At 37.1% G+C, this 111,427-nt stretch overlaps 10 protein-coding genes and 1 pseudogene across 16 annotated transcripts; 7 read left to right on the top strand and 4 right to left on the bottom strand.

Annotated features, from left to right (window-relative positions):
- Window positions 1-728: 728 nt before the first annotated feature.
- LOC113107583 (protein phosphatase 1 regulatory subunit 3A-like) lies at window positions 729-12,546 on the top strand. 4 transcript variants are annotated; one of them, XM_026270200.1, is made up of 5 exons: window positions 729-2,059; window positions 6,948-6,988; window positions 7,103-7,188; window positions 8,429-8,455; window positions 10,082-10,324. In XM_026270200.1, the coding sequence occupies exons 1-4, from the start codon at window positions 1,227-1,229 to the stop codon at window positions 8,453-8,455; spliced, it is 987 nt and encodes a 328-aa protein (XP_026125985.1). In that variant the 5' UTR covers window positions 729-1,226; the 3' UTR covers window positions 10,082-10,324. The 4 variants fall into 4 exon arrangements, with proteins under 4 accessions (XP_026125985.1, XP_026125984.1, XP_026125983.1 ...); XM_026270199.1 differs by having other exon boundaries at window positions 752-2,065; XM_026270198.1 differs by lacking the exon at window positions 8,429-8,455 and having other exon boundaries at window positions 757-2,059; window positions 10,082-12,546.
- Window positions 12,547-12,783: 237 nt separating this feature from the next.
- On the bottom strand, window positions 12,784-19,125 carry LOC113107584 (histone-lysine N-methyltransferase SUV39H1-like). The gene is made up of 6 exons (XM_026270201.1): window positions 19,021-19,125; window positions 17,556-17,731; window positions 15,132-15,785; window positions 14,669-14,815; window positions 14,436-14,565; window positions 12,784-13,961 (listed from the first exon to the last, which is right to left on the bottom strand). The coding sequence occupies exons 1-6, from the start codon at window positions 19,037-19,039 to the stop codon at window positions 13,828-13,830; spliced, it is 1,260 nt and encodes a 419-aa protein (XP_026125986.1). The 5' UTR covers window positions 19,040-19,125; the 3' UTR covers window positions 12,784-13,827.
- A 308-nt stretch (window positions 19,126-19,433) lies between these two features.
- Window positions 19,434-22,063, top strand: LOC113107585 (putative protein 2). Its single transcript, XM_026270202.1, has 6 exons — window positions 19,434-19,579; window positions 19,964-20,064; window positions 20,184-20,275; window positions 20,414-20,522; window positions 20,665-20,796; window positions 21,680-22,063. The coding sequence occupies exons 2-6, from the start codon at window positions 19,969-19,971 to the stop codon at window positions 21,818-21,820; spliced, it is 570 nt and encodes a 189-aa protein (XP_026125987.1). The 5' UTR covers window positions 19,434-19,579; window positions 19,964-19,968; the 3' UTR covers window positions 21,821-22,063.
- Window positions 22,064-22,982: 919 nt separating this feature from the next.
- On the top strand, window positions 22,983-39,984 carry LOC113107582 (dihydropyridine-sensitive L-type skeletal muscle calcium channel subunit alpha-1). Its single transcript, XM_026270196.1, has 45 exons — window positions 22,983-23,402; window positions 24,756-24,861; window positions 26,257-26,396; window positions 26,606-26,739; window positions 26,994-27,146; window positions 27,267-27,472; window positions 27,748-27,851; window positions 28,114-28,253; window positions 28,376-28,463; window positions 28,543-28,703; window positions 28,890-29,115; window positions 29,386-29,593; window positions 29,671-29,791; window positions 30,026-30,140; window positions 30,668-30,761; window positions 30,963-31,032; window positions 31,406-31,538; window positions 31,651-31,780; window positions 31,851-31,910; window positions 31,990-32,096; window positions 32,491-32,578; window positions 32,771-32,878; window positions 32,954-33,006; window positions 33,111-33,257; window positions 33,359-33,560; window positions 33,808-33,966; window positions 34,303-34,413; window positions 34,502-34,585; window positions 35,071-35,118; window positions 35,476-35,502; window positions 35,611-35,736; window positions 35,917-35,982; window positions 36,089-36,180; window positions 36,286-36,445; window positions 36,548-36,675; window positions 36,785-36,881; window positions 37,127-37,229; window positions 37,303-37,404; window positions 37,498-37,625; window positions 37,715-37,837; window positions 37,929-38,152; window positions 38,512-38,588; window positions 39,132-39,217; window positions 39,312-39,398; window positions 39,491-39,984. The coding sequence occupies exons 1-45, from the start codon at window positions 23,200-23,202 to the stop codon at window positions 39,719-39,721; spliced, it is 5,556 nt and encodes a 1,851-aa protein (XP_026125981.1). The 5' UTR covers window positions 22,983-23,199; the 3' UTR covers window positions 39,722-39,984.
- Window positions 39,985-41,180: 1,196 nt separating this feature from the next.
- LOC113107581 (transcription initiation factor TFIID subunit 10-like) lies at window positions 41,181-45,493 on the bottom strand. Of its 2 annotated transcripts, none has more exons than XM_026270193.1 (5): window positions 45,166-45,493; window positions 44,868-45,025; window positions 44,716-44,780; window positions 42,080-42,194; window positions 41,181-41,940 (listed from the first exon to the last, which is right to left on the bottom strand). In XM_026270193.1, exons 1-5 carry the CDS (start codon window positions 45,290-45,292, stop codon window positions 41,851-41,853), a joined length of 555 nt encoding a protein of 184 aa, XP_026125978.1. In that variant the 5' UTR covers window positions 45,293-45,493; the 3' UTR covers window positions 41,181-41,850. The 2 variants fall into 2 exon arrangements, with proteins under 2 accessions (XP_026125978.1, XP_026125980.1); XM_026270195.1 differs by having other exon boundaries at window positions 45,172-45,489.
- A 527-nt stretch (window positions 45,494-46,020) lies between these two features.
- On the bottom strand, window positions 46,021-65,090 carry LOC113107580 (EF-hand domain-containing protein D2-like). Its single transcript, XM_026270192.1, has 4 exons — window positions 64,543-65,090; window positions 49,600-49,747; window positions 49,332-49,466; window positions 46,021-49,114 (listed from the first exon to the last, which is right to left on the bottom strand). Exons 1-4 carry the CDS (start codon window positions 64,824-64,826, stop codon window positions 48,983-48,985), a joined length of 699 nt encoding a protein of 232 aa, XP_026125977.1. The 5' UTR covers window positions 64,827-65,090; the 3' UTR covers window positions 46,021-48,982.
- Window positions 65,091-71,846: 6,756 nt separating this feature from the next.
- LOC113106770 (opsin-5-like) lies at window positions 71,847-76,756 on the bottom strand. The gene is made up of 6 exons (XM_026268795.1): window positions 76,669-76,756; window positions 75,852-76,014; window positions 75,130-75,257; window positions 73,941-74,079; window positions 73,657-73,852; window positions 71,847-72,553 (listed from the first exon to the last, which is right to left on the bottom strand). The coding sequence occupies exons 1-6, from the start codon at window positions 76,754-76,756 to the stop codon at window positions 72,053-72,055; spliced, it is 1,215 nt and encodes a 404-aa protein (XP_026124580.1). The 3' UTR covers window positions 71,847-72,052.
- A 10,600-nt stretch (window positions 76,757-87,356) lies between these two features.
- Window positions 87,357-90,992, top strand: LOC113107579 (transmembrane protein 115-like). Its single transcript, XM_026270191.1, has 3 exons — window positions 87,357-87,675; window positions 88,292-89,196; window positions 89,850-90,992. The coding sequence occupies exons 2-3, from the start codon at window positions 88,340-88,342 to the stop codon at window positions 90,076-90,078; spliced, it is 1,086 nt and encodes a 361-aa protein (XP_026125976.1). The 5' UTR covers window positions 87,357-87,675; window positions 88,292-88,339; the 3' UTR covers window positions 90,079-90,992.
- A 1,620-nt stretch (window positions 90,993-92,612) lies between these two features.
- LOC113107577 (rho-related GTP-binding protein RhoA-B) lies at window positions 92,613-98,461 on the top strand. Of its 3 annotated transcripts, none has more exons than XM_026270189.1 (5): window positions 92,613-92,752; window positions 94,847-95,004; window positions 96,823-96,943; window positions 97,093-97,223; window positions 97,409-98,461. In XM_026270189.1, the coding sequence occupies exons 2-5, from the start codon at window positions 94,849-94,851 to the stop codon at window positions 97,580-97,582; spliced, it is 582 nt and encodes a 193-aa protein (XP_026125974.1). In that variant the 5' UTR covers window positions 92,613-92,752; window positions 94,847-94,848; the 3' UTR covers window positions 97,583-98,461. The 3 variants fall into 3 exon arrangements, with proteins under 3 accessions (XP_026125974.1, XP_026125975.1, XP_026125973.1); XM_026270190.1 differs by lacking the exon at window positions 92,613-92,752 and adding an exon at window positions 92,858-92,969; XM_026270188.1 differs by lacking the exon at window positions 92,613-92,752 and having other exon boundaries at window positions 94,819-95,004.
- A 4,066-nt stretch (window positions 98,462-102,527) lies between these two features.
- LOC113106769 (semaphorin-3ab-like) lies at window positions 102,528-110,348 on the top strand. Its single transcript, XM_026268794.1, has 8 exons — window positions 102,528-103,096; window positions 106,995-107,149; window positions 107,919-107,981; window positions 108,095-108,214; window positions 108,697-108,790; window positions 108,888-109,007; window positions 109,222-109,367; window positions 110,213-110,348. Exons 1-8 carry the CDS (start codon window positions 102,997-102,999, stop codon window positions 110,333-110,335), a joined length of 921 nt encoding a protein of 306 aa, XP_026124579.1. The 5' UTR covers window positions 102,528-102,996; the 3' UTR covers window positions 110,336-110,348.
- Window positions 110,349-111,282: 934 nt separating this feature from the next.
- The window catches only part of LOC113106817 (guanine nucleotide-binding protein G(t) subunit alpha-2-like), a 4,818-nt pseudogene continuing 4,673 nt past the window's right edge, over window positions 111,283-111,427 (top strand).

Genomic DNA, 111,427 nt, shown 5'->3' with positions numbered 1-111,427 from the left:
AGCGAATAATTTTACATCTGAGGTGTTTACTCCACTTGTCCATTTATTATTTCTAAAGAAACATGAAAATGTATACAAGGCTCGCACAGTAGAGAAATTACCATATGGACAGGAGGAGAAGCTCGCAGGCCATCTTTTACTGTGTACGAGGCTATCGGGGGGGACGTGGAGGCATAAAGTCAAGGTAGATAATTAATCACAATACTTAACAAAATTTGCTCAAGTTCATGCTCGGCTTCTCTGCAAGATTCGGTGGGTGATTCAGATTTCTTTAGCACAGCGGTTAGAGGACTTACAGGCTGCTCACGTGACATTATGTCATCAAGCTCAGTTTGAGTCTGAGGCAGCACACCCGACCCCCAGGAAGTGCGTGCTTCTAATTGACTTCACTTTTCTCTGTTGAATCCAATGGGGTCGCTGTGTCCATTTCTTTTACTGTCTATGGAAAACCGTATCACAAGCTCAAACTTGAAGGAAACGCAAAATAAATGCAGCATTGCAAATAAATTAGTAAATATGGCCATGGAAGATGTATTGCAAAATTATTGCTTTTGCATTGTCATTTATTTAGCAATTCCTCGTGTGTGTGTGATTGCAAAACTTTTCTTGCAATATTTTTTTTTTTTTCCTCAATACTTTTTCGTTCGAAAAACTTTCGTTTCCTTTTGCAATACTTCAATTTTTTGTAAGTATATGTGCCCCCCCCTCCCCCCTCTAATTGCAAAATGGCATTCAGATCTGCCTCCACTTTGTTAGTAATGCCCCAACTTCCAATGATCCAATCATTTCCCGAGGGAAATCAAGTCCCGCCCTCTCATTTCATATGCAGTTTCACTCGGATAGACGTCACGGTAGAGAAAAACAAAACAATCGCTACTTCCGTTTCATGCCGACTTTAAAATAGTAGTGGGGGGCGTGTGCGGTTTGGAGCGACCAACAAGAGATCAGGGGGAGGGGGAAACCAAAAGAGCCCATCTTCCTCCTGACCTCTGGAAAAACGATGGACGTGCAGCTTCCTTCTAAATTTAGACACTCATTCGTGTCCGTGCGCTTTGAGCTCCAAACTGAAATTCTCGTTGATGTCAATAGTTTAGGCCTAGTTCGGTCGAAACGAGGTGACAGACCCTCGCGGGTCTCCGTTGGCACCATGAGCGGCAGCTCGGTCTGACGGACGCGCACATCGCAGAAACGGTACCTTTCATGTTTACGCGGCTCATAAACACGTAATGGCGCAGGGGCATAACAGTAATTTCCTAACTATTCCCTCACAAGAGGGTATTTTCAAGACTGTGAGGGTCGAGCGTTCCGATGAGAACAGTAATGACGAAGATGAGGAAGAAACGGAGGAAGACGTAAGGCTAATACCGAGGTCTTCTCCTGTTCCCAGAAAGCGAGGCTCTTCGATTGCGGATGAAACCGCCGAGTACATGCGAATCAGTCTGGTGTTAACGAACAGAAGTGTGTCGTTTGCAGACAGCACGGGAGCCGAGCTGGTTGATGTCAGGATGTTTGTCCCGTTTGATTCAGATGAAGAAGACGATTCAAGATGGGAGGAAGAGCAGGCGCGGTACCGAAAAGCCTACCGTGAGCCCACTTACCGTGTGTGGCCGGAGATCCAGCCGCTCACCGGAGTGGAGCTCGTGCTCGCTGTCCACAGCAACAAACTGGAAGTGGAGAGCGTGACATCTGTGCCAGACGAGCCTCTGTCGTTCGAGGTCCTTATTCGTGTGCTCAACATTTCCTTTCACAAATCAGTCTATGTTAGGTCCACGATGGATGGTTGGATCAATCACTTTGATTACCCAGCCGAGTACGTCCAGGGCTCCAACGACGGCGAAACGGACAAGTTCTCCGTGAAGCTGTCCTTCGCTTCACCGTACCTGTTCAACGGAGCGCGGATTGACTTTGTTGTGCGCTACGAGACTCCAGATGGAGAGTTTTGGGCGAACAACTCTGGCAGGAATTACTCCGTGACTCTGTTACAGTGGTATGAAGAAGACACCGTCCAGGCCACCTCAGCGGACACAACTGAGCTCAGAGGAATCCTGAAACCTCCCAGGTACCGGTAAGTGGGTGTCAGTTATCTTGTACCACAGGTCAAACCCTGTTGTTAAATCTGTTTAGGCTGCTATCAGTTTTACACTCTAACCAGCAAATTAAGCCGTTTATAACTGACAAAACAATTCATTTATGCAATGTATCAAAAACGTTTAAGATTAAATGTACAGACTAAAACCTGGCCTGGAGTCTCATATAATTGGAAGCGGAGAGACATGGCGTCCTATGAACACTCTGCTTGAGCTCCTGTCCGGGTTTTGCATATCCCACTTTATGCTTACCTGTAAGAGAGAAAACCTGCAACGAGAGATACTGGAGGAGATGTTGCACAAATGCGCATGTAAAAAAAAAAAAAACACTATCTCAGATACTAAAATATAATGCTCTGATCCACTGCAGGCCGTGGCATTTCTCTAATGCTGCTTTGCAGGATAATTGAAATGCACCATCAGTTTATCTTAAATGTTCAGCCCAAAAAAAACTATAATTAATGTAATTAATTACTTGCTCTCATGTCATTACAAATTAAAGTAATATATATTTTTGAAATCCAAGTGCTTTTTGCTTTGCTCTTACATAGACAACAACACAACTGAAACGTTTTTTGGCCCAGAGAGGTAGGAAGGACATCGTTGAAATAGTCAATGTTATGATATAGCTACAATAATACTTTGTGCACACAGATGACAAAAAATATAGGAAATAACGACTTCATTCAATGATTCTTCTCTTCTGGGTCAGTCTCTGCCGCCATCCAGAAGTAAGAAGAAACATGCGTATACATTCCTCATTTCTTTAAAATTTTATTTATTCCTGCTAATTCAATGCTAAATTTTTTAGCATCATTATTCTGGTCTTCAGTATCACATGATCCTTCAGAAATCATACTAATATACTTATTTGCAGTAAAAAAAAAATTAATTATTGTTGAAAATGTTTGTCTTAAGTGTTTTAGATGATAATGCTGATGATCAATGTTTCCTGAACTGCAAATCGGCATATTAGAATGATTTCTGAAGAATCGTATGTCTCTGAAGACTGGAGTAATGATGTTGAAAATTTGGCTTTGATCACAGGAATAAATAGAAAGCAGTTATTTTAAATTATAAAATAATTTCCCAATATTATTGCTTTTGCTGTATTTTGTATCAAATAAATGTAGGCTTGCTGAGCAGAAGAAAATTCTTAAAAAAAAAAAAAAAAATCTTCCAGTTCAAAAGTTTTGAACGGTCTATATTAATGTTTAATAATTCATTCAAATTTATTAAACCCTTTTAAATAGACTGCAGCAATAATATTTTGTGACCCATTATTTTGTTTAGTTCAGAATTGTGATATCTGATGAGATGGAAAAAAAAAAATTAATGTGATTCTCAGTTTATCCAGAATTGTGCATCTCTACTCTAACACAGGAAAAAAATTACAATACTTAAACATGAACGCCTTTATTTAACATTACAAAAATGCAACATTGGTGGCACCTATACTCTGAATGCAAGCATTAGTTTTAATTAGAAATTTTTAAACCTAGTGGCAGGCCGAAAATATTTTTAAAACCCGTTAACAAACCACAATTAATGTGTAGCACTCGTGCTTTCAAAGCTGTGCGCCCTCTTTTAAATCTGACACAATAATATTCCTATATCGTCGCCGTCTTCCACGTTAAGTTCTTCTGTGTGCTTGTAGGCATTTATTATTATTATTTTTTAATCCTTTGAGGACCGACTGAAACATTTCTAGGCATATGCTTTGCTGGTGTACCGATAAAACATGCTACCTATCAGATTGTGCTACCAAAAATATATATTTGCATTGTTTTTAGGGTAAGGGTAGGTGTGGACTGGTAGGTTTAGTGTAGGGGTAGGTATGGACATAAAAAAAAAAAAAAACTTAGATGCTGGTAGCACAATCTGATCGGTAACATTTTTCGCTATTGATTTGTGCCATCTATCTTTGTAACGGGAGGTAGCACAATCTGAGCGGGTAGCACAAATAGTCAGAACCCAGGCCTCCGTCAGTTCCGGAAGAATTGCAGTCTCACCAGTCGCTACCATCCGTACTTGCACTACACAAGTGCCGGCAGGATTTAAACAATTTTTTATTCCTGACTTGGTACCTTAGTATGGGCCCATCGCCTATTTGCTTCATAAAAGCAGGAAATGATCAGCGTGTTTCTCAAAGAAGGAAGGGACCAAGAAGTGTTGAGTAAAAGTAAAATTTGCAGCTTCTGCATTTTTTTTTTTTTTTTTTTTTTTTTTATGCACATTATCTTCTATTTAGCCTTTGCTGTGTATGAAATCATGAAATATCAATTTTAAATGTTCTGCTTCCAAAGGAGAAGAACCATAGAATCAAAAAGCTTGTGAATCTTAAATTATACAGGGTCTGTTAAACGGCATCTGTATTGTGAGTTTTGGGGTTGCACCGTCTCCCCACCCCCCTCACTCCATTTTGAGAATGGCAGCCATTCGAGGGTGTGTGAAGAGGATGAAAATAGGACAAGGCAGGTGTCACTTTCAGCTCTGGTGTACCGAGACCTCAACTCTGACCTTTTATATAGGGGTTATGCAGTAAGAGACACAACAAACCAACAAAAGCAGACGCAAACCTACGCTGGTTCCGTCTGTACATCTGGAGACACATTCTTTTTACCAATTATTTCCACTTTTCCACCAACGCCAATGAAAGCTTGAGAAGAAAGCGAATGAGTGCATTTTTATGTACATTGTCATGGAACTCCTGTTTTGTCAGGAGATAGAAATCAGAAGACTAGTTTCGACCTACAGTTCTATACAGACTCACAAGTCTTGCTCGCAACCTTTCCTTAAATGTCAAGTCGTCTTTATACTATATTGCTCAAACATGCTAAAAACAGAAGGTCATAGAACAGGATGCCAATCGAACTGCTCTGTGCACAAAAATACTCGGAATATGCAGCAAATTCTGAATGAAAAGGAAAAGATTCACATGACCAGAGCATCAGACTGTCATGCTCATCTAGGGCTGGGCGATATATCGAATATTAGCGATATCGCAATAATTTGGATGATAATGTAAAATTTGAAAATATTTAGTGAATATAGAATTTCAAATTCAAGTATACTTTCTCAAAATAATGCACCGAATGTCCAAAAATGCATCATGTTACTGCGGACTGCGCAAGCCTCTTGAGCGCTGTTGCCAGAGATGACTAGTTCAGTTCACGGAACAGAGATTCGCTGTTACATAGATATTTCTACCTGGTGTTTTGCTTATTTTAAGCAATCTGGCAACCTGCACACAAACACTTGCTCCTCATTGCAGAGGCGCTGCCGCAGATGATCTGAAAAACGAACAAGCTGGAGTTTAGCGATCTAAATTTAAATATTTTTAACCCTTCATAGGATCTCTCATGCAGTTTAATGGTGAGTGTGGGCTACACTGGGTACAAGCGGCGTGACAAAATACTATAGAACTCATTATAATCAGTGATGTGGTCTGCACTGGATGCGGTGTGACAACCGTTGCGTCTGATGTTAAAACTTCAAGAGATGTAATGATTTCCCACGAACCGGTTAAAATGATTAGAATCGGTTGAGATGCTAAAAAAAATTGTGATTCAGTTAGGGGTAGGAGTTTATTAAATGTCTGAGGGGAACTTACTGTCTTTAGAAAAGTTTAGATGATATTTTTTCTTTTCATCTTTACTCTGTATAATGCATATTAAAGTTCATAAGTGCAGCGCTGCTTTGTTTACAGCGGAAACCAAGGAAACCCTTTAAGCACCACCTGCTGGCAGAGAGTGAATCTGCGCCTCGTTCAGCTCGTTTCATGCAGATAGTTTTTGTTTATTTTCACAAAACTAAAGTCAAACCATTCTGTTTTTGCTTCAAATCTTTAAATTATTCAATCAAATTTAGATTAAAAACTGATGTTGCATGTATGTAGCATTTGTTCGGATCATGATTAAAATGTAGTCGTTGCCTCTAATTTTAAATGGAAAGAGCATGGGGGGGGGCTTGCTTTAAGATTTAAATTTAGTTTTGTTATTTACATTGTCATTTTAGCAGACACTTTTATCCAAAGCTACTTACAAATGAGGACAATAGAAGCAATCAAAACTAACAAAAGAGCAGTGATATGCAAGTGCTATATTCAAATAATATTTATTATTATTATTATTATTATTATTATTATTATGGTGTTATTTCAAATTCACAGAGAAATCTGCAGTATTTTGTACAAGTAATAATAAAAGAACACCTTTTATAATTTGTCTTAATCTTATTTTGTAAAAAAGAAAAGCATGAATCGAATCGTGTTTTGAGTGAATAGTTGCATCCCTATATAGACCGGATCACGCACTGCTCTGAATAAAGCGTCTCAAGCTCTGGAGGCAGTCTGATATTACCATAATAACAAATGTGACCGTTCAGTTATTTTCCATTTAACGAAACAACCATGTATGCCTCTGGCCAATAGATTATATGTATACTTTATAATTATTCAGCCAGAAATGAAAATTGTTATTATTTACTCACCTTCATATTGTTCCAAACCTGTATAACTTTCAGGTTTTGTTTTTCCATGATAAAAATTAAAAGATGATTTACTGAAGAATGTTTGTAACCACTTTTGATTACTTTCATTGAATGAAAGTTGTATTTCTCAATCATTTGTGTTCCACCGAAAAAAGAAAAGAAAAAAGTCATTCAGTTTGGGAAGACATGAAGGTGAACATTCTTGATGAACTATCCCTTTTAATATGGAACATTCTGTCATGAGCAGCTAATAATCTTATATTAATTATTAGTTATACAGGTTCTATATATATTTCCGTTATTAACGCTCTTCATTGATGTGTACTGCTGAAGAATGATCATTTTGGTGTGTATGTGTCTTCTTTTTAGAGCTGACATTCATTATGATGACTCTAATGACGGAGAAGATGGTATGTGTTCATAATATCATCCAATAGCTTATTTATCTCAGGGTAAATATAAGAAACCTTTGCCAGGTTAGTCGTTGTATGTTTCAGGTTTCTGTGTTATTTTATTTTCAACAGATCTTAGCAACACTAAGTGTGAAGAAGTGGAAAATCCAGCGTCTTTTGCACAGCCGGTTCCAGTTCAGCCAGACATCGACATCGAGGTGAGTGAGGTTTGGTTTGCAATCACCATTTTTAAGTGTGGCTGGGATAGCAGGTGGAAAAAGATGCATCGTTTATGAACATACAAAAAATTAAGTTTGTTTTCCCCTCCTTACTCTAACCTTTACCAGGTTTCCATGACGGTTTTCGTATGCGCTGTAACAGCAGCTCTTTTTCTTTTTTTTTCTTTTTTTCTCAGGGTTTTTTTTGTGTCAGAACTCATTGACCTGTATGCTGTCTAGACACTCTTACAGTGTATTTTTGTATGATGTTACTGTCTGTGTCGGTATACAGTTATCGATCAGTGATGTCTTCTGATCGTTCTCTTTAATCATTTGTTTCAGTTTATTATTATACCCAGGATCCCTGTCTGCAACAGATGCAGAGCTGTGGTCTTTTTCAGAGCAGCCCAGGCTTAAGATAACTCAAGAATCTAGATAAAATGAAACCTTTTAAACTCATTGATTTCCTAATGTCTATTTAATACTAGCTAAAATTCTTATGATGTGGATTTCCATCATACTTGCATACTCGCATAATTTGCTTGTTAAATTCCCACCAACATTTCACTGCCCAGATAACCGCTTGCTTGTCTATTTGCAGCTGTTTTAAAAGCCTGAACCTGCTATTTACAAAAATACTATCACTATCTCGGTTTCTGGTCTGTGGTCTGCCCTTTACAATAAATTAAGACACTTATTATTATTATTATTAACTTACCAGAGGCCTTTGACTAATAGACCACACAGAAATGGAAATTCTGTTATCATTTTTGTTCCAAGCCTGTATAACTTGGTGTATTCTGAAGAATGTTGGTAACCAAATAGTTCGGTAATCAAGCAATACCAATGAATTCCATTCAGTTGATAAAAAAAAAAAAAAAAAAAAAAAATCTTAATGTTCTACAGAATAAAGAAAGTCATACTGGCTTGGACCAATATGATGGTGAGTAAATGAAGGCCGCATTTTCATTTTTTTTATTTGTGTGAACCGTACCTTGAACTGCTAAGCCTTTAAATGTTTAAAAAATATGATTTTTAAATATTTAACAATGTAGTTTTTTTTTTTTTTTTTTTTTGGTTCTGCTGAGAGTGTCACAGCTTTTTGTAAATTAGCTAAACAATGTCAAACAGTTGTTGGTTATTAACCAACAATGATTTAACCTATGCTCCAGTATACATCGTACTAAAAACAAGAAGTGTATTTGTTGATATTATTCTCTTCATCTGTCTACCTGAACAGCTCATTGAAGCTTCAGCATCAACTTAGGTAATGTGCATGTAACTTACTAAATTGTCAATTTCACCCATTCATCGTGTTGCATGTAACATGCATCCTGTATTATGACCATTAGTATATGATATCAAGATCAACCCTGCGGAAGCTATTCGTGTTCATGCTTGGAGTAAAAAAAAAAATGCTTAGTGTATGATATACGTTTATAGAAGCAAAACCTATACAGTTAATGTGATTTTTATTTTGAGAGTTCCTGATATTTACAACATGAGAAAAACTGCTGTTAATTTTTAGCAAAAGGTTGGGCTGTTTTATTGGGCTCCTTGGGCTGTTTTCCCATAGAGCATTTTGGCAGGGAGTCACTGGGATGTGAAAGAAAAAGAAAAAAAGTGTATAACTGAATTAACACCCAAAACTGTCAAAGTTTTATATATATATATATATATATATATATATATATATATATATATATATATATATGTATGTGTATGTGTGTGTATATATATGTGTATATGTGTGTGTGTGTGTGTATGTATGTATGTGTATATATATATATATATTTAAAAATGGCAGTAGAGATTGTATTTCTGTGTTTTAGTAATGTAAATATTGTCAGCATCATTTACCCTGAGATTTACCCTGCACAATCATTCCTCAAATATTTTCAACATCACTTTTCTCATCGTTGTTTTTAATTCTTGTGTAAATTTGTCACAAGATCTTGTCACATTCAGAGCCTTTAAAGGTTTTGTTTCCATTAGCCTAATCTCCCCTCAATGGCACAGACTTCTGGGAAAAAAGCCAGAAAAACTTGCACAAACTCCATGCTAACACAAATCACTTTCCTGTTCGCACTTGGTATTATAGGTAGTTCTATTATTTATTTATTTGCTTGTGTGGTGTTGTTGTTTTTTTTTTTTTTTGAGATTTATACACGAAAGCTGAATAAATTAGCTTTTGATTGATGTATGTTTTGTTATGATCGGACCATATTTAGCCGAGATACAACAATTTGACAATCTGGAAGCTGAGGGTGCAAAAAAAAAAAAAAAAAAAACCTTTAAAGTTGTCCAAATAAAGTTCTTAGCAATGCATAGTACTAATCAAAAATTTAATTTTGATATATTTACAGTAGAAAATGTACAAAATGTCTTCATGGAACATGATCTTTACTCAATATCCTAATGATCTTTGGCATAAAAGAAAAATCGATAACTTGCAATACAATAATCGCAAAAATATACCCCAGCGTGTTTTTTTAATTTTTTTATTTATTATTAGTATTGATAAACCGATGTGGTCTGAAAAATTAAATGTATTAAACATTTAATATACAACTGTTTATACTAATATCAGTAGATAATTTGTGCTCCTAATCAGTGTTGGTGTCAATAATAATAATAATAATAATAATAATATGCATTAGCAAATCCAATTTCTTTTTGATTCTCAACTAGTTGCAATCAAGAAATTACAGTGATGCATATTGAATTTCAAGTTTGTGCGATTTCCATCTTACACTTTTTGTTAGTTGGTAGTAATTTAGATTTATAAATGCAAAACCGAGTGTTTACTGCCTACAGTATACAATCTTTATTTATTTTTATTCATCTTTCTTTTTTTTTTTATTTCTTTTTTCACTTTTTTTTCTCTCTGCAGACTGCCAAGAATTTGTCCAGTTCTCCAGAGTCCACCAGGATTTCCTCCACAGCAGGATGTCCTCAGTCCACTTCAGATACTCCCCTCGGAGAACCACTTGCACTAGAGTCAATGTCATCCAATAATCTACCACAAACAGAAGAGTCTGGACTTCAGCAGTTAACTCTATCCATCCCCCAGTCACGTTCAACACCGCAGTTCTCTGAGCCACAAGATCAGGTCTATAATGTTGGCCCTTCCTTGACCCTTCCTCTTCCTGCAGTCATCATACACTATTGTGATCTCTCAGAGACAACCAAGGATGAATTTGAGGATTCAAGTAAACCCGAGCAAGCCCTTCTTTCACAGAAGGATGATTTCCACACTGAGATGTTAGCACAAGTGCCTTTCGAGCTAAGCCAACCATCACTGGCTGGGTTTCCAGACATGCCACAAATCCTGGAAGAAGGTATGAATAATATTAAGGTGTTTGAAGATGTTGGAGAAAAGGATGCCACATTGGCAGATATGCTAGAAGAACTAAGTAGGAATGTAGAAAATAAAACGGGGACTTGCTTTCACATGTTGGAAGAAGCCAAGCAGCTGCATCCATCAAAGGAAGTAAACGATGCTACTAAAGAGGCGAAGAAGCCCGATTTATCAGAGGCACTACAGCACCCTCTGGAGGAAGGAATTCAAGAACAGAAAGTAGAACTTGTCTCTTCAGTCCGAGTCGATACCATCGAGGCCATTGAGGTGGAAAGTACCAAAATGGATGTTTTGGAGGCTTCCTGTTTGTTCCCATCTTATTTAGGTCCCACAAGACCGGACAAAGAATCCCAAAGTTTACTCGTCCATCCAGACTCGGATAAGCCGGTAAACATTAAACATCTGCAAGAGGAAGAACTTGTCTTGGATCCAAGCATGTTGACCTCAGTCCACCCTAAGGATCCAAAACTTGATCACCACCAAACTATTACAACGTGTATTCCAGCGCATCCAACAAGCAAACCAGAAAAGCCAGAGTTGACCAGCATTTCTGAAGCCTCACCAAAGCCAGCTTCAACTGTTAACACTTCAGCAGAAGATGATTTAAGTTTTAAGGGTGATGAAATGTCTACTGCTCCATATCAGATGTGTAAAGACCCTGAAACCCAGCACACACTGCCAAGACCCGGCACTGAACCATCTCCGATATCAAAGGATCAGAATGAGGTTTCTCTGGACACGTGTCTGATGGTATCTGCGACCTTTTTGAGTGCTGTTATTTGCCTGGCTGTTGGGATTCAAGAGCCCAGTGTTTTTCTGTGTGTGGGATTATTCCTGTTGTCCCTCTGGTTCTAAGTTCTATGCCAGTTTAATTTCCTCTCCATCTGTTTCTTCTACAAAGCCTTAAGACTTTCCTTCCTTCCTCTCCCCCCAGTGCCTTGAGGAATTCCAAAAAAATGACATGCAATCAGATCTGGTGTTTGTGTTTATGTGGTATTAAATAGTTTAGAGTTAGTGTTTTCACATTTAGGAGTTGAGATTTTGCTTGATGTATAGAGTAGTTTATTGTTCAGATTGTCCGTATAAAAACTGCAGTGGTTTATTTGCAGCCAAAAATAATAGTTTGAATAAGCAATGTGTGTTTTAGCTGAATGACATCACTGTGTACCTCATACATGATTGGTTAGTGGAATGTGCCTCAGCTTATTGATTCCTACTTGCCAAAAATGTCTATTTAGTGAGCTTCTCTATATATGCATACATTAGCTACTGAAGATTACATTCTGCTGTATGGGAGTCACTTGTGAGTGGAATGACTTGGTGGTGCACGTATGTGTGATAAGAAATGTGGTGAGACTGGACAAACGGTGCAGGTGATTGCGGAGTAGAAATTTAGAAAAGTTGGGAGTTTCAAGTTTAGTTAAATGTGAGGTTTTGCTTGTTCTCAGTGAGCAGACATCTATGAATTAAGCAGAGCATTTATGTAGGTAAGAAATGTTCAAAGACACTTGCGTTTGTTTATTCACTTAATTTCACTGTGAAGGTGTTCGTTGTTTGTGGTCGTTTTGTGACTTTGACTACACTCATTCTGTCTACGAACTTAAAATGAGACTTAAGAGTTAAACCCTTAAAATCGCTAACCTTTCTTGTCAGTTAGCAGACAAGTATATGGTGTTTTGCGGTGATCTTTAAAAGCGTTCCCTTAAGCCTCTGATACCCCAAAAGGTCATGCATTGCACTGAAGTCATGGCATCAGGTTACTGGGTGACTAAACACCATTGTAGGAAGAGAGGATCGAACCGTTCCTTCTAGAAATCTTTGACCCGTGATTCACTTCTTCCAAAACCTGTCACGAAAGATATCGAGTCACGTATTTTATTACTTTGTCGTCTCACTGAATAAATGTGCAAAGTTGTGAAGACATTGTGCTAAATATTATGTAAAATGTATTTTATTATGTTAATGTCCAAGTAGAAATAAAAGTTTGTAACTGATCAAAATGGATCTGTTTATTTCACAGCTTTTTTCTTTTTCGTTTGTGTACAGCCAGATGATCAAGCTTGCTGTTAATGTCGACAAAAATGTGAAATGATCCAAACTCCAGTCAATTAAACTTTGGTATTACACTGTTATATTCACAGAGCAGTGGAACTCATGATACCATTTAATGAACAAGAACATATTTTGTTGCACAATCATGAGTGTGAGATAAATGTGAGGTCTGACGAGGCGTCTTGATTTGATTTTTTTTTAATGCAAAACCCCCAAAAAATAACAAGTGGTAGTCTTTAAATATTTACATATGCACAGATTTGGTTGAACGATAGTTATGTAATTGTGTGAATTTATTTCATTTAAGCAAAATGGTCCTGGGCATTGGTTAATCCAGAATTGATATACCATCTCACATTAACCTACAGCACACATTCCAGCTTCACTGTCCAGTTCTGAAAACCACCTGAGCTCTGACTCCCGAAAGCACAGGAAGCATAAGTAAGCTTTCGGGAAACACAGCCCTGAATAGTCAGACCTGTGAAATAATAAAGTTAAGCATTTATGCATCTGTTTAGGTCCAGCACTCAAATACAGTTACTGAAAAACCAGTTTTGACAGTATGAATTTTGTTAGACTATACACACGTAAAACACAGAATGATAACATTTTGTATGTATAAAAGGCAACATTTCATGTAGGTCCCCCTCCTTCAGTCTAACGAACTTCCGCTTCTGTGCATTAACAATAAAATTTCGCCCCCTGGTGGAAATCTGAGCGCATGAAAAAAAAATTGAGGGAAGGACATTATAGATTTTTGATATTTTGCACTGGCCTAAAAATATTTCCTAAAAATATGTCTACATTTTTTTTTTTTTCTGGTAAAAGTAAAAAATAAAAAGAGAATCCATTCTATTTGAACAGATAAAGCATATTTCAATGTACAAAAAATAAGAATTCCAAGGAGTCAAAGCTTGATATGAATTAAAATAAGGGTTTAAAAAATTTACTGAAAATATTTTTTTTTGTTTACTTTACAAACTTTTCTAATGGACAAACTGAAAAAGTATTGCTACATTTTATACACTATTTAAATGTGGAAGACAACAATACTAAGTAAATAGTTGAGGTTGATCTTGAGGAAATAAAAAAATTCTTAAATATATATTTAAAATTCAATTAAGTATTTCAAAACGCCTCGCAAAACAGTTTCTAAACTGCAGATGCTTTCAACATTCACTGGAACACATGATCTTCTTTCAGTCCCTATTTAGCATGGACTTCCTCTAGAAGAGGTACTTTCGACATGTCGACACCCCGCATTTGCACTCTACGCGCATTCGCTTTTTAGGAGAGCCTGGGAGTCCCGTCAGACTGAAATTAGAATCCATCTTCGTGCTCTCAGCATCTACTGGGTCAACTGAGGAAAAAATGAGACACACAAAAAAATTATAATACTAGATTTATATTGAAATATATATATATATATATATATATATATATACACATGTACCTTCAGTGAATGACACTCAGTTCAATGCAACATTAAATTAAAAAAAAATACAGTCACAAATGTAATTTATTCATGTGATGGCAAAGCTGAATTTCAGCAGTCATCACTCCAGTGTCTTTAGTGTCACATGATCCTTCAAGAATCAATCTAATTTGGTGCTCAATCAACAGATTCTAAAGTAGAAACATTTTGTTGTATTACAAATGTCTCTATTGTCAATCAATTTAATGCATCCTTCCTGAATACAAGAAAAACAGATAATCATCCCAAACTTTTGAACAGTTGTGTATGAATCAATTGATCTAAATAATGAAATGGTAAATGAGCCCAAATGACTTGTCATGATGTACCCCCTCTTTTTCTATAAAGTCCCACGCTTACTTTTCATGTTGTAGTCAAATGTGAGTTCCTCTCCTGCCTTTATCCCACGAGTGGCAAAGAACGCTATCCGCGGCAGCCGCTCATCCAGGTTATCAATGAACACATTATATACCTGGAGGTTGGGGTCACACTGAGGAGAAAAAAAAGACACTTCTCTCAGATAAAAAGCTACAGTTTAACTGCTATCAAGTCAGTTGTGTACAAGATGAAGCAAGGATCTCCAGTCCACTCACACTGTGATTGACAAAGTGAGAGATGTTTCCATAGTGAGCAGCATCCACGGTGTACTCGTCGTCAACATAATCCAGATCAAACAGATAGGTGGCGCCTTCTTTATCATATATGTGACCTCTGCGTTCGGCTTCTTCTGTTGTAATGATCTAAACAAAAGAGAGTTTAACAATCATGAAGCCAGACTCACTTCTGGGAAAGACAGATAAACAGCCAATCAGCTATCACAAGGAAACTGAAAAGTTGATTGATAATGCCATTATCTACCAGTGAAGCAAAACATATTTCAGTGAAACACAAAAACCTTGAACTGACAGAACGGAACACTGAACGTGAAAAAATGAACAGCTTCTTTAAGCCAGAGTGACTGGGTGCCACCAATACATAACATGTGTTTGTATATATATATATATATATATATATAAATCTGATGTGTACAGGAAGTAAACACATATCGCTCCTCACCTCCCCGACATACTCCATAACGAAAGTGTTCTTCCGAATGCGCTCCATGGTTTTTACCCCCCATCCCCTTCCATTGTCTGTCCTAAAAATGCAGAGGGAATACTGAATTCCCCTCTGCACCACTCTGTTGGGGCAGTCGATCCCGCATCGGCAGCGCTTGTTGCATTCGTAAATGGGCAACCCGGGCCGAATGCGGACCTGGCCTAACTCATTGTAAGCAAACTTGTGCTGCGATGCTCCGGCACAGCATCCCTCTACGGGGTTTTCCAGGCAGTCTGTGCATTCGCAGCCCACGGATACCTCATTCAGCAAGATCCCATCACCCACTTTATAGTCGTTTATGTAGGTGAAGTTCTTCGGCGGGCCTTCCAGGTCGACCTGGTTCCGCACGTAGATGTGGCCCTTGTGGGTGCCCAGGCTGTTGAGGTGTGTCTCCCACTGTTTAAGGGTCTGTCTGAGTTTGGCCCGCTGGACGATCTGTGACACGGTGGCGGGGTCTAGGCGACGAGGGGCAGCACGCTTCTTCTGTCTCCGCATCTCTGCATTCAGGTCCTCCCAGAACTGGTTGAGAAGATCTACGCACTTAAGGTTCTTCCGTGGTTCCCAAGTGTTGCTGGATTCGGGGTAGCCCTTCCATTTCACCAAGTATAACTCCTGTGAAGAGGGTAACAGGGATGTGAGCTTAAACACATTTAAAACTGGGGCCAGTAGCATAAACGTAGCCACTGTTAAGACTGAGCTTGTCTGACCAAGTAGCGCTTCATCAAGTGGTCAATCAGTCGAATTTTTTGGGCTCAAATGAAACCAAATGTTTTAATGTAAATTAGATGAAAAGTTAATATAAGGTGCTTTATTTTCATTGTACGTGACACAAGAAAATGTAGAGTAAACATGTATACTATAGAAAAATTAAACTATAAAAGACATTTGTTCATTTTAAAAAATGACATTATGACAATATCATATTGTGAACAACACTATATACATTATTAAATATAAATACATTGTCTTGATTAATTATATATTAACTATATATTGAGATGTATCTAGTTATGACAAGACTTGAAGAAACAGTTAATCCAAAAATGAAAACGAGTTAACAAATTACTCATGTCATTCTATATGTATAAGAATTTTTTTTTTCCATCAGAACAGATTTGGAGAATTTTAGCATTACACCGCTTGCTCACCAACAGATCCTCTGCAGTGAATGGGTCAAATAATTGAATGATGAATCGAATGATTAAAGCTGCAGTAGGTAACTTTTGTAAATATATATTTTCTACATATTTGTTAAACCTGTCATTATGTCCTGACAGTAGAATATGAGACAGATAATCTGTGAAAAAAATCAAGCTCCTCTGGCTCCTCCCAGTGGTCCTATTGCCATTTGCAGAAACTCCATCGCTCCCGGTAAAAAATAACCAATCAGAGCTGCGGTCTGTAACTTTGTTTGTGTTCAAAATGTAGAAAAATGTATATAATAAGCGAGTACACCATGAATCCATTTTCCAAACCGTGTTTTTGGCTTGTCCTGAATCACTAGGGTGCACCTATAATAAGTGTTTATATTCGGACTATGTTAGATTGCTTCGGGGATACCGCGGCGGAGTAACCCAGTACCGTTGTGATTCTTCATAGACATAAACAGAGAGAAGTAGCTCCGGCTACAATGTTCTTCCGCAAGACACAAGCAGTTCTGTTTATTAACCGCTAGAGCGTCAAGAGTTACCGACTGCAGCTTTAAAGCATCGCAATAATCCACACAATTCCAGTCCATCACTTAACATATTGTGAGGTAAAAAGATGAGTGTTTGCAAGAAACAACTTTAAACGATCACTTCTGGCCAGAATATCAATCTATAATCCAGAATTTACTGATATATATCTTTAGACCTGTTTTGGCTTGTATATGGTGCTTGATCTGTACATATTTATCTCTTGATTCAGACAAGATTACTTTTTCACTAAGGAAAGCATCATTTTGGACAGAATAATTTTAGTAGGACACAACAGTTATAGTAAAGTGTCTTAATGATAAATCAGTTTAATACAAACACACAACTTTCTCAACGGATGGCCTGGAGATCGGATTGGATTATTGTGATGTTTTTGTCAGCTGTCTGAACTCTCATTCTTATGGTCGGCACCCATCCACTGCAGAGGATCCACTGGTGAGCAACTGATGCTAAATATCTCCACATCTGAGGGTGAGAAAACTGTCAGCAAACATTCATTTTTGGATGCAAGATTCCTTTATTATAAAAAAGAAAAAAAGATGAAGACTAACTTGAAAGATTAATCTAAGCAGTTTATGTGTCTGGCCACCACTTAAGTTTAGATTTGAAAAAACACATTTTACCCATCATGTAATAGAATTTACTTTGACATGAGTACATTTATGAGCCAGAATTTAAAGCTCACCTGTACTATTTGTATCTTCCCAATATTGATGACTTTCTTTTTGTAGTCGCAGAGATATTCCACCTCATAGTCGCACAGGTTGTGCTTGTTGATGCCCAGCTCGTCACACTTCACCCCCTGCTCTCGACAGATCACCTCCAGCTGGGCTACAGTAGCGATGCATGCTACCCTACAAACTTCAGCCACAAAATACAATTAGATGTTCATTTCAGGAAAAACGTGGGATGACAGACATGTGTGTAAGCTTTAGATCAAGAACTGCACAGCTCTTCATCAAATAGGCTTCTTGATGTCCTCAAGTTTTTTTTTCAGGGAATAAAGCTAATAGTTATATTACTGTTATATGTTATTACTTGCATATTAAACTATACTAAAACAGAAAACCGTTATTTAAAATAGTACTAATATTTTGCAATATGGCCATTTTGACTGTATTTTTTTTATCAAATTATTGCAGCCTTTGTGAGAATAAGAAATTTCCAAAGTGACAAAAATTACAGATGTCAAACTTTCTAGCATTCAAGATTATTTTGAATTTGTGTTGCCTCTAAAATTTCTCCACTGTCTGCTTTTCTTTAATATCTGTACAGTTTTGAAAGGATATTTACTATGGAAAGTGCTTTTCAAATAACCTTCAATTAAACTGACAATCGTATATTCTAATATAGGCTTTAACAATATATGTTGCTATCTTGCAAATATTTTCCAATAGTTTAGCATACATTTTAACATACAATTACAGTGGCAAACAAAAGCATGTCGTTTAACTTAGGAAATTGACAGATGATATTAAAACATCAAACAAATGTATATACAAAGAATAAATGAATATAAAAAGATTGAACCAAACATATTGTACAGATAACTTGATAATTTGGGCAGTTTGAGATAAATACCCTTATAGAAAAAGTCCCATGTATTATAATCTATGAGCCATTTAATACATTGTCTAAAGACCAAACGTAATAAGCAAAACAGACAAGAGAACCTAAACTAAGTAACTTAGGTAAACAACGACGTAGGCATTTGATTAACATTTTACGGAAGAATTTTAATTAACTTGTGTGCTTTATGATAAAGTGTCCAGTGATCAAACATGTTGAGTAAATCATATTCCTCAAGAGAACGTAAAAGTTAAACACTGAAGATTACTCTAACTAACTGAGTGTGCACATCTTTGCACCGTATGTTACGCTGTATAACGTTACAAAGAAGTCGATGCAAGAGAAACAGATGAGTTCACAAAGAGCTTGTTTGAATGTATTGCATGAGCGCGCGGCAGCCATAACATCGACCTAATGTGAATTTGTTTCAACAACTTGCAGCAAAGATTCTTCCAAAACGGAGTGTTTAATTCCAGGGGGGTCTTTGATAAGACGTCACTTAACTTACAACTCGTGTAATACATCAGACATATAGCGTGTAAACCGTTGTTTCTTGAACGATTAACACGATATATTCTTACCTTTCAAATTTTCCGCCATCTTCCGACCGCCGCCAAAATTATAGGATTGAAAAGCCGCTAGATGATTGGACGTGGCTCCGTCTGAATGACGGTTTGGTAAACCAATAGAACCAGAGTATTTAAATCGACAACTGTTTGAACAAAACGTACGGAAGCTTTTGCAGTAAAACTCATATTCATGTTTTTTTTGTTAACTCTAAGTACCTGGATTTAACATATGTTATATGCATTTTCAGTTATTTAAGCTCCCATTTTGCTCATTTATTTCCTTTGTGATAGTTTACAAAATCTGAAGAGACTTATTTGTAGGTAACATTCGTCGGAAGAGAAAGTCGACGTGTGATTACTTTTATACCCGAGGCTTTATTTTTATAATATGATTCTGGGGCATTACAGATTATAAATTGATTAATTCTGTAATAAATAACGCTTTTAATTTGCCTTTCAGCGTTTGTGAAGGCGGGGCGTAGAGTGCATCCATCATCACGTGACACAGATATACTCCAGAACTTCCGGAGAAATTCATCATATATTTGATGGGCGGTTATAAATATTATAGGTGCGTATATGCATTTATTTTGACATTTGCATGTAAAATTTAGTTGAAACATTTGACTTTTCAGATTTACATTTTCCCTCTCTCTCAAAATGCACAACAAAGGGGATAAAAGGCCTAAACTGCGGAATTGATAGACCGGTGTTTGTCATCTTCATAGAAAGCAACTAACGTTACCGCATAAGTTACACAAAATTGATTTTGAACATATTGTTAAGGTTGTACACGAATAAGTATTTTAACTGACGACTAGTCTTGTATGTTTTCATTTGGATTTATTTATTTGTAATTAAAAAGTACCGGTTGGCCCATTTCAATTCAATTATTACCTTCCCTTAAACAATAAATGTTTAATTATGTAAATGATCGAATTATGTTTATGCGCAGGCATCATGTCGCCCAGCACTGCACAAAATCTTCGGATAGCAGCTGTCCATCTGGCGTTTCTTTTTCTTCTAGATGTGATTTCCCTCGCATATGCAGATAAGGTACAGTTTATCCCTGACATATACATTACATATATGTTCTCTGTATTTCACCACATGTGCTCCACTTATGGAAAAACATGTTCTATACATGTAATTTTCTTAAAATGTTGCCTACACAGAGTTATGAAGATGTGCGTTGCAAGTGCATCTGTCCACCCTACAGAAACATCAGTGGACATATCTACAAAAAGAATGTGTCCCAGAAAGACTGGTGAGACGGACTACTGTAATGACAAAGAACTGTCCAAACAGGCCTGTGATGTCTGTAGAGGTTATTACATATAGATCAATATTTTTTTACACTATTTTCTGCTGTCTGAGAACGCATTGTTAATGTATTGGTTTGTAGCAACTGTCTGCATGTGGTGGAGCCCATGCCAGTGCCTGGCCATGATGTGGAGGCCTACTGTCTGCTCTGTGAGTGCAAGTATGAAGAACGAAGCAGCAACACCATTAAGGTATTGTGCTACTTCCAGTAATCACTCAATAAATCCTACTTTTTTTAAAGATGTTTATTAGAATATGCTTTTATGCCTTCATTACCTAGATATCCGCTTTAAGCTAAATTGAGGAGTATTCATATTCTGATGTATTTTGCAGGTGACCATTATAATCTACTTGTCAGTGGTTGGAGCTCTTCTGCTGTACATGCTGTTTCTACTTCTAGTTGATCCTCTTATCCGCAAACATGATCCGTACACCATGCCACTGCAGAATGAGGAGGATTCTGAGGTTTGTGCACATTGGAGTTTGTTAGGTTTTTTTTCCTGGGTATTTTACAAAGATAGAAACAAAACATTGACTCAGCTTAGACTTTGCATTGACTTGACTTGGACTTAAATTTACATTACATTTACATTTATTCATTTAGCAGACGCTTTTATCCAAAGCGACTTACAGATGAAGACAGTGGAAGCAATCAAAAACAACAAAAAGAGCAATGATATATAAGTGCTATAACAAGTCTCAGTTAGGTTAACACAGTACACGTAGCATGGGATTTTAACTAATATAATAAATAAAAAGAGATTTAAATGAGAGATTTTAGAGCAAAACAAGTCTTTGGGTCTAATAAGAGAAAATGTTTTCTCACTCTCACACCCACAAATGCATTAATATGCATTTTCTATTTCTTTTCATTCAAGTAAAACATAACATACTTTTATACTGCTGTTTATGACTTAATGATCAAGATATTGTAATTAACATTAAGATTTTTTTTTTTTTTTTTTAAACAAGTATGTCCGCCAAGGCTACATGTATTTGATCAAAAATAAAGTAAAAGCAGTAGTATTATAATAAAAAAAATTATTAAAATGTAATATCAGTGTTTTCTATTTAAATATATTTTAAAATGTAATCTATTCCTATGATGTCAAAGCTGAATTTACAGCAGTCATTATTCCAGTCTTCAGTGTCACATGATCCTTCAGAAATCATCACATTCTGATTTTCTGATCAAGAAACATTTCTTATTATTGTCTTATAATACTGAAAGGGTAGATTTTTTTCTTCTTTTTTTTAATCTCTTTTGTAGATAATTTGCTAGTTAAGGAATATTTTTCTATTTTTGTTGAGTTTAGGTATTAATTTTGTCCTTTGTCTCCCCCTACAGGATGTGAGGCCCCAGGTGGATGGTTCACAAGGTCGTGGGAACACTGTGCTGGAGAGAGTAGAGGGGGCTCAGCAGCGCTGGAAGATACAGGTCCAGGAGCAGCGCAAGACTGTGTTTGACCGGCACAAGCTCCTCAGCTAAGCCCTCAGATGGACTCCAGCTGGGAAAAAGTCTAACAGGCACCACTGACTAAGACAACATGCGTGGTGGTCTTATAGATTTAGCTTTTATGACAATGTTTTATCAGTGGGCCTGCATTATCATTTGCATTATAATCTTACCAAGACTAACTTGGTTGATTCCAGCTTTCAAACCGAAACTGTGAAAACATAAAGCAACTTGTTTAGTTGCTTGCTGTTAACATAGATATAAATGAAAAGAATCAGCCAGCTCCAGTTGGTCTCACACCCACGGTCACCTTTACATTTCTCACACAATAACTTGAGTATATCGGTGCTGTCACTACTTTGCTTTGAAAAAGCATTGCAAAGGATGAGATTACATGGAAGTGTGCCGTGTGGTCTGGGATTACTGATGTAGACAGGAATATAATATAGATGCGCTTATGAATGTGAAAAATGTCATTACACTGTTGTACTTTCGCTTTGAATTAACAAATAGTATTGAATGATTACTATTTATTTATTTATTTGCAAGCTGATAATACCATTCAGGATGGTATTAAGTGATCAGCGATCATTTAAGTGATCAGCACTGTCGAATAGTGTGTCATAAGCTTCCTCTAAATGTTTGACACTTTTGTTGAATTTTCTGATTAACAGACATTCAGAAATATTGATTTTGCACCTCGAAATGTGAAGGAATTTGAACTTTGCTTGACTATTGTATTTGCTGCTATAATAATTATCCAGTGTGTATCCAAACAATTTGCAGCTGTTTTACAACTGAAATAATCTTGCTTATGTGAAAATGCACTAAAATATTAATATAAAAATAAAGTTGTCAACTTTCTTTGTACATTTTTTTTCCCCTGAGAAAATCCACTATGGGTAACACTCATCTAATGTTTTGTACAGTAAATCAACTATAATAATGCCATATTTCAATACCACTTTATGTTTTCTATTTTTAATGTTTTCTCCTTTTAGTGTCTTATGTCATCTGTTGTGATGAATTTCTCTCACAGAACCTTAGTCATTCTCCTTGTTCATCTGCTCTACCCCAAGGCCACCCATCCCCTCCTCCACCTGCCTCCGCACCCCCAAGAATGGACACTGACTTCCCGTCTATATATATCCCTCAGAAGGGACCAGCTGCGCCTAAATGCGCCCTACCCCTCCAATGCCTCTTTGTCTGGTGTAGGTTTGCAGCAAGGGCCAGGACCAAGAAGGTACACTGTGCCTTCTCAGAGAGGGCGAGATGGTGGATGAAGCTTAGGACCATACTAAAGATCTGACCTGGACGTAAGAAGACCAAGGATTTGCTAAACTAGGAATTTATTTATATAAATTAATTTTTTTTTGTTAATGAATTGAAAGGCTACTTTTTAAAGATTTAAAATGGAGGCGGGCGGCGGTGGTGGTGGTGGGGTGGCAGCTTTGGCCTCATTCATCATGAATGAAGAAGAATTGAAGAGAAAGCAAAGGGAGAAACTCAAGAAACTACAGGCCACAGGAGGAAACCCTCGACCGCCACGTTCCTTGTTCTTCTTCACGCTCAAAAACCCTTTCCGGAAGACCTGCATGAACATTGTGGAATGGAAGTATCCTTCAAACTTAAATCCATTTTGGTTTCCATTCTTTTGGACTGTGGTTTGATGTTTGTTTAGTCTGAATCATAGTTGAGATGGTTGTGTTTTAGAAAGGCATCCATCCCCCAGAGAGCCAGTTTAGCTTGCATGCCAGAAAAAGCATGCAACCATAACTCTGATCTGTCTTACTCAGCGTCTTATGTTCAGCAAAACCAGACTGAGATATTTACTCCATTATAGATCTCTTCAAATGTGAGGTGGAAAAAATAAAAACAGACACCGTTGTTTTTCATAATCCCCAGGTTTACTGTGTCTAAAGGTGCTGAAATCTGTGTCTCAGCCTCACCACGGTCAGTAGGAAACAGTTAGATCAGGTCTTTACATAGATGATAAGGATGAACCCCAGCCTATTTACAGCCAGACAGCAAATACACTATTAATAAGACTTTAAACTAGTGTTAATTGACCCTATTTACAGTTTCTATCATTTTGGTTTCAAAAGGTTTAGATTGAAAATTTTGTATATGCAAATACACATCAAGATATTTGTAAGACTCTTTCATAAATATAAGGTCCTAAATTCACAGCAAGAACAAAAATCGACTGTGTTGTTAATCAAAAAAGTCGGAAATGGCTTCTTAACTTCATCTTTGAGACCACCCTTGGAGACAAAACTGACATATACAGTAAACATTTGCTTTACGAGTTGAAACTTTCAGTTGCTGATTAGTTCATTAACCAAGATGCATACAAATATAAATGTGAATTGATTTTTTCAAGTAGAAGTGTTTTAGTTTGTGCAGTGGTAATTAGGAGATGTCAGTTTGGAGTCCTTTTTTTTTTTTCATAGATGTATTTACAGTATACAGTTTAATGATATTCTGGTTGTGCACAGCTGTTGCGTGGGATCACTAGTGGACATGATGCTGAGCTGGCAGGGAAATTCTGATCCCACCCCCTAGTGGCAGAAATTCACAGATAGTTACAGTTAGTTGAAGACTGAAACTGTACTAATTGAAGATTATAATATGTGTTTTTGGACATGAAATCATATATGTATCATATATTCTGTCTTAGTAAATGTTTACTCTGAGGTAAAACCACCTTTACTTGATGGTTTGTGTGTCAGTGATTCTAATTTATCTACTGACCAAATAAATACCCAAGTCTCTCTCTTTCATTTAATCACCAAAGCCAGTTTTACATGTATTTGGCTTTGGGGACTGTTAATTTTTGGTTAAATCAGATTGATGCAGTCCATACTCATATCCACTCTCAACTTGAATGTGAAAAATGATTACCTCCATTATCCAGTGGTTGTTTTTGCCATGTCTACTCACTGTTTTCCTGAGCAGACTCCATCAGACCCTTTGAAATCATTATCCTATTAACTATCTTCGCTAACTGTATAGCTCTGGCCGTGTTTCTGCCCATGCCTGAAGAGGACACCAACAACACCAACTTAACATTGGTGAGAAGTCCCTAAACTACGAGTAACATAGGAGAACATGTACAGTATGTTAAATGAAAAAGTTCTGATTGCAGGTAATTTGAAGTAGTTCATCAGATAACTTTGAAAATATTTGCTACTGAAAGTAGTAAAGAATATTATGGCACAGGTGAACTGGAGTAAAGGGATAGTTGTGTCTTTTTGCCAGAGAATCTGAGATACTGAAACATGTCCAAGATAAATGTTTGTTCAGATTTTTACCTACTCAGCTTTTTTGCCCTTGGGTTATAAGGGGGGCATAGATGTTTTGAAACTGATACATGTGTGCTAAAGTTCTCACCCTGTTGGCCGTTGCACAGGACAAATTTGTGATTTGCATTAGTTCTGAAGAGTTCAAGTTAGATAAAATTATAGGTTCGTATACCTAGAATGCAATTTAGAACATGTTTTACAAACTAAAATATACCATGTTAGTAGGTGGTATTTTGTGTGATGAGTTTTATATTTAGTCTATGATTTGAGATGTGCATGTCCAAAAGGTACAAGTGTGGCATTTATAAATACACTCAAATCTCAGAAGGGGATTTTCATGACGCATATGATGACAATTGAACTAAGATTCTATTATCATGACTGTCCCACATTGAGGGTCCACTTATTGCATGCTGATGAGATCAGTTACCCCATGTGGACACAGACCTTTGCAGTTCTGCTCTTTTCCTATGAGTAACATTTTTTGTTTCATCTGCTGTAAATAAACACATAAAATACTGATAAATCCTCTTTACACAAGCTTATTTAATGACTCTAGATTTGATGGTATGTAGGTCACACACTCTTTCCTCTAGTGTGGACAGTCATGTTCTCCTTTCTCAGAAAACAGTGTTATTACATTTCAGATTGCACATATCTGAGCCCCACTCACTTATTTACTCCCCTGGGTTACAATGACATTCTATTCGGTCTATTCCTCACTAAGCCATTAAATGGGAGCTGAGAGTGGATCTCAGTAGACATTAGTCCGAATTAGGTTGATATGACCTGTCCGTGTAGAATGAGAGGCTGTGTGCTGTGTAAACATACTGATTTGATCCTAACTGCATATTGATGACAGTTGTTTTGGTTTTGAAAAACGTTAAGGTTCAGGTTTCAGTGGCACTTTGCGGAAGGTGTTGTTTTTTTTTCTTCGAACAAATGGTCCATGCAATAGAGCTGAAAGTGTATTGAAAGTGACAAAACTTGAAGAAGAAATTTTTTTTATCATTATTATTTAAAAAAATTTTTTTTTTGCAGTTCTCACGATTGTGGAAAACAAAAAACACGTCAGAATTGTGATTGTGTCATGATTGTATTATGATTGTATCATGTTTAACACCCCATTAATATCCCCCTCCTATATTGTTTGTTTCCTTGCAGGAGAGTCTGGAGTACATCTTCCTAGTCATTTTCACTCTGGAGTGTTTCCTAAAGATAGTAGCATACGGGCTTTTGTTCCATGAAGGGGCCTATTTACGAAATTGTTGGAACATATTAGACTTTGTCATCGTGTTCATGGGGTAAGATGACATTTAAAATGTCCAGAAGCCATAAATGAAACGTTTAAATGTTGAAATGTTTCCCCAAAACTGTCCTGAACTCATTTCAACCATAGATTCTTGGGGTATTAATTTTAGTTTGAGGTATTAATAATACAATAATAGCAGACATTTTAAAATGTATTGTTTAACATTTCTTAAACAATAGTCCTTTTAAATGACCTCTGCAGGCTCTTCACACTTGTCGTGGACACCATCAACTCAATAGCAGGAGTTCCCAAAGAGAAAGGAGGAGGGTTTGATATGAAGGCTCTAAGAGCGTTTCGAGTCTTGCGACCACTGCGGCTCGTGTCCGGAGTTCCCAGTAAGACCTTTGAGCACCACAAGTAGGGCAACATAGACCATTAATATACTCTGAAGATAATATCATAATTACTTATTAAGTGTTCTCCTACAATATGCTTAATATCACAGAACGAGCCAGTGCTGAGTGAAAACAGATTAAATATGTACACAAATGTCCTTATGAACATGCTTTGCTTAGCTGTCTTGTAAGATTACAATATAATCATGTCTTGTCGAATGTTATAAAAGCTGGTGTGATTTGTTGTCATCCAGGCCTCCAGGTGGTAATGAGCTCTATTCTGAAGTCCATGTTGCCCCTCTTCCACATTGCATTGCTGGTCTTCTTCATGGTCACCATTTATGCCATTATGGGTTTGGAGCTGTTTAAGTGTAAAATGCACAAGACATGTTACTACCAGGGCACTAGTGAGTGTTTTTAGATCTTCAAACATATAAAGGAAGTCTCATAATTGAAAACTAGTTTTGGATATGTAAAAGAAACCTTGTTTTAATGATAGCAAATTGACAAATCATCCTCTGCTTCAGATATCATTGCCATCAGGGAGAATGAGAAGCCCTCGCCCTGTGCTCAGGCTGGACACGGGCGCCGCTGCACCATCAATGGCACTGAATGTCGGGCAGGTTGGCCTGGTCCCAACTTTGGCATCACCCATTTTGACAACTTTGGCTTTGCCATGCTCACAGTCTTTCAGTGTATCACAACGGAGAGCTGGACTGATGTTCTCTACTGGGTAATTACTTATGGGCATGACAATCCTCCTCTTTACTCTCTTATGGAGAGGTACGCAGACAAACATTTATATTAACAGACAGTAATGAAACTTCTCTATGCTAAAGTTAAAAAAGAACTGATGGGACGCTGTATATTTAACATTCTTATTCATAAACAAAGCCACTTTTGGCCACCTACAACTACTAAAAATTTCCACAAATAATGCACTGAATGACCATTCGTTAATCCAAATGTAATGTTTTTTTCAAATCTAGTGATGATTTTATCTTTTAGATTAATGATGCCATGGGGAATGACTGGCCCTGGATCTTCTTCCTGACTCTGATACTTGTGGGCTCCTTCTTCATCCTCAACCTCGTCCTTGGAGTACTGAGCGGGTATGAGCTCTAGCTGTGTATTTAATAAAAGGTTTTAATACTAACTGCTTAAAGTCTGGTTAACAAGTTTGGAAATCTTTATTATTATTCCATTCAAATACAATCTGACTGAATGAGTCTACTAAAATTGTTTGTGGGAAACAGATCTTTTTAATCTAAACTACTTGAGAGACATAAAAATACAAGAATATCACATGACCAGGAAGCCATTTCAGCTACATGGTTAAGTGGCCCAACTGAGATGAGTTTTTCCTCTCTGTAGGGAGTTTTCTAAGGAAAGGGAGAAGTCACGGTCACGCGGAGAGTGGCAACAGCTACGAGAGCGACAACAAATGGATGAGGATCTGGAAGGATACATGGAATGGATCACTCATGCTGAAGTGATGGATGGAGATTCTGAGAGTAATATTACAGTCCTTTTTATACATGTGTTATGTTATTCTCTCAATCTATCTACCTTATGTCAGAAAAAAGCACACACACTGCATCTTTAAAGTTTCTCACTACTTTGATTTACTCTCCAGCACTTCTTCTTCTTAGAAAGGACACTGATTCAGAGACAGACAATTTATACCAGAGGGAGGGGATCATCAACAGGGTGATCTATTTCTAGTGAGTGTGCAATCAAGAGCAAAAATATGCATCCTGATTTAACCAAAGACTGATTCTTCATTTACTGTGTAATCCGCAGCCGTCTCGCACGCCGCTGGAACATTGTTTTACGGAGAAAGTGTCATGTTTGGGTGAAATCTAAATTCTTCAACTGGTGGGTTCTCCTTGTTGTGTTACTCAACACCCTGGTCATTGCGATGGAGCATCATAACCAGACGGAGGGGTTAACACGTTTTCAAGGTCTGCTCCATTAAGCAATACATTACACTACATTAAGCAATACAAAATTCCCAACTCCTCTTTAGTATTTAAAAGTTGTTGTAAGGAATCTTTCAAATGGAATCATTCAGTAATTCTAGTGATTTTATGATATATTTATTTTGGTGAACCAAGTAAGAGCTTGACGAGTTCTGGTTCTGTTTGCAGACACTGCCAATGTACTTCTACTCGCCTGTTTCACGATTGAGATGGTTATGAAGATGTATGCATTTGGTCTGAGAGCCTACTTCATGTCCATCTTTAACCGATTTGACTGTTTTGTGGTCACGATTGGTTTACTGGAGATCTTCTTGGTCGTGTCAAACATCATGACACCACTGGGGATCTCCGTGATGAGATGCATACGACTCCTGCGCTTGTTCAAGCTCACAAGGTATGTTCATTTATTTAAACTGGAAGTTATTACACATAATAATAATTTGTCTTAACTTCCTTATTTTCCTGCAACAATTCACAAGAACTTTAACTCCGAAGTAATGAGAAAAGTACCTTATTAGTACATATACTTTACTTACTATTTAACCCAGGATTTGACACTGTGAAATATAACATTTGTTTATTAATTTTATTTTATTTTGAGCTCTCATACACAAAATACATCTTTCCTCCCCCAAGACTGTTATTTCCTCTCATTGGTCTTTAGGTACTGGACATCACTTAATAACTTAGTGGCATCCTTACTCAACTCAGTCAAATCCATCGCCTCCCTGCTCCTGCTCCTCTTCCTCTTCATTGTCATCTTTGCTCTGCTGGGTATGCAGGTGTTTGGTGGGAAATTCAACTTCCCTGACAGAGTGATTCAGCGCAGCAACTTTGACAACTTCCCACAGGCCCTCATCAGTGTTTTCCAGGTACTTCAACTGCAGTTTTAGTGAGATTGTGCTCTGATTACAGAAGCTGTTTACGTGAGGCTGGGCTTTGTTTTCAGGTGCTAACTGGAGAGGAGTGGGACTCCATTATGTATAATGGAATCATGGCTCATGGTGGACCTCAGTCCCCAGGAATTCTTGTCAGCATTTACTTCATAATTCTGTATGTCTGTGGAAACTGTATCCTTTTGAAGCATATGTCATTGTTTTCATGTCCATGTCATGAATTTGTCAGAACTGCATGCAGATGATTAATGAGAATTTAGTGTGTTTTAAAGAATATAGCAAAGCACTCAATATAAAATAAACATTTGCTGTTGTTTCTGCTGCTAAGAGCAAAGTATTTCACAACCAGTAATGTTGTATTGTTGTGATAAGTTCGTTTGGACCTTTCCTTAGCAAGCTGTTAAATAGTCGTTCTCTTGAATGTGTTCCTGGCCATCGCTGTGGACAATCTAGCCGAGGCTGAGAGTCTGACAGCAGCACAGAAAGAGAAAGAGGAGGAGAAAGCCAGAAGGAAACTCATGAGGTGAAAGAATAATTAATGAACACTTGACTGATCAAAAGTCATAATTATTATGTAGCAAATGTTTCTTTTTCAAATAAATTCTGTTGTTTTGAACTATTCTTCATAGAGTTCTGAAAAATGTTGCAAATAAAAGAAAAGAAAAAGAAAAGAAAATATGCAGCACAATTGTTTTTGACATTGATAATAAGAAGAAATGTTTCTGGAGTATCAAATTAACATATTATAATTATTTTTAAAGAATCTTGTGACACTGAAGTCTAGAATAATGGTTGCTGACAATTCAGCTTTGCTGTCAAAAGCACAATTACATTTTAAAATATTAAAATAGAAACAGTTATTTCAAATTGTAATCATATTCCACAATGTTACTGTTTTTACTTTATTTTTGATCAAATAAATTCAGACGTGGTGAGCATAAGAGACTTTTTTTTTTAAACATAAGAAAGTTTGACTAAGCCCAAACTTTTGAATGTATTTGCATATCTATATATAACTAAACAACATTTTGTTTTTTGTTTTCAAATAAGATTGCCAGAGAAAAGTGAGGAGGAGAAGGCCCTGATGGCTAAGAGACTAATGGAGTCCAGGTCAAAAGCTGAGGGAATGCCCACCACAGCAAAGGTACATCTGATACAAAAGAGCTCACTGTGCTTATTCTATATAAACATACTGCAATATTTTACTAGTTGGCTTTCTGTCTAGTCTATTAGGATGATACACTACATCAGGTTTTCAATCAGCCACATCAAATTTAAGGGTCTTATTGTCTGCTAAATAAACAAAAGTGTAAATGCCTAAACAAGTTTCATGTTTTGTCTCTAGCTCAAGATAGATGAGTTTGAATCAAATGTTAATGAAGTGAAAGACCCCTTCCCTCCTGCAGACTTTCCAGGTAAGACTGAAAGAGTCTAACACAAGACTTTATATATCCTTTGAGGGCTCTGCACTTCAGAAAATGCTGGCACAGACCTCACAGTGCGTCTCTAAACATGTAATGGATGAAGTTTAAAGATAGCTGATCTATTAAAAGTTAAATGTATTATTGGCTCCAAGCCTTCAAGCTCATTTATGGAGCACATTTCAAACCACAAGCCTGGCTATTTTCATTTGATTTTCGAGCTGTGCAAAATTCAGTTCGCTGCATCACAGCAGAAATGGCTTTATGATCAATGCTAATCCAAATAAATCTTATTCCACAGAAGTAGATCACAAATAAGCTCAATGCTTTTGAGTAGATCATGCTATAATCTCTCTCTCCTCCTCAGGTGATGACGAGGAAGAGGAACCAGAGATCCCGATCAGCCCCAGACCCAGACCCATGGCTGACCTACAGCTGAAGGAGACAGTGGTGCCCATGCCTGAAGCAAGCTCCTTTTTCATCTTTGGCCCACAGAACAAGTGAGGCTTTATGGCCTGATTTATAGACCATTAAAACTAAATTTAGAACTAGAGATTAATTGTTCCAAACAAATGGCTCCAAAATGGTTTTACTATCGCTGTTTGTCGAAAGGTTCCGGAAGCTTTGCCACAGGATCATCAACCACACGACCTTCACCAACATCATCCTCCTCTTCATCCTCCTCAGCAGTATCTCCCTGGCTGCTGAAGACCCCATAGACCCCCGTTCATTCCGAAACAAGGTACCAAAAACTTTGATTATTGCGTTAACTGAACTATCTGTTCATAAACATTCATTTATTCATTTCACAGGTCCTGGCTTATGCTGACATTGTTTTTACAACTGTCTTCACCATTGAAATTGTGCTAAAGGTAATGTGCTTGTCAACTTGATGTTACTTTCAGATTTGTGGTTTGGCTGACATTTAATTCAGCACCTGTGTATTTTTAGATGACGGTTTATGGAGCGTTCCTGCATACTGGCTCTTTCTGCAGAAACTCCTTCAACATTTTGGATCTCATTGTTGTGGGTGTTTCCCTCTTGTCCATGGGCATGGAGTAAGTTCAGTAATATTTGATGTTGTTGCAGTTTTTAGTATACATTACCCATCCTTTTATTGCTTTGACAAGGATATTTTTGTCTTAAACAAGGAATATTCTAACTTGAATATAAATTACAAAGACAACCAAATAAAAATAAAAAATATCAGTTAACTTTTCACGCACAATGCATTATTTCACTGATGACCACCAGCAGCAATTTTGCAAATTTTTCAATATGCACGAACAACATGTGTGTGGAGCCATTTCTTTTAAATGAATCAAACACATGCAGATTACAACTGACTTCATTTGATAATGTGTAGTAAAAGAAACACATCTGAATGTTTTTTGTAAGTTTTAATTAAAATACAGTGAAGGCCAATAATTGAATTGCATTATTGTATTGCAGGTCGAGTACTATCTCAGTGGTGAAGATTCTCAGGGTGTTGAGGGTACTTAGACCGCTAAGGGCCATCAACAGAGCCAAAGGGTTAAAGGTTTGTATGCATTTTCGACAGCATCTTAACTAAAAAACTGCTTTGATTTGTGATGTGGTGAGCGTTTATCTGTATATTTAAATATCGATAGTCATTGGTTGGTTGGTTTAGGGCCAATCTTCAAAGCATGGTACATATTAGGCACTAAATATAATCAAATATTCTAAATATTAACCGATTTTCCATCTCCAGCATGTGGTCCAGTGTATGTTTGTGGCCATAAAGACCATTGGTAATATTGTCCTGGTCACCATGCTCTTGGACTTCATGTTCGCCTGCATTGGAGTGCAGCTCTTCAAGGTCAGACAACCACCATATTGTGCTATAAAACCCTGTGTTTTGTGACTGAATGCTAAATGCATTACCTTTAATTAGGGCAAATTGTACTATTGTACGGACCCCCTTCAAAATACAGCAGAGGAGTGTCAGTGAGTATTTTTTTGCCACATTTCTTTGAATGTTGTGCCTTTTCCTTCTCCTGTTGTGGCAGATAATGTATCTAAAACATTGTTTTGCATTTGGTTTTTCTAAGGGGAACATTTTTAAAGCATGTGCAAAACTCTCTTCATGACATGGAGGTCCATCAGCGCATGTGGGTCAACAGTGATTTCAACTTTGACAATGTCCTGAATGGCATGCTGGCTCTCTTCACCATCTCCACATTTGAGGGCTGGCCAGAGTGAGTGTGTGAAAATAAATCTACTCCTATGTCCATCTAACGTTGTTCCATCAGTCAAGAACATGTTTCACACCAAACCTTCCTTCACTCATCTTCGACAGGATCCTGTATAAAGCTATAGACTCGAATGCAGTAGACACAGGCCCTTTGCACAATAACCGAGTGGGCATCTCCATTTTCTTTATCATCTACATCATCATCATTGCTTTCTTCATGATGAACATCTTTGTGGGCTTCGTCATCGTCACTTTCCAAAAGCAAGGAGAGCAGGAATACAAGAACTGCGAGCTAGACAAGAACCAGGTAACCAGTGGGATCTTTTACGTTCTTCACATGGGATATGATCCAGGAATTTGTGTGTGCACTGAATGACAAATTACAAGCAAAATATCCTATTTACAGTATACTGTGCATCTGCATTTCACATACCTGGTTTAACTCCACTTTTACTGTATATACAGTATCTATCAGGTTTGTGAAGGTAATGCAACTGGGCTTACTGTGCTATCATTTTATAATCATCTTCTCTTTCCATCTCACCCCTCACCAGCGTCAGTGTGTGCAGTATGCACTGAAAGCACGGCCCCTCAAGTGCTACATCCCAAAGAACCCGCACCAGTACCGTGTGTGGTACTTTGTGACTTCTTGCTATTTTGAGTACTTAATGTTCTTTCTCATCATGCTCAACACACTGTGTCTTGGAATTCAGGTAAGCAGTTAAATAGTTACATTTATTAACAGCTGATGATATACTGATATACTGATGATACTGTTCAAAAGTTTGGTTCAGTGAGATTTCTTTAAAGAAATCAATACTTTTATACAGCAAGGATGCATTAAATTGATCAAAAGAGGTGGTTGAGTCATTGATAATGACATTAAAAAACATTTTAAAGTGTATTAAAATAGGAATTGTTTTCAAGCCAATAAAGTAAAACTTAATCCCATTTTGTCAGAACAATATTCAGTCTGTATGATAGTTCATAAAACAATTTCGAAATGGCTGCCTTGTTAATGTGCTGACTCTCTTCTCTCTGTGGTACAGCACTGCAACCAGTCCGATCATATAACCAAACTCTCGGACACTCTCAACCTCATCTTCACGGTCCTGTTCACTGGCGAGATGATCGTCAAACTCATTGCATTCAAAGCAAAGGTACTCCTGCTTCCTCTGTATGAAACTGTGTAAGAAGATTTGCTCTATTTTATGACATTTTTGGTATTTTGTGTGTGTCATGACACAGGGTTACTTTGGAGACCCTTGGAATGTGTTTGATTTCGTCATCGTGGTCGGTAGTATTGTTGACGTGGTCCTCAGTGAGGTTGATGTGAGTATGACAATAACTCCAAACTTACTTCAAAATATCGTCTGAGTGATTTATATGTTGTGTCAATGTCTGCAAAAGCATTTCAAATGGCAACCAACAATGGCTTGTATTTTAAACCCGTATTTAGCGATACATGAAGCACAGACCACAGCAAGCAGTCAATATCAGCATTAGTGCACAGGAGGTACAGATTTCATCAGCTCCAGCTTAGTACTGTTCTCATTCAACAAACTTCACTCATCAGTGGCCATATAGGCTCGTTTTCATGATTCATTTCACTCTCTTTCCATCTCTTACAGCTGATTAATACACACCGCTCCACATCTCCAAGAGTGATTTGATGCACTTTTTATTGTCTATATAACCACTTGTTTTGGAAGTCTGGTTCAGAGTTTTGATATGTTGACGTTTGTCTCTTATTCGCAAGATGCATTGGCGTTTCTCTGAAGTCATCTCTCAACCATCATCCGTCTTTCTGTTCTCAGGCTGCGCTGGAGGCCGGTGGAGGACTGTGGTGTCTACAAGGTTGTGCGGTAAATATCACTCTGCGCTGCATGGGACACCCACTGCTCACATTACCTCCTACTAAACGGAGAACTGAATTTGTTAGACAGCCATTAATAATAATGCCTTCATGGCTCAATCAGCAGATTCCGACTGATTAAAAAAAAGAATTTTTTTTTTTATTTATTGCTTCATCTCACTGTGCTTGCCTAACTGGTTTGAATTAATTATTCCTTATTCTACATGTAATATGCAAACATGCATGACACCAGATTATGTTGTAGCTATGCATTTTTGCTTTATATGATATTATACGCTATTATATTATATTGTATTATATTGCGTGACTGATGGAAACAAGTGAAAAGAGTCTATTCTTTTTTCAGGAAGTGAATCCAATGCAGGCAATAGCTGTAAGTACATTATGCTGGTTTGTTTTATTTTTAAACACATAAAAAAAATCAAGTTTAATATTTACAGCTGGAACTACATATATGTCTCATAATTGAACTGGTTTATAGGAGGCAGAAAATGTCCGAGTTTCCATCACGTTCTTCCGGCTGTTCCGTGTGCTGCGTCTCATTAAACTGCTCAATCGCTCAGAGGGCATCAGGAACCTTCTGTGGACCTTTATTAAGTCCTTCCAGGTCAGACAACACAAAAGAAAATGAAAATAAATAATTAATAATTCTATCAAGTTAATAAAATAATGATCATAATAATGTATTTATTTATTTTATAATTTGATCGTATTATTTCTAATGAAAAGTGCTTTACCTTTAACTGAATGTATCTCACAATCTATGATGATGTGTTTCCTGTTTCAGGCGCTGCCTCATGTGGCTCTTCTCATTGTCATGCTCTTCTTCATCTATGCTGTGATAGGGATGCAGGCGAGCTTCACTCCTTCAGTTGTTTAAATTTCCTAAAGTTTCTCTCTTTCTTTTATAAATGTTTCTTAAATTCTTTCGTCCTCTCTCATTCTCCTTCTGTTTATAGATGTTTGGTAAAATTGCTCTGGTCGATGGTACAGAGATTAACCGCAACAATAATTTCCAAACTTTCCCTCAAGCTGTATTGTTATTGTTCCGGTGAGTCAGCAGTGTACTGAGAGAAATTGTTCTTAAATAAATGCCACTCAACTCTGTTCTATTTAGTCTAATAACCAGGTGACTGATGAATGTGTGGGTTCACAGTGTTGCCACTGGAGAGCAGTGGCCTAAAGTCATGCTTGCCTCTATGTATGGGAAGCTCTGTGATGCCAAATCAGACTACGGCCCTGGAGAGGAGTATACCTGCGGCTCCAGCATCGCGGTCTTCTACTTCCTCAGCTTTTACATGCTGTGTGCATTTCTGGTAAGCAGATCCTCCTGTAGTTTACACATGGTAATCAGCTCAGAATACAGAATCCAACATTTTGCTGTTTGTTTTAGAAACTAAATCTATATCTTCCTGTAGATTATTAATTTGTTTGTAGCTGTCATTATGGACAATTTTGATTACCTCACTCGCGATTGGTCAATCCTCGGCCCCCATCACCTGGATGAGTTCAAGAAGATCTGGGCAGAGTATGACCCTGAAGCAACGTGAGTTAAAGCACACAAGGCTCCAATGCCAGTGTCATCTGATCCTGATGTTCATTTTATCACTTTCCTTAAGACATAATAATGTAGCCTGTCTTCTGTCCTTATAAAGGGGACGAATCAAACATCTGGATGTAGTAACTCTCCTGCGGAGGATTCAGCCACCGTTGGGTTTTGGTAAATTTTGTCCACACCGCTCAGCGTGTAAGGTAAGAAAATTTAGATTTTTTTTTTGGTTCTGTTCAGAAATTTGGGGTTGGAAATAGTTTTTAATATATATTAAAATATATATATATATATACAAACATTATTATCAATAACACTGTAAACAATAAGATTTAATTTAGATCAATTCAGTGCATCCAAGCATTAATTAAAAAAGTTCTGACCCCAAACTTTTGATCAGTTGTGTATTTCAGTATTTCAAATCTGTATTTGTGAACTTCCACCTCAGCGACTGATTTCCATGAACATGCCGCTGAACAGTGACGGCACAGTGACCTTCAACGCCACACTCTTCGCACTGGTCAGAACCGCTTTGAAAATCAAAACAGAAGGTGTGTAATTGAGATTAAACTTAACATGCAGTTTATTTAGCGGCATAGTATATAATTGACATTTTTCTTTTAGGAAACTTTGAGCAGGCCAATGAGGAACTGAGAGCCATCATTAAGTCAATCTGGAAGAGGACCAGTATGAAGTTATTGGACCAGGTCATTCCCCCCATTGGAGGTGAGACAGCTGTGATAAAAATCATTTCTGTTTAATTTACACAGTTTTAAATACAATCCATGACTGACTATGATGTCATTTTATTGGCTGCAGAGGATGAAGTCACTGTTGGAAAGTTCTACGCAACCTTCCTGATTCAGGAACACTTCCGCAAGTTTATGCAGCGGCAGGAGGAATACTACGGTTACAGGCCTACCAAGAAGAACGCTGATGAGATTAAGGTGCTCTTTATAATAAATGCTTGTAGAAACATCATAAAAAGGACACGTTTCAAGAAAAATACTAACAAGACTTCCATCTGACTTCGCAGGCAGGTCTGCGCAGCATTGAGGAGGAAGCAGCACCTGAGCTGCACAGGGCCATCTCAGGTGACCTGATCGCTGAGGATGAGATGGAGCGTGACTTGGAGGCCGGAGAGGAGGGCATCTACAGGGTCTGCACTGAAGCATCTCCTTAAGGATATAGACACAAGTAGATAACGATGTCCTTTTAGACTTATAGTCTCTGTGTCTCTATCCTTGCAGCGGACAGGAGGCCTGTTTGGACTCAACACAGACCCCTTCTCCTCTGAGCCCAACAGCCCCCTCTCCACACAGGTGACCAGCCAGAGACCCCTGCAGTTTGTGGAGACACGTCTGGAGGATATAGACTCACCTCCAGACTCCGTCTTCCTCCCAAACACTGAGTTCTTCCCTGATAACATGCCAACAACAACCAACACCAATAACAATGCCAACTTTGTTGAAGAGTGAGTAGATGCCTATACTGTATAATGAAAAGTGCTATGCTATTAAACTTTTTCTGTAATGAGCGAGTTCATCTATCAAACCACCTTTTTGTCTTATCCCAAATCACTATGGTACATTTATAATACGTGATTATTTTTGGATTATTGTAGCCCGTTTGGGTCGTTGCCGCTGCGGAGTAACACATACATGTGTGAATCGCCATAGACATAAACTTGGAGAAGTAGCTCCGGTTAGAAGGTTCCTCCGCGGGATGCATGCAGTTCTGTTTATTAACCGCTAGAGCGCTAAAATGTACATAACAGCATTGTTTTAATGTGTATCTGTTAAGGTCACAATGCTCATTTAATGCTGTTTTTAGTTTGTCATCCAGGTTAACGTTTGAAAACGAGTCACTGTCAGCTGCTGCAACCAGAAACTATTCGTATGAGGACATAAGTAAGTGAAAAGAGTAGGTAATTGAAGAAAAAAAAAATATATATATATATATATATATATATAATTTAAAAAGTTGTATCTATTAGGACCCATATGATTTTTTACTACAAGAAATGTCACCAAATATATTACTTTTCAAACATTTGGGGTCAGAGCACGGATGAAATAAACTGATCAAAAGGGACAGTAAAGACATTGTAATGTTAAAAAATATTTTTATTTCAGATAAATGCTGTTCCTTTGAACTTTGCATGTAGGTTCATGTGAAGGATCACGTCACACTGGACACTGAAGTAATGATTGCTAAATTAATTACATTTGAAAATTTATTAAATTAGAAAATAGCCATTACAAATTGTACTAATATAACTAATAAATGCAGTCTCTGTAAGCATAAAAATACTTCTTTAAAAAGCATTCAAAAATCTGATTATAATCTTTCAAGCCATTTATAATAATCATACCATGAAGAAATTCAGTTGATATGACAGAAATCGACACACTTTATTGTATAAATGACATTATTTTCTGTGCAACCAATAGGAGACTCAAGTTCATATGTGGGTGGGGCCTCAAGTGTTGATAACAGACGGCTGTCAGATTTCACTGTGAGGACCAATATCACACAGGTGTGGACAGGTGTCACATTTCTTGTGCTAATCACAGTACATTGACTACTTGATATTCCTCTCTGACTCCTCCATGTATGTCTGACTCTCTCAGTTCCCCTATGACCCCTCATATGGGCCATCCAAGAACCAGACAGCAGCAACAGAAGCTTCACCAGCCACCGACAAACTCATTCAGCAGGTAAATACACCTGGACACATCTCACACACTTAACATTTGCTCCATACCTTCTCAGGAACGACTATTACACCATACTGTCCATGAATCCTCAGGCACTGAGAGACGGTGGTCTAGACTCCTTGGCTGAGGACCCACAGTTTGTATCAGTGACTAGGAAGGAGCTGGCAGAAGCCATTAATATTGGCATGAAGGATATGGAGGGCATGGCTCAGGGTATTGTAAATGGGCAGAGCGGCAAGGTAACAAAACGTAAACGCCGTCCCATCCCAGTTCCACCAGACACCATGTCATCAAAACCCAAGGAGAGCACTAGTGCCGTGTAGAAACATATTGAGAGACATTCAGCAAATTCATGAGATGTCATCAGCCTGAATCTTCTGTCGTTGTTCAAAATCACTTACTTCAGTTTATGAAACAGGTAGTGCACTGGTTGTTTTAAAAGGTACTTTTTTCAATGATGGCAAGAGAAATAACATATAAAAAGAGAACATGTTACTGCTGTTTTAATGAGGCCTGGTGATTTGTTTTTTTGGTGACTGAATTTACAATCATCCTCAATAAAACTGCTCACACTCTGTTCTGTGAACATTTACAGTTGAGTGAGTTACATAACACAGACAAATGTCTGACACCTTGTAATCTGTGGACATAGAACCACAACGGAAAGTCTTTTCTTAGGTCTGTCTACCCACGTGTACCTGTGGTTTAAAGTTTTTTTGAAAAGGGTTTGCATACTTGTGACTGAAAGGACAAGTACAATATGCAAAGAACTTAATTTGTGTTTTTGCATTTACTCACTTAGCAAATGCTTTTATCCAAAGTGACTTACAAATGAGGCAAGAAGGGCTTATAAGGTCTGATAAAGGCTTAATGAAATGTTTTTATCTGCAAATTGAAGTACATATTTATGTTTCACATGAGGCTTTACATTCTTTAAAAGAATCTTCCTCAATTAAAAGTCAGTCATTGGCTGGTATATGGAGAAAACTTCCCCCATTTTCTGGAATATGTAAATGATTAAGGATATATATATATATATATATATATATATATATATATATATATATATATATATATATAATTATTATTATTATTATTATTATTGTTTGAATTAATGGCTTGTATATTTGTCATATAGTATCTGTGAGATATAGGACAGTGGGAATGGGATCAGTATACAGGCCGGATTTAAAATGGGTCCCTGTTTTATTTTTATTTTTTTCGTACACTACCCACCATTGACAACTTTTTCTTAGAAAAGGGATTTTTGGGCTAGATAAATTTTCTAGGGACATTGGATGTAGACATTTATATGTGAAGCATGCACATCAAAAATACAATGCAAATAATTGACTAAAATAACACTGAAAAAAACAACATTGTGACTTTAGAAAAGTTTTTCAGTTTTTGAATCTTCTCAGTGTAGCAGCTGAAATGAAATCAAATGAAATCATTTTGCTCACTGACTATTGCAAGGTTGCACCTATAGCTGAACTTAAAAGAATGTGTGGACCGATGCCACAGATTGACGTCTTAAAGCTGTATTTTCCGTTGTCTGATTTGTAATTTCTGTTTAGCACATTTTTATATTTCACTTCAAAGTACAAACGTTTAATGGATTTGCATTTACACACGTTTTCACTTTCCACCTCAGCCTGTGTGTCTTGCAATTGTGCAATTGAATAAACATGAAAGAAGCATTCACATTTTTTCTTGGGATGTAGGGAAAGGTTGCCATTTAGATTTATATTGTGTTGTAGAAATAATCTGGAAAATATGCACTCATTTGATGAAATCATTTAATGTTAACACTTCAAATAAGAGCACATTAATAATTGCATTTGAATTTGAACGAATACTAGCTTTAATATTAATATAACTGGCCCGTCACTCTAGCTTTACATCTGCATTACGCCTGTGAGCACATACAGATGAAGTGCAACTACAAATAGCACAAAGCAAAGGCTAGTATTGAAATATTATTATTAATTTTATGTTTACTGTAGACAGATAGTGTGATGAGCGTTTTATGGCCAGTGCAGCTGTACTACGCTGTAGAGAGGGAAACTTGAGAGTAGCTCTAGGTACTATTAATACTGCAACACATTACAGCTCAAGCCTCTTATGGTGTGAAACTAAATCCATAAAGCGGAGATGAGAGGTTCAGACAGTGTATGAACTGACGTCAGAACTGTAAAAGCTTTACAGTGGTTAAATCAATTGATCCCAATAGGCTTCAGTAACAAGATGCGTAATTACAATGAATTTATTTATACAGGATTTTTACTGACATCAATTAAAGTCAACATCAGTTAAAGAACACACTTAAAGAAAATGCATAAAGCAGAGGGCCAGTGAGCTGATGGTTCCCACGCTGAAGGATAATGTCTTCAAAGCTCCGATGGGACAAACAGCGCATTTCCAGCAGTCCATTTCAGTGAAGCACTTCCCCTCAAATAAAGTAATGGGGTTTCTTTACATTTATGCCATACTCTGCCATGGCTGGTGTCAGATCTTCCATCGTCAGCGTGTACTTCTTGTCCTGGGAGGTGCGATGAGAGCAGAGTGAATGAGAGATTTTTTATAACACTTCCACAAATGATGGCTTGCAGATTAAATATTCATTCTATAGATTTATTGTAGAATATGTTACTGTACTTATCACAGTTTTAAACACAAACCTTGTTCTTGTTTCGGGAGCTTCCAGAGGCTGTGCCCTTCATTTTGCAATGCTGTAGTGCATCGTTTGCAATATCTGAGATGAACTTCTGAGACGCCAATGATATGAGACGGATTCTGATAACACAGGATAAAGATGTCAAGGAAGATTCATAATCAGCATTTTATAAACTCTGATGAGTAAATGATAAAGTTTTAACACTAGATATTTTTGTGTTTTAATATTAGCAAAAGTGCAATACACTTCATGACACAATACATACAGTATTGTTCAAAATAATAGCAGTACAATGTGACTAACCAGAATAATCAAGGTTTTTAGTATATTTTTTATTGCTACGTGGCAAACAAGTTACCAGTAGGTTCAGTAGATTGTCAGAAAACAAACAAGACCCAGCATTCATGATATGCACGCTCTTAAGGCTGTGCAATTGGGCAATTAGTTGAAAGGGGTGTGTTCAAAAAAATAGCAGTGTCTACCTTTGACTGTACAAACTCAAAACTATTTTGTACAAACATTTTTTTTTTCTGGGATTTAGCAATCCTGTGAATCACTAAACTAATATTTAGTTGTATGACCACAGTTTTTTAAAACTGCTTGACATCTGGGTGGCATGGAGTCAACCAACTTGTGGCACCTCTCAGCTGTTATTCCACTCCATGATTCTTTAACAACATTCCACAATTCATTCACATTTCTTGGTTTTGCTTCAGAAACAGCATTTTTGATATCACCCCACAAGTTCTCAGTTGGATTAAGGTCTGGAGATTGGGCTGGCCACTCCATAACATTAATTTTGTTGGTTTGGAACCAAGACTTTGCCCGTTTACTAGTGTGTTTTGGGTCATTGTCTTGTTGAAACAACCATTTCAAGGGCATGTCCTCTTCAGCATAGGGCAACATGACCTCTTCAAGTATTTTAACATATGCAAACTGATCCATGATCCCTGGTATGCGATAAATAGGCCCAACACCATAGTAGGAGAAACATGCCCATATCATGATGCTTGCACCTCCATGCTTCACTGTCTTCACTGTGTACTGTGGCTTGAATTCAGAGTTTGGGGGTCGTCTCACAAACTGCCTGTGGCCCTTGGACCCAAAAAGAACAATTTTACTCTCATCAGTCCACAAAATGTTCCTCCATTTCTCTTTAGGCCAGTTGATGTGTTCTTTAGCAAATTGTAACCTCTTCTGCACATGCCTTTTTTTTAACAGAGGGACTTTGCGGGGGATTCTTGAAAATAGATTAGCTTCACACAGACGTCTTCTAACTGTCACAGTACTTACAGGTAACTCCAGACTGTCTTTGATCATCCTGGAGGTGATCATTGGCTGAGCCTTTGCCATTCTGGTTATTCTTCTATCCATTTTGATGGTTGTCTTCCATTTTCTTCCACGTCTCTCTGGTTTTGCTCTCCATTTTAAGGCATTGGAGATCATTTTAGCTGAACAGCCTATCATTTTTTGCACCTCTTTATAGGTTTTCCCCTCTCTAATCAACTTTTTAATCAAAGTACGCTGTTCTTCTGAACAATGTCTTGAACGACCCATTTTCCTCAGCTTTCAAATGCATGTTCAACAAGTGTTGGCTTCATCCTTAAATAGGGGCCACCTGATTCACACCTGTTTCTTCACAAAATTGATGACCTCAGTGATTGAATGCCACACTGCTATTTTTTTTAACACACCCCTTTCAACTAATTCAACTAATTGCCCAATTGCACAGCCTTAAGAGCGTGCATATCATGAATGCTGGGTCTCATTTGTTTTCTGAGAATCTACTGAACCTACTGGTAACTTGTTTGCCACGTAGCAATAAAAAAATATACGAAAAACCTTGATTATTCTGGTTAGTCACATTGTACTGCTATTATTTTGAACAATACTGTATCATGTTTTAAAAATCATTTACTTCTGTATAATAAAGGACACGGCAATGGTCACTGGTATAATTTCTAAAGCAATTTATTTTTTTCCAGCTGATAAATGGTGAAACATTTAAAAGCAATCTGACTCTGGAAACGTCTCCAATATTCTTCAAGAAAGCTACCTGCAAAGCTCCCTGAAAAACTACGCACAAGTGCACCGAGGGCAAAAACTGCTTTAAACACAAAGGATGGTCACACCGAATGTTCATTTTATTTAGCTGATAGTAATTAATTGATAAAGAAAATCTACTAATGAGATTATTATTATTGTTTGTAGGATTATTACAATTAATGGCAAAATGAATTTTTGGAAATGTAAACTGATATTTCCAGACACACTACAGCAAAATATAGAAATAACTGACTTAAAACTATTTTTTAGCTGCTGAAAATACTAATAATAATTTTGACCACCACTGTAATAACTCTTAAATATATATTATTTTTGTATTTATTAACTTTATGTTTTAATAATTTTCTTGTGTTTTTGCGATTTTTTTTATCAAGCTTTATTTCCATTTTAATTTAGTAATTCCAGCACTTCACCTGTATATTTATTCCAGTTAGTTGCCAAAGCAACATGTTTCAGTTTCTTAAACTTTTGATTTAATTTAATCAAATATATATTTACATTTTATTTCAGCCTTTGAATGTTTTGTTAGAGAGCCTAACATGTTACATATAAGAGTACATCATCCCAACTCACATTCTTGGATCTGATGCTTCAAATCCAGCTCGGTTGAGATAATATCCGGTGACTGCGTCTGGGATCTGAAAAACAGAGAGTTTGTTAACATGGCTACAAGACTCCAAGAATCAAAGAATATAGTGTATTACTGCAGTCATATGTGTACTGACAGTAGGAGTGTAATCCTCCAGCTGCATCAGGAAATCAGCCAGCGGTGTGCTTGAGATGACGGGCTTCACGTCTCCGTTAGCGATGCCCGTGGGCACATACACCCCGTTTGACACGCTGGAGTCGGATGATGGAGTCGTCATTGCTGCCGAGGTCGGAACTGTGAAGGGGAAAGTACGACAGACCTTACAAATACACTACTCTCCGTCTTTATACAAACCAAGACTTAAGCAAGTTAGCTAAAGGCTAAAAGGGAAAAGCTACTCTGTGCGCGTTTAAGCTATCAAAAAAGACACCCACCATTACCGCTGCTGAGCGCGGGGATGCTGCTGGCGTTTGTGGAGGCGCTGCTCGGGACGCAGTTGCTGCTCGACGTGGATGTGCTGGAGGCGGCTGCTGCTCCAGTCTGCGGAAGATCCACGTTCATTTTGTCCTGTTTAGATGGAATATTCCAGTAAACTGTGGATACGAGACAAAATCTACGCCGTTTAAACTAGGGAAAAGTTAAGTCGATATTCATTTATAAAGGTAAAACAGCGAGGTCGACGATCATTCGCCGTGAGGAGAAAAATATTTACGCTTGATATGTCACGTGACTAACACTTCCGCGCGCAAACCATGACGAAAGTCCGGAGGAGCTGCAACAATAGTTCCGGGATCGATTGCGTTTCCGTTAATATATCAAAGCGTGTTTTGTTTTACACACATATCCGCCGCAAATCTTGTAATACATTTTATTAATGTAAGTTACATTTTGTAATTTAGATGAGAAAAACATTTCACGCGGCTACAGAATCAGATGAGGGCTTGCAAACAGCTCCATCTAGTGATGATATTTTTACTTGGTTGGACACTTGACATCATAACTTTGAAAGTAATTTAAAAAAATAATAATAAACGGAGTGTTTTAATCGTGACTCGTGTGCAAGGTCACATTTTCTCTTTGAAAACGGCCCTAGATACTCAAACATAAGACTGACAACATATATTTTATTACCTTAAAACAACCAGTTTATTTGGTATTTTTGTACTATATTATTTATATAATAATACCATTTGTTTTATATTGATATATTCTATATATTTATTGTAAAAAAAAATTTAGAAACTAACTTTTTTTACATAACTGTATAAATCACCAAAACAAATAACATGTTTCCAAATTAAAAGTATTTTTATTGTCACAAGAATAATTGTACATTTTAGTAAGAAAATCAAAAATAAATGTGCATATTATAGGAGCCACATATCAATATGTATAAGCTTACAAGAGTATGATACCATAACCACCAGTTTTAAAGGACATTGACAGTGACAGCCAGGTACAGATATGGACAGGATGATTCAAGGCCCTTTAAACCATTATCAAATCACTGGAATTATTAATTAAACAACAAAAACATGCCATAAGATAAAATAGTGAACTTTAACTACACTCTCATTTTGAGTCTTCCTGGTATTATACTTCACAGAAAAAGAAAAAGAAAAATGTTGTGCTTTTTGCATGTTATCTGCTTTGGAAGGAGCAGTTTTCCCCCACAGAAGTTAATACTGCTAAAGCTTTAATGTGATTATTCAGATGTGCAAACATTAGTTATAAAGCCAAAACTGTAAAAAGTGTTTTTTACCAATTAATTACGAGTTATTACTTTTTAAAAGTTCTAACATTGTAGATCAGTGATGTTCAGTCTAAATTCCAATTAAGTGTGCTCATATGAATTCAAATCTCTGCTGGGGCTGTTTACCAGAAGTATCCTGATGGATCTCAGGGAATGTTGTACTAAAATTAGTTTAACACAGTGGGAAATCATTTGGCACGACAACAATGGAACAGCTAAAATCTCTCAAAAGGAATGACAGAATGGTTTATGACTTCTAACAGAACGTTTGATTGGCGTCATTAGTTGACTCCTCAACAATAACATAATATAGACCACATTCACCCTTTAACATCCAATATTTTAAATACTTTTTACTTGAACAGTAGAAAACAAAAGAAAAAGAACATGTGGATGGCTGACAAGACTGGGAGACAAATATTTATACAACTATTATTTGAATTTCCAGAGAACTAGTGAGTAAACTTGAACATTTAGCAGTGACTCAGAACACAAAAACAAACAGCAACATGAAGCATAGCAATTGCCAACATTGTTGTCTCCATTATAGAAAAGACTAAAGGGTATTTTGCCTTTACTGATTAGATTGTAATGGAAAAACTTAAGGAATATCAGATACACGGAGAACGAAACGGAGACAAGATTGTAGGCAACAAAATTCATATTGAGAAAATAAGAACGTTTCTTTACACAAGACCCCATTCCATACAAAACTAAAATTATTATTTTTTGATTATCACATGAAAATATAGATTTGTCTTTATACATAGCATCTCAGCTAACTTTGCCACAGTGTAATGCATGTCACATGACCATAAATGGTAAAAATCCTTATTTTGGATGATTGCATTAGAAATGTTCCCTCATTTTTCAAATTATGTCACAGTAAACTTTGAAACCCATTTTGTTTTTTTTAAACTAAATACTTTAATATTAGATCCTATTCAGACACATGGCATTCTTTGATTAATAGGTTGAATGACATGCACTGGCTCAACAGAAAAGCCATGCATATTTCATTAGCAAATGACATCTATACTCTATGCATGAAACACTTTTTGATTCTACCTTATCTCACGGAGCATGGGCTGCTGTGCAAGGCTTGCAATTCTGGTCCTAATTTGAATAATATTAAGCAACCCAGAGTTAGATTTAGGGAGTTGACTTGAGGGAAAGTTCACGCAAAATAATTTATTCACCCAAATGTCATATCAACCTGAATGAATTTCTCTCTTCACACACTAAAGAAAAAATTCTCAGTGATATTTGTGTGTGTGTTTTTTTTTTAAGGGGTTTCAATGTAGTTCTGGATCCCACTGACTTTCATTATATGGACAAAAACTGTGTACACTTGTTCCAAAGTAAACCCTTGTGTCCGACAGAAAAAAAGCTATTCAGCTTTGGAAAAACACAAGGCTGTGTAAATTATTTCTGGGTGAACTATCCCTTTATATAAAAGCGGAGGAGGATTTCACACCATCTGTGGCATCTGACCAACCCCATAAACATGTTACAGTTAAAGGTTCAGGAAGCACAAAATACAGGGGTTCATAAACAGTCAGATGACCTTGTCCTAGACACCCCTCCATCCACATCAACCAGACAAGCTGAAGAAATTCAACTGTATAGAGTAATTGAAGTAAGCCGTTTCAAATTTACAGCCATTTCATGCCATCATTTTGATCTTAAAAACTAATTGTAAGCTTGTGTGTGCCACATTTAACACTGGACACTTTATAGCCTAAAGGGACCCATGTAGGAAAAACGACACCACAGTGACCATGCAAGAAAATATTGATAAACACTCAACAAACACCATTACAATCATCACCACACATGCACATACACCCAAAACCACTTCTCCATCTCTCTCTCTCCGCTCAATAAAAATAGTTTATTTTATGCTCTTAATATTTTATGGATCTGTGTACTAGAGCAGAGATTTGTTGTTTGTCCTCTCATGTTCAAATGGCCAACGATGTTAGTCAAATTAGTCATGGTACAGTGAAAAGCATTTCCTGCTTAAATTGCCACTGACGTAAATACAACGGACTGGATATGGCATACTGAGAGTACTGGCTGATTTAAAAAGAAACTTTAAAATGTTAGATTTGAATCTACTGGCATGTTGACGAGAACAAGACAAAATGCCATTCGAACTAAAACGAAACGGATGGGGTGAATGGACAACAGCACATATATACAGACGTGTGACTGAAACAACAAATCCAATCCAGTGTATTAAGATCAGTGTCTGGCTTCACATTTAAAATCAGCCTGAGAGAGAGCGAGAGAAACAGGCAACAATAAACAGAAGATTTCAACACCAATATCCGCTCAGGAGCACACACTACACAGGTGTCCCTCTCTCAGGAAGATGGATCTGCATGGATCTGAGCGTTTCATAGCCTTGCATAGTTTCTCTGATTGCGGGGGACTCTGACGGCAGACAGACGGACAAACGTGATGAGTAAATCGAGGCTTTGAGGTGGATGAGGCTATTTGAAGGCTGACTTCAGCTCTTTGAAAGCGGCTTGTTTTTTTTTCTTCTCCTCTGCCTGACGCTTCTTGTCTTCCTGCTCCTGACGGATTTCTGCCTCAAACCGGTTTGAATCATTAATGGCCTGCACCTGTCAGAGACGAAAATACATTTTTAGGGAATCCTAGATTTGGTTTCCTTATCAGAGGCACTCATTACAACCTATCTAGACAGGAAATTACAGTTATAGAGCTTTCATAGACTATGAAAGGTTTACAAATGAATGAATGAATCTGCTGATGGTTAAAAGTGAGGATTTATTTTACTTAAGATGTGGTGAAAAAGTATTAAATGTCATGATTCTTTACTTTTGCCTCAAAGAATGATTTGGCTCCCTTCACTCCCTCCGTAGACACGTCAATCTCTGACAAACGTGCCAAGGCATGAAGCCCGCTGTCCTCTGCCAGCTCTCCCGCTGCTGCTTTTCTGAAGATAAGAAGAAACTAGAGAGAAAAAGAGGAAAGAACTGAGGAGATTAATAGGGGAATATACGTAGCTGCATTATGTACTTCATTGCTGTGAAATACGGCCCAATCAAACACAATTTTTCATGTTTCGACATACTAAAGCATTTACCTCTCTAAAGCAGAGTTTGCCATCAAAGTCCTCATCTACTTCTTTGATCATGTTCTTCAGGCCCAGGTGAGTCTGAGGTGCTTCGAGTTTCTCCATCATCAGCTTCAGCTCCATCAGATCGATGAAATTATCTTTCTCTATATCATACCTGCACACACACACACACACACACACACACACACAAGCAAACAAGTTATTAAAGCATAATTATCATGTTAAACTTATTGTGAAATAAATGTTCATCACTGGTGATATTGCTGCAATGTCTCCAGTGATCAACAGAGGGCAGTGCAGATAAACATCTTTCACTTATCTTACCCACTGTTCATATATTTTCAGCTTATTTCAATTTAAAAGATCATTTAAATAATTAAACGGTAAAAAAAAAAAAAAGGCATTTTTGTGTGTGTGTTTTGATCAAATCATTAAAAAGACTTTGATCTGGGAAGACACTACATATAATCTTATTTGAATGAAATCTCCTGTGAAGGGCAGATGTACAGCCAAAAAAAGGGTTATTTTAATGTTTTACATCTTTATTATTTATTTTTATGAACATGGTTAACACAACTATTTTTAAATCATTTAAAAACTGAGAACCACTGATCTACACCAATACAACCCATCATGTTTTCATTTGTGTACAATACAATATGGCATCTATCCAAACTTACGAACATTATGCTCTGAAACATACAGGAATCCATTAAAGCATAGAAATCATCAGTCAGAGCTGAAGTGTTCATTAACAGCCACCCATTTATTATACCCGCTGCTGAGTTCATCTTAATGTTCATCTCTCCTGCATTTTTAATAAACAGAGTATGAGCTGCTGGCAATTTATTGAGTTGATAGCAATCCAAGACACTCGTGTGTACATTCGAGAGCATTCAAAATGTGTGAACTTTAAACATAAAATCTACAGACTAAACAGAAGCCTGATGTTATATAAATGTTAAAGCATTTCAGTATTTTCTCTTATACACAGGAAAGAGAGGAGGACACTTATCTTACATCGCTCTCTCTCAGACACACACACACACACTTCTTGTGGTTCAGCAGACATAATCACTAATGGTTTAGAACAAGTGACATTCACACAGGCCAGACCGATTATATCTGCCTCTTCTTTTGCATCGATAATGAGATGTTAAATTGATCCACGTAGGGGTGGGCGATATCTCGATATTTAAAATATATCGAGATATTTTTTAAACACGATATGGATTTTGACATATCGTATATATCGATATGTTGTTTATATTTAATTCTGATTCCGCCACTTTGCTTCTTTGCCTTCTCTGTGCTGTGCTCGCCCCCGCTCGCTCGCCCCCCGCCTCCTTGCTTTTGTCCCCACTCCCTTCGCGTGTATAGAACTAGTCTAAAAAACAAAGTCTAAAAACAAAAGGACAACTGGCTCCATTATATGGAGATACTTTGGTTTTAAGGCGTAGGACGAACAGAAGGCAGATGTCTAACGTAGGGCCCAATGATTTCCGAGATGCAGAAAACGCGGACGGAATCCAGTCATAAAAACGGTATTTACAGTTTAACGCGGAATGTCACGGAATTGGTTAAATTTTGAATGAATTATCAAAAGTAGGTCATGCACTTAAATCAAATCGCGATATAGACTAATATCTGCAAATATTAACCCAGAAAAGTCTATTTAAATATGAATCCTGCATGTTCTGCGTGTCTGTGTTAACGAATGGCGCAGAAGCGCGTCTTCATTCATTAAACACACGGAAGCGCGTGATGCTCGCGCTGATTTCAGCGTCTTTCCTCTCACTGATAAAGATGTGAACACATGAGGAACATCTCCAGAACTGCACCGAGAGTCACTTCATGAGCATCTGACCGTTTGATTTGAGTAAGACTAGCTCATATCACATCATACATAGACTGTGGTATCACATACACAGAACTGTAACGGTTAACCCGTCAAAATAAAAGTATTTGGCAGAAATATTTTACTATTGTACAGCAGAATGTAGATAGCCCACTTCTACTATTATTAAAATGAAATGAACATATTTTTTTAAGTAATAATCACACAATATTTCTTCCATGTTTTATTTTTAATAGTAAATCCCCTTTGTTTACCAAAAAAATAAAGTTTGCTTAATTTTAAATAATTAAAAGATAAATTAAATAAATGTTTTATGCCTTCATCTGACAACCAGAAAAATTTAAATACACAGAATTTCTGAAGGGAAAAAATTTCACATAAGGCTATTTTAAGATTTTTTTTAAAACTAATTAAGTTGTTTTTATGCATTTGAATAATTACACATGCTAAAACACAGAATTAGGTAACAATAAAGCATATGGTGAAGAAAAAAATAAGACGTTAAAGAAATAAGACATTATTTTTTAGGGCCCTAAACATGTAATATTTGGCATATTTGTTTTTGCAGTAGTTTTAGGGGGGTTATTTTTCCTGTAAAGATATCGAGATATATATCGCATATCGAGATATAGCAAAATATATCGAGATATATTTTTTGCTCCATATCGCCCAGCCCTAGATCCACGGTGCATATTTTCTGGTGCAAAGGCCAGAGAACTGTGTGGGTGAGTTATTCTGCAGCAATGGGTCGATGAGTAAGAAAAGTCACATCACTTTTCTCTCAGTTATTATGTATGAGACCACTTCCTCTACACGTCCACATATACACACACACGCAAGCAAACACCACATATTGCCCAAAGATGAGGTTTTACGTTGCCATAGTAACAGAGTCTTTTAATTAAAAGCAGAGGCCAATGAGAGTCTTTGAATGAGACTCTTATCAACTAGTTAAAAAAATCTCCTTCCTTCCTTGGACTAAATGAAACAAGATATTCTTAAATTCTTAAAATAAAACAATGAAATAAGAGACATTTAAAGTAAAATAAGACAAATGTAAAATATTCAAATATTTAAATTTCAACTAAAGACCTAAATCTATATAAATATTCTGCCGATGAGTTTTTATCTCCCTCGTTAACTCCTTCTAGGCATCCCATCATGCTCCCTGCTCATGAATATGGAGTGTGTGTCCATCTGCCTCAGAGACATGGCTACTGTATTCCTTTCTACCAACACAAGACACCCTGCTGACGCCAGGTCTCTCACACGCATCTCTTCTCATTAACCCTGTATCACTGACATCTTCTCATCACTAATTCAAAGGCCAAAAGAGTGTGCTCATGGTCAAATTAACTCTTCATGCTGTGGCATCTGCCATAGTGAAAAATGCAATATGATGGAGGATTGCAGTTGTGAGGCATCTGAGAGTCATGTTTCTCTGTGGATGCTGCTATCCAGGGTTTGGTTGAAGATTAGAGTACAGCAGCGGTTAATCAAACTAATGTGATTACATGGCAAGCGAGACTGAGCTGGGTTTATTTTTAAAAAGGTAAAATCAGATCACTTGAGAAACCGAGCAACCAGTGCCCATAGTGGGTTCAAATCAATAATTTACGTATGCATACGGCTAGTCTGTTTAACGAAAAGAAAGGTCAAGCGTGCTCAGTGCAATTAAAGGTCAGCTGTAATTTAAACCCTCCATGTTTAATTATGCAGTCAACTCCTGAAAGAGTCCTCATGCCAAGATTTGTGAAAGATTTCCACCATGCTAAGACTTTAACTGTTCTTTCCATTTTATTGTCACACTTGGTGTCATTTCTTCTCAATCATGCTCAATAGACGTTTTAGCCTGAACATGATGAATTTCGACTTATGGACTCCTGGGTTATCAACAAATTCTATTTTACATAGAAATGTAAAAGCGATCTGCAGGAAAAAAAAAAAAAAGTTACATTAACAAGACTCTCGTTGCAAAACGTCATCAACCAATTACAATTTTCCAGTGGCCTTGGTTCTGAAGATACACGATCATAAATTAAAAATGTTGGGGTCATTAGGATTATTTTTTAGAAATTAATATTCGGCAAGGATTCATTTAATTAATCAAAACACAAGATAAGGGTAAAATCAAGACCAGTTAGTTAAATTATTTTCAGTTTCTGACTGACTCAGACTAACCTGTGATGTTTAAGATACATCACAGATTATGAAAAGCTCCCAAGTGCTAAAAACATAATGTAGTAACACTTCAGTTGGTTGCAACAATTTGGAAAGCATTAGCTGTATTATTACCAAACACAGCTGACAAAATAATGTGTGACCATCTATATGGAGATGCAAGCAGTGGCTGCCCAAAAAGGTGAAATAAAGAAATTTTCCCCTTTTCTGTAACCATATGCAGTTGAGGAAGATCACATTTTTGCCCAAATAAGTCTGTAAGCTGAACACTTCACACTACAGACGATTGAGGAAGCAAATGCAATGAGCACTTCCTTATAATAACCAAGTGAGGTTCACAGTCGTAAGCTGATACTGATTTCCGTCTGCCTTAGCAAAAAGGTTTGACTCATCTGATTGGCTTTGCTGACAGCTCCATTTGAACTGAGTGTATTCACTTGCTGTTGTTGGAATTAAATCAAGTTTAAGTAATTATGAAGAAAGTCAAAAGAAGGAACGTGAAAGCTAAAGTGTAGCTTTATTTGTGCTTTGTGTTTTTAAAAAGTCCTCTTGTTATCCAGTTATCTACTTTCAAGAACTCTTGGAAAACTTTACCATGCGAGTCTGAACTTGAATGAAAGTTCAGGAATGTTTCTTTTCCTTGCTCTTTAAAGGTGTTTAGACATGCTACATTTTTTTCTGAGCAGTCTCAGAGGACTCCAGCTAATGAGGTTTCAGCTGCAGTGCTGACTTCTGACGCTGGACACAGATGTGCTGATTCTATCCCGCTTACTTGTGACACATGACACATTGTAGGAAAACACGACTCCAAAAGAGAGTGAGAGAGAATGGAGAACAGGAAATACTCAAATAGCCTTGCGAGAGCTTCAATCTGCTACTTAGGCACTGACCTCGAAAAGTGCTATTGCTGCACTTCCGAATTCCTCTTGAAATTCATTTACAAATGATTCGTTTAAAACGATCACTTCAGCTGAGCCACCCAAGAGCAAAAATCTGACTACAAGAAAATCCTTTTACATAAGTTACTGGACACTTCAAACCATTGACATTATCATCAGTGCTTCAGCTGGACAACGTCAAAGACTGGAAATATAACAATATTGTTCACTCAAATCACTATAAGTCCCGCCTTCTAAATAAAAGAACCAATCATCAATTGGTAAAGTCGTCATGTCACTACAGCTGCCATTAGAAGCTCTGGTTCCCTCTGCTTAATACTATTTGAGCATAGGACACAACACTTTTTTTTGTTTGTCAGATTTCGTTGCCGTTTCAAAATATATTATTTAAATGCGAGTTCTGGCAAGCAGTTTTTGAGATTTCAGTGCCGGAAAGTTCATTCTGTGGTCTTTGCATGTCTGAAACCACTGCCCAGAGGTGTGAGTGAACTGACTTTCCTTGAAAGGGACTTTTTCAAAGGGACAGTGATTGTTCTCTTAGCCACGCTGCCCCCTTTGGTTAACCCAACTCAACACTTCACAGAACATTCCACAGGAGTGAACGGAGACTTCCACACACAGACTGATTTTTTAGTATAGTTTTAGTTAGTATATTGATAAAATTGACCCTAAATTAAAATTTGCGGGGACCTCAAATCTGAGTTAAGACATAGAAATAAGAAAATCCACATTTCAAATGATTACAGTAATAAGTGTTCAGAATTGTTCCTTATGTTTCTACAACACATTCACTATTGTACAGTGAACAGCAATAAAACAGCAATGACATGAATCCATTTGTGAACAAATATTAATCATGTTATTTTTTTTTTTTGCAGTTTAGTTTACACAACTAGTATTTGTTTATTTAAAATACTGAGAAAATAAATTGTATTCCTATTATAAACACCATGCTTTTACCACATTTTCATTAAGCGGCCAAATTCCAAAAGTATCCACATGACTTCCATAAGACAAGATCTTGTCTGATCTATGGTATATGTCAACACTTAAATGGTTAATAACATTTTTAATGCAGGTCTCTGTGCAAAGAGGAACTTCTTCAATAGTTTCAGAGTTTCATTTTCACTTAATATGGTAAAGTATAGATCTTGGCATCTTTCAGAACGTGTGTGTGTGTGTGTAATGACACTTAAACTTCAAAAGCTTCTGACAGAACTGGATGCAGTGGAGTTTAAATGGGGCTGAATTTAGAAGAAGTGAACAACATTTTGGGGAATCTGTTGATGCTGATGCCTAAAATACCACCTCTTCAACTCATGCAGACTGTTACCTAAACCAACCACTGGAACTAAATGGACTGTGCATTGTGGACTTTTGTGGTTGTCACAATGTGAGGCATGTAACAGGATTTGAGATTAAGCAATTGCCTGAATTTACAGAAATGCTGCCTGATGCCAGCCTAAATACACATGCCTGTCTGAATAGTCACCCTTTAATGCATGCCTATAGCTGCTGCTGATTTAATTATGAAAATACCTGATTAAATTTGAGTGGAATGATGTCTGGAGCTAATATTGCGCAGTATTGCTCAAGGTGGTCTGAAGGACAGTAGTTACATGTCAGCATAGCATTTTCTCATGATTTTTTTTCTTTGTCCATTATGTGCTGATACGCAAGAAAGTTCATGCTTTACTCCGACGCATGAGGAGTGAACAACCAACTCTTTTTCCTCCTCCCTCCTTTTCCTATCTCTTCCTGCCAATCTCCTTTAATCCCAGGTTGCCAAGCAACAGCTGACAGAAGTAGTCTTGGGAAAACCCTCATAAACACGTCATCAGCTCCAAGCACATTCTTCACAACGGCCCGGCGTCACAGGCGTGATCGATCAGGACCAAACGCACCAAAACTGTGTGTTCGAGGATTTCACATTCACTAGACATCTGTGCAGCGTGTTTGATGACATAATTTACGCTCAATTTGATTTCATGAGATGGGACAGGATGAGGGAATGGTCCAGAGAGAGACACAAAGAAAGAAAGCAAGCGAAGGTCAATTCCATTCACAGATAATTGGAGAATTTCCCTGTACTATCATGCACAAATCTTGATAAGCAAATCTGAAAGTATAACAGCCTGCCCTACACAAAACATCAAATCATTTCTAAAAGACTGTAACCTATGAAAGGGGAAGCAACAAACTGTTTTCTGGAAAGAGATCAGGTAGTTCATGTTCTTGTGAGGCCAAGTATTTCCTGTTTTTCATTATTTATAAAAACTGAGGTAAATGTGCTACTAAAAAAAAAAAACCCCACAAAGATCATTGTCGGAGAATAATGGCTTTCAAAGACAGAATCTGAAAGCGTCTGTTTATACGGTTCATGACCTTCCCATCTACGTAAATCAATTTTCCTGAATAGAATTCAGAGCACTTCACACACTTGTTCTTCTATAACTAATGGTCAGTTTGAAACTCAAGTCAAGAAATGATTTCAGATCATTTTCAGTTTTTTCACTTGAACCAGAGTCTGCAAAATGCTGTTTTAAGATGATCCCTGCTCTTCAATCCAGATATTCAATCCATCTTACATGACATGCTAAATGCATGAAGGTTTACATAACTGTTAAGATGGATTCATCATTATCCACCCACTCTATAGATGATTATTAACAAAAAGATGAAGCATTCTCAAAGAGATGAGTCACTGTAATGCACTACTGGCTAACATTTCTTCCTAAAAGTCAGTCCATGGAAATAGTAAACCAACCTAACAAGGTTTTGTATGCTTTTCATGTTAATTTTTATATAAAAAAAAATTGACAGTTACAGTTCCTAGCAAACAGGTTACTTGACTGCTTTTCCCAAAGTTGCACATTTAATTAATTTTGGTGAGAAAGTGAGATGTTATGTCTTCCTTTTTGAGTCCAACACTACACTGAACATAACACATTAGGCCAGGTGACCTCAGGAAATGTCCACCAATTGTATTACTATTAATATATTAAAATCTAATTATAATATTCTAAAAAGAACAGAAAATCAAGATGGAAACTTGATTTAAATGAATATCTATTTACATTAGGTTTAGGTTGTTTTCTTTAAATAATATACAATTTTGGAAATTTAAATCAATTTTACAAATCACAAAATGCCAATATATAAAATGTTAATATAAACAAAATATTAATATAAAATGTTAAAATTTAATTTCACCACATTAATTTAATAAATCATTATACAAGTTTTAATTTCTATAAATATTCTGCTGTAAGAAAAAAAAAAGAGATTCACAGATTGACAAAGACATGGCTTTTCACACTTGAGTCATTCTTAATCCTGGGTAAAGGTTATGTTTTCATGTTTCACACTTCATTCTGGGGTAATGGTCTTATTTGAGTATTTTTCTCTTCAACATATTTACTATTGCTGTTTAACATATTTAACCATTTCCCTCAATTCCAAAAATTTCCTGAAACTAAAAGCACAATGTTTCTGTGACTGTACAAAGCTTGTGAATATCTATTGAGGTAAACACTGATGCAGTTGATGCACGACTGTATGCAGTGCATATAATGCAGCCTTCTCTGCCACTAGCTGATGATCGCTGGCAGAACTAACCTCGATCTGCTGGGATTATAGACCAGGTGACTAGCCATTAGTCCTTAAGCAGAATCCTTCATGGATCAGCCAATAGGCCACACAGTCCCAGAGGTTATTTATAGTGAGCGGAGAGTGTGAAGCATGAACATAAAATGTCACAAACAGAAAAGAACAGGGAGTAATGGTCTGGCGAGATGAAAACTAAAAGAGGAGAACTTCCTGAAGGAGTGCTGAGGTTACATATGGCCTTTTCTGTAATCACAACAATTTAATACACTTCCTACTGCATAAATGAGTCATTGAGCTTGTGATGACTGTGTGTATGCCAAATAAGGGTGTGCGTCTAAATAAACCTCACACCTACACAACCATTGCCAGCTTCTGAAGAAAAGACGCCCCTTGCGCTTTAGGCATCAGTCTTATATTCTTTTTAAAAGGAAAACAAAGCTACGTGAAATTGATAAACAATAAGGGAAACTAATTAAAAGTTTCAGAAAATCCAATTCGAGACTTTCATGCATGATTTGAGTGATCACTTCCTATCCGTCTTAAATATAATGTGAGCGAGTGTGGTATCTCATTTGCTGAGACAGCATGCATTGATTGGCTTTCTTATCCTCTTAGGTCACAGTGTCAGTTAGATTTGGCAGAATTCAGTAGCTTTTGTGGATAAAATCCCTGGCTGTGTTTACTTTCAATGCCTCTAAATCATATTAGAAGCACAACATCCTGAGAGACAAACTGAGCTGCGCTAAGGGGCTCTTTAAACACGCAGGATATTCAGAAATGAGGAAATGGGTGATTTAGAGAATAATCACATCATACTACTTTCTGCAGGGAGAAAGGCATAACCATTTAAGGACTTGGCAAATACATACGCTCGAGAGAGAAACGCTCATTACATTCTGCTTTAATACATTATACATAACCACAATTAATTTATGATGGCCGCCAAAGTGAAACAAGCAATATTTTGCCTACTGACAACTCACCACCACAGTGGCCTGCAGGCTTACATACAAACATTCCTTAATGTGTCCGATGTTATCTTTTCTGAGAAATCTGTCCCTGAGAAAAATACACAAGGAAGGGAGCAGAGTTTCTCTTGCTTCTCTCATTACTAAAGGCGACTCTGCAGGAACGCTCCTCGCAGGACTAAAGCCCCTTGATCATATGTAGGCACAGCATGGGACCTGCACACATAATCACTTAGCCAATTAGGTCACGCTGCCATTGACAATAGAGATGAGCAGGGGGGATAAGAGGGGAGATCATCTGCTGGTAGGATCTTAAGGGTAGGGACACACCAAACCGACACCAGAGAACGCCTTGCATCATCTGCATCGGGGCAAAAACTGTTGTAATATCACACCCAACCAAACTATAGCTGACTGCCAACTAATGTTAATGTCTGCACTTGCGTGAGAGAACATAACCCTCCCAAAAGAGCTAGAACTGTGTATTTACAAACCAAGCAGTGCTTGTCACTGTTTACACCAGCCGCACTCATTATTGACGGATTAATGTTGATGATTTTTTCTATCTTAAGTTGTAAATGGTTCTGGCATTGTCAGACCTTGGCCGTCTTCTTGTGGATAAATAAAAAAAAAAACGATAGTATGACAAGTTTCTTTGCATTCTCTATTTACTCCGTTATTGGTTTGCTTTTGTCAGTTTTTTTTCTTTGCGCTTATTCACGAATTCTGAATTGTCAGTCAGAGTTCTCTTTCTTGCAAAGAGTTTTGAAATAGATTCTGTAGAACTATTTCGACATGCAAGATTGGCTGAAAAACAGAGCGCATCCAACTCCATAGAGTCAACACCCCCAAAAAATGTAAGCTGATCAACGCTCAACAACCACCTGACATTGCCCAAGAGCTGACCATCTGCTTGGTGTGTCCCGGGCTTTAGATAGCTGTCCACACAGTGCCATGCAGAAGGAGGAACAACTGCTGTTTACCATTAAATTTTATGTATAAGATAATTATTTTCAATGTATGCCTAATATGGCAATGAATATACTGATATTAAATTTAATGCAATTTTGTGTATTTAAAATATACAAAAAAATCATGCTACAAATAAGTTTTGGCATTACAACATTATAATCTACAGTATGAAAAAAAATATTTTATTGAGATTTGCCATTTCCACACTTAGTTTTATTATATTAGTAGCATGTAAATGTCAAATATCAGCCAATAATTTATTTGTGGTTGCTATGGTGTGGCTATGCGGTTGCTACTGTACTTGGGGTGGTTCCTAGGATGTTGCCATGTGGTTGCTAGGCTAACTGGAGTGGTTGCGAAGGTGTTTCTATGTGGTTGCTAGGGTACTGATGGTGGTTTTTAGGTTGGTTTGTCTAGTTGCTAGAGTATTGCAATACAGATAGATATCATTTTTTCTATGATTTTTAGTCTTTGTTTTTATGAAAACTGTAAGCAATATAGCAACTAACTTCAGATCAGTCTGAAGAGCTGGGCTGAGTTTGGAGTTTGTACTAGGGCTGCACGATATTGGGAAAAATGACATTGCGATATAGAGAGAGAGAGAGAGAGAGAGACCGAGAGAAAGCGAGCCGTTTTCAAACAACACGAGCTCTGTCTTGCTCTCTCTCCCTCGCGCATATTTATCAATTGACACAATGGTGTCGATGTTTAAATCATTTAAAATGAGAATGTAAGTGTGCTCACCCCATTTGTTTGTAAGAAAAAATATCGCAGTATATATCACAGAAAAATAAAATATCGCAATGTCATTTTTCCCAATATCGTGCAGCCCTAGTACAAACTCCAAACTCAGCCCAGTCCTGCGATGTGACTATCGTGGATTCGTACATCGCGATATCGATGCTTCAACGACACATCGTGCAGCCCTAGTTTGTACAGCTACAGGAGGAGTTAGATTCAACGTTTTTAGTAAGAAGAAGAAGTAGTTTAAATAGCATTTCAGTAAAGACTTAAAGACTTGTTCTGACACGAATGAATTCCTCTTATGAATAATCCTCAGTGATAAAACTGTATCTGCTCAAAAACAAACTTACTTTAGCTGCAGGCTAAGACAAGGTTAAGTTCTTCTATGAGTTCTTGGTGTTGGCCAACAAAAAAACCTTATCAAAAATATGTTTCAGGTTTAATTGCTTGTACTTTTAAACAAAGCAGGGGTCCCCCACAGGACTGATTCTACAAGGACTGATTCTGTACTTAGTAAACAACACATGCATTTATATGCATTATTATCATTTACCACAAATATGTAAAACATTGAAACTAGGGCATTCTAATCTGATAAAAATAGAAAATATTCAAATCACTACTTATAATAACCATACCCTAAAAGATAAATGACTCGCACAAAGTTATAACAGTTTTGTGTTCATCTTCCAGTTTGAATGCTGGACCTGAATCTAAAGTTTTGAATCCCCCTGAACAGTGGCCTGAGGTTAAGGCAAAGCATGCATTCCTCTTATCAGCAGGACTCTAGCCAGACTGTGGCCGTTATGCAGTTTTCTTTCTCTCACCCCGTGTTTTTCTGCCTCCCTCTGCACAAAAGCATTTAAGACTGCAACATTTGCTGCAACTGAAGCTTTTGAGTACTGAATGTGCCTACATGAAGCAAAACTATATAAGCTTTAGTTTGGAAGGTCATAATCAATCAGGGAGTTCATTCAGACACATAAAACATTCCTAACCTGCCTCCTCACTGCCCTTGTCTCCTCTTTCTTTCCTTATCTATATTCAGGGCTCCAGGCAAACGCACAAACAGCCATTATAAGCTGAAAAGTAATAAATCAATATCAATTGCAGTGCACAATTCTCTCCAGCTGGAAACCTGTATGAAGGTAAATGACATGGAGAAGCAAATGAACGACATGTTGACTTACAAACCCCTTATCTCATAAATTCTTAACTGGGAACAGACCATGAAAAACTCTAGCTAATATTTAACATGTGAAGTAACCACAGAGGCTTTGTTTTCTCCATGACAAAGGGCTATGCACACTTCACTCACTCCTAAACCTGAAACCGTCTCACTGGTCTCATTCAGCCCATTTAACGCCATGGGCATCACCATCAAAGAGACTGAATGAAACCAGTGCTATATCTCACCCTGGGCGAGGTCTTGTGACTCCAGACACCTTGAACGAACTGCACAAGGAACTAATTTATAGGCATAGAAAAGGTGATACTCTGAAACAATAGTCTACACACAATAATTTAAAAGAACACCCATGTGGTTATCTAGAGGTAATTAAACTATTTTGATAGACTGGGATCACATCTCTTTTGCAGCAAAATGAGATTAAAACGTTGAACAGTCACAGAACTATTTGTTCTCAAGAGCAGATGAATAACATTTAATTATTTAAAAGGGAAGTTCACCTAAAAAAATAAGATTTGATTATCTCATAGGCATTTACTCATCCTTCTGTATGTATGTACATGTATTGTCTTTATTCTGTGAAACATAAAAAGCCTATTTTAAATAGCCTATTTTAAAAGATGTTTCAACTGTTTTTGTCCATATAATGAAAATAAGTGGGGTCCAATATTTGTTTTGGACACTGTTGACTTTCATTGTATGGACAGAGAAATATATTGAGACAATTTTTAGGTATCTTTCCTTGTGTTCCACAGAAGAAATTAAGTCAGTAAAGCTGTATATATTAAGTGAAAAGACAAGTGTGTAATACAATTACACTAAAATTAAAAAACAAATAATAAAAATCTCATTCAAAATATTAATAACTATAATAGCATATGTTTACAGCTAAATATAATTGTTCCCATTTATCTCAATGCCAAAAAAAAAATCACCCTAAATAATACTAAATTAACAAGAATCTGTGAAAAATATAACATCCTGATAAATGAAATTCATTTGTGACATTACAGAAAATGCATAGGCCAACTCATCTAGATGCAAAGGCTTCTCAGATGGATTTGGGTGGCCTTTTTTGGCTAATTCACAACAATGGCTTTCTGTGATAGCAGAAATGGGCAGATAAAACCACCACTTCCTCAGAGAACTAGTTTCTCAACCCCTTTCCCACATGGTTCAGGCCTGTGTGAAACCGACCCTGCAGTCACTGTCGCGGCACGAACCGACCCGCTCCACCACAGAGAGCAAAGGGGACACATTCCTGCAGTGACTCTCACGAAGATTCGGCTCTCCATACCTCCCATTCCCAGAGAAGTTTTTTGTTTCTGTCAGTGAAATCAGCCTAAAATAAAGGCCCTGCCAACCCTGTACGCAGCACAGCATTTACAAAAGCTCAGAGCAGTTTTGGATCCCAAACGTGGGGAAAATGCGTAAACTGCCTTCCATTCATCAAATGTAAAGGAAGAGGGCAGTCTCACTAAGAATCTGGCAAAGGTGGCCACAGAATTGTGTCATACTGGGCAGTCTAGACTTCTCTGCATGCCTCTCGGTTAAGCCCCTTTCACACTGCCATTCCGGCAAATACAGCGGTAAAGTGTTCCTGTAATTGTTCCCTGGTCGCTAGATTTGGCACTTTCACACAGCCAGTGATGACCCGGTATATGTGCGTGCTTTCACACACAACCCCTGAAGATCCCGTAACGACACGTGACATCAGCGCGTGACGTGTAATGTACGAGTCGACAACGCTTGGCACGTTATACTTTAACTGAAGCAAGCAAACGATCTCTGCGTCAGCGCGGAAAGTGAGGAACTAACTGATCTCTGCTTCATTACAGTTTGCACATATGTTTTCGTCGCGAATGTTGATCTTCCTTCAAAACAGCCGGTAAAAGAGTCGCGCGATAACGCGCGTCATCACTTCGATACCGAATTAGATCTGGCTTTTGTTCACACAGCGCTCGTTCCGGATCGATTACCGCAATGTTACTAGGTCCCCGACCCGGGTTCGATTCGGTAATCAATTCCGGGACGTGGTTGCTTTCACACAGAAGGCGACCAGGCAATGTTACGGGAATATTGCGGGTCCGACGTGCAGTGTGAAAGGGGCTTTGGAGACACAATGAAACTTGGACATGACCGAAGGGACTTTCTCAACCCATGGCTCTACATGTATCGTTGTGCAAGTGCATGTGGATTAAACGATACAGACTTGGGTGGGGCTGAGCTCATGGCCCTTTCTTAGATGTGTGAAAGAGTTTCAGCCAAAACATGAAGCACAATGAAGAAAATAGAGAGTGACTGATGTAGATTGTAAACTACACAACTTGTTCCTGTTTAAACATTCAGTTCGGAGAATCAACTTGTACAGTAGTATTGTTAAACTAAACCAGAACATTCATCAGCATGTTTCTTTCATGGCATGCAGGGTTAATAGAGGTCATGTTGGTTGTCTTTGGGGGTTAAGATGACATGCGCATGTCTCGCATCTGCTGCAGCAGAGGATGACAGCTGGCATGAGGTACTTACTGTTTGAACATCTTCTCCATGTCTTTGATCTGCTTCCTCGAGAACTCCTTGAACTCGGTGTAGGGGTTGAACACCTTCATGCTGGGCTGGTGGTGTTCACCGACGCCCTCGTTCAGCTCCCCGCGCCGCTGCAGCTTGGCTCCCAGCTCGGAGTCCGCGCTGGATGTGGCCGCTTTCTCGTGCGCTCCGTTCTCGTGAGCCCCGTCCAGCGCCACCGGGTCGTGCTCGCCCTCCTCGATCTGCAGCCTGCGGCTCAACTTCGATGACAGCTCGTCCGTTGCCATTTCGCCTTATTCTGAAATCTGACGAACGTTACTATCTACGGGGAAAATACAGTGAAGAAATACGCAGAATGCTGCAAAGAGCGCGGACCATATAAAGGTTCAGTGCGTTAAATCCAGATTCTGTTTAGTATTTGGTTAAATACGTTTTCAAATGCAAATCATCCGATTTCTAGCGGTGTGACGGACACACAGTGATTCAAACGGACAGCGCTCGTGCGTGTGACGACGCCTCCGTGCTCGCTGAAGGTGAAATAAGCTCGCTCGTGCGCGTGCACTGAGATGGACACACAAAACCGTTTCACGACGCCACGCCTTTTAAAGAGACGCGCCGGACACAAAAGATCACTTGCGATACAAACCCTATCTTTGATACCTTTTGTTGTTATTAAACAACAATAATCTCACCGCAGAAGTGTATTGTTTCTAGTTTTTTAATAAATAGCAATTTGGGAAATTACGTCATTTGTTTGTCATTGATATATTCAGGACCGAAGAAGTAAACTTCTTTGTGGACCCAGTCCAAAGATTAGGTTATACTGAGCTGTCAAATAATGACATCAATTTCATAGGCAAATCAGCATGCTTGCGTATTTATTTATGTATACCGAAAGGAAACTGACCTCATGTATTATATCTCGTGACTAAATGTTGACAATGAAGTATCTAAAAGGAATGAGAAACTTTTTTCTTTCGTGTTCTTGGTAGACCCACACGGAAGCTATGCCTGCATAAAGCTCAGGAGATTTCCACTGAATTTATACAAAACACTTGTCATTCATTAAGTCATTCATCATCACCTCTTGCATATTTATTCATTAATTTATTTATGTTTTATATTAAATGATTCATATTTCTGCTAATCTGACCATGATTTATTAATAGATGTACTAGCTTGAGCTGTATAGCACATTTTACTATAAAATTATTTCACAGGCATCTGAATATTCATCAGATCTTTCTTTAAAATAAGTGCTGAAAACACCTAGGAGATTCTGTTTGTGTGATGTGAGAAACACATTCAGGTATTAAAGATAAACATAATTTATTTTTATTTTTCACATAAGCATGAAATTGTGTTAATGTGAGAACAGGCCTGTGTGCTGAAATATCAGCATAAGATCTGAAGCCATCAGCTGAGTGACTAAAGGGTGATTCATGAAACAGGAAGCCACACACACATACACACACACACACACACGAACTTACACACTTTGTCTCTATCTGAGACATCCCCTCTAGTTAGAGGAGGGGCTGTACTCACTACCTGCGTTCTGTCCTTATATGGAGAAAGAAAGAAATGTAGGATTTCACAGCTGAAGAAAGGAGTGTTTAGTTCATCACACCTCTCTGAGGAGCTAATGTGATCTGGCATGCTGTAATACCAGCACACACTGAAAATATTTCCTTTGTGTTGTGTGCATGGTGAAAAAAAACTGTCTGCATTAAAAGGGCCAGGCTATCCATGGTTCCAGATGGCTGCTTTATAAACACACTTTTTTCCCAGAGAAGATTCAGATACAATTATGAGAGCCATAATACACTAGGGACTCCTCTTACTACTCTCTGTGATGGCCTTTTGCCTGGAGGAAATGTGAACTGTAATCATTCTTGCTTTCTCTACTTTTGTGGGATATATCTGGGTCAGACAAAATAAGCAAGCTGAAGAGAGTAACACAAACATAATGGAATCTCCTCATGTCTCTTTCCATCATTCATCTCATTTCGTCACCCTGTTGTGTTTTTCAGTATCGCATTTGCTTTCCTTCTCAGACCAATGTGTATGAACAATCAAACATTTTATAAAAGAAGATAAACTAAAAAAAGATTAAGAGAAGCATTAAGTCACTTGTCAGTGATGCAAATCCCAAATCCTTTTGTGCCTAAAAATCAAAAAAGGTCATTGTAATTTCTGAGACTCTCATTAGAAAGTCACGTCATTTTTTTTTTTACTATGACCTAGAAAAACAATTTCACAGTATATATATATATAAGCTACTGAGGAGTGTGTGTTGATGTGTGTTTAAGACAGATTGTATAGCCCTCAGCTATGTAGAACTAGCAGTAAATGAGCATCATGCTAGTCAATGCGAGCTGCTTGAATCTGGTCCTTGGATAGATGCCCAATCTCATAACGGAGCATTTTCTTTGTGTGAGAATAGAAACAGGAAACCATGCAGAGAAAGAAAGAGTTACTTTGTATAAAAAGGGAAATGTAGGCAATTATCCAACACAAATATGTATTGTTATAAAGAATATTATATTATTACATTTAAGTAGCGCAGATTATGTCAAATCTCTTAGACAAAATATCTATATTTTAAATGTAAACTATATGTATACATTTTTAAATGTGTTTCCTGAATGATACAACAAACAAAACTTTTCTAGCATTACAAAATGTGCCAGAGTGCAATTCATGGCAACATTAAAAAATAGCATTCTCAGCATTTCCACAATTGGTGCTATAGCGGTCTTATTAGTTTTTATTAGGCCAAGTTAATATTATGATGGTGCATGAATTTTTAATTAACAAAATTATAATGGGTATATATGGGGGATTTATAATAAACAAATCACTATTACAAAAATATATTAAATATAAAAATATTGAATAAGACATAAATTACCATTTTTATGAAACATTATAACATTAAAACTGACTAAATCAGCAAATTAAGTTAAGACTCATGCCAGTTTTACAGTTCTGTTGCTCTTTCTATTCAATCTCCTTCTTCAACAACCTTAAAAATAAAGGTGCTTTATGGCATTGCTTTTTCACAGCAATGCCATAGAAGAACAATTTTTGGTTCCACAAAGAGCCATTCAGTTTCTTTAAAGACCCGTCTTACCTTTTGTAATCTGAAGAAGTAGAAAGGTTCTTCAGATGCTAAAGGTTCTTTATGGAACCATTTATGCAAAAAGGTTCTTCTATGGCATCGTGAAGAACCTTTATTTTTCAGAGTGAAAGCCAGCTCATGCTCTTTCATTCATCATCTCCTGCCAGGTCTTAGTTTGCCCCACTGAGGCCATTATAAGTGCACACAGACATACCCACTTAGAAGGCAATAGGAAATTTAGATTTGGAGTCTCAAAAAAACAACTTCAAGGGAACATAAACAGAGGTTTAGGCACTATTTACAGCAGTGGGTTAACGAGTTTTAAAACACATTAGGCAAAAAAACAAATTAGCTGGTGCAGCTGGGGTTGTAAAATCCATTAATGACACAGTGTGATGTTTGGCTATAAAACTTCTGGCAGTCAAGTGTGGTGGATGGCATTAGTGCAGGCCTGGAGTCAAACGCACATGCACATACACACTAAAAAGAGGATAATGCCAGTACTAGTCCCAAAGGAGAATACACTGACAGATCTGTGAGTACGGTACAAAGAGGATCAGCTGTTTTATGAATTATTCATGAACACAAGCCCAGTGAGACTACTGATTCAAGCTGCTGCCAGTAAAGTGAGAAAATGAGCCACTTTCTGATGAAACTCACTTTACTCATTCAGAAACAGGACTGAACAGAACTGGGACCTGTACCATGAAGCTGGTTTAGCTGGCAAGCCAGGTAAGTTTCAGTTTAGTTTGCACCAATCCTGAGTTTTAAGTACCATGAAAATGGCTTGGCTTTTAGTGATTTTCATCAACATAGTAACTTATGCTTCACAGCTAACCTGCTCCAGGGCAGGTTATGTTCTGGTTTAGAGAGAGCAAACTGAAAACTGACCAATCAGCTTCAATCAAAGTGACACATGTCTGACGCAATAAAACCACTCCCCCAGTTTCTCTTATTCCAAATTAAAGGACGCTAACAAAACATTTTTAAAGATAAAATTGTCTGATTTTTACACAAGTTTTATTAGTTCAACAGTAATTATTAAGATTTTATTTTAGATTAATACAAATATAGATCATATGCAATATAAATAAGTTTTAGAATCAATAGCTTTAAACATGATTAGATATATTATGTTTTTTTAAGTTTCTCTCTTTCATGGATAGATAATTTCATCTTGTAAACGTGTTTTAATTCTTCATATTGTTCAATCTTTTAATCTTTGGAAGTGAATTCTGACTCTCTCATGAGAAGTGAATCACAGTTTCAAGACATTTGATTGGCTGTTCATTACTGATGTCACACTTTCATATGCACATGCTCCATTGACTCAGGATCAAGCCTGAGTTGACACAGAAAGTTGATGATCAGCTTCATGGTACCAACAAAGCAAGACTGGACTGGTTTGGTTTTGTCAACTCAAAACTAATCCTGTAAACCTGAGTTTGTTCAGCCACCATCATGGTACAAGCCCTTGGTCTGACAGCTGTCTGTGTGAGTTTCAAAACAGCAGTACAACTACAGTAATAGGAATAGCAGTAAAGTTTATTAATATATTGTCAAAATTTTATAAAAAATTAAGTGCATTCAGTGCATCTCTATGGAAAAAACTAATTTTTGATTGGTCAATCATGGCAACCATTAGACCACTGTATATCAGTATGCTCATCCTGTATAAATAAAACCGCAGCTACTTCATTTATCACACACACTGTGGATTCACGTTCTGTGGTTGTTCCTTACAAACTCAGCTGTGGTACCATCTGGCGCATTATTTATCGACTGTAATAGTGAAAATAATCGCGCAGGTCCTAGCCTAGTATTAGTGTAGCAAATATTGCTGGTCTTGTTGATGATTGTTTTGCACTGTTTGCACATGGCATTTTATTTTTGTGGAAACTTTAAGGAAGGCCTAATATACCGGTAAAAATTAAAATATTAATAATAGTAATAATAACTTAAAAATATTAATAAATCCTCCTGGACTATATGTTATCTCTTACTCCAGGGTTCCCCAAATTGGGGTTTGTGAGTTGATGACCATCTAATAATGAATGAAATCATAGAAATATAAAAACTGGATTAATTATTTACAAATAAAAACATACATCTAAATAAAACACACTTAGATACTTGACTTGATCACCTTCATGTCAAGTGACCTTTAACTGAAATCCGAAAAATGAGAACTGTGAACAAATGTCATGAATTATTGAATTATTAACCTAAAATATTAGGAGTTACGGCTATGTCCAGAGGGTTAGCTGATGTTTAAGAATGCCTTGCTCTGCATGTGTGTTCCCTGCAGATCAAATCCCTGACCTTTCCAGCTGAGCTACAGGAATGGCAAGTTCAGTTCATTTGTTTGTTAGAACAATACACTCAATTATAAGAATACTTGAATGACCTGATTTACAAGAAGACACAACCGTCTTCTTCCACATCTGAAACCAATACATCATTAAAGCTGAATAACATTTGACTGGCTTTGAGACAAGTCAAGGACAGATGCTGGGTGGACCACGACTGCATCTGTTCAGTGTGAGGTAAGGCAGATAGAAAGAGAGGGCAAGAAACATCTGCTCAGCCAAATTGAAGGGAAGGTGAGATCATTGTATATCTGAATGTAGTTCTGAGATTCTTTGAATTTGGCTCGGAGAGCTTTATATTGTCCCACCCAGGAGCCATGAAAGATAAGTTAAAGGGTATAAATGAATCTAAACCTCGGACAGAAATGCACATAATTGGACAGAACTGATTAGGTCTCATGATGTGCCTTGATAAACATTTAGTTTATCCAAGTTAATTTATTGTATTGCTAGAATACTCTGTCATGTTGTAAATCATTTGGATAAAAATGGATTATGTATTGATCCTTCCGAGTCAGTCCTTACTAAGCTAATTTACAGAAAGACATAAACTCAGATGAATGAACACACAGAAAGACAGCACCAACTGCAATGTAAACAAGTTAAACAGGGCAACGCCTAAGCAGAAGGACAATGCAGCATCATTTTATTTATGCACCCAGTATTTTTCCCAATTAAAGCTGATTACACCTAAATAATTGATTAGTATTTTTATTATGTATATATACACACACACACACACACACACACACACACATATATATATATTCACATGAGACTTATTAGTGGTGTATTAAAGCTGGACTCACTTTCATTCTCCCCACTGAAACCTTCAGATAAAGTGTAGTTGAATTTTGATCAGTTTCCAGAACTTGTCAACACAAAAGAAATGCCCTGAAAACCCTCTCGGTTGGTATTAAAAGCCTCTGTTTTAGATATCGACTCTCACATCCCTCCAAGCAAAGGTTCAGTGAGTGTTGGATTGAGCACAGCGCACTGCTGTGAAGTGCTAGTGTGATTGTATCTGTTGAATTGCATCTCTCTCAGTCAAGGCCTGAGGAGGGAGCTAATTGAACAATAGCGTTAACAGCTGCCAGTGAAGGGAATAGTTTAGCCTGGGTAAATCAATAGTTATTTTCTTCATAACATATCTCCTAGTCAAACATCTAACTGTAGTTTAAGTCAGATTTTGGATTGTTTTCATGAACAGATCTTTTAGAGGTTTGATTTAAAAATAAAAACCTATCCTGTCTTTTTCTGTATGCTTTCTTTGAATTGGGGGTGCCTCAAGGCTATTTCACTGAATTTCCTGATCTCTTTTTCCTGCCTCTGTCTATTTTTGAGAGTGTAGTGACCCATATAGGTAGACCTTGCTCATTACACCATGCTTGCAGGCTACAGGGTGCATCCAATCAACCTCACCAACCACTGCAAATTTACTGCAATTTCCATTTAGATTAAGTACTTTTGTCCTTTAATGAATCAATGTGCAATAGGAATGGGAGCCGTTTAGATGGGAACAAACAATACTAAGTTTGTAGTTTGCTTTGCTATTGCACTGTTAGTCTGTGTTACTATCACACGGACATTGATAATACTGGCTTTGTGTAATTTTATCAATGCTTTGGCAATGTAAACCCACCCAATCTTTTCAGTTGTAATATTCCTGTTCAGCCAGCAGATGACAATCTTTATTTATTTAGTGAACTGACCTTGCTTTTATCATTGCAAACCATGTCTGAAACTAAAACACAGTTTGTGAGGTTGAACTTCAATTGTTTTTCGAAATCAGTATCTCACTGGTCTTTAAGTGGATTTGGTTCAGTAAACATTGGTGAAATCAGCAGGAAGTTCTGAGGATCAATAAGAATCCAGAAACAACAGGGAGATTTTTTTTATTCCTTCTCCTCAGCTTTCTTTGTCCTTGTGTTTGGGCATCTAAGGACATCTGTGATTCTTACAAGTTTTATCATCCTTTCCCTCCTTACATTTTATGCATTCTTTCTTTATTGAGTATCTCTCACAGGAGGTCATTTTGCATTCTGTCAGTCAGTTGTCTCACTGGAATTTCACTCTGAACGGTGCCCTCCAGAATACGCGCAGTTCTCTGAGGACTTATTTGCTGAAGACGTGGCTCTGCTTCTACAGAGACATGACATGCCCCATAACTCTCTGCATGTCCACTGGAAAAGGGTGTGGAGGTGCTGGCATCCTTATTGTTGCACTGCTGAAAGTTCTGTACCTGCCGATCCTTTACTCCTGCTGTGGGACTGGCTTTACTATGGCTCAAACAAATCCTGTGGCGGATGGTTTGGGTATCCTTACTCAGTGATTTGCGAAAGTTGGGTTTGAAGAGGAGATAAACCATAGGGTTGTAAATGGTGGAAGATTTGGCCAGGATGGCTGCCAGCGCAAAAGCGGTGGGTGGGACCTGCTCATTGGCACTGAACGCAGCCCACATGGCAACAATGGCATACGGGCTCCAAGCCGTAAGGAAGCCAATACACACAGCCACTGACAGCTAAAAAAAAACACACCACTCTTAGTTGTCATGCAATTAGATTCAATTATTTGTTTTCAAATGTTTTGAGATCATATTTTGACCTCTGTAACCTATATTCTCACACACATACACATTTCTTCAGGAAGAATGCATTAAACTGATAAAAAGTGACAGTGCTAAAATTTTCTTACTCAGTATTTTTGTCTTGTTTTCCAGTACAAATATCTTAACATTCTTTAAACAAGATTCATTTACTTGAGAAGTAGAATGACTTAAGATATTAAGTCTTGTTTTATGAAAAATTGTTAACTGAGTTTACACTTAAAACAAGAAAAAACTAAATAATTCAAGGGGAAAAACAAGTATGTTTTTCTTATCCCCTGGAAGATTTTTTTTTCTCCTCCTCAAGTAAATACACATTGATTTAAGATTATTTAGATATATGTAATGGAAAACAAGATAAGAGTAAGAACTTACTTAGTTTCATACTAAGTACTGAAGACTTACTTTTTTTTTTCTTTTTTTTTTGCTGAAAAGACATTTGATGTCATTAACATTTATGTTACATTTATTATGTTACAAATAGACAGTTCTATTTAAAAAACAAATGCTGATCCTTTGAATGTTCTATTATGAAAGAATAGTCCTAGAAAAAAAAAATATATATACAGGTATATATGCTTATATTATGTGTGTCTGTTGATTGCCAAATGTTTGTAAATGTATGCAATACAGCATACAAATATGTTTAGAGGGGACATTTGAGTGCCTCAGTAATCAACATTGAGCACCATCATATTCAACAGTGCAGTTACACAAGGGCACAATACACCAGGACAGCCAAAGGTACAGCCAGCCCTTGTCCAGAGGACAGAGGATGGGTAATCAGCATTACATTTTGAGGGACATTAGGTACATACTCAGCAACAGCATCACGTCCGTACTGTCTGCGCCACAGGGCAATAAAATGTGGTATATTTGCGCAGTGTGATAGTGTGGACATCATGAGTTTTTGTACACTTTTATGTCCCAGAGGTTCATTTGTATTAAAAGCAGTTTTTTTGCTATCTAAAGGTCACTGTAAACACAAAAACAACAATGAACTCATAAAGCTTACTTACCTTGACAATAAGAGCGTGTGCATTGGACACTTTGGTTTGTGGTGAGACGTGCTGTTGAACGGCTTGGCTAGACCCCCTCACTGTCAGTAGGATGAAGGTGTAAGAGAGGATGATGATGGTACAGGGAATAACATAACAAAAAATAAAGAGACTGATGATGTAAGACATGGCTAGGGCATCGTGGGATGGAGTGTACCTTGGAACACAGAATGTAGAAAAAGCATGACTGCAGAATCTGTTTGCGTACATGTCACATATTAATGCTAAAATGTTTGTGGTCATACCAGTTTATGCAGCAGGCGGTTCCGTACGGTTCTGGTCCAAAACTGCCCCACCGGGCCAAAGGTCCCACAGCAAAGACAGAGGCGTAACACCAAACCCCAACCACCATCACACAAGCATGGCTGGATGAGAATTTGTTACCTGTGGAAACAAGGACTGCATGAATAAATATTTTTACAAGAAAATGATCAGACTGGTCATGTTGACTAATTGGTCTGCCTGCATGATTCTCCTGACACAGGTCGGGACAGTTGGAATTATTTTAATTTCATATCCCACAGAGACAGAAGGAAGAAATGACCTGGTGTTTCAAGCTCCAGCAACCCCTTAAATGTGTGTTCATTATCTGTGTGTTCTTTCCTTGTTAGGTTCATTTTCCACCACTCTGTCTCTCCTATTTTATCTAATTTTCTCTACATGTTCAGATTTGTTCCAAGTGTTCGCTCTTATCTTTTTCATCTGTGTCTCTTTTCATTTGTTTGTAAACACTGATTCTTGCGTATTTAAGCCTGAAGGTCTTTTAATTTCACAGTGAACTGAATGTGACAGTTTTCAGAATCTTCCGACAGAACCCGGCGCAAGCACTGTCCACTGTCCACTAGCACCTCCACCTCCACCTCCACTAGCAGTCCACCATATGAGACGAGACTTGACCCCAAAAAACTCACATTCATGAGAACAGTATCATTTATGTTAATTGTTAATATTTTAATCTAGAAGAAGCCTAGAAATGCGTATATACCATTCCAATGCCTAGAGAATTAGATGCAGAAACCAAACTGAACATTCACCAAGCTAAAAGAGTTAATCAGAAGTAGGTCTGTAATTTTATTCAGAGTTGCAACATTGTTTAAAGTGAATTCAAATTCACTGAAGATATAAAATTAAAGAAAATACATTTGTTTTACTGACTTTTACCTCAGTGAAACACTTTATCTGGATGTCTTAAGAGTTCTCGGGGGCGGGGGTTGTCTTCAGAACTTCTTAAAATTTTGTATATGTAAAATATTTCTCACATAAATCAACAAAACAGTGACAAAATCACAGTGTTTATTCATGTTATTTGGCAGACTCATCTTATCTTTATAACATGCTTATATTCAAAATAGAACATAGGAAACAGTAGGCTATCACTTTGTAATGGTTTGTAAAATAATTGTTTGGTTAAAGAGTATCAAAAGAGTTTCATACCGTAATTTGGGACGCAGACTTTGAGACAGCATACTGAAGACAAAGCAGTCAGGTTTGTTAGGCTGCATAAGCCAAATAAAACCCCGCACACAGCATAGCACAGACATGCTACCTCCCCAAACAACCACCTACAGAGAAAAAAGAGAAATCAACTTACTGTTTTTGCCGAACTCTGAAACACCCCTTTTCTTTATTTTTTACATAAGAACCATGATACTTTACTGAAAAATAGATCAAAGAGTATCAGGCATTTGTTGGGACAATAAGAGATTGGTGAAGCTTTGAAATTGTAGCTTGCTAAGCTAGCTTTATCACAAGCTACTAACAAAGTTTAGCTAACTAAATTAACACTAAAGTAGCTATATCTTTTTATATAAATATGTTTTTTAATTCTTTAATTCCAGCATTTATCAAAAATGGAACTTTGAGACATAACTAATAAACCTAGAAAATACTCAGTTATAAAGTGCACATTGAGAACATAATTGCTGAATAACAGTGCAACACTTTTGAACATTTGTTTTTGAACGAAATGTTTCACTAAAATGAATCAGACCTCTCAACCTTAAAATGTGAAACAGGGGTAGAGCGCACTTATATATTAACAATTTTACAAATGTTATTTCTGATATTTACAGAAACATAAGTTGTAATATTGTGAAGTCTCTCAATCTTTCTCTATTCTCTATTATAGTGAGGAACAGTATGAAACAGGATCTCACCTGTGTGCTAGAGCAGATGGGATGGCCAGAGGAAACAGAGACAGGGTCATCCCTAGATCACTCACAGACAAGTTCACAACGAAAAACTCTGCTGGCTTCAAAGATGACCTCTTACGGTAGGCTACAAACAGCAGTATGCCATTTCCCAGGAGCGACAAGACACCTGGGTGAGCAAAGGAGATCTTTTCATATTTTCATCAAAGTAGCTACTGTATTTGTAAAGCTGTATTGAAAATGTGCCCCTGACAGTGTGACATCTCCATGCCATAGCTGACAAACCTGTCACATGAAGACACCATTTGAGCTTGGAAATGCTAAATGAACCCTGCTAGGTGTCTCAAGCAGTCTAGAATATAAATTATCCTTATTTCTTTTAACAGACTGACGTTGGATCAATCCATGAGCTTCAATAATCTATGCAATTTGTCTGCTGCATTAGAGGCATAATTAAAGTTCTCACTTCTAAAGAAATGTTAATAGTAAGCAGACCAGAATAATCACACACATACATACCAAGTGGTCTCAAGAAAAAAAAGCCCACCCCATTCTCTTTTTTAATTATATCTGTGGCCATATCAGGGAAATAGATTATAGAATATAAATTTGATCATCCTCATTCCTCAGGACAGTTTGACCACAGGCAGGGCAAGCAGCAGAAGGAGGTTAATTACAGGTGAACAGTTTCACCTCTGAATTATTCATAAAGAATAAAGGCATGCAAATTCATTGGGGTGTTGAGTGTTGTCCTGCTCTGAATTTTCCACATTTGAAGATAAAGAAGACAAGCAGGAGAATGTAACTGCAGTTGTGGACTCACAGAACACTGAATAAATTGATCCCATGAGGATGTCTTGCTGTCTGGAGATTGTGGATACAAACAGGGCAGTTTTTGACACATTGCCCATCTGCGGGGGAGAAATAGAATGTGTCAGATAGAGTTTCAAACAGAACTTCAAATGCATCTCTGAATGTTCTCAGATGCATTGGCTTTACATAGTGAACTTGTATGACTTTTTTTCTTGCGTGCAACACGAAAGGAGCTATTATATACACGAATGTCCATGTCTTTAGCAAAAATGTTTTCACTGTCCTACTCAAGCTTTGAAAAGGTCTGAGTTACAAACTTTTTAAAGAGTTTGCTACTGAAAGTTCCCCTGAGATGTTTCACATTCTAATTCATGTTTTTTACTGGAATCATTGTGAGAAAAAAATGACACCTCAATTTGATAATTTTTTCTATTTCCTCCTCTCTCTCAGTCTCTTCTTGACGTACTTGTTGCTCTTCTAATTCTAACAGATCTTTCAAGTGTTCAGCACTTTGGCTGAATTTAGACCTTTAACTGTAGTGGGCAATTTGCCAGTATTAATCAGCGAGTTATTTGGTTCTGTTTCAGTTTGACAGGTCAGCTGTGTGTTCATTTATACTGTGTATGGTCAGTGAGGTAAACCGGGCTGGTAAACGTTGATTTGGGCTCTATGACCAATTGTGTTTTTTATATGATTTGTATTATCTTTTAGCGGATTTCTTTTATTTCATCATTCTGTGTGTGACACATGATAATTGTACTATTTTGTACAACTACTTTATACTATAATAAATTAAATTATTATTTGGTTGTAAACCATTAATTCTTTGTGGCTAAAATAATCATAATATAGTATCTAATATTTTATTGTTTAAAAAAAATAATTGTTCAGTATTTCAGTAACGAGCATTTTGCTCAATGGAATGATTTTGTGGACGTTAAAGGTTCTTCATGGAACCATAGATGCCAATGAAGATCCTTTTAAGAGTGTGAAGAACGTGTTTTAAATAAGCCTCAGCCTCATTTTCTCCCTAGTCTGTTTTCATTCATTTCTCTGGTGCAAAGCCCCAGACAACAGGCTATATTGGTTTGGATTCATATGATCTAGGAAAGTCTCTAGACTAAAAGCCCAGCTGGATGTTGCTTTCAACCATTTTTATCTCATCATTTTCACCGTATACATTATCTTTCTCGCTGGCCAGGGTCCTTGATGTATTAAAGCAGACAGCTCATTTTGAATTAACCCTGCCGACTGCTTTTAAACCCTAAACACATTCCTAGATTCCATTTCTGTAAAAATGCACAACATCTCCTGCTGCCATGTCATTTATTAACTCAAAGCCAGACTGCTACAACTGCCAACATTTTCTTGATAATTGTTCATTCTCCCCACCTCTCTTTGCTTAAGCTCTCCTGACATTTCCTATCCTTTTTTTGAGTTGAATAGAGCAACATATATATTTTTTAGATCATGATATACTCATAAGCAGGATCACTTTTCTTAATAAGAACATTAATATAATAAAACACATAGCTTGTGTTTTTGATCAACTTATTTTCCCCTTCATTCATCCCTTGTTAATGCTTGATCTTATCCTCACACTTTCAGACCTTATATTATAGACCAAATGTTGTGATGTGGTTTTCTCCATAAAAAGACAAAGCACACTTCTACACTCTCCGAAAAAAGTACAAAAGCTATCACTGGGTTGTACATTTTTAAAAATCACACTTTTTTAAATCTTATTTGCCCCTGAAGGATGCGCATACATATCTAAATGGTACTTTTTTATGTAAAAGTACCATCCATCTGACAGCTTTTGAACCTTTTTATTGATATGCCTTTGAAAGACACATTTCCTCTGGCTGGTCTACATTTACATTACATTTCTACAGTAGGCCTATGTTCAATGTAATTTACAAAATAATGAAACATAAAAGCAGGCTTTGAATTTATCATAAAGGAGCCATCAATATTTCCTGCAATAGATCAGAATATTATAGAAAATAATTACTTTCTTATTATATTTTTTTCAAAATAGTATTATAAAATTATTTTATAATATAATTATTAAATATTATCAGTAATGTTACTTTTTTATTTATAAACACTATTAAATATGAAAAATATTGTATTTTTATAATGATATGACCATATGCAATCAAACATGCTAAGTGTATTTGTAACATGATCTTTCATCTAGGAATCAACATGCCAGTTTACAGCCTCCTATATTTACATTCAATAAGATTTTGGGATTCAGAAACACATTTATAACAAACCACCAAATATTCCTTTCAAAAAGCTCATACATAACAGTCACCCCTAAATACTACAGAATAACAGTGTGCCCAGTGTGGTGATGCCTAGTTTAGGTAACCTTTTTTTCCCACTCAATCATAAACCCCAGACAGAACTTACCTTCTTACTCTCTGTGTGTGCTTGACTATCCACATGGAGTCCAGGTAGAATCCAAAGTATGGCAAAACTCAAACAAACAAACAAACAGAATGAAGGACAGATAATGACAGAGAGACACTGAAAGACATAAAAGATAAATATCCTCAAATTCTGAGAGCCTAAGCTCTGGTGTTCAGTGCCAGACGATGAGCAGGTGAATGGCAGTCAGTCCTCTTTGACAGTGATCAACTCTACAACTGATTCTTGATGTGAAGGACTGATATAATCCAAACAGACTCGGAGTCAGAAAGCCACAGTACTGACGTCTGATGTTGCTAAGAAAGCACACACTCTCTGATACTGGTCCTCTCCTTTTTTCTCTCCATCCCTCTCTCACTCTCGCTCTGCTCTTCTTGTGTTTTTTCCCTGTCCCCTTGTTTTCCCCTTGTTTTTGACCCTCCTCCCCACTCCCATTGTATGGCTAGACACTTTCTCTCTTTGTCTCTATCTGTCAGATTTTTTTGGTACTTCACTGAAACAGACACATTTTTCTCAAATGTTTGGTATGAATGATAATGTATTTTGATCCAATAAATCACTAATTGTCTCCTCTTTCTCTGTGTTTTTTTTTTTTTTGAGATTCATTTTTGGCTTTTTTTTGCCATTATTGTTATTGGACAGTGTACATGAAATGGGAAGAGAGTGAAGTGGGAGAGAGGGGGCGGGATCGGGATCAGGACACAAGTAGAGCAATGGCACTTCATGTTGGTGAGCTGCCCACAAGGCTATTGGTGCCAACCTTTCGCTTGCTTTTAAAGAAGAACATCTGTGATGGCATTTTCGTCTGGCCACAGGCCATGATGTCATAGCTTTCCAGAAATCTTCTGGATCAGCCTCCTGCTAAACAACAAGAAAACAATGTGTAAAGTTGAATTTTGTCACTTTTCATTTTCGTTTTTTGGAATCATATGTTTGACAAATCGTATCCATTTTTGGACTGCTTTTTTCTCAGTTGTAAAAATTTTTTTTTAAATTAAATTAAATAAAAAAGATGAATTTAAGCTTTGAATACAACCACTTGTTTAATTTGCTCACCATATTTCACTAAGTATTTCAACCACCAGACAGGCACACACCCTGCTGCTTGCAAAATCTTCTGTGATGCGATTTGCTTCCGGAGAAAAAACATTGTTCATCAAGACAATCCAAAAAGTGTTCCGGGGTTCTTTTGATCCGACATCCAAGGCATGCTTCAAAGCAATCCGTCTCAATGCATCCCACGCATTTTTAATAGAATCTGACTATGGTGGAGATTACTGCAAAAACCTATGATGAGGTGCTTTAGATAGGGAAATTTTGTACTGGGAAATTGTGCATATATAATAACATATCATAACTTCATAATCCTTCATAAACATGCATACAGATGAGCAAAACTTTCAGGATTAGGCCTGGAATGAGCCAATGAAATCTCAAGGAACACTATCAAAACATTTGTACATATATATATTTTTTTCAAATCCAATCACTGTCACTAGTTTCAGATCATTCCAATTAATTTAATCAAAACACTATTAAAGAGTTTCAATGAGGTAAACATCTGAATGTTTAAACAACCAGAAAAATCTCCTATGACATGCACAGGTCTAACAAGCAAGTAAGATATTTAACATTATTAAACATTAACATTATTTGTAAATTATTCTGCAGGATACATTTATAGACCAGCAGGTGGCAAACAAAACGTTTGAGTAGGACATTGACTCATTTACTCAACTGACTCATTCAAACCGTTCAAACACACTAATGCTGTGTTCACACCAAATGCAAATAGAGCGTCTGAATGTCAAAATGTTAAAGCGGCAAACTAGACGCGGTAGACGCAGATTCGACGCTCTATTCGCGTTTGGTGTGAACACAGCATAATACTTCATTGAGGAAAGAACAAATCACTGTCATGAGTGACTCATTGAATCATTCACTCAACTGATTCATTCAGCTTCCTCAGTTTCTTGGCAGAACACAAATAGACAAAGTAACTGTCAATATTGCATCTAAAATGTAAGTTATCAAATGTTTTTGCTTATATAACTGTTGTATAAAAGCAATATCAAACCAGTGATGTAATATTTTCGCCACAGTTCATGTAAAAGTAATGCGTTTCTTTTGCAAACTAAGACTGTGGTTGCAGCATATGTGTGTGCATTTTTTCTGGTTTCCTGCTATTGCACTGTAACTCCAAGGTAACCAGAATGACTGCATGAAGCCGTGAATAACAGGGAGAAGCAAGGATGGGCAGATGGATTGAGGGAGGGAGGGCTGGAAGATGAGATATGGCAAGTTTTAGGGTGAAAGAGCAAAGTTTGTGCATCTGACACAGCAGCATACAGTTTTGAAAGACAAACATGATCTCATACAGACAATAGATGTATATATATATATATATATATATATATATATATATATATATATATATATATATATATACAGAGAAAGAGAGATTGCTTATTTTAACTTTCATTTTGTGAATGGTAGCCAGTTTTCCTGTTCATCAGCACTAGTTACATCTGACACAAACACAAAAAACACAAAGCAGTATATGAAAGTAAAGTATATAAAATAACAAAGCAAAATTATAAAAAGTAAAATGTAATTATAAAAATTCTAATATATGATGTATTATTATAAAATATATTGAATTCTATATTTCTATTTTACTGACATTATTGTCCTATACTTTGGCCTGTATTAGATACAATTCTGATTCTAGATTGGTTAAGTCATCCTGAAAATTGTCTTTTGTTTTCAGAAGAAAGGAAACAGCATGATTTGTTTTCACTAATTATCAACCACCTCATGCAGAAGCTTACAATACAACAGTATTCTCAAATAATGTCACGCACAGGGGGAGACGATTCATTGTTAGGCTTTGGCATACATGCATATCTTCCTGACATACAATTTTGTGTCACGATCACTGCAGCTGTTGGAGGAGCATTTAGAGGAAAATTAATGTAGGGTTTCTGTTACAGCATGGTGGTCCATCATATGCTCAGAAACAACAGAACAGCAATCTCCTCAACTGAAAACCAGAAATAAGTAGTCTAAATGAATAAATGAAAAATAGCAATTTTTTTGGCAACTTGTTAGGCCAGCTGGTCAGCACAGCCATTATGCCACAGAGACAAAATTGATGTTGTTTACACAGAAAAAATGAAATGTTTCTCAAGTACTCTGATGCCATCTACCTCATCTATTAATTTCATCTAGAACCTGTGTCGGACATATCCAAGAGAGCACCAGATCCACAGGCTTTAAAATAGTTTTGACTAGACGTTCAAAACTCCAGTACTGACTTAATCCAGGTTAAAAAATGACATATTGGAATGGAATTCTGAAACAAGAACTGCATTAGCATTTTAAAATGAAAATTGATCTGGAACCGTTTCCTAAAATTAACTACGAAGAGCCCGAAGATGGAGCTTGCTCATGGTTAGACGTTCTCCAATCTGAATTTTCCCTGTTTAGTAAATATAAAACGTTTGATATATCGAATATAGAATGTTACTTTTCATGTTAAAAGTTCTATTTCATACATTTATTTAATTATTTCCCGTAATTCAAGTGCTATACTTCAGGAACATTTAGGAACATTTGCAATGTTTAATAATCTCAAAATGCTTTTATAATGTTTTGACTAGATACTTTGGCAGAACTCCGGTTACATTTTGTAATGTTTTTCTATATGTTCCTCAATAATTTGTTCTCTAAAAGTGTCAAGATGGGTTTTATTGACAAGAGTGTCTCTGCTGAATAGAAGTAAAAACCGTTGGCGTCTGATGTGGTTTTTACAGAGAGGTCTTGATTGCCTGCTGTTATCACTACGACTCTCTCAAAAAAAGTGCTTTTGACTGTTGGGTTTTTCTGATGATGTGGTTTTGTTGAGTAATGCTTTGGCAGTTTTGAAAGAAATCAGTGAATTAAAAAATGAAATCAGTGAGTTTGCTTTTCCCGATCTCGCTCTCAATTTTATTTTTAATTTTTTTTGCCTACTTCACTGGCCATGCAGGAAAGGTTTTTCAACATACTTTCATCATACTTTTATTATAATAATTCCTGCTTATACATCCATAAAGTTAATTGGGCTTGTATTATTATTGAAAATAGCCTACTATATGTGAAACACAAGCCCCCAAACAGGTGAAATATGATTTGTCATCTATGAGTCAGTATCATGTGTATCTAGTTGTCATCTCAAAGATGATGAAAGATGTGTTCAGAAAACCCTCGAATAAACCTGAGATCAAAAACATTGTGCGTTTAAGGTTCTTTCCAATACCTCATTGATGCAATAAACAGACAGAGAATAATAAATGAACCATGAAAACTAAATAACAAGATGTGTGTGAGATCCTCATTAAAGCTCACTCTCATCTCTGCATTTTTTGTTTGACTTTTAACAAAAGAAGAACTTTTCTGTCTGTTTTCTTTTATTTCTTTTTGTTTCACTTTCTTTCCCCCTTTCCTTCCATTCCCTTATCTCTCTGTTCTGCTTTCACTCTCATTTTTATGAATGAATGAATTACTAAATGAATGAATGAAAGAATGATGCATTTATATAGCGGTTTCATTGTACACCCAAAGTGCTTTACAATCATATGAGGGGGATTTTAATCAGTTTTAGTGGGATTTCTTGCCCTGCCTGTACATTTGTACTGTACTGTACTGTACTGTGTGCATATGAGATGTAATTACATTATAATGTATTATATTATAAATATACAGATGTAATATAAATGAAAGATGCGTAAACAATATATTAGCGTGAAATGAAAAATAAATAAAACTGGAGTAAAATAAAATGTGTAGTGCAGAGTAAACCAAGAAAGTTGCAAATGACAAATTTAACAACAAATTAATAAAATAAAGAAGTATATAAAACTGCACATTTAACAATGGCAGACTAAACATTAAGCATAATAAAAAAAATATAATCAGAACATATTGATGAGCCACAAAGGGCTTAAATCTACTCTGTTTTACTTTCAAACATATTGGTGATCACTTGTTTTGTGTGGATATATTCATACATTCATTCTTTTTGCCTTTTGCAGAAAACTTTTTAATGACCAATTTAAAACTTACAAAATGTGAAAATTATACACAGATGTCAGTGAAGCGCTGATCGAACTCAAAGATGACGAACAGTTGGATCCAAATACAAATAAGGTTTATTTAAGACATTAAAGAACTGATAAACAAAGTAACAGACACTGGTGAGCTCCAGGAATTATAAAACAAATAAACACACGGGTGAATAACAGCCTACGCAGAACAAAACCTGGCAATAAACACAGAGACAAAGTGCTTAAATACACAGGGGATAACAAGACTAAATAGACACAGGTGTGAATCATCAGAGAGAAATGATGGGAACCAAAAGAACTACAATTGTAGAAAAAGGAAACAAAACAGGGCAAAATGTAAACTAAACATAAAAGTCCAGATGGGAGACTTGGCAGTTGGAGCTTAATTTTAATGAACTTGTAGCAGACAAACGCACAGCACTTCTATAAAGCAGAAGTGCTTGCATTCATTGTTTGTTGATTTATCAAATGTCTCGTGTATCAATTTAATTTAGTGATAAATCTCATGGGTATCTTGATTTTGCTTTGATCACACTGGAACCGTGCTTTTTGCTGTTTAGCAGTTTTAATTCTGAGGTTATGTCCACCCTCTCTCTTTCTCACAGTCTCTGTAATGATCTCATTCCATGAACAGTGAATGTGAATAAGTATGGCAGCAGACCAGAAGCTTTAATTGGGAATGCCTGGTCTTGTCTGGTCTAGTGACATCGAAAGGCCTGGGAAAAACAAAAAATGACCCAACCCCACGGAACCGTTCTGAACTAGTGCACATCACATGTTATCAGTGATGAAGATTCCATTTCATAATGGATATAAGAAGACATTAAAGTGGGAGTTCACTCAAACTTGTAAAGAAGATGGAGCAAAGAGCAGCAGACTGACAGCAACTAACGAGTGATGAGGACAACAGATGAGTAGTGTGATGAGTGCTGGATGACAGATGAAAAGATGCTGTGTAATCTGGGACTGACAGAATTGAAGAGAACAGATAGTGTAAGTGTGTTTCCGCATGTGTTTGCATGTGTATATTCAAAGTCTCGGAAAGACTGCAATTTTCAGTGACATTGATCTCTCCCCTCCCCATTATCTTTCTTTGTCTTTTCTCCTTTAGTCCTTCTCTCACATTGAAATGCACAACATGCATTTGTGTCTCCTAACAAAGTGTATTCACCAGGTGTTAATTTGTCATGCTTAGGTGTGCTGGGTAAATGTGGCACTGGAGACAAGTGAGACAGGAGACAGATCTCCTTCATAATGCAATAAAAATTAAAGAGTGCAGTTAGAGGGTCACCGCTTTCCTTTTCCTAGAAATATGACATATTGAATTTGTAGAAAGGTCCTGCTTAGTATTCAGTGTGTGTGTGTTTGGGGGGGTTGAGCCACAGCCAGTCCTCATAAGGAAAATGGCTTTATGAACATACTAAATAATGATGTAATGAAAATCTAAATGAAGGTTTCTGCTAGAGTTAGGTTAAGGAAATAGAAAATAGAAAAAATCCCTGAGTTAGTTTGTGTTTGGGTTTTACATTGTGGGGTGCAAATTATCTTATCTTGAATGATGTTGTCCGATATTAAAATTAGTTGTTTCTTCAAAAAAACATATAAATCTAAAAAAGAATTTGATGTGAGTTAATTTAGTTACAGCATTATAATATACAGTATTAAAAAAAGTGATTCTGCTCAGTGTTAAGAATTATTTTTACACAATTATTGTATTTATATTTTGATTTAACTTATATTTTCATATTTTCTGTTTTCATTTAAATGCAGTTTAAATGTTAATAATTGATTCAATATTTTAGCACATTTGTCTACTTTGCTTTTTATTCAGCTTTATTCATTTTAGTGCTTTAGCTTAAAAATATTTAACTAGAAATTGTAACATTTTTAACTTTTTTCATATTTTTTTATTTCAGCTTTATGACCAGCAGTCAGTGGTTGGAAAATGGCTTTATGATACTAAATAATTATTTTAAAATCCAAATAAAGATTTCTGTTAGGTTTAGGTTTGGGAAATATAAAAAAAATACTAATTAAATTAAGCATTTAAGTATTAGGTCCAAACGATCCTTGGGCATTAAAACATTTTGGTTACCAGATGTTCCACAAACACAAATACTTAACAATGATTTTTACAATTTAATGATTTAGGATTGGAGGGGGAAAAAAAAACATTAGCTCAGTACATAAGTTGGCAAGTCAATGGAAAGTATTTGCCATGATAGATAAATGTGAATGTGCTGGCAGAACAGATGATTGGACATAAACCATTGACATTTAAAACATAGGCCTACTGAATTTGTGGAAGAGCTCAACCTTTCTAGACGTCAGGAACTGTTTTGTGCGTGAGAGGGTGAGAACATGTTATCCTTGCTGGCTTAAATATCACTGTCTGCTCTGTGAGGACACGATATGTGCAACAACACCTGTCAGCATCCCAGCGGGTCTGCGAGACCCCAGAACTACAGGTGAGAACAAGTGAAGGAGCAGCCGAGACCTTTTTGTACATGGTGTTTATCACAACTGAGGTCACGCCCTCTGTGTAATTGAAAAACCTTTCCAGACTCTGACGGAATGCAAGATACTGGGCTCGAAGAATCCTGTGTAAGGTGACTTTTGTCCGCCATCTAGTGGACAAGATAGGACAACGCATTTTATTTGTCGTCATTTGACAAGCATTTGACATTTATTGCTTATAACTAATATTTATTTTTATTTTTCAGTTGCGTTATCCAATAGTGATTAGTGTCTTTCTTTTATTATTATTATTATTAATAATAACCTTGAACATGTTGCTAAATCTGCGTGGGAAAGTCGTCCACGAAATTCCTGATCTCATTGGATTAATGACTGAATTTCACCAACGAAAATGCATCCAATTCTGGTAAATGTCACACGGGAACAATGGAAAAATGAGTTATCACTTATGGAATAGTGACTAGCAGCAAAATAACAAATAGCTCATTTGTATCAGCTTGTAGCTACCAGTCACTATTGTATTTCTAGTATTAAAATCCATACTGCTGGTAGCTTAAAAATAATCACTGATTAGGTGAAAGTAGCTGTTAAAAAAACGACTTGCTTTCGTGTTCATTGGGGAAAACTACATATCCCAGCAGTCTTAGCCCAACAGTGCCGTAAACGACACGCCCAGTCGCAAATCGAACGGTGACGTTTGCAAATCTGATGTTTGTGCTTTGTGGCTGTTTGCTGGAAACGCCACACTCTTAAATAACAAAAAACTAGGTTTATTCAGAAGAAATGTCGACGTTAGGATGTTAAAAAGAACAGCCGGGACGCTTGTTTCGGATTCACGCTTACTGGCTACAAACCTGCTACCTGGAGGCCTGTTGTGAGAGGAGATCCTCGGACTGAACTGCGACTCCAGGCCGGTCTAAGAGGACATGCCACCGTAGAGAAAGCTGTTCATAGCTCGTCTTTCTTCGCGTGTTTTACCCTTAAAACAAACGGCAAGTGCCTGAACTAAGACCAAAAGACTTATCTAAGACATGAAACTGTCATGAAAATGTGTTAAAACAAATCGAGGAGGTGAGGTTAATGAAGTGTTAGCAGAGGGTGTCGATAAACAGGTAACGTTAGAGTAGCTCAGGTGACCCTGATAGAAACGCATAAGTGATGAATTATATATTAACAACTCCGAACAGTTAGACCTGAGCAGGAAGATAGTCAACATGTTTTGTCAGTAAGGTCAACTACTTATTCAGTTAGAAAGTAAACGTTACCTTGACAACAGCTTTAGTTAAAAAAAATATTTTGTACGCATTCTGGAAGATCAAAATATTTGTATTATTAACTAGGTAACAATATTATTTAAAGCAACAGTTCTTCGTTCTTTGAGGGAGGATAAGATCTACTTTTCTCACCACAAGTGTTGCAATCACCTGTAAGACCAGTGTGAGGTAGTACTGTAATTTACTCTCCACAATCTTCATCTAAGACACCATCCCAAAGTAGCTTATGTTGCAGAACCTCTGTTGACGAGGTCCCACTTCTTTGCATGTTGATGTCTGGGCTTCATCTCCTGGTTGTGTCCCTAATATTTGACCTAAGCTGCTGATTTCTTAGGCTTGCTATTTCCGGAGCGTTTACAACTGAGGACTCGAATCTGTCAGGATGAACCGTTATCTGCCAGTGGCACGGCAGCACTTTTTGAGTGCCCTCGCGAGCACAAGCGTGGTGGTCAAGTCCATATGTGCCACAGTGATCCTGATGTACCTGCTCTCCTGGGCTGCTAACACCCCTTACCTGCTTGGTGTCACACCTGGTTTCCTCTTCCCACCAAACTTCTGGATTTGGACACTTCTGACCCATGCAGTGGTGGAGCAAAACATTCTCGGCGTGGCAGTGAACATTGCTACTGTGATGGTCGCTGGACGGCTTTTGGAGCCATTATGGGGAGCGCTGGAGCTGCTGATCTTCTTCGCTGTGGTAAATGTAGCAGCCGGTCTCCTATCTGGACTCTCTTATCTTCTCACCTACGCTGCCACCTTTGACCTGGACTACCTGTTTGCCGTGCGGGTGTACGGCACACCCGCTTTTCTGGGGGGCGTTCTTGTAGCGCTGAGGCAGACTGCAGGAGACACAACAGTGCTTCGAGTTCCTCAAGTACGTTTGAAAGCCGCCCCGGCGCTAGCTTTACTTGCAATAGCCGTCCTGCGGCTAGCAGGGCTGCTGGACACTTCAGCTCCACTAGCAGCATGCGGGTACGGTGCTCTGTCCGGGTGGGTTTACCTGCGCTTTTACCAGAGGCACTCTAGGGGGCGTGGAGACATGTCAGACCACTTTGCCTTCGCCTCGTTCTTCCCAGAGGCACTCCAGCCGGCCGTTGGCTTTTTAGCTGGGCTTGTGCACGCTGCCCTTGTGAAGATAAAAGTTTGTCGTAAGATGGTGAAGCGATATGATGTCGGGGCTCCATCCTCCATTACCATCAGCCTACCAGGCACAGACCCACAAGACGCAGAAAGGCGGAGGTAGGTTCATTTAATTAAGAGTGACTGATATTTATTTTCATGTGTTGGTTTATATTAACATTTATATACAATTTCTTCCAATTTGAAACAAAAATGTATTGTTTAAATGCTACAAATGTGTTTAAGAATTTTTTATGTAGAGTATGAACAGTTTTTTTTTTAGTTGCCTAGTTATTTTAATATTTATATACAATTATAGTGTTTATTAATATTTTATAATTAATCCCAAATAATTAAAAATGATATCAAAATTGAAAATATATATTTAAAAAAATTCTACGACTTAAACTAAATATTTTATTGAGTATTTTACTAATTTTGGTAAATGTATTTGTCATTTGTTATTTTTACTCTGTGCATTGTCTTTCATTTGTTTTTATTTCAGTTTTAGTTATTTTAGTACTTTAAAGTTTGTTTTCATCTAATAGTTATATTTTAACTTCAACTTTATTTAATCAATTGTTGAATACATTTAAAACAAATCTCTAATATTGACCAAGGCCCAATATGGTACTGCCATATTGTGCATTTCTAGAGCTTATACAGTAAGTCAATTTGACACAGACCAGTCTAATCGTTCTCAGTGTTGATGTATCCATGTCTGTTTGTTGGCAAATAGCTAAATCGGTTAATTTTTTTGTTTTTCCCTAAAGGCAAATTGCTTTGAAAGCTCTGAATGAGCGTCTGAAGCGTGTAGAAGACCAGTCGGCTTGGCCCAGCATGGAAGACGAGGAGGATGATGAAGATGAGGAGGTGCGAACAGACACTCCACTCCTTTCAAGCCGAGAGACTTTGCCACCAGCACCCAACGCCACACAAAATCCTACGGGACAACAGGAGTCCAGCATCATAAGTTTTGAAGATGCTTCGACCCATTCCTAACCCAAAAAGACACAAACACAATCCTTGTTTTTGTCCTGCAGAGTTCAGTTTATCCTTACAATCACAAATGCTACTGGAGACATCTCACACAAACACACGCACATTATCTTGCTAATGTTTTATACACACAAACAAGGAGTTGTCACTAAATGAACACATTACCTAAACTAAATGACAAAGACATCCGTACTCCGTTTTTCATCTGTACAAAAAAAAACCTTGGACTAGCCTGATTCATAGCATCTGCAGTGCTCCAGTACTTTTGCTTTGTAAAAACAAGAATATCTTCTCTCCCTCTTGTGTCAGGTTTTTGGGAAGTATCCTTTTGAATAAATGCTCTAATGGTTTCTGGTATTCAGTTTTTAAATATATGGCAGACTCTGAAAATGTTTATGGGTTGCCTCCTATTAATTTTTTTTTTTTTTTTTTTGGCCTAGTAACAGAAAAAAAGCAAGATTCCTCATATTTATTGGGCAGAAGATGGGATTTTTTTTTTGCTGCTTACTGATGTAATGCATCAAAACAATGTCTGGAACATCAAGGGCAGGATTGCTAAAGGTGAAGAATGTTTATGCAAAATGTGTTACTTTTCGAAGAATGTGTGATATCTTATTCAAGGTCTTGCTTTCAATGATAAGGTTGTGGCCCTTTGATTTCCTGTTTCAGTCATGATGATTTCATAGGTGGAGGCACAGTGAGGAGAAAGTCGGATACAGTCATTTCAAATATATTTTTGTTCAGAATAGTTTGAAATGATAATAGCAATACAGAATCTGATTCTGTCCCCTGTTGTACCCTTTTCCTCATCTGTACTTTAATGATCTGTCTATATGTGTTGGCTTTAGAGTGTTCCACTCTAAATTATGAGCTTGCATTATGGACCTGTTTTTATAAAACACAGATTGTCTACACAATGTGGCTCGAGTTTTATTTAATGTTAAAATTTTTGATTATGGTCCCTGAAATTTACACTTATATATATAACTCATTTTCTTTAAAGTTTTCTAGTAATTGTTGATCTGTTTTCTCATGGAGTCTGTAGGATTGTTAGTTTTGACAGAAGTCTTATGCTCAGCTAGGCTGCATTTAAATTATCCAAAATACAGTAATATTGTTAAAAAGATCTGTTTTATATTTTATTATACTTCTAACGTATTTAATTCCTCTGATGGGAAAGCTGAATTTTCTGCAGTCCTTACTTGAGTCTTCAGTGTCATGGTCCTTCAGAAATGTTTATATCTATCTAATCTAATATGCTGATTTGCTGCTTGAGAAACATTTTTTATTATTATTGTTAATTTTAAAGACAATTATGCTGATTAACTTTTTTTGTGGAAACTGGTACATGATTTTACAGGATTCCTTGATGATTATAGAAAATAAAACACTTGTATGAATATATAAAAATAACAAATTTAAATTAACAAAGGCTCTTTGTGAGCTTTACCATGTTAGGCAAAAAACAGTCTCAAGTGGTTTTAAAGATGTTGAAAACAGACAGTTCTTGTTCCATGAATGAAGGTTCGTTGAGCCCAGAACTTTCATGACGTCCATGAGTATATGAGAATAGTAGTTTAGAAAATAAAATAAATTCATGTTCAGGTGTTACCCAGGCCCTCAGCCTGCACATAATCTCATTATAATGCATAAGTCATATTGTGTTTTTAATTTAGATTAACGTGTTGAAGTTAGGGTGAAAATCTCCTACATGGATGTATAAATGGAAGATAAAACCATTAGTTGATCTTTAGTGCCAAGGTAAGAAATGGAACTAGCCACAATACATTCCCACCTCCTCCAAAATGTCAATTCTGTCATTTACTCACCCTGAACCATTCAACCATATGACTAAATGCAGCACACAACAAGATGTTAGACAAAAGACCGTTTCAGTCACCGTTCACTTTTATTTTATGTAACAAGTGCAGTTAAAGTGTATGGTGACTGAAGCTGTCGTTCTTATTATCATCTTTTTATGTGTTCCACAGAAACTCGTACATGTTGGGAACAACATGATGGAAAGTAAATAATGAAAATGTTTGAGTTCAATATTCTTTTATCTGCAGGGTTTGTACACTGAAGACATTGTAAAGACACTGTAATGAGGCACAGTTGCCGATAGATGGCGAACCAAACACGCATTAACATCGTCTTTCCTCATTCGGTTTGAGGGAAGTCCTGTGCCGTTTCTATACACTATGTAATTGTTGCTTCCTTAAACATGTCTACCGAGCATAACATTTGATGCTGATTACATTTCAAACGATATAGTTAGATTTTTAGAGTTTCCTTTTTCAAAGAAACTTTATTCAATGGTATGCTTATACAGTTAGTGGTTGTTTTAAGCTAGGAAAAAGTTTTACGTTGGTTAAATAATAGTCCCCAATTGCTCCATGAACGACACACACATTTTTTAGTTTTTAACTTCATATATAACACAAAACGGCCTTGTTAGGATGGCCCATCTCTCATAATGACTCATTCATCCACCGCCAAATAAACTCTCTTCGACGTGATCGCGCAGGCGTGGCTCGAGCTCGTGCACACAATCCCTTCCCCCTTCTGAATGCCCGCGCTCTGCTCGTGCTCGACAACGGTTTATTGTATCGGACATAAGAAGCGACGGAGCTCCAGCGCTGATATAAAACAGAACGGCTAGCCATCTAAACTTCAAGTAAGATTACTTTTTCTCTCGCCTTTGTGTTTATGAAGCTATTATAAACTTTTAAAGCCAAATTCGCTGCGGACTGGTTGTTTTAAAACTACTTTTTTGATACAGTGGAAAGGTAAGAGCTCAGCGACTGATCATTCGCCGCTTCCGCGAGCAACCGCCGGCCGGGAGAAGCAGCTCACCCTCGGCGATTTTAAAAACCGTTTAAAGATTTATCCAGGTATTTAACGTTAGACATATAAACGAGCTTTACTATGTGTGGTGAAGTAAAGTTCACACACAAGTGTTTCTTCGTGAATATATTCGATGTTACCGGTTACAGTTCTGTATGTGGTGGAAGCTGATTGTCTTTGCTGATTTGAAGCGTGAGCCAAAGCTCGACCCAGACATGCGCATATTCTCAGATTTAGACGTAACTGGATGATTATTGCTTTTATTTGCATATAACTGACATTGTTCTTGAGTGATTTTCAACATTTATTTAAATAAATAAGATTAGTAATCTAAAATAAGCATGATTCATAAACTGTTATCAATGCAAATCTTAGATAGTATAATATAATTCATGTGTGTTTCATTAACCTTTGTGATTTATCGTATTCTTGAACATTTTAAAAGTTTTTCTGAGATATATATATATATTTTTTTTTTTCTTTATATCGTTATTCTAATCATTTAGTTCAGTCTTAAAAAGTTGAGTGTGTTATTGTATTGTAACTTTAAACAGTATAACGCTTAGTTATGTTCAAGTGAATTATGTTTATGTATTATGTCATACAACCATTTTTTAAATGGAAAATAACAGTACAGGCAGACACAATGCTGCACAACACAATGACATATTTCAAAAAAAGCTAAGATATAATAATAGATAGAACAAAAATCTTGTATTTTGATGCCATTAAATTTTCTGAGTGACCGATAGAAGTCATTAATTGTCAGTGATGTTCCTATTAATATGGATCTATAATCCCATACAGTGGTTGGAAACTCCCACTGGGTCTTATTTACAATTTCCATGACAGCATGAGTGGAAGACATTTCTGAGCAAATCTTTGTATGTGAATGTATAATGTCAAGTGGTTTTACAGATATTTTATACAGAAAGTTCTTGTTTCAATAATGAATTTTCAATAAACCTACAGGTGCCGTCAAGATTAATCTTTATCACTTTGAATAATTTACTATCCTTACTGTTGCCACACAGTTATCAGGAGGTCCCAAAAGTCACATGCAATGAAGTTTGCCTTTTTGACATCCATGTGGATATGAGAATATTAGATTAGGAGGTGCTGATAAAAATCAGATTCATCTTCAGGTGTTCCCCAGGAACTCAGCCTGCATAGCATCTTATTATAATACATATTGTGTTTCGTTTTAGGTAGACATTATGAACCCCACATGAATGTATGTTTTAATATAGAGTGGCATATGGAAGATAGAAGCACTAGTTGATCTTTACTGCCAAGGCTTTGTCTCTTCTGCTGGTTTTCAGACTTTGATCTTTAGCTTTGCTGTTCTGTGTATGTGTCAGTGTTTAATCTACTGTCCATCTGAGCCGCTCTCATCACCACAGGCCTGTTCATCAATAATGTGGGCTCTGTTCTGTAGCTGCCAGCTTTATCTTGTCCACTGGGGTGCTACTTGCACTTCAAAGACATCTGGCCCAGTTAACAGACACTTCCAGATCTGCCTCTATTTAAACGGCTGTTCTGTATCAGAAAATGAAGTGCTGTGTCATGTTGATGTGATCGGATGGGTTGGTTCTGCTGTGGTCATTTTGAAATGACTCAGTTGAAGGCTTAACAGATCTCACCGTTGGCTGTGATGAGTCATCTGAGGACTCTGAAGTATCTGAACCCTGTGTGGTTTTGATTACTAGGCCTAAGGGATGGTTTGATGTGTATTTACAGTACTTTATAATGGAAGAGGACTACCACGAATGGCACCGTTCATATTAGATTTTGCAGGAATTGACATTGGGAAAAAAAAGTATCCCAACTTTATAGCCATGCCAATTATTCTGGTTGCTGCTACAAAGGTGATTGGTAGCGCAATGCTGCAGTGTTTAACTGTGTATGTGTATGTCTTTTGCAGGTATGGCAGCGATTCGCAAGAAGCTGGTGATTGTAGGAGATGGAGCGTGCGGTAAAACCTGTTTACTTATCGTCTTCAGTAAAGACCAGTTTCCTGAAGTCTATGTCCCCACGGTGTTTGAAAACTATGTCGCCGACATTGAGGTTGATAGCAAACAGGTGAGCACGATGCGCTTGAGAAATACAATGTACATAAATACTAGGGCTGGGTATCGATTTAGATGTCCTGTTTTGATTTGACTTCGATTTGCAAGCTTTCGATTCTTGGTTTGATTCTCGATTTTTAAACATTTATTTTATTACATTCAGTGAATATAGTTTTAATACATATGCTATCGATATATCTTAAAACAAAATGAACAGTTAACATCACTTTACAAATTAAGAAATTAAGAGCCACAGACCTGTATTTTAAAACTATTGTTTTTATGCACTGGGTCCTTTTTTAACAATAATAGGGCCATATAAAATTATCTTCTTCATGTTTTCTGGTAATCAGATGAAGGCATGAAACATTCATTTAATTTATCCTAATCATATGAAAAAAAACAACGTATTTTTTGGCAAACAAAGTGCTGCACAACAGAGGTTTACTGTTAAAATTGAAATCAAAACAATGTGATTGTGCCTTTAAAAATAAAGATTTATTTACATTTAGGAGTAGTAGTAATAGTAGTAGAAGCAATGTTGTTACATTGAATCTTAAGATTTCTAAATAGTAATATATTTCTGAAGCCCCTTTTACACTGCCATTCCGGCAAATACACGGGTAAAGTGTTCCGGCAATTTTTCACGGGTCGCTACATTTTGCACTTTCACACTGCCAGTGGTTACCCGGGATATGTGTGTGCTTTCACACACAACCAGTAAAGATCCCGTAATGACACGTGACATCAGTGCATGACGTATAATGTACGAGTCGAAAATGCTAGGCCCGTTATACTTTCACTGAAGCAAGCAAACGATCTCGGCGTCAGCGCGGAAAGTGAGGAACTAACTGATCTTTGCTTCATTACAGTTTGCACACATTTTTTGGTCGCCAATGTTGATCTTTTTCAAAACAGCCGGTAAAAGAGACGCGCGATAACGCGCATCATCACTTCGACACGGCATTAGATCTGGCTTTTGTTCACACAGCGCTCGTCCCGGGTTGAACCCGGCAATGTTACTAGGTCCCCGACCCGGGTTCAATGCTGGAATCAATCCCGGGACGTGGTTGCTTTCACACAGAAGGCGATTCGGGAATGTTGCGGCAATATGCCGGGTCCGACGTGCAGTGTGAAAGGGGCTTGACAGTTCTTTCACGGTATTCTTTCGGAATGCTTTTATGATGCAAGATGAATGTAAACACAGCCCACTGTGAACCAGCTTCTAATTCGCTTCAGCCTTTTCATATTTTATAAATTATTATTTTAGGTTCAACTGTGTAAGGATTTGGAAACGAGCAGAGTACGGCGGTTTCTAAAGCATGCAATGCCATCTGCTGTTCAAAACTAAGCTCAGGATCAACCTGAAAGAATCGCGATGCATTTGGAGAATCAATATTGAATCAACATCATCTAAATCATTGAAGATTTTTTTTTTTTTTTTTGCCCAGCCCTAATAAATATCATGGTTCCTGCTGTTTGTAATTGTCACTCACTGAAGGTTATTTTATGCTGATTTAAAAAACAATGACTTGTTAAATGTAGATGTTCAATAAAGTTTGGCTCATTTAAGATCAAATTATTAGCTATTGGAAGACCATGTCTTCACATGTAAACCCCAAAACCTAGTTTTATAGGCTAAATAAGTCCTTGTCAGTTGGAGCTCTTGGAAGTGGCTTTAATGTAAAAATATTGACCTGATTCACTTTCCTAATTTAGTTTAACATTCTGATGGCACCTCCATCTGTCTTTTCTGTAGTGGAAGTCAATTTTAATGGTTTGGGATGTTCTGAATGTGCATTTGAGCTCAACGTGTCTCTTTATCCAATAGGTGGAACTTGCTCTGTGGGATACCGCAGGACAGGAGGACTACGATAGGCTCCGTCCCCTTTCATACCCAGATACTGATGTCATTCTTATGTGCTTCTCTGTTGACAGTCCTGACAGTTTAGGTAAGGATGCTCTCTTCAGTCTATAGTTCTGTGTACCTTTCTCATGTGTGCATGTTGTAATTATATTAGCTTTCCTTTTTCTAATGAAACCGATCTCTGGTCAGTGTTAAAACTCCAGTGTTGACCTTTGATCTTTGACCTCTCTGTAGAGAATATTCCAGAGAAGTGGACACCTGAGGTGAAGCACTTTTGTCCAAACGTTCCCATCATCCTCGTCGGCAACAAAAAGGATTTGCGGAATGATGAACACACACGCAGGGAGCTGACTAAGATGAAGCAGGTAAACGCATACTAAGTATTTGCACAGAAAATACATCTGGTAAATACATTTACTGTACTCTTCAGCTGGACGTTTTTAGGATAATTAGTTGTTAGTTTTTCTTGTTTCAATAAATGTAGAGTATTTGATTAAATCAAGACACAAATAATGTACTGACAGCATATTTTGTGTTGACTGTCCAATAGGAGCCTGTTAAGGCAGAGGAAGGAAGAGACATGGCCAATCGGATTGGAGCATTTGGTTACATGGAGTGCTCAGCCAAAACAAAAGATGGTGTTCGGGAGGTGTTTGAAATGGCCACTAGAGCAGCGCTGCAGGCACGCAGGGGAAAGAAGAACAACAAATGCTGTCTGCTGTGAATACTAGCCATTGGACTCTGTGCCTGTACTGGGGCTCAAAAAGAGTGTGTCTGAGGGGCACAGACCCCTCCCCCACCTTCCCCCGTCACATTCGCCAAATGTTTTTGGGAAAGAGATCCCAGATAAAAAGCTTTGTTTTGTCTCCTCTTTTTTTTTTTTTTTCTCTTCGGTCTTATTTTTAGTCGTGGAGATGTTTATCAGTATTTAAGAGAACTTGGACAAATGGGACTATTTTTGATGCTTTACCTGAATTTGTGGTATCATTCAAGCTTGCCCATTTGCCAAATGCTGTCATGTGACCCTGTGGGCAGTTGGAAAAGTGTGATCATGTGAGCTGCAATTCAGTACTTCAGCCCATCCCTCATATGTTGGGCTCTTTTTTTCTGCAACATGAAACCGAGCTGAACTTGATTGTTGCTGTATGTATGTATGGATAATTTTAAGGTTTTCTTTTAGATAAGGGCAAGATTGGGATTTTTGAACAAAAGTACAAAATAGCTGTTTTAAAGCAAAAAGGGGGCATGGGGTGGGTGGGGGTTTATGTATATTACATACATGTACATATGAACGTGTGTAATTATATGTACACGCATTCAGGATTGGAAACCGTATTTGTAAACTAGACTTGGTAATCTTGTGTAATAAAAGATGTTCTATAAGGAGCAACTCTGTGTGTGTGTGTGTGAGAGAGAGAGAATGATCAGGTTCCTTCACAAACTAGCAGAATGTAAATGAACAGAAAAAAAATACCATTTTGATTCTGCTTCCTTTTTGTAAGTAGCTCACCAAAACAATACACTTCTGTTATTTATTCATTACAGATCTGCTATTCATAAAGTTATACATCTCTTTTTTCATGAAATAAAAATGTTAATCAGAGACATAAATAGACTCTGTGTACACTTACTCCCTATGCATTTCTGCTAAAGGATAGTATTCTCCATAACAAACTACTATTGGTAGTAGCACACTATTTGTTATATTTCTGTTAACTGTCAATCAAAAATAATTATAGGGTATATATATATATATATAAACTATGGTAAATGTAATTTTTAGTACATTACAACATAACATTTAGTTGTGAAATATAGAAGCTATAAATGCCTTAAGAACAAAGGTGAATTGCATCAATATTGTCTTTGTCATGTTGTGACATCCTCAAGGTGTAATTTTTGTTTGATTTACTCATAATTTCTATGCATTACACTGCACTGGAAATTGTCATCACAAAGACTAACTGAAGAAGCAATTAAGCATAGAGTTCATTGTTCATCTATCAACTTCCGATTGACAAAAAGTACCATAGAATTCATCTTATTTGATTATTAGTGAATAATGACAGTTTGGACCATTCCTCATACAAGCTAATGTATGACTTGAAACTGAACACAGAAATAGAATGGACTTCTTTTATGGTGTTTCATTAATGTTTGAGATCACTAAACATTGTGCACATGCACACGATACAGAACTCAAGTCAGTTACTGGTGTAAAATTTGGAACTACTTTTATATTTCAGAATTTTAGCACTATTTACACACCAACAAATTGTAGCCTGGTGACAACCTACCTGGGAAATGAGCCTTAGGGGGTCATGAAGGCTTAACAGGTGACAAGACAGTTCCTTTACAGAACTCGAATGAAAAAGTTTTAACAGGTGTGGAAATCCTGCTTTCATTTTGTCAGTGAACAGTATGTTCTGTTTTTACGCTGATGACTAAGCCTCTGCACTCCAAATAATGTTGAGAGAGAGAGCTTACTGAATCAAAATTTAGCCAAGAGAAACTGGAATTATTTCGAGTTGCCACCCCACTGGATAATCCTGGAGTCAGAACAGCAGATGAAACGCTCTAAACCAACCTTACCAATATGTTTAATGACAGTGTAGTGGTTAATTCTCGGATATTATGCAACATAACACAGCCTGCTTCTGTTTAACTGAAGAGGGGAAAAAACATGACTTGTTGAGGAAGGAAGGAAATAGTCATACAGCACCCACCCCCTGCGGGCAACACCCAGACCCGGGCTGGCTGAAAACTCGACAACTTGCCATTTCTGTCTTCTTTTGTGAAAGACTGGCGTGACGCGGGACCGAGAGAAAGAGCCGCCGCCCTTTCGCAATCTCTCATACTCTCTCTCTCCGTCTCTCGGAGAGTTTCGTCCTCCTCTGATACTGCTGCGTAAGTGCACCGAGCCTCGCTCAAACACCAGCCTTTATATACACGCCTATTTTTAGCCCCAGCGCTTGAAGCTATTTTTAACCAATATGAGCTCATCGCCTTCCTGCTCATCCAATCAGAGCACAGAGGTGAGCACGTGTGTGGGCGGGAAGCACAGAGAGACAGCTGATGGAAACCGGGCTTGCAGCACGGGAGCGCGCAATGCCAATTTGAAAATAAAAATGAGATCAAATGAAATTAAACCATTATATTGTATTATTAAAATTATTTTAATACTAGCAAAATAGTATTATAAAAACAATACATTCACATTAATATAATAACAATAAGTAATTTTAATATTAAGAAGGCTTAGGTCATTCAACATAAACATTACGCAGTTCCACAGTAACATAACAAATTATGTTCTATCGGATGTGGTAGCAATCGCTGTTTCTATTCAGTGGTGTGCTGACGAAACAGCATTAAAGGGGAACATGCCAACAGCAGGGTTGAGAAAATGCTGAGGAAGGCAGGCTCTGTCCTGGGGACTAAACTGAACTCGCTGAAGCTGGTGACCAAGGGGAAAATGCTGTTCAAACTCTTAAGCATTTTCACTTCTAGATTGTAATGGACCGATGTCCCATTGAGACACGAAAAGATCCTTTCTACCTACTACAGTATGTATCTGTGTAGGCTATTTATTATTTGTGTGATTACATCTTCACACATTATCCATACATTATCATACATCACCCCCCCCCCCCCCACCACCACCACCACCAATTAAAAAGGGGACTAAAAACATAAACTTTTTAAGTGGTCAACTGATTTAAAAGTTCAACTGTTGTACAACACCGACACCTGGTGGCCAGTCATCATAAGAGTCGACGTTCTTCTTCTAGTTTCCACTCTGTAATCGATATTGAACTTTAGTATTGAACTGTATAATCCTCGTAAGATTTTATGTTAAATTAAGTATATTAGTTGGTACTGCGTATTTAGTGTTTTTCTCATTTAAATTATAGATAGGCCTACTGCTCAATTTCAGCTGTATAGTGACGCTTGCCCTTTTCCTAAACTGAGAAAACACAATACTCTTCTACAATCGTTTGGACTTTGCGATACTTTCATAGTAAAAAATAAATCAATGGTAAATTCATTCAGCATGGACGAAAAGAAAGAAAACATCTCTCAGAAGGTAGGCTAAAGAGACACGGTCAAGAGGGAATAAAATATGACGTCTGTATTGATAGCTAATGTTAATGTATTTTAGTAATAATAGTAATAATAATAATAATAATTCCTTACATTTATATAGCGCTTTTCTAAGCACTCAAAGCGCTTTACATGAAAGGGGGTGTTTTAGTTCGCTATCCATTGAAAAATTTACCTGGGTGTAGATGAATAGGCCTATATTTATAGTCATTAAAATAAAGAAAACTCTTTGAATGAGAAGGTGTACTTACATTTTTATCCTACTTGCACATTAACGTGTATACAAATAGAGCAAATATTTACAAAATTAACTGCTTTATACAGACCAAAAGTTTGGACACACCTTCTCATTCAAAGAGTTTTCTTTATTTTCATGACTATGAAAATTGTAGAGTCACACTGAAGGCATCAAAGGCTATTTGACCAAGAAGGAAAGTGATGGGGTGCTGCGCCAGATGACCTGCCCTTCACAGTCACTTGGACCTGAACCCAATCGAGATGGTTTAGGGGTGAGCTGGACCGCAGACAGAAGGCAAAAGGGCCAACAAGTGCTAAGCATCTTTTGGGGAACTCCTTCAAGACTGTTGGAAGACCATTTCAGGAGACTACCTCTTGAAGCTCATCAAGAGAATGCCAAGAGTGTGCAAAGCAGTAATCAAAGCAGAAGGTGGCTACTTTGAAGAACCTAGAATATGACATATTTTCAGTTGTTTCACACTTTTTTGTTATGTATATAATTCCATATAAAATTCCACGTGTTAATCCATTGTTTTGATGCCTTCAGTGTGAATCTACAATTTTCATAGTCATGAAAACAAAGAAAACTCTTTGAATGAGAAGGTGTGTCCAAACTTTTGGTCTGTACTGTATATATATGTATAAAGCAGTTTATATTGTAATGTTGTTGCTCTATTTGAGATTTTGCTCTATTTGTATACACGTTAAAGTGCAAAGTGGGATAACAATTTAAGTAGCCGTGAAATAAGGGGAATAATGTACAGTTTACCAGTCATTTTAACAAAATAAACCCCTGCATGATAATACAAGCCCCCTCGGAGTATTTTGTAAAGTGTTAAAGTGAACTGTGGCGTCTTATTTAAGAATTTTCTTAATTTTACTTCTTGTAACGAGCTATTGTATTAAACAATAATCATCGTTTAGTCGCTAGAGGGCGCCAAATCCACACAATTGCATCTCTGATATTTTCATAATTTAAAGAACTATGATCCTCCAGAGATGTGTGTGTGCTTTGAGTTTGTGTGTGTGTGTGTGTGGGGGGGGGGGGTCACCCAGTGGGCAATGAGGGTTTTGATTCTCATTTTCTTATTCTTTTGATCTTTTTGTTAATTGTTTACGTGACCTGATTCAGCTACCATTAATTCTGATGCTGTTAGATTTAATTGGAGTGTGTGTGTGTGTGTGTGCATAATCCAGACAGTGAGGGTGAGAGATGAAAAGAGAAAAAGCCAACAAGAGATTTCAACAGCCATTAAGCAAATGAATCCTAAGAGAGAATCACATTCAGCAGCTGTCTTATTCTTAAAAAAAGATATACACAAAGAGGGAGGGAGGGAGGGATAGAAAGAAAGAGAGCGAGAGAGGGGTGGGCACAATTGGGACAGTTCCCTCCTTCCCATCAGGGGAGTGTTTGAAAGAAAGGAGTGAATGATAAGAGACGACTGAAGGAGAGACAGAGAGATCAGAAAGAGTTCAAAGATGCAGAGAGATGCAGAGGGAAAGACAATAACAGAGTGAACAAAACGAAGACAAATTCAGACGGCAATATTATAAACACAGAAGACAGACCAAGAGAGGATTCTGCTGCAGCACTGACCTGAGCAGGATTATATTACACTGCACTGCACTGCACACACAAACACACACTTACGCAGAGGTGTGTGATGCTGACATCAGGTAGACACCATTTGTGTGTGTGATATTTCAGAGCAGAGTACGCAGTGTGTGTGTGTGTGTGTGTGTTTACTCCGAGCCAGAGTCGCAGAGTGTGTGTGTGTGAGTGTGTGTAAGACAGCCATGAGGAGGATGCTGGCTCTCTTCTGCTTAATTTCACTGGCGGCACCTCTAACGGACGCATGGAGACCATCGCAACCACGACTGCACTTCCAACACTCAGGTGAGGCAACTGACTTTCCATTGACTTTTCTGTAGATATATAGGTGTTTTCAACCTCCTAACCCCCACACAAACCTGTACTATTATTAATAATATTATTATAAAATAATATAATTTTAAATAAGAAGACTTGAATCATTCTGACTTGAGTCAATTATAATTAATGTTCTGTTGGTCTACATAGTTTATATTACAGCACTCAGGTGAAAAAACTGACTTTCCATTGACTTCTAATTTTTTTATTGAGCTCTTTCTATTAAACCTTTCTGCATCTATTCTTTCAACTCAGACATTCAATATTTTGCTAACATTTTACAGGTTTTACTATCCTTGTGGACGCAGAATCACACAAATATCCAGTCTTTCTTTGCTCCATGCACAAACCCTTTCTCTTCTCTTTCTCTCTTTTTTACCCAATTGTAATCAGCCGTGGTTGGAAAGAGGTGTATCATGTGTGTAGACTGACACTGGTTTTGTGTTTCTTCATGACCTAGAAAACCCTGCACAGATACATTCGTTGGTCCGTCACACCATTCTGCTATTAAGGGATGACTGAAAGTGTATGTAAGAGAAAATAGAGAGACTGTGTGTGAAATGTTTGTGTTTAGAAAGTTCTAGAAGTACACATCTTAATTAATCTGCGTACATCTGTATGAATGTGTGTGTTGTGTTTACTTGGATCTCTTAATTACCCAATTAGTCTTTCATTCACGCAGACTCGCAAAGGGTTGAGCATAAATGTGTGTTTGTGTAAGGGAACGGCTGGTGGTTGATTATTATCCAGCTCATTTTGGCTTGATTTCCCCAGTGAGATGATAAATGACAGCTCTTGAGTAGAACACACACACACACACACACACACACACTCACACTGTGAATTTTGTGCCACTGGATTCACGTGAAATTAGATATCCAGTAATCTGTCCAGCAGATCTATAAAATGCATTTTCCAGGTGGTCGGTTTTGATTGGTCACTTTGCAGTTGATTGGCCTTCAGTAGCTGTGATTATAACTAACACGAGCATCAATCAATTATGCACTATAACCTCTGCCAAGTGTGTGTGTGTCTGTGTGCATTTGAGTGCTATAATTATGATGTATACTCATATTCAGCCCAGGTCATAGGTCATGGTTAGTAGGTCTGACTGATGGAGAGTTGAGAAATTCCAGAACACAGCAGTGTGTGTTCACCAGTTTATTTTAGCTGTCTGTGTGTTTGTGCATGCGCCTTGTGTTTCTCCGTCACAGACTTATAGACGCACCTGTTAACATTTCTACCACACACATATGAACATGCCAACTGGATTGAGAAGTAATAGCTGATAACTCAATTTGCACAGGAAGTGTGGACTGTTTGTTCTTGTCTGCATTGTGGGAAACATTGTGCCAAAGAAAATACACCTTAACATACTGCCATCAACACTTTTGGTAGAAGAGTTGTGTGCTAGTGAACAGGTTTTTGAATCACATTTTTACACAATACACATTCCATTTGATAGCCATTTTAATTTAGTTTGTTTTAAGTCCAAATGATTCACAAGCTCTTGATTCAATTTTCATTCATTTCAATTTAATGTCCAATTTGGTTACTTCTCTTTCGAGAATCTCTTTCAGCGAATGCATTGTTATGTTAGTTTTAACTCTAATTTATTTATTTTTTTACATTGATTTCAGTTTTGATTTGAGTAATTTTAATACTTAAGTATATTTTATTTATAAAGGCAACATGTCAAATATGTTATATTTTTCATCTAATATTTATATTTTATTTTTATTTAGGCTTTATTCCAAATAATGAAAATAATTTTTGTAACAGTTTTAGTTTTAGCAAACTACAAGTGTTTCATATACTGATTCAACAGTTCCATCAGAATTATTCATGAAAAGAAGTCGAAAGAGTTATTTGTTCATGAAGCGCCAGTTGTTTATCGTCTGTTTCTGCATGCATTGTGAAATTTCGTTGCCAGTTTTTTTATTTTTACATTACACTGAATACAGACCAGAAACTCACATTCACATCAGAAAACATTTGCTGACACCTACAGGACAGGAAGTGCTGTACACTATCACGCTGACACTGAAAAAACCATAAAAATACAAGATTGATCTTTGGGGGTTCATCGATATCGGTATCCATAAAATGAAGATTGCAAATAATCTGAAAAGAACAGGATTTATACCTTTTTTAACCTATAAATAGTTGTTAGTGCACTCTTGCACTCATGTGCATGTTTATGTATAAGTTAGCCAGTGTTTCTTAGCTGTGTCATATGCCACATATTTGCACTAATTGAGTAATTCCACATCAGTCTCTCTCATGATTGAGGTAATCTAATGTTCAGATACACACTCACAGCTTGTGTGCGGTTAAATTTACAGCACTAGGTCTGTATGTGTCTAAATATACCCTCAGCTGGTCATAGAATGATGGACAGAAGGGTTTGTTACTCACTCTTTGTTCATGTGTGTGTGTGTGTAAGACAGAAAAATGACAGTTGTAGTTGTAGTAATTGTGTAAGACCATCAGAATGTCTCACTGTTTGTCTAATTTAGTTTATGGGTAAAAAGTTCATGAGTCAAACTGATTACAGTCTGGAGCAGGTTCTAGACCACCTAGTCATGAAATCTCCTTCACTTCCTGCTAAACACACTCGAGACAGGTGGAATACCAGCCACTTAATCCATCAGTGAGTTTAGCACACACACACTAACACATACACACCCTTGTTACCACAGCAACTGCCCCCAAGACAGGGGGCAATGGTACCACTAAGAAAGAGCCAGGAATGCGTTGTGACAGATTGTGTGCATGTCCCTCGTGACAGCTGAAATATTTTAGTGTGTGTGGGTGAGTGAGAGAATATTTTAAAAGAGTGATAAAGATGCAAACCAATAGAACATCCAATGTAATATTTGCATTTTTAACGGCTGTTTTTTCTTCTTCTTTTGATGTATCTCCAGCTCACTGTAATTAACTGATTTCTTATGATTCTCAAGGCATGTTTTTCAATCTTTTTGTCTATTCTATTCATCTCATGCGTTTTTTTATCTCTGTCTGTCTCATCAGCTTCATATTTTTGAACAGGTTTTTCTGCCCAAAGGTGAGACTGTCTGGTCCACATATGAGTTTATATGGGTTCATTGTGTTTAGGAAAAGTACAGAATACAATTTTACTCTGGTGGAGAGCTTTAAATGTATTTAAAGAAATTGTTTACCCACAAAAATAAACATTCCATCATCATTTACTCATCCTTATGTTGTATCAAACCTGTGGCTTGGCTTTATGTCTTCCATGGAGCACAAAGGAGATGTTTTGAACAGGTTGTCTCTGGTGCTTTAAGGTTTTAAAAATAATGCAAAAGTGTTTCTTACAACTTTTTTGTAAGAAAGAGATGTCAAATTTAAGTCATCGTTCACTGAATTTCTTCTCCTTCAGGGGGCTTCTTAATTAATGGCTCTGGATCACCGAGCCATTGATTTTTCAGTTATTTCTACTGAATACTAACTTAAAATGAGGTGTGTTCCTCAAATAAAACCATCATACAACTTCATTGCACGAGTTGTAGACCGTTTTATGATATGGTAATTTTAGATCACACTAAAAACAGCCTCATTCATTGTAATTATATTGTAAAAACTGACCGAGATATTCTTCAGAAATTCACCCTCAGTTGCATGGCAGAAAGAAACCCTCATTCTCCGTTTTTTCCCCTTTACCATAAAAACAATAAAGCAGAATTGCATTTTCTTTATTGGCCTGTCAGAAATAAAGGATTTGTGATGGAAAACAGCAATGCTGCATATCTGCCGAATTCAGCCGCGAGGGTCTACTCATAACAGAGATGTATGAAATAATCTGTTGACTTTCTCTCTGTCTCTCCATCTCTCTCTGTCTTAGAGCTGGTGCGGAGCGGCAGGCTCATGTCTCTCTCTGTGCCTGCTGGGGATCTGAACTCTCTATTGCCAGGTGAAGATGGTCGTCATCTTTACATCGGTATGAAAGACCATCTGCTGTCCACGAGCCTGGATGATATTACTCAAACCCCCCGCAAGGTACGTACACACCCAAACACACACCGGCTCACATATATTCCTCATATACTTTAATAAGGGAAATTCTGTCATTATGTTCTCTCGTTTTTATGTGTAACTTAAAAGGAGATGTTTAACAAAATCATACAATGAAAGTGTGGGCTGTCAGGCTCCGAACATCAAAAAATCACAAGACCATCATAAATAGCTTGTATTTTACACAAAACTATGATATTACATTAGTATGCTTGGAATATATCATATATAATTCAAATGAACTGATGTTATAATACTTTTATGGTATTTTTGGAGCTAGACAATCCTGGTCACCATTCATTTCATTATATGGAAAAAAGCAAGTTGTGAGAAGTAAATAACAAGAAATTTAGAGAGATAGTGAAGTTCACCGAAACATGCTGTAGGATCAAACAAGAAAGCTTTTACTAGCAGATTTGTCCCAGGCTAAAAAAAATGTTCCATTCGCATTGAAATTGAAAAACACAACTTTTATTGCATGAAGGCCCCCCTGTGAGTGTATTTGTGAAAGTTTGTGTGGGTAAGGGTGTGTGTGAGCCCATCCCTGCTTGTCTGCATAACTTAGTGTGTATTCATAATGATTTGATCTGAGTAATGCCAGGGTGGCATTCAACTGTAATTCCTCACATGCTACATGATGAAATCAGCATATGCAACAACATTTAATATGACTAAGAAGAACTTTTATGCACACTTGTGCAACAGATTAGATTCACATCTGTGTGTGTGTGTGTGTGTGTGTGCTGTATTTCAGATATACTGGCCTGCAAGTCCAGATCGAATCCAGAACTGTATCATGGCTGGAAAAAGCCTGCAGGTAAAACATTATTTTATGAAGCGCAGCTTATTTAGAAAGATGTTCTTGCACTGTTTAATTGCAAACAAAACCAATTCAATCCTCACTGTGATAGTTTCATTTTTATGTCACAGACGGACTGTGCAAATTTCCTGCGTGTGTTAGAGCTGTATAACCAAACACATCTTTACGCCTGTGGGACGGGAGCGTTCAACCCTCGCTGTGCCTTCATCCCCACAAACCTCTTCCTCAGGGTAAAGGACTACATTTCCCAGCATGCACCCCTTTCACAGAAACTCATCATGTAATATGCATGTCTCAGGTGATAGAATAGATAGATTAAACTATTTTGTGAGCAATTATATTGCTAATAAATAAATTAAAATGAAATATTATTTATTAAATTAGAAATAAATAGTGTTTTTATACATAAAAATAAAAGTATATATATATATATATATATATATATATATATATATATATATATATATATATATATATATATATATATATATATATATATATATATATATAAATAAAAATATTCGTAATTATTTAAATTAAGGTGGTAAAATATCCAAACAGATGTATATATATATATATATAATTATATATATATAATTTATTAAAATATATATATAATTTATTAAAATAATGAAAGTATAATAAGATTTTTAATTAAAAAATGTTTTATTGAAAACAATTTGATCTGTAAATAATGTAATGGGAATTTCAGGCCGAGGAACAAAGGCTGGAGTATGAAGACACTGAATCAGGGAAGGGAAAATGTCCTTATGACCCTCACCAGAGAACAGCTACTGCCATGATAGGTAAGACAGCATGTTTATAGTTTGTGTGTAGTTTATCTGTTTGTGTGAGAACATGCCAGTGTAACTCTGATCGAAATCTTCATGCATGTTTGTTCAGACGGAGAGCTGTACGCTGGTATCTCATCTGACTTTCTAAGTCATGATACCGCTTTTATTCGGAGTCTGGGGGAGCGACATGCGATTCGCACCGAACAATACGACTCTACATGGCTGCAAGGTGATATATGCATGCATGTACAACCCACAAACACCTGAGCTAGCACTAACACTTACACTCACACTTACAAAAATACACTCACCAACTTGTTGACAGGAATTACAGATGCATTGTGTTCTATCAGTTTAACACAAGAATATGCTACCATATTGTTTAAACAAAAACAGATATATGTGTTAGTTAACTGTGTTTGTGTCTCTCTCGCTCTCTTCAGGCGCTGAATTTGTACATGTCGCAGCGATGTCAGAGAGCGATAATGAGGAGGATGATAAGGTCTACGTGTTCTTTACTGAGCGCGCACAGGAAGCAGAGGGGGCTGCTGGGAAGGTCCTCTATTCTAGAGTCGCCCGCGTCTGCAAGGTATCTAATAGTGTGTTCCTACGTGCCTAACCGCACTTGTGTGACTCCTGTGCCTGTATGACCACCTCTGTGAATCTGATAGGATGTGCTCTGTGACAGGTCTCTGACTGTTCCTCTGGTGGATTTCTGTCATTTTTATATTTTTTTATACAAAGGTGTTACATACAGATCCAAACAGAAATAAAAAATAAATGTAATATTAGTCAAATGGATTAGTATTATAATTACAATAAAATTACAAATCCAAACATAAATAAAACAATGTAGTATTTTCTTGAAGTAATTAAAATACACTTAATTTTTTTGAAAAATAAAAAGTGTTCCAAACAGATGATCCAAAGCAGAAATAAAATGAAATATTATTTTAATGATATTTTCATCAGGTGGATTTTGTGTCATATCATAAAAAAAAATTAATAAACTTTCAAAAAGTACTGTAGTGCTACCATGGTAAAGGGATGGTGTCATATGGTAATACCTTGGTACTTTTGTGTATGTCATTGAATATGACGATTACCCTATTAATTTAATAGGGTATTTACACGTACCTCAAAGATCATGCCCCAAAACACAGTATTAACCTAGTACATGTCTAAAAACCATGGTATTAGCATAATATATTAAAAAAATATATGGTATTAGCAGGGCACATGTCTAAAAAACTCTGGATTAGTAGGGACAAGTCCAAAAAAGCATGGTACATCTCAAAAACATGATATTATTGTGGTACATGTCCAAAAAATATAGCAACAGGGTACATGTGCAAGAAAACATGGTATTAATGTAGTGTAGTGTGTAGTATGGTACTACATTAGTGTGTTTATGTCTCTTTCTCTCTTTTTCAGAATGATATTGGTGGTCAGCGTAGTTTGGTTCATAAATGGAGCACCTTTCAGAAAGCTCGTATTGTTTGCTCCGTACCAGGACCCGACGGCATTCAGACACACTTTGACAAACTCCGTGAGTAATAGACACCTTCAGATAAATGCCACACACACGCACAAAAATAAAATAAATCATTTTCACTCCTGCTTGATTACCTAATCAAAGTGTAAGCAAACCTCTCAATTAAATAAGGCTTTGAGATAACATTGTACATCTTTAAGAATATAATTTGTACTGTTGATAATGTGTGTATGTGTGTCTAAGCCAAACTTCCCTGATTTAGGAACAAAGTTTAATCAGTAGACACACACACACACCACACACAGACTCAGACAGAAACCGGTTTCTTATCAATCAGTCCTGTGTAAACAAAGACCTTGCATAGAATAAACAATTCTTGAATCCTCATTCTGACTGAAGTTTTACTGTAGTCTCATACTCATATATCTATAAGATATACATGTTACAGCACATACAGTACATGTTCATCTCAGTTATCAGTGGTGACTACACTGAAGATAGCACGTCCCCTAACTATTCCAACCCAAATATCATATAAAACAAGCAATAATCAGAACTCAAGAATGGGTTCCATATCTGGCTGCTACTTTATCAAATCTGCAAGCGGCTCTGAAAGGAACTATTCATTGTCCAGCACCATGGCCATCTTTAAACAGCTGAGTTTATTTAATTTGTTTAAGCTGTGTGCATGTCCAGTTATCTTCAATTATTAGGGACTTGTGAAATGTGTTTATTTCTTGGCCTAACAAAGTATTAAGATCATCTGAATCTGCTTTTTACTGATTGGTTAACACTTTAATACTTACTTGTGACTGTAAAAATGTTCTGATGATTATATAATGCAAGCATGTTGTAATGTAAATATGCATCTCATCTTAGCTGCCCTATGGTGGTAATCTATAAGAATTCTCTTCTCTGTCTTGTTTACATTGTGCTCCATGGCCTCTAAACCACTACATCTGCCATAATCTCCCCCTGCATCACGGACCCTCATCTTGCTATGGTTATGATGGCCCAGACCACACTGCAGTCAGTGAATGTTAATCAGGAAAAGCCAGCTTATAGATTGTATAAAGAAACATGCATAAACTGACAATACGATGAGTCAGATACAATTTAAGATTTGCTGTTAAAAGAGCAGAGTTAGAATTGTA

This window comes from Carassius auratus, chromosome 8, assembly GCF_003368295.1.
Source record: "Carassius auratus strain Wakin chromosome 8, ASM336829v1, whole genome shotgun sequence".
NCBI classification, from domain to species: domain Eukaryota; kingdom Metazoa; phylum Chordata; class Actinopteri; order Cypriniformes; family Cyprinidae; genus Carassius; species Carassius auratus.
Note: the sequence above shows the minus strand (reverse complement) of the source record. Positions and strands in the feature narration are given on the sequence as shown.

Excerpts from the sequence above, each read along its gene's own strand:
- LOC113106770 (XM_026268795.1), bottom strand. The coding sequence starts at position 76,756 with ATGGGCAATGTGTCAAAAACTGCCCTGTTTGTATCCACAATCTCCAGA. Across the intron at positions 76,015-76,668 it reads ATCAATTTATTCAGTGTTCT|GTGTCTTGTCGCTCCTGGGA; the intron begins GTGAGTCCACAA and ends TTGCTCACCCAG. Across the intron at positions 75,258-75,851 it reads CCATCTGCTCTAGCACACAG|GTGGTTGTTTGGGGAGGTAG; the intron begins GTGAGATCCTGT and ends TTTTCTCTGTAG.
- LOC113107581 (XM_026270193.1), bottom strand. The coding sequence starts at position 45,292 with ATGAACGTGGATCTTCCGCAGACTGGAGCAGCAGCCGCCTCCAGCACA. Across the intron at positions 44,781-44,867 it reads TGGAGGATTACACTCCTACT|ATCCCAGACGCAGTCACCGG; the intron begins GTCAGTACACAT and ends TCTGTTTTTCAG. Across the intron at positions 42,195-44,715 it reads GAAGCATCAGATCCAAGAAT|AATCCGTCTCATATCATTGG; the intron begins GTGAGTTGGGAT and ends CTGTGTTATCAG.
- LOC113107584 (XM_026270201.1), bottom strand. Across the intron at positions 15,786-17,555 it reads GGAAGATACAAATAGTACAG|GAGTTATACTTGGTGAAATG; the intron begins GTGAGCTTTAAA and ends CCCTCTTCACAG. Across the intron at positions 14,566-14,668 it reads CTCACTTTGTCAATCACAGT|TGTGACCCCAACCTCCAGGT; the intron begins GTGAGTGGACTG and ends TTTTCTCCTCAG.
- LOC113107582 (XM_026270196.1), top strand. The coding sequence starts at position 23,200 with ATGGAGGCGGGCGGCGGTGGTGGTGGTGGGGTGGCAGCTTTGGCCTCA. Across the intron at positions 37,838-37,928 it reads GAGAGGAGGGCATCTACAGG|CGGACAGGAGGCCTGTTTGG; the intron begins GTCTGCACTGAA and ends CTATCCTTGCAG. Across the intron at positions 38,589-39,131 it reads CTATTCGTATGAGGACATAA|GAGACTCAAGTTCATATGTG; the intron begins GTAAGTGAAAAG and ends TGCAACCAATAG.
- LOC113107580 (XM_026270192.1), bottom strand. The coding sequence starts at position 64,826 with ATGGCAACGGACGAGCTGTCATCGAAGTTGAGCCGCAGGCTGCAGATC. Across the intron at positions 49,467-49,599 it reads GCAAACTCTGCTTTAGAGAG|TTTCTTCTTATCTTCAGAAA; the intron begins GTAAATGCTTTA and ends TTTTCTCTCTAG. Across the intron at positions 49,115-49,331 it reads AATCATTCTTTGAGGCAAAA|GTGCAGGCCATTAATGATTC; the intron begins GTAAAGAATCAT and ends CGTCTCTGACAG.
- LOC113106769 (XM_026268794.1), top strand. The coding sequence starts at position 102,997 with ATGAGGAGGATGCTGGCTCTCTTCTGCTTAATTTCACTGGCGGCACCT. Across the intron at positions 103,097-106,994 it reads ACTGCACTTCCAACACTCAG|AGCTGGTGCGGAGCGGCAGG; the intron begins GTGAGGCAACTG and ends TCTCTGTCTTAG. Across the intron at positions 107,150-107,918 it reads TTACTCAAACCCCCCGCAAG|ATATACTGGCCTGCAAGTCC; the intron begins GTACGTACACAC and ends GCTGTATTTCAG.
- LOC113107583 (XM_026270197.1), top strand. The coding sequence starts at position 1,227 with ATGGCGCAGGGGCATAACAGTAATTTCCTAACTATTCCCTCACAAGAG. Across the intron at positions 6,989-7,102 it reads CTCTAATGACGGAGAAGATG|ATCTTAGCAACACTAAGTGT; the intron begins GTATGTGTTCAT and ends TATTTTCAACAG. Across the intron at positions 7,189-10,081 it reads AGCCAGACATCGACATCGAG|ACTGCCAAGAATTTGTCCAG; the intron begins GTGAGTGAGGTT and ends TTCTCTCTGCAG.
- LOC113107579 (XM_026270191.1), top strand. The coding sequence starts at position 88,340 with ATGAACCGTTATCTGCCAGTGGCACGGCAGCACTTTTTGAGTGCCCTC. Across the intron at positions 89,197-89,849 it reads CAAGACGCAGAAAGGCGGAG|GCAAATTGCTTTGAAAGCTC; the intron begins GTAGGTTCATTT and ends TTTTCCCTAAAG.
- LOC113107577 (XM_026270188.1), top strand. The coding sequence starts at position 94,828 with ATGTGTATGTCTTTTGCAGGTATGGCAGCGATTCGCAAGAAGCTGGTG. Across the intron at positions 96,944-97,092 it reads TGACAGTCCTGACAGTTTAG|AGAATATTCCAGAGAAGTGG; the intron begins GTAAGGATGCTC and ends ACCTCTCTGTAG. Across the intron at positions 97,224-97,408 it reads AGCTGACTAAGATGAAGCAG|GAGCCTGTTAAGGCAGAGGA; the intron begins GTAAACGCATAC and ends ACTGTCCAATAG.
- LOC113107585 (XM_026270202.1), top strand. The coding sequence starts at position 19,969 with ATGTCGCCCAGCACTGCACAAAATCTTCGGATAGCAGCTGTCCATCTG. Across the intron at positions 20,523-20,664 it reads GAAGCAGCAACACCATTAAG|GTGACCATTATAATCTACTT; the intron begins GTATTGTGCTAC and ends TGTATTTTGCAG. Across the intron at positions 20,797-21,679 it reads AGAATGAGGAGGATTCTGAG|GATGTGAGGCCCCAGGTGGA; the intron begins GTTTGTGCACAT and ends CTCCCCCTACAG.